The 144,179-nt window shown below is 43.7% G+C and overlaps 2 protein-coding genes and 3 pseudogenes across 7 annotated transcripts; all 5 read left to right on the top strand.

Annotated features, from left to right (window-relative positions):
* Positions 1-2,284: 2,284 nt before the first annotated feature.
* Positions 2,285-59,059, top strand: Tuba8 (tubulin alpha 8). Of its 3 annotated transcripts, none has more exons than XM_045137660.1 (6): positions 2,285-2,351; positions 13,084-13,306; positions 14,945-15,093; positions 16,979-17,659; positions 55,344-55,423; positions 58,220-59,059. In XM_045137660.1, the coding sequence occupies exons 1-5, from the start codon at positions 2,349-2,351 to the stop codon at positions 55,383-55,385; spliced, it is 1,098 nt and encodes a 365-aa protein (XP_044993595.1). In that variant the 5' UTR covers positions 2,285-2,348; the 3' UTR covers positions 55,386-55,423; positions 58,220-59,059. The 3 variants fall into 3 exon arrangements, with proteins under 3 accessions (XP_044993595.1, XP_044993594.1, XP_004669188.1); XM_045137659.1 differs by having other exon boundaries at positions 58,642-59,059; XM_004669131.3 differs by lacking the exons at positions 55,344-55,423; positions 58,220-59,059 and adding an exon at positions 22,225-22,538.
* A 4,908-nt stretch (positions 59,060-63,967) lies between these two features.
* On the top strand, positions 63,968-95,477 carry Usp18 (ubiquitin specific peptidase 18). Of its 4 annotated transcripts, none has more exons than XM_004669130.2 (11): positions 63,968-64,028; positions 71,677-71,936; positions 72,960-73,056; positions 74,873-75,018; positions 83,169-83,248; positions 83,456-83,602; positions 84,201-84,296; positions 84,710-84,877; positions 92,434-92,565; positions 93,128-93,177; positions 95,018-95,477. In XM_004669130.2, the coding sequence occupies exons 2-11, from the start codon at positions 71,792-71,794 to the stop codon at positions 95,061-95,063; spliced, it is 1,107 nt and encodes a 368-aa protein (XP_004669187.2). In that variant the 5' UTR covers positions 63,968-64,028; positions 71,677-71,791; the 3' UTR covers positions 95,064-95,477. The 4 variants fall into 4 exon arrangements, with proteins under 4 accessions (XP_004669187.2, XP_044993545.1, XP_044993546.1 ...); XM_045137609.1 differs by having other exon boundaries at positions 64,000-64,137; XM_045137610.1 differs by lacking the exon at positions 84,201-84,296.
* Positions 92,894-92,984, top strand: LOC123455910 (annotated as a pseudogene).
* A 3,016-nt stretch (positions 95,478-98,493) lies between the features above and the next one.
* On the top strand, positions 98,494-106,926 carry LOC101593854 (annotated as a pseudogene).
* A 22,469-nt stretch (positions 106,927-129,395) lies between these two features.
* LOC101593568 lies at positions 129,396-129,620 on the top strand (annotated as a pseudogene).
* The last annotated feature ends 14,559 nt before the right edge of the window (positions 129,621-144,179 follow it).

Consider the following 144,179-nt stretch of genomic DNA (forward strand, 5'->3'; position numbering starts at 1 on the left):
CACTAGACCAAGTACTTCTTTTTTTTTTTTTTTAAATTTTATTTATTTATTTATTTGAGAGTGACAGACACAGAGAGAAAGACAGATATAGGGAGAGAGAGAATGGGCGCGCCAGGGCTTCCAGCCTCTGCAAACGAACTCCAGACGCGTGCGCCCCCTTGTGCATCTGGCTAACGTGGGACCTGGGGAACCGAGCCTTGAACCGGGGTCCTTAGGCTTCACAGGCAAGCGCTTAACCGCTAAGCCATCTCTCCAGCCCTAGACCAAGTACTTCTTGTGGGGAGTGCACTAAGATGAACAACCCAACCCAGCTGGTTTCCCAGGCACCTCAGTTTTGTAAGAATGTGACCCCCCACACACATACAAACACAATTTATCATCCAAACTAGGTAAGATAGTGACAAACAAACATATGAAGAATAGAATATGCTGTAGGAGTCTGGAAGAGAAATAAATGGGGCCTGGAGAGATGGCTCAGTAGATAAAGGTACTTGCTTGTAAACCCTATGGCCTGTGTCTCCCAGTACCCACATAAAATCAGACCCACAAAGTGGTACATGCAGGTGGAGTTTTGTTTGCAATGTCAAGCGGTCCAACACACCCATATTCATTCTCTCTCTCATACATATAATATATAATAAAAAATATACATAATATATAATTTAAAAAAGAGAAATTTGAATAGCAGCCATCCTTTACTGAACATTTGAGTTGAGTTTAACACAATTAACTTAATCATGACTCTTTTTCTCTCTCTCTCTTTTTTTTTTTTTTTTGGTTTTTCGAGGTAGGGTCTCACTCTAGCCCAGGCTGACCTGGAATTCACTGTGTATTCTCAGGGTGGCCTCGAACTCACGGTGATCCTCCTACCTCTGCCTTCCGAGTGCTGGGATTAAAGGTGTGCGCCACCACGCCCGGCAAGAATTCAACCTATCTGCTAGGAGAATCGATCTCACTCTGCTGGCCAGATATATCTGGCTCATCTTTACTTTTTATTTTTCTCAGGCAGGGTCTCCCTCTAGCCCAGGCTGACCTGCTCTCACTCTGTAGCCCAGGCTGGCCTCGAGCTCACAGAGATCCTCCCCTCTCAGTACAACGTGACTCATGCTTGGAAGCAGGAGAGGCAGCACGCCTGGTCCCAGTAATTTTGTGCATTTCTTGAGGAGGAGCTGTTTGCTGCCCTGAGTGGGGAGTGGTGGGCGGTAGCCTGAAGGGAGAGCAGAGAAGCTGGGTCACACCTTTCAGCATGAGTGATCTCTGATGAATTCTGCAGTGGCCCCAAAGGACAGCTCCCCATTGCCTCCCCCCTCAGTACTGAGACCAAGGGAATGAGGAGCCACTTTCACAATGAGGGCAACATCTCCAGAGTACAGAGGCTCTTAACAAGGCAGGCCATCCCTTCCCCTCTTCAACTAGAGGGAGAGTTAGGAAATTCCCTTGCCTTTCAATGTCATCTCGGGCCACAAAGAGGGAGTCCTACTATTGGACAGAAGCAGTGGGGACCCTGATAGCCAGTGTGCAAAGGAGAGATTACATGGGTACCTTTGAAGCCTTTTTAGAAGGTAGGAATGGCCCGGCCTGGTGGCGCAGGCCTTTAATCCCAGCACTCGGGAGACAGAAGTATGAGGATCGCCGTGAGTTCGAGGCCACCCTGAGATTACGTAGTGAATTCCAGGTCAGCCTGGACTAGAGGGAGACCCTACCTCGAAAAACCAAAAAATAAAATATAAAATAAAATAAAATAAAATGTAGGAATGAATCAAAGGTAGAAGTCTGAGCACGCAGGAAGGGGAGGATCTCTAATAAAGAGGGGTTATACAGTACTGAATCCACTATGGAGCGCCTGCCGTGTATCAGGAGCCTTATGGCCGCAATCTCACTGAACTCTCTAGAAATCAGGCTTTCAGAGCTGAGCTGACAACTTGAAAGCACACACACAGAGCCCCAGCCCGGGGCTGGCGGCCGGACCCTCCTGGTTCTCCCAGAGAGGTGACTGCATTTCTGGAGACCAGGGCTCTCGGGCGGCAGGAAGACCAGAACCCTTGGGGGGTGGGGGGTGGGGAACCTGCCTCCCAAGGCTGATGTCCGTGTACAGGCTGCCCCCCAGCTCCGGGAGGCAGGCGCAGGAACCCAGGTGAACTGGCGCTGCCGGTGGGCGGGGAAGTGCCATTGTGACCTGCCCAGGTCCCTCCCCCCTGGCACTGTGATGCTGAGGGAGAGCTGCTGGCCCGCGCGTCCACCCCGCCCTCCCTCGGCCCCTCCCTCCCCGGCTCGCAGGGTGTCACAACAGTATCTGGAGCAGTTGGGGGGCAGCTCAGCTGGGAGGCGAGCAGGCGGAGACAGCCACGATGGTGAGCCTTCCCGGGCCGGCTGGGCTGCGGGTCGCGGGTGACTGTCACTTTGAATCCCCTGCGCGCTGGGGGTGGTGGGGTGGTGGTGTCTGTTCAGGATCCAGGGGTGCTCACCCACCTGGTGCCAGTGCCTTTTATCCTGTGGAAAGTTCAGAGCGGGGCGGGTGTTCCCTTAAAGGGAACCCCCCCCCACCTTCCCGGGAGATTTGCAGACGGGATGGGGAAGACCCGGGAACCTGCTGGAGAGGCCAGCGAGAATCTGGGGTCCTCCTCCTGGGGGGGGGGGAGGGAAATTCCGGACAGGTGGAGGTGGTCAGGACCAGGCGGCCGGCTGCTGTCAGGTCCCTAAACCCGATCGGATGTGATGGGGCTCCAGAGTGTGGGCAGGAACTTGGGGCATCTGGCATCCTCGGGGCACCGTGTGGCACCCTGGCACGCGCGCCCTTCCCCAGCGCTGGCAGCGGTCAAAGCCAGAAGGACTCTTCCCCCGTAGCCTGCCCGGGCCCCTCGGAGCCCGCAGCCCCCCGCAGCCCCCCGCAGCCCCCCGCAGAGTCCCTCCCCCATCCCCCAGCCCGGACTCAACGCTGGGGACGGGGACGTAAGAGAACCAAGCATCTCACCTGTCAAGGTCAGGTTCTCGGAGCGCTCCGGTTCCCGGGCCGCCCCTCCTCCCCTCCAGCCGGTCATTTGGGGGAGTGCCCAGGACTTTCTGTCTCTGGCCCGCGGTTCCTCCTACCTCCAGCTGTGTACAGCAACCCTCTCCCCCCCCCCGCCCCCGATCCCTAGTATGCCCCCCCACACTCCTGCAAACAGCAGCGTGACCAGAGGAAACCACTTCTGCTGCCCAGGGTCCTTGGCTGGGACCATAGAGGAGGCTCAGAGCTGAGAGTTGAGTTTGGCTCTTGCTGCTGGACTTGACCAAGCTGTGTGACTTAAAGAAGGCAACTTTCTCTGGACTGGCTCTTCTCATCGACAAAATGAACAGGGTTCAGTTCAAATTTCCAGGCCTCTACGTAGATTATAGAGTGATTTAGACAAATGAAAGAAGGTCAAATGGTATGATGAACTTATTCTGTGCCTCATCCGGCTTCAGCACTTACCAATTATGACCAGTTTTACTGCATTCATTTATTTAGGTCACATCCTGTAGGATTAATATGTAACATTTATGAAACACAGTGCATAGCAATTGCTTACCAGTTCTCAAAGTGCTTTGGTTTTCCTATTTTAATTCTGATCTGAATGTTTAGCGATTCTCAGAGTGCATCATAAAAGAACACTTAAGGGGGTGGAGTGGGGCAAGAATCATAATCCAGCAAATGGGCAAATGCTAATGTGTATCATTCAGCAGTTTCTAAATGTAAAAATCCAGTAAAAGTTAAGAATTTTGAAAAGCCAAATGGTTGAATATGTTGAGAAAGGAATATCTTTTATTTATTTAAAATTTTGAAACACTGGGTTTTGTGTACTAGTTTTTAAAAAAAATATTTTATTTTAAATTATTTATTTATTTGACAGAGAAAGAGGGAGGGCGAGAGAGAGAATGAATGGTTGTGCCAGGGCCTCCAGCCACTGCAAATGAACTCCAGATGCTTGTGTCCACTTGTGCATCTGGCTAACGTGGGTCCTGGGGAATTGAACCTGGGTCCTTTGGCTTTGCAGGCAAACACTTTAACCTATAAGCCATCCCTACAGCCCTGTGTACTAGTTTTTATTGAGAACATTTTCTTGTATGCCCAGCACTATTTTGATAGGCAACATTTCTTTTGAATATTTCGCACTTATCCTCTCATTAGCCCTGTGTGGTGGCATATGCCTTTAATCCCAGCGCTTGGGAGGCAGAAGTAGGAGGGATCACTGTGAGTTCTAGGCCAGCCTGGGCTAGAGTGAGACCTTGCCTAGAAAAAGCAAAACAAAACAAAATAAAACAAAACACCTCTCATTATTTTTTTTTCTCTCTCCCTCCCTTCTTTGTAATAGAGATTGAACCTAAGGTCTTGCACATTCTAGGCAAGCAGTTTACCATTGATCTACATCCCCAGCCCTGTTTTTAGTTTTTATTTTGAGGCAAGGTCTTTGAACTTTTGCTCTTCTACCTCAGCCTTCTGACCATCTGGGAGACTCATTCCTTTTTTCTTTCCTTTTCACTTTTTCTCTTTTTCTAGTGTTAGGGACTGAACCTAGGGTTTAGTGCATGCTTGGCAAATGGCCTGCCTCCGAGCTGCACCCCAGCCCCTGAGTCATTCTTGAAATACTAGAATAATACAATTGTAAATCTTGCCCCCCAACCCCACCTTTTCTCCTAGAAGCAGCTTCACTTCCTCTATGGGTCATTTCAGGCAACTGGCCCCAGGTCTCCTTTTTCTGCATGAGCCAGGGAGGCCACCTTGAGGTCAGACAGGTTCAGATTAGGCATTTCTGGTTTCTGGCTTTTAAAAATATAATAAACAGCCCCCCCCACATATATTTTCCTGTGCATTCATTCTTCTGGTTACTAGGAAGGTGGGTATGTTTCTGTGTGACTTACTGGCTTTCTTACCAGCTGTGTGCCATATCACCACCACCAATGTCCTTTAGAATTTCCACATTGGATCCTCAAGATACATAGCGAGCAAGAAGCCTCAAGTTTCAATCCACTCGCTTTCAAAGCATTCCTTCTTAACCATCAGATGAGCAGACCCATCCCACAGCCAAGCATCCCATCTGGACTTTGTGTCTTCTAGCAGACAGCCTCTGGGGACTGAGACAATGTTTTTTATTTGGAGGGAGGGAGGGAGGCAAAGGGGAAACAGCATGGAGAATCATGGTCAGGTGCCCTGAGCTGAACCCACGTCAATGGTAGAGCAGGGCACAGAAGGAGTTTCTGTGTTCACATCAAGGTGGGAACATCCATGGCATGGCATCCTCCTCCATTTCATTCCTTTGGCTCCGGGGAACCCTAGTGGAATTCAGAATGGGATGGACTGGCGTCAACTGGTGACAAAGACCCTATCCCACCAGAGCAAATAGTTGGAGGGGAAGGGAGAGTGTCTGTAGATGGCAGGGGTCGGGCCCCTATGAGGTCCTGTGCCACTGCCTTGCTGCTCCGCATGGCTGAGCTCTCAAGGTGGATGGGCGCTGTCTGAACTCTGAGCACTGTGGGGGCGTTCCCAGGGGTTACAGATTGCTGTTGTACTGCCTTCCCCACCACCAAATGCGGAGCCCCTATCCTGGTCTTTGGGTACTTGTCTCTGAGTGGAGGTGCCTTGGTTAACAGAGCAGCAGCAGAGCAAGGCTGGCGAATGAGCTTTTTCAGGCCCACACGCGGCTGAGCCTGAAGGGATGGGTGGCGTGCCGTGTCGATATTTTGCCCAGTGGGCTCCCGAGTGACCTAGAAAGGAGGCTGAAAAGTTAAGAACGTTTGAGAAGGAAATGGCTGGTGAGCAAGGTTGGAAACAGGGGTGAGAGGGAGGATGTGTTGTTCTTCTGGGGAGGAAGTGGATCAATAGTTCCTTTTCTCCTGGGCCTCCAAGGAGCTGACGGTACTGTGCCCTTTGTGGGGAGCAATTCCCCTATCAGTGTCTCCTGGAATAGCGTGGGAATGAGCAATGGGCAATGTGTCATCACATCGAAACCTTGACTGTAGCCTGCACTGCAATTCCAGCTGGTGTCCCAGGGCCTTTGCCACCATAGGATCCCTTGTGACAGAACCTATCTATGAAGCACAGCCGCCACTCCTGACCTTGACCTCTCCTGACCTTGACCTCTCACCATCACAGCCGCCACTCCTGACCTTGACCTCTCACCATCATAGCCGCCACTCCTGACCTTGACCTCTCCTGACCTTGACCTCTCACCATCACAGCCGCCACTCCTGACCTTGACCTCTCACCATCACAGCTGCCACTCCTGACCTTGACCTCTCACCATCACAGCCGCCACTCCTGACCTTGACCTCTCACCATCACAGCCGCCACTCCTGACCTTGACCTCTCACCATCACAGCCGCCACTCCTGACCTTGACCTCTCACCATCACAGCTGCCACTCCTGACCTTGACCTCTCCTGACCTTGACCTCTCACCATCACAGCCGCCACTCCTGACCTTGACCTCTCACCATCACAGCCGCCACTCCTGACCTTGACCTCTCCTGACCTTGACCTCTCACCATCACAGCCGCCACTCCTGACCTTGACCTCTCACCATCACAGCCGCCACTCCTGACCTTGACCTCTCCTGACCTTGACCTCTCACCATCACAGCCGCCACTCCTGACCTTGACCTCTCACCATCACAGCCGCCACTCCTGACCTTGACCTCTCACCATCACAGCCGCCACTCCTGACCTTGACCTCTCACCATCACAGCCGCCACTCCTGACCTTGACCTCTCACCATCACAGCCGCCACTCCTGACCTTGACCTCTCACCATCATAGCCGTCACTCCTGACCTTGACCTCTCACCATCATAGCCGCCACTCCTGACCTTGACCTCTCACCAGCACAGCCGCCACTCCTGACGCTGACCTGTCACCAGCACTGTTGCTGTCCTGACCGACTATAGGACTTAAAACATGAGTCCCTCTCCCGAGTCACCTTTGTAGCTGACACTCTTTTAGGTCACCTCTGTTCAGGCTGCTCTTCAGGATCCCAAGCTCCAGATAAACTGGGAAGCTGTGATGTGCGTCCTACACTCTCCTGTCTCTCGTTCACCATTCCCCAACCTAACAATCTAACAATGTTCCTAAAAACTTCATGGGACATTTAGGTAGGTCATCTTGGCCTGTCCACATTCTTCAAAGTCCTGTGGTTATTCTAGTCACCCAAACTGAAGTAGTAGCTGTCTGCATAGGCGCCATCCCCTCTGGTTAGTGGGCAGTAAGGCCAAGGAGCTCCTGCTCTTCTTAGCCCTTCTGCGCCCGGGCACTGTGCTTGGTGCTGGGCATTCAGCTGCTGGCCCACCGGGCTTATCCTCCGTATTAGGAAAGGAAGATGATTGAAGAGAGCAACTATCACCTGGCATGATGATGGCAGAGATGAAGAGGAGTGTGGGAGCCCACAGAAGGGCTCTTGGGCTAGGGCGGGCTCACATAGACCCCCTCTCCATAGGGCATGCCATTTAACTTGAGACCTAAGGATCAACAGGAGGTACCACACTACCTCTTAGGGCATTCTTGCTCATGATAACACAAAGTCATTGTTGTAGAATGAACAGCACAGGCGGCTTTCTGGAGGTTTCCCAGCGTTATATCTGTGGAAGGATGTTAGTTTTCCCAAGGAGAGAGACTTCTAAGTATCACTGGCTTCCCTAACTTTCACCCTCTGGACTGCTGGGTTGAGAACGTCTGACAGCACACAGGGGGACCCCTCCCCTGGGGGAGTCTCAGAAGAACAGAGCTTGTTTGAGTTCTGCAGTCTCAGATTCAAGGTAGAGAGAGAGAGAGGCTGAGAGAGGAGGTCATGTGGAGAGAAGGCAAGAGCTCTGATTGGCTAAAAAGGAGAACTTGAAATATGAGCTTGGAGCAAACAAACCTATGACTGAAATATCCCTGCTGGATCAGCTTAACCGTACCCCTGGCCTCTGGCTGCACAGCTGGTCCTGAGGAGCAGTCTCTTGGGCCCAGAAGAGAAGGACGACCTATTTTCATGAAGACTGGGTCCTGATCCATTCCAAGCACTTCTACACATAGAATATTACCTGGCAAGCTTGGTCTTGATGACCACTTGACAGGCTTGCACTGAATTAGATGTGGTCACACCCCAGAGCCCTGGACGTTCAGAATAAGAGTGATGTAGGATGTTGTGGGGTGTAAAGGATAGATTTATCAGGTGACCCATGATACCAGTGTGATATATATAGTTTTTCGTTTCAAGGTAGGGTCTCACTCTGGCCCCAGCTGATCTGGATTCACTATGTAGTCTCAGGCTGGCCTTGAACTCACAGCGATCCTCCTACCTCTGCCTGCCAAGTGCTGGGATTCAAGGCATGCACCACCATGCTTGACATTGTGCTAATATTTTGAGCTAACTCCCCGTCCCTAGCATGACAAATGGATGACCTCTTTGGGGGTGTGAGGATGGGCCTCCCGAGGTTATAGCAAGGGACCTGGCTCCGTGCTCATCTGGGTGGAAGTTTCAGGCAAGAAGATGGGTAGGTGAGCAAAAAGAGTGTGGAGAAGGCCGCCCATGCCTGTGCCAAAGTAGCTGTGTTCCTGTATGTAGCTCCATTACTGTAACAATGCCTGAGACCTTGTGCTTATGGAGTGAACGGTTTATTTTGGCTCACTGCTACAGAGGTTTCTGTCTCTGCTTGGTTTTCCCTGTTGATTTGGGGCCTGTTGTTGGTGAAGCGGCACAGCGTTCTGGGAGCATGTGACACACGACCTGTTTCACGGCCGGGGAACAAACGAGAGAACAAGAGGAGGATAGTGGGATTCCACAGTCCCCTGTGAGGGTATGCCCCGCAGAACCCAAGAAAACCCACCACTTGACGCCCTCTTTAAGCCTCCCCCAGTTCCTTACTGTGCCATAGGGTGGCAGGCTTTAACTCACGGGCCTCTGGGAGACGTTCCGGGTCCAAGCTGTAGCACCCTGCCAGCGACAAAGTGCCTAGTGGAAGTCTGAGGACGTGAACGGGCCACTGGGTACTAACAAGCTTCATATGAGCCGTAATTTCACTCGTGAAGATAAAAGCTGAGATCTTGCAAATGATAGGTGATGCCACACTATGTACCTTTAAATCCTTGCCTGAGGACCTCAGCAAGCGGGAATTGACTAAATGGCTGTGCAAGATGGGCCACCAGGACCTAGGACCCTCGGGTAAGGTAACGGCAGTGGTGGTTTCTTTACTTTGCTATTAACTTTTTGCTTTTCTATGCAAATAATGAAACCTTCAAAAAGTAGATGAATACAGTGTCGTTCATATGCTTATTGTGTAGGTATCATAAGAACTATGTTTAGGTCACACATACTTACCTGCAATAGTGTTTGCTGAAGGATTTTAAGATATGGCTGGAGGTATGTCTCAGTGCTAGAGCATTTGCCCAATGTCTTCAACACTTAACAGTGGTAACAAAACTTGAAAAGCATATTTTAAAATGCGGATGTCATGGTATCTTATCACTAGATGCTTCAGATGAATTTCCAATAGGAGCATTTTTTTATATTTAACCACAGTTTCATTGTAGCACTTAACAAAATTAATGAATTTCTCTATTTTAATTTGTTTATCAGAATTCAAAGTCTGCATAATACATGTGGCTGTTCTACTTCTTAAGTTTCATTTGAAATGGAGAAGCTCCTCCCACCACCTTTATTTTTCATGAGTTAAAAGGCTATGAGGCTTTTTCTGGCTGTGGTGGCGCACACCTTCAATCCCAGCACTCGGGAGGCAGAGGTAGGAGGAGCGCTGTGAGTTCGAGGCCACCCTGAGACTCCATAGTGAATTCCAGGTCAGCCTGGGCTAGAGTGAGACCCTACCTCAAAACTCCCCTCCACCACCACCACTGAAAAAGACTACCAGGGTTTGGCTCAGTGGCAGAGTGCTTGGCTGGCATGACAGAGGTTCCAGGTTCCACTTCAGCAGAGAGAGAAAGGGAGAAGAAAGGGAAAGAGAAAGAAAGAAAGAAGAGGAAAGGGGGGGGGAGGGAAAAGGAGAGAAAAGGCCTGTACAATGTCCCACTATATGTGTATTTTTTTTCCATGAGATCACCTAATTTAGAGCTAATCCCTGTGTTTTCTGTGGTGTGGAAGCCAAACCTGCAGTGTCTAGTAGATTAAGGCAGATTTTTTTTTTTTTTTTGTGTGTGTTTTGAGGTAGGGTCTCACTGTAATCTAGGCTGACTCAGAGTGGTCTTGAACTCACAGCAATCTTCCTATCTTTGCCTCCTGATTGCTGGGATTAAAGGAGTGTGCCACCATATCTAGCAAAAAATAGTTCTTTATTGGGGGGGGCATAAATTTTCTCTGCAAATATGCATATTTATTAAAATAATTGAAGAAAGTATCAAAAAGACTAGAAAACACTGGTGACACATGCTGGTAGCTCCAGGTCTCCTCGGCTCCTGTGATTCTTTTTTTTTTTTGGAAGCAGGGTCTTACTTTAACCCATGCTGTAGCCCAGGCTGGCCTCCAACTCATGGTGATCTTCCCACCTCAACCTCTTGAGTGCTGGGACTAAGGGAGTGTGCCACCACATCCTGCCCTCCTGCAACTTTTGATGTTCCTGCAGTATCCCCACATCTTCCCTGAAAAGACCTCCTGGATGCGGTCCACAAAGGGAAGTCAGACTGGAGACCAGGCAGAACCCTCCGTAGGGCTGGAGGTAGTTGGGGTACAGGGGTAGTACGTGGAAACAAGGCCCAGGAAGCAGAGGATCAGGTCCTTAGTGGATACTGTTGTGTATCCACGTTTCGTGGTCCTTTCAGACTCCACATGCACGTCCCTTGGCTTCAGATACCTCCCTGGAAAAACACAGTTGCTCGCTTGCTGGGTTCATAATGTGCTGATTGCTGGGCAGTTTCTGGCTGGATAATGAGCTTTTCAAACACACACACACACTCCCTCTCTCAGTTCTATGTTGAGTCCTGAGATGGAAGTGGAAAACAGAGCCCACAGTAAAGGAGGGAGGAATGAGAGCCCAAGGTCTCTGACCTCCTGTGCTTGCGCCCTCAGGTGAGGAAGGAGCTATAAGGGCAGCCCCCCAATGCAGGCGATGGTGAAGATAATGACGCCCGAATACGCACCACCGAGTGCTTGCTGTCACATGAGGGAGGTTAGGTGGCTCAGCCAGTGCTGTGTAGCACAGGTGAACTGAGAGGACACCTGGGAGCCTTAGGTGAGGGCAGCCTGGGCACTAGGAAGGCCCTCTGGCTGGGTGGCTGGGGATGCCATTCTCCTTCCCAGGGCAAGGGCTTCCCATCTCTCAGCATGGAAGTGGGTAGAATGGAGGGCTCAGCTGCAGAACTGGATCACAGGGGGCAAGGGGTCCTTTGAGCTGTTTCTTGTCACCTGACAGGCTTCAACGTTCCCGAGGGTCAGACTCGGATGTTTCTCGGGGCAGCCGGGCCCTCCAGCGGCCCTGCTTGTGGCTTGGCCAGCCCACAGCTGGAGAATGCCATGTCAGGTCATGGATAAGAATAGAAACCCACAGACGAGGCTCATGCTTCCCGGCTGGGTTCTGGCAAGTGTCGCAGCCCATCACAGCACTGCGTGTCACGGCTTTTCCACAAACTGAGGACTGGTGAGAGCTAAGTCCTCCCCTCGGGAGACTACTCGGAGTGCTTGTGTGTGGCACACACACGTACACACACACACCTCATCCCATAGTAAGGTGATAATACTAGAATCAATTAGGCAGTCGTGTTATAGTAATAGTAATAGTCATAGTCATAGTAATAGTCAGAAGGACACTAAAGATTAGCTTAATTTAACATTTGGTCTGATGTAAATAAGGGGGTAGATAATTGTGGTTTCACAAAAAAATTTTCAATTTCAAATTTTTTAAATTATTTATTTGGTAGCAAGAGAGAGAGAGAGAGAGAGAGAGAGAGAGAGAGAGAGAGAGAGAGAGAATGGGCACACCAGGGCCTCCAGCCACTGAAAACAAACTCCAGATGTGTGTGCCCCCTGTGCATCTGGCTAACGTGGGTCTTGGGGAATTGAGCCTTTTACTGGGGTCCTTAGGCTTCACAGACAAGCACTTAACCACTAAGCCATTTCTTCAGCCCAAAAATTTCAATTTCTTAGCATTCTGAAAGGGTTTAATTTATACCACCTTAGCCTCTTCTTTTTTTTTTTTTTTTTAATTTTCAAAGTAGGGTCTCACTCTAGTTCAGGCTGATCTGGAATTCACTATGTAGTCGCTGGCTGGCCTCGAACTCACAATGATCCTCCTACCTCTGCCTCCCAAGTGCTGGGATTAAAGGCGTGTGCCACCATGCCCAGTTCTTAGCCTCTTCTTGATTCTTTTTTTTTTTTCTTCAAGGTAGGGTCTTGCTCTAGCATAGGCTGACCTTGAATTCACTATGTAGTCTCTGGCTGGCCTTAAACTCACGGCGATCCTATTTCTGCTTCCCAAGTGCTGGGATTAAAAGCCTGCACCACCGCACCCAGCTCTCTTTGTTTTTCTGAAAACTTTATTTATTTGCAAGCAGAGAAAAAAAGGGAGGGAAAGAGAGTGAGCTTTGGTAGCAAGTGCCTCTAATTGCTGAGCAGCTCCCCAGTTCTTCTCCTTGATTCTTATGGAGTATGGATCCTTGTTTCTGTGCTTATAACCATAAAATTAATGATGCCTGTGATGACTTTGCTGTGACAGTCTAAGATGGTGTGCGTGTGTGTGTTGCCTCAGAAAGTCAGAGTTTGGGGATTAATGTAGATGCTGCCACTGAGTGTGGTAGTAAGCTTACAGATGGCTTCTGCTGCTGTCTTTGCTTCTTGGTCAGCACCAGAGCCTTAAGTCTGGGGTGAGCCTCTTGCTTCATATCTGTTGTTGCCCTCTTCCCTCTCCCTGGTGTGAAGGGCTCATCCTGGAAAGCCACAGGACAACTGAGTCTTCTTTGGAGCCAAGCCTTTGTCCAGATGCAGTGGGTCAGGGCACCTGGAACCCCAGAGACGCCCCTGCTTGTGGGGTGATTGGAAAGGTTGAGTGTCTTGTAGGGTGAGTGTGAGGCAGAGCCAGTCCTCAAATGTGGGGCCTCAGTCTGAGTCCAGGGCCTCAGGCTGCCTGACTCTGACCCTGTACTGTCTCCACAGCGTGAATGCATATCAGTCCACGTGGGTCAAGCTGGGGTTCAGATTGGCAATGCCTGCTGGGAACTCTTCTGCCTGGAACACGGCATCCAGGCAGATGGCACCTTTGGCACTCAGGCCAGCAAGATCAACGATGATGACTCCTTCACCACCTTCTTCAGTGAGACTGGCAACGGGAAGCACGTGCCCCGGGCCGTCATGGTCGACCTGGAGCCTACTGTCGTAGGTGAGTACGGGGCAAGACCCTGTCCATCTGGAACCACAGGGACGTGCGAAGGCGTGGGCCGGTGACAGCGAAGCAAGTGGGGAGGCGGGGAGACAACTGGACCTGTCCCCGAGGTAACGCCGTCCGCTCCTGGGTGTCTCCACAGTCTCTGGAGTCTGTGGGTGGAGTGGCTGCGGGGATTAAGGATCTCTGTTAATCTGTGCAGAACAAAATGCTTCTATTTTTTTTTTTTTTTTGCATTTGTGGGTAGTATGTGTGATTTGGAGCATGTGATATGTTCACGCTCACATGTAGATGTGTGTACCCCGTGTGTACATATGTGGAGGCCAGAGGAGAATGTATGATCCTCCTGTCACTCATCTGTCTAATTCCTTAACATGGAGTCTCTCTAGAAACCTGGAACTTGTTTTTTTTTTTTTTTTTTTTTCGAGGTAGGGTCTCACTGTAGCCCAGGCTGACCTGGAATTCACTATGTAGTCTCAGGGTGGACTTGAACTCACAGCGATCCTCCTACCTCTGCCTCCTGAGTGCTGGGGTTAAAAGCGTGTGCCACCATGCCCTGGTAGAAAATTAAAAAAAAAAAAAAAAAAAAAAACGAAAGAGAGAAAGTATGGGCATGACAGGGCCTCCTGCCTCAGCAAATGCCACTCTGTGCATCTGGCTTTATGTGGGCACTGGGCACCTGCTTGTAACTTCAGACACTGAATTTGGCCTGTGAGTCACTCCCCTAGGCCACTGTACACATGGGTCATTTCCCTGAACACTATGCATCTTGGTCTGTCCTGTGTCTACTCTGAGGTGACAGTGGAAGGTGGGCACAGGCCTCTGACAGCCTGTGAGGGCTCCTGTCCCTTGGGACCTGCAGCATGGCTCTCCAGTCACTCTAGGACTGATGGTGCGGCTCAGCAATACAGCGCCCTGGGACCATCTCCACCGTCACACACAAGCAAGTGAAGTCCAATTCCTGCCTTTCGTGACACACTGAGATGAAGGTGATGGGGAGGCGTTTGTGCAGGCAGATCACCCTGAATCTCCATGCTCCTGGACTTATTTGTATTTAAAGATTTTGTTTATTTATTTATTTGAAAGTGACAGACAAAGAGAGAGAGAGAGAGAGAGAGAGAGAGAGAGAGAGAGAGAATGGGTGCGCCAGGGCCTCCAGTCACTGAAAACAAACTCCAGTGGCGTGCGCCCCTCGTGCATCTGGCAAACGTGGGTCCTGGGGAATTGAGTCTTGAACCGGGGTCCTTGGGCTTCACAGGCAAGCACTTAACCGGTAAGCCATCTCTCCAGCCTGCTCCTGGATTATTTGAATGCAAGTTAAGCTGGTTGCTGTCAAGGATAAATTTGCAGCATGCGAGACACAAAAGGGAAGACTTGGGGAATCCAGGTGGAGGGAAGGAGAAGAAATGCACTTTAGGGTCAGCTCCTCGTGGCTCCTTGTCCACTCTGGCCCAGCTCAGTGCCCATGTTTCTCCAGACCTCTCAGTCTTTTGCAGACTTTTCTAGGTGGGTCTAGTTTCACTCAAGTGGACTCATAGCCAGCAGCATGCAGAAGAGAGTCACGGGCTCATCTCACAGGGCCAAACGTCTCCCCTGGAAACAAGATAAAGACTTAACGGTCCCGTCTTTTGGCAGATGAAGTCCGGGCTGGAACGTACCGGCAGCTCTTCCATCCAGAGCAGCTGATCACAGGGAAGGAGGACGCAGCTAACAATTACGCACGGGGACACTATACTGTGGGCAAGGAGAGCATTGATCTGGTGCTGGACCGCATCCGCAAGCTGGTAAGCTCAGGAGGGTGAAGTTAGCGTCAGGGTCTGGTCGGTTCACAGTCATAGGCTTGTACTCAAACCTCTTTGATCAGGTGGGCTAAAGGCACGTGTCACCTGGTTGAGGGCAGAGCTCCTAGGGTTCTGAAAGTTTTATGGTACTGGAGGTCAAACCCAAGGTCTCACCCATGCCAAACACATGTACTACTGGGCTCATGTTTGTAAGGGCATTCACAGGGGTGCTAGCCCTTTCTACAGTGGGGTTTCACAGGCCACCTTTCCGCCTCATTGTTGCTTTAATTTGCTAGTCTTCTCTTTTTTTTTTTTTGAGACAGGGTCTCATGTAGCCCAGGCTGGCCTCAAACAGTCCGTGTAGCTAGTGGTGACTGAATTTCTGATCCCTTCGCCTCCACCCCCCAAGTGCTGGGCGCTTCTTCAATCCCAGTTTGTGTGTGGTGGGAATCTCACCCACGGCTTCCAGCATGCTTGGCAGGCTCTGATCCAGGTGAGCCACGTCCTCCTGCCTTAATTGTTGTCGCTGCTCCTCCACGGCACTATCCCAGGAAGATTCCAGCCCTAAGGAAGGCTAAGGTCTTCTCTTATTGGAGACATAGATTAGCAAAGTACTAATGGGGGAGAGGCAAGGGAGGGATTTCTCACACTTTTGAATACTTGCAAATGTCATTCAAATTTCCATTACCTTCCTCCACTGAACGCTTAGCCAGCACGCGAAGTCAGACCTTTTCCTTTGTAGTTAGAATCGAAGACCAGGGTAGTTCAGAAGGTGCAGCTAGGGCTTAAGCCAGGTTGGTTTGACTACAGAGCTCTGTGTTGTGGGTTAAGCTCCCATTTCCTGACACATATAATGATGGAAAAGGTTAAACCTTTATTGTTATTATTATTATTATTATTACCTAAGTGCTAAGGATGTTACATTTTTGTATGTGTTCAATTTCTTTCCTCCTTTTTTTTTTTTTTTTTTTTTTTTTTGAGGTAGGGTCTTGCTCTAGCACAGGCTGCTCCAGAATTCACTTTGTAGCCCCAGGCTGGCCCTCAAACTCAGGACAGTCCTCCTACCTCTGCCTTCCAAATGCTGGGATTAAAGGCGTGCCCACCACGCCCGGCTGTGTGTTCAGCTTCTCTCCATAGAAAGGAAGTCATGCGATTTGTCAATCTCAAAGCTCTGTGTGGCACCCATCAGCTCAGAGCCTGCGGATTGAGTGATTCTGGTTCACACACACTGGGAAACGTATGATTCTGTAGGTGCTCTTGGTTCATGAGCTTGCTCAGAACATGCTTATGTTTCACTTAGTTACCACAACAACCTTCCAAGGTGAGGATTAACCAAGGCCGAGCAGAGGTTTAGAAAAGGTAAAAACTTTAGTGTTTACAAGTGGAAAACTCATGGACGAGTTGGCTGGCTTGATCTGGTCATTCCACGACGTATGCATAAACTCAGCCTTGCTTTAGAGCCCGCAAACTTGCCCAGCTGTGCGTGTTAAATTTGTCCGTCTAAAAACCCCAGAGTCCCTGATTCCATTTGCGTTTCTGAGACTAGGCCCTAAACCCCTTCCGAGGTTGACGTGTGTTGGTCTGCAGTTCTCACGGAATCATGTGACAAGGACAGGGTGAGGCTGGAGCTCTCAGAGGACAAAGCCATTAACCACTGTGGCATCTCTTCATAGATGTAGGGGTGTCATTCTAGACATTAGCCATTTCCCCTAGCTCAAAATAACCTCTTTTGTGTTTCCTTATTCTTTTAAGGCTATTGTGATTTCATACATAAAAATGCTCAGGATGGGGCAGAGCAGACAGGGGTTTGCCTGGCAACCACCCCCCTCCGTATGGGGGTTCTCAGAAACTTGCCTTTATGATTTCTTCTCCCTTTCCACTCTCCCAGACAGATGCCTGCTCTGGTTTGCAAGGTTTCCTGATCTTCCACAGCTTTGGTGGGGGCACTGGCTCCGGCTTTACTTCTCTGCTAATGGAACGCCTCTCCCTTGATTATGGCAAGAAATCCAAGCTAGAGTTTGCCATCTACCCAGCACCTCAGGTCTCCACGGCCGTGGTGGAACCCTACAACTCCATCCTGACGACCCATACCACCCTGGAACACTCAGATTGTGCTTTCATGGTTGATAATGAAGCCATCTATGACATCTGCCGCAGGAACCTGGACATCGAACGCCCCACCTATACCAACCTCAACCGCCTTATCAGCCAGATCGTATCCTCCATAACCGCCTCTCTCCGCTTTGATGGAGCCCTCAATGTGGACCTGACGGAGTTCCAGACCAACCTGGTGCCCTACCCACGGATCCACTTCCCGCTGGTCACCTATGCGCCCATCATTTCTTCTGAGAAAGCCTACCACGAGCAGCTCTCCGTGGCTGAGATAACCAGCTCCTGCTTTGAGCCCAACAGCCAGATGGTGAAGTGTGACCCGCGGCATGGCAAGTACATGGCCTGCTGCATGCTCTACCGAGGAGATGTGGTGCCCAAGGATGTGAATGTCGCAATTGCTGCCATCAAGACCAAGAGGACCATCCAGTTCGTTGACTGGTGTCCCACGGGCTTCAAGGTAAGAGCTGATGACTTAGGAAGGGAAAGAGCACTAGAGATGAAGAGAGGATTACTGACGATGGGCAGAATGGACGCTTGGGAGCTTCTGGGAGAGGGACTTAAACCAGAGAACATTAACTTCATTCAGCTTTGGTTGGGGGCACAAATGTCGCTCATGATTTATCTGCTTCAGCCATTTCAGAAATGTATGAGTTTGGGCTGGTGGTTAAGGTGCTTTCCTGCAAAGCCTAAGGACCCTGATTGGATTCTCCAGGTCTCATGTAAGCTGTGCACATGGTGGCGCATGTGTCTGGAGTTTGTATGCAGTGGCTAATGGTCCTCATACACTCTCTCTTCCTCTCTCTCTGTGTGTGTATATATATATATATATATATGTATATATATATATATATATATATATATATATATATATATATATATACATACATACATACATATACACACACACACACATATATATATGGTATGAGTTTGCTGCTATTTAAAATTGGTTAACCATCTTTTCATTTTTTTTTCAAAAGTTAATAGCCACAATAGTTTACTTACAATTGAACTCTTTATAAGATATTTACAAGACAACCAATTTTATACATCAGAAATGGTATCAAAAGTATGAATTACAACACGGACAACAATATGAAATGGGCATAAAACAACGCTGAGGTGACAGATAAGCAATTTTGCTTTTAATTTATTAACACTAGCTTAAACATTATTAAAGAAACAAGGAACTATGTTTTAGGAGAACTGTGGGGCCAACGACTGAAGACTGAATTTCACAGTGTTGTATCCCATGTAAGGAAAAAGACTAATTTTCCCCCACACTCTAACACACTGTAATTTCACTCTTAGAATTTTGTTCCAGCCTCTTTCTCAACACACTTCAATATCTCCAAATCAAAGGAAATCTAGAAGAGGGGACAAAAAATTAGAAGTCTTCTGGGAAAGAGAGAACCAAGAAAATAGAACCACATAAATCTGGCCAGTTAGCACCTCATAGATTCCTCTCAGTCTAATGAAAACAAGATCTGAGGATGCCCTGTGTAGGGCATAACTATAAAAGGTTAAACTTGCTAACTGTTATCAAGAGAAACTGTGAGGGATCAAGGAACAAAGAAAGTGACAAACAGATGGGGTGTTATTGGGCTGGGGGCACATTATAAAGAAACAGTAACAGGTCAAAGGAGGAGCACTAAACTGCTTGCCACATTAAAATAATGAAAAATTGCCGGGCGTGGTGGCGCACGCCTTTAATCCCAGCACTCGGGAGGCAGAGGTAGGAGGATTGCCGTGAGTTCGAGGCCACCCTGAGACTCCATAGTGAATTCCAGGTCAGCCTGGGCTAGAGTGAGACCCTACCTCGAAAAACAAAAAAAACAAAAACAAAACAAAACAAAAAATAATGAAAAACAAAATCTGGCCCAATTTTTCTAGAAATTTCCTTATCCATACGGTGTGAGATAAGAACCCCTAGTGGAAAAAGTACTCTTTTCTCTCTATATCCTTGCTGCAGTGAAATTTACAGCAGATTCCCTTATAGAGAGTGTACTCTCCTAGACAGATGGAGTTAAAATGAAAACCCATAGACACACACTCACTCATAAACACACATACTCACTCATACACACACAGAAATAAGAGCAACAAGATCATCCAAGAATGCTACATGTACTGCGGGAGTAATTCCTCTCAAAGTCAAACCCAGGGAGCACAGATAACATCTCACAAGAAGCTTTAGCAGTGGGAGGCCCCTGAGGAACTTTTCTTCTCTCCGCACAATGGTTTCCCATTCTTTCCTGCTCCACTGATGGGCCAGCCACACACCCTACATACCTTGGCTTCTCCTCTAAAACTGCTAATAATCCAGGGACACATTCTCTTCAAGGATAAAACATCTTTTCATTTTTTAATTGAGGGACTGTAAAACAATGCTTTGAAGATTTACAATTAGTTTGACTTTACCTAAAGCTAACTTTAACAGATATTTTATACCTCCATGTACATTCACTTCTTTATTTATTTTCTATGTACATTTTAAATTTTAGAGTTAACTATGTTATTCAAGTCCCTAGAGAGGCATAATTCTCTCTTCAAATAGAAGATGCATTCTTCTAATTTATATTGAACGTTAAATATATACCTTGGAAGCTTTGGTCAGCTGGATTAACACTAGGAACGTTTTATGGCTGTTGCATGATTGTGAGTCCTGGTCTTTCCTGCTCCTTCTGCTCCCGCAGAGTAAGGGAACATAGCATACCTTCCCCTCTACTCACTACATCTTTCCTCTCTAGACTACCTATTTTTATGTGGCAGTTTGATCATTCTTGCAGTCAAGGTCTTCCAAAAATGAAAACATAGAGTTCTTTATTCCAACAGAAATAAACAACAATATAAACTAGCAGGAGAATAAATGGAGAAGGTGAAAAAATGAGATAAAGCCAGGTGTGGTGGCGCACCCCTTTATCCCGGCACTTGGGAGGCAGAGGTAGGAGGTTTCAGTGAGTTTGAGGCCACCCTGAGACTACATAGTGAATTCTAAGCCAACCTGGGCTGGAGTGAGACCTTACCTCGAAAAACAAACAAAAAGAAAGAGAGAGAGAGAGAGAGAGAGAGAGAGGTGGGAAGTGGAGAGATTAATAAAAAGGGATGCCTCTTCATCAGTTCTCCTTTATTTTAAGCTGGTGCTCTGAGGTCATGTCCAGAAAGATAAGTGAGGCGGCGTTAGCATCTCTAGCTGATTTTGAGGAAAACACACGGCAGCAGAGGGCATATTGCTAAACTTCATCTCCCGTCAGTCTCCCCGGGATAGCTGCTCCCCCTTGACTCAGGTCTAGGGGTGTCACTGCTGTGAAGTAAGGAGAGCTGGCCTCAGGCCCAAAGCACTACGTGTCCACACCAGATATGTGATGTGGTGACATTTACGTCCAGTTCTCCCTTCACATTTGTGTTCTTCTGCTCCACCCTCATCCCCGCCCCCCGCCCCCCCCGCCCCCCACCCCTGTGTGTGAGAGGATTAGCAGGTCATGGGTAGCTGGTTTAGTGGTGGCCTGCCACAGAGCTGTTCCATCAGGAAGACACACAGTGTCGAAAATATGAATCCAAGAGGTTGACAGTTTAGGTCTGGTGGCCTGGGTAGGAGTGTTTTGGGCAACACCAGGGCTCCCTGTGTCCTATAGATAATATCACAATTTATCCACTTAGATACCTTCCAGTTTTCTGTAATTCTTGGTCTGGCTTTGGTCTGAGACATATGTGGACAGGAAAGAGATTTTTTCTCTTCTCTTTTTTTCTCTCTCTCTCCCTTCCCTTCCCTTCCCTTCCCTTCCCTTCCCTTCCCTTCCCTTCCCTTCCCTTCCCTTCCCTTCCCTTCCCTTCCCTTCCCTTCCCTTCCCTTCCCTTCCCTTCCCTTCCCTTCCCTTCCCTTCCCTTCCCTTCCCTTCCCTTCCCTTCCCTTCCCTTCCCTTCCCTTCCCTTCCCTTCCCTTCCCTTCCCTTCCCTTCCCTTCCCTTCCCTTCCCTTCCCTTCCCTTCCCTTCCCTTCCCTTCCCTTCCCTTCCCTCCCTCCCTCCCTCCCTTCCTTCCTTCCTTCCCTCTCTCTCTCCCTGCCTTCTTTCTTTCTTCCTTCTTTTCGAGGTAGGGTCTCACTCTATCCCAGGGTGACCTGGAATTCACTCTGTAGTCTCAGAGTGGCCTCGAATTCATAGCGATCCTCCTACCTCTGCCTCCCGAGTGCTGGGACTAAAGGCGTGTGTCCCCACGCCCGCCGGGGTGCGGAGGGATTTCTGGGTGGGAGCCCCTTGGCGACACTAGGCTGCACTAGCTGGGAGAACCCCGCGAGCTACTCGAACTGCGAGGTTGGCTTGCTCAGACACAACTTCTTTGCTGCTCCTACTTTTCTTGTAAAAGCCCTGTTTCCTAGAGTCATGGGGCCTGGATAACAGTAATCTGTACCTTAGGGACCTTTGATGCTTTATATTTATTGCTTTGGAATCTCCCTTCTGACCTTTTACACATCCCTTCACCCTTGACAGAGAAGCTTCCCTAAATTGACTTGCAAAATAACCAAGAGAGCTTTAGAATAGCATTGGGGAAAGAATCAATGTGATGGTAACTCCAATTCTAGGAACTGATTTGCCTCTAACAGGGAAGATGCTTCTCTTTTTCGAGATAAAGACTGGACACGTCCCTGGCTTTCCTGACTTTCCACTCACATTCTTCCTATTGCTAGCCCTGTTCTTCATTTCTGTTCCCGAGTTTAGTGTTTAGGTCTGTGCAGTGAATGCGCCTTGAACCGGTGACCCTGCTTCTGTGGACTTCCTGACGCCCGATACGGGTGTGTGCCACCGCTCAGCTCCCACTCGCCTTTATTTTCTCTTTAGCACCCATCTCTAACCCGCCCATTTCTCCACCCTTCCCATTCTTTCTCACATTCTGCCTCGCAAGCCCACCCCACATCCAGGATCACTACATCTGGGTACCAACACAGGCTGTCTTGGGTCATTCTTTGGCTGACTTGCATAGCATTCTGTTACTTTTCCTTTTTTTTTTTTTCCCTGTTCCCCAGGTGGGCATCAACTACCAGCCTCCTACTGTTGTGCCTGGAGGGGACCTGGCCAAAGTCCAACGGGCTGTTTGCATGCTAAGCAACACAACAGCGATTGCAGAGGCCTGGGCTCGCCTTGACCATAAATTCGACCTCATGTATGCCAAGCGGGCCTTTGTGCATTGGTATGTTGGAGAAGGAATGGAGGAAGGAGAGTTTTCTGAGGCCAGAGAGGACCTGGCCGCCCTGGAGAAGGATTATGAAGAAGTGGGGACTGATTCGTTTGAAGAGGAAAATGAGGGGGAGGAATTTTAAATACATACCTGCCCCATGGCTGGCTGTGCGTCTTTATTTATGCTGCTCCATTCAAAGCCCATTGAACCAGTCAAGAGGGACTCACTGCCCCCTGTCACCAGCCCTGCTCCTGTCCTACATAGCAGGAGTGTCCCTGACTCCAGCACACAGGATGTGACTGGCTAAATGGGACCTCTCCTGGACTGAGGGTAGCTTTGCCACCAAAGAACCAGTGTCACCAACTCTGGCTAAGGGTGACAAGTCACAGATGTGTGTGTGTGCTGGGGGAGGAGGGTACATTAGAAGTTTTAATTCTAGGTTAGGCTGGAATTCTTTCTCCTTTTTCAAGGCCTGTTGCCTGGGGAATGGAAAAGTAGCAGGAGAGGGCTGGAGAGATGGCTTAGTGGTTAAGGCACTTGCTTTCAAAGCCAAAGGACCCAGGTTCAATTCCCCAGGACCCATGTAAGCCAGCTGTACAAGGTGGCACCTGCGTATGTAGTTTGTTTGCAGAGGGTGAAGGCCCTGGAGTGCCCATTCGTTCTCTCTCTCTCTCTGCCTCTATCTCTGTCTCAAATAGCTAAATAGAAATAAAATTAAAAAAATTAAAAAAAGAAAGATAGCAGGAGAAACCTGGTTAGAGTGTTAGGAAAATCCTGGAGAAAAAGCAGACAGGGACTAAAGAGATGGCTTAGCAGTTAAGGAAGGCACTTGCCAACAAAGCCAAAGGACCCAGGTTTGATCCCTCCCCCCGCCCCCCCCAGTACTTACATAAAGCCAGATACACAAGGCAGTTCATGTGTCTGGAGCTCATTTGCAGTGGTTAGAGGCCCCGACACACTCTCTCTGCCTCTTTCTTTCTCAAATAAACAAAATAATAATGAAAAAACCCCTCAGCAAACAGGAGCTCATGGAAATGGATTTGCAATGCAGTCCTGGCCATGTCACAGTTATCCCTTCCTATGTATTTGAATATACGTATCCATCTCTCCCCGGGGGCACGTTTCAAGATCCACCATGAGAGGACTGAGCAGGAAAGCCCTGACTGTGTAGGTCCTGTGCATGCCTTGGTTCCCCCCCACACACCTGTGAGGAAGCGCACGTGGCCAGTCATTGCAGTGAGGATGAAACAGAACACTGTAGCAGAATGCTACCGAGCGGTTTCCTGGGGCCTGGCGACATAGCTCAGTGGGAGAGCAGCCCCGGTTCCGTCCCAGCACCCCGCTCACTTGCCCAGACAGACACAGTGTTGGGGTGGGGCTGCTCTCTCCCCAGCACTCTCCGTGCACCTTAGCACCTCTTCTTTTCATGGGAAGCCGCAGAAAGGGAGCATGTGGGTACGTGGGCCTACGTTATACGCTTTGACCCTGGCTCTGTCCTCAGAGTCAGAGAGCAGTAAACATGAGAGACACATTTCCTGCTTCGTGGTTACGTAAGTGAACAGTGAGATCGCATCAGATGGTGGAAAGCAACAAGATAGTCCCCGTGGACTGGTGGTCAGGGACGTCATAGGACACTCAAAAGCAGAAGTGGGAGCCAGCATGGCATTCTAACAGTAGGGTTACTCCTGAGAGCAATCCCAGCCCTGGGAGGGTTGCGTCGTGCACATGCACCGCCCCCGATGCTCCCATCGGTCTGGAGCTGAGCATCGGCCCCTGCATAGAGGACACGGAGGCCTGGGCAGTAGATTGCTGGAGGAGCCCAGCTGGGCTCACCAGTGCTGTGTGCTGCTTCTGGCCCTGGCACGTCTAGATCCCAAACGCCACCCCATGACATGGCAGACACGAGGAGCAAGCCTGCTGCTTGCCAAGGCAAACAGGGGTAGATGCAGCCCTTCCCTGCAGCTCGCTCAGGCAGGATTTTAGGATCAACCGGAAGGCCGCTCTCGTTCAGCTGCTCGTGCTGCTGGGCCCAGTGGAGTTTCCTATGCATTAAATGCACAGCTCTTTAAGTGCTGGCTTTCCAGAATGTTCTAACCTTGATTCCTCAGAAGCCAGAAGAAAAGAAGGCCAAGGAAAGGAACGATGCCAATCATTTGCAGAGAGCTGGCATTCTCTTGCTTTTCTGTTCTGGAGATAACAGTGCTGAAAGAGCAGGTCCGGCTCTGCTCTCTGTGGGGAACTTGTAGCTGGAGGTCAGCCCTCAAGTTTCTCAGATGTGTGCACAGATGTCTGCGGTGCCGAATTAGGATTCCGAGCTGTCAGCTCTTCTCAAGAAAGGTCATTTTCTCTCACGGAGGCAAAAGGCCTACTGATGGGTTCGTGAATTAAGTTAAAACAAACACCCATGGCAGGATGCCTCAAAAGGAGGCGGGTTTAGGAAAGACGGGGGGGGGGGTGTTGGAGGTGGGGTGGTGTGGGGGAATGCAGCTTTGATGAATCCCCTTCCCTGCGGTTTTTCCTCTCCGTTCCCCTCATTTGGCTGAGTTTGGGTACCTTTACCCCAGCTCAGCTTTTAAGGCCCAGTTCAGAGGAGTGTTGAGTTTTAGAAATGGAGATTAGGGTTTCCAGGAAGAGGGTGGAGAGGGAAATAGGTGACAATGCCATTTCCCAAGGCAGGTGGCTTTGCCAGTCTTGGCCTGCTCTGGGATTGGCTCATAGCTTCTTAAGACAGAGAAGCAGGTTTGGCACCCACAGGGTAGGGCCTGGTGTTGGGAAACACACCTGTGCAGGGGCTGTGGGAGGCCCCCAGCTTGGCTCACTTGGCTCTGCGCCCGCTCCCTTTAAGGTGCCCTGGATCATGTTACTTGGTATTGCTGGGACTGAGCACCCCAGTAGAAACAGCTCATGGGAAGGAGGAAAGGGTTTATTTTGGCTTACAGTCTTAAAGGGAAGCTTCATGATGTCAGTGAAAAGCATGGCATGAGCAGAGGCTGGACATGACCCCTGCCACAGCAGACAGAAACAGCAGCAGGAGGGTGAGCTGAGCTCTGCCAAAGAGGAGCTGGCTATCACACCCCTAAGGCGAACCTCAAAACCCACTGCCTTCTGCAAGGCTCCACTTTCCAACTTGCCATCAGCCTGGACACCAACTTTATGGGCCACCCCTAATTCCAATCGCACTTGCCAGTGTGGTAGCACAAGACTTTAATCCCAGCACTCATTTGAGAGGCAGAGGTAGGAGGATTGCTGTGAGTTTGAGGTCAGCCTGGGACTACAGAGTAAGTTTCAGGCCAGCCTGGGCTAGAGTGAGACCCTACCTCTAAAAAAATCAATTAAACCACACTTTAGAAAGTTAAATTAAGAAAAAAAAAAACACTTTGGGGGCTGGAGAGATGGTTCAGTGTTTAAGGTGCTTGTCTGCAAAGCCTAATGACCTAAGTTTGATTCCTCAGTCCCATATAAAGCCAAATGCACAAAGTGGCACATGTATCTGGAGATCATTTGTGGTGGCTAGAAGTCCTGGTGTGCCCATTCTCATTCTCTCTATCTGCTTGCAAGTAAATCAATAAATAAAATATTAAAAACAGAAAAAAATCACTTTTTAAAAAAATTTTTATTAACATTTTCCATGATTATAAAATATATCCCATGGTAATTCCCTCAAAATCACTTTTTATTTTGTCCCACGTGCTAGAACTCAGTGAAGTCCATTTCTGCCCCAATTATTTATTTGTTTTTAAATTTTCATTTCTTTATTTATGAGAGAGAGAGAGGAAGTGAGAATGGGCACGCCAGGGCATCTAGTCACTGCAAACGAACTCCAGACACATGTGCCACCATGTGCATCTGGCTTATGTGGGACCTGGAGAATTGAACCTGGGTCCTTAGGCTTCGATGGCAAGTGCCTTAACTGCTAAGCCATTTCTCCAGCGCTGCCCCAATTTATTATATGTATATCCTGGTTCCTTCTAAGTTGGAAGCATTCTATTAATTTTCCCCCATACCAGTGTTTACAGTCCTGTTCTGAGTTCTTTTTTTTTAAACATGTTTATTTATTTGTGTGTGTGTGAGAGGGAGAGAGAGAATGGGTATACCAGGACCTCTAGCCACTGCAAATGAACTCCAGATGCATGTGCCCCCTTGTGCATCTGGCTAACGAAGGTCCTGGAGGGTCGAACCGGGATCCTTTGGCTTTGCAGGCAAATGCCTTAACCTCTAAGCCGTCTTTCCAGCCCTGTGCTGAGTTCTTAACAAGAAAGACATGCTTCTAGCCTTTGGACAGAAATCAGTTTAGGTTCCAAAGTAAACTCAATGAGGAGGAAAGAAGTATGTTTATATTATTTTCTCTAAATTTAGTGGTTCTATCAGCAGTTTCAGAATCTGAGATTCTGAGCCAACACCAGTGGCTCTGCCACTTCAACTGCAGTGCAAATTGACCAGTGGCATCTAAGGACTCTGTGTGTGTGTGTGTGTGTGTGTGTGTAACAAGACTTGACTGACTGTATTATGAAAAGAAACAAAAAGAGCCAGGAGTGGTGGTGCACACCTTTAATTCCAGAACACTTGGGAGGGTGAAATAGGAATATTATTGTGGGTTTGAGGTTAGGCTGGACTACAGTGTGAGTTACTGGTTAGCTTGGGCTAGAGTGAGACCCTACTTCAGGAAACCAAAAACTGGGCTGGAGAGATAGCTTAGCAGTTAAGGTGATTGCCTGTGCAGCCTAAGGACTCAGGTTTGATTCCCCAGAACCCATATGCATCTAGAGTTCATTTGCAGTGGCTAGAGGCCCCCAGAATGCCCATTCTCTCTCTCATAAATAAAATAAATGAAAATAAAATAAAAAGAAAACTGAAAGCTGGGATTTGTGGTGCATGCATTAAATCCCAGCCCTTGGGAGCAGAGGTAGGAGGATCACCATGAGTTCAAGGCCACCTTGAAACTACAGAGTGAATTCAGGACAGCCTGGGCTAAAGTGAGACTATGTCTTGAAAAACCAAAATGAATGAATGAATGAATGAACAAAATAAACAAAATAAAACAAACACCGCAGTACAGTGTCATAGATAAGGGTGATGATTGCCTTGAATCTGTAGAACTATTTGAGTTGTGCTGGATGTATGACTAGAGGAATTAAGATAAAACAAGGAGAATAATTAGAAATGAAGATGAAAAACTATCTCTATAGGTGACATAACAACATCTGGGCTGGACGTAGTGGAGCACACCTTTCGTCCCAGCACTCAGGACACTGCGGTAGAAGGACCATAGTGAGCTTGAGGCCAGTTTGGGACTACAGCGTTAGTTCCAGGTCAGCCTGGGCGACTGTAAAATCCTGCCTCAGAATAAACAAAAATGGAAAAAAATCCAGAAAGTGCTATGGAGTCAATGATAAGACAAACTCAAAATATAGTCTTTATTTTTTCAGGGCAATAACAAGTTAGAACAGTGGGATGGGAAAGCCCCAATGACAATAGCAAAAAAAAAAAAAAGACAGGAATAACAATTTAGGAAATGCTAGAAGCTCTTACATGTTAGGCTCAAAGATGAGAAAGGAACACATCTAAAGTGCTCCTTATCAGAAATATCACAAGAACATCTGATTCTCCCTACTTTCTTTTTAAATAATTAATTAATTTTTATTGACAGCTTCCATAATTATAGGCAATAACCCATCGTAATAACCCTCCACTTTCCCCTTTGTGACTCCACTGTCTATTTTATCCCCTCTCCCTCTCAATCAGTCTCTTTTCTTTTCTTTCTTTATTTAATTTATTTATTTTGAGGTAGGGTCTCACTGTAGCCTAGGCTGACCTGGAATTCATTATGTAGTCTCAGGGTGGCCTTGAACTCACAGTTGTCCTCCTACTTCTGCCATCCAAGTGCTGGGATTGAAGGCTTGCACCACCATGTCCAGCTGTCTTTTATTTTTATTTTCTTTCCTCCTTTATTTATTTTCAAATTATTTATTAACAATTTCCATGATTATAAAAAATAGCTCATGGTAATACCCTCTCTTCCCCCACTTACCCCTTTGAAACTCCATTCTCCATCATATCCCCTTTCTCTCTCAACCAGTCTCTCTTTTATTTTGATGTCATGATCTTTTCCTCCTCTTATGATGGTCTTGTGTAGGTAGTGTCAGGCACTGTGAGGTCATGGACATCCAGGCCATTTTATGTCTGGAGGAGCACATTGTAAGGAGTCCTACCCTTCCTTTGGCTCTTACATTCTTTTTACCACCTCTTCTGCAATGGACCCTGAGGCTTGGAAGGTGTAATAGAGATATTGCAGTGCTGAGCACTCCTGTCACTTCTTCCCAACACCATGATATCTTCTGAGTCATCCCAAGGTCATTGCAATCTGAAAAGAGAAGCTTCTTTAACCAAAAGTGAGAGTAGCATTAATATATGGGTATGAACACTAAGAGAAGTGCTTACTGGGCAGTTTGATAAGCATAGTATATACATTTAGCCAGACAGCAGCAGATGTTGCACCCCTCTAGGGCTCATGACTAACTCTGTTTTAAGTTTTCAGTGTCAGGGATGTATTCCCTCCCATGGAGCGGGCCTTCAGTCCAATTAGAGGGCAGTTGTTTACCACCATGACAGATGTGCCACTATTGCACCCGTTGGCACATTTGGCCTGGCTGGCAAAATATAAGACGTGCAGTGTCCACTGTTGAATATCTTCACTGGTGGTATCTCTTTCTCCCATTGAACTGAATGCAGAATGGCTTCTTCTAGCTTTCTGTCAGCTGATCTACATGGAGGAGGTTATCAGCTCAGTTCCAGTAGGATTTCTCAGTGGCCTTGCTGCCCAAGTATGTGGAGTCTTCAGCAATATCTCTTTTATTTTGATGTGATCATCTTTTCCTCCTATTATGAGTGTTTTGTGTAGGTAGTATCAGGTACTGTCAAAGTCATGGATATCCAGGTCATTTTGTGTCTGGAGAAGTGCATTGTAAGGAGTCCTACCCTTCCTTTGGCTCTTCCATTCTTTCCACCACCTCTTCTGCAATGGACCCTGAGCCTTGGAAGGTATGATAGAGATGTCTCAATGCTGAGCACTCCTCTGTCACTTCTTCTCAGCATTATGGTGCCTTCTGAATCATCCCAAGGTTACCACCATCTGAAAAGAGAAGGTTCTCTACCAAAAGTGAGAGTAGCATTAATATAAGGGTATGTAGATTGAGAGAAGTGCTTACTGGACAGTTTGGTGAGCATAGTATATACATTTAGCCAGACAGCAGCAGACGTTACACTCTTAAGGCTCATGACTTTTCCTGTCTCTCTCTCTCTCTCTCTCTCTCTTTCTTTCTTTCTTTCTTTCTTTCTTTCTTTCTTTCTTTCTTTCTTTCTTTTTCAAGGTAGGGCTTCAATTTAGTCCAGACTGACCTGGAGTTCACTATGGAGTCTCAGGGTGGCCTCGAACTCATGGTGATCCTCTTACCTCTGCCTCCCGAGTGCTAGGATTAAAGGCATGCACCACCACGCTGGACTTTTTCCTACTTTCTTTAAAAGGCAAAAGTTGCATATGATCTAAAGAGAAACCAGAGTACCCCTATATTATCTAACAAATTTAATGCAACCTAATTAAAATTCTCACCTTTTGAAAGAAAAATCCTATTATTGTGGATTAATCACATCCATAGAGAGTTATAAAAATAGCACAAAGAGGTTGAAAGTACCCTTAACCCAGTTTCCTCCAATGATTACAGAATATATAATATCAAAAGCAAGCAAGTAACACTGACATAAAGCGTGTACCCATAAGAAATGTTACATGTGTGCATCTGTGTAACCATCATAGCAGTCGAGATAAGAAACCTTTCTATGACTCCAAGGTGTTATCTTCTTCCACACCACTCACCTGTGCCTAGCCATGGCAAAAACTGATGTATTTTCAATCTCCACACTATTGTCACTTTGAAATATCATAAAAGTGGTCTGAAGAGGTGGTTGGGCACTTAAAGGTGCCTGCTTGTAAAGCCTGAAGGCCAGGTTCAATTCCCCAGCGCCTATGTAAACCCAGATGTACAAAGTGATGTATGCATCGAGTTGTTTGCAGGGCCAAGAGGCCCTGGTGTGCTCATTCTCTCTTCCTCCCCCTCTTTCTTTCTGCAAATAAATAAATAAATAAACATATTTATAAAAAAGTCATAAAATGGCGTCATATTAAAGCTGGGCATGGTGGCTCACTCCTTTAATTCCAGCACTTGGGAGGCTGAGGTAGGAGGACTGCCGAGTTTGAGGTCAGCTTGGGGTAGAGTGAGACTCTGACTCAGAAACAAAACAAACACGCAGACAAAAAACCAAGCAATAACAAAATGGAGTTGTGTAACATGTATGTTCTGCCCTATTGTTAGTTTTTTTTTTTTTTAAAGAAGTTTTAAATCCTGAGTGGATGATTCTTTTGCCAGTGCTTGTTTTTTTCCATCACTTGATACAGTCATTGAGTTTCACCTCTAACCTGCTAATGTGTGTTCTGCTGAGTTTTGAGCCAGGCACATATTTCTGGAATAAACCTACTTGTTTAGCATGTATTGTAATTCTTTTTATTTATTGCTGAATCTGTCCTCCTCCTCCTGCTCTTCCTTCTAGACACGGTCTCATGAGCCCCAGGCTGGCCTCACCTCGCGGCGTCGCTGCCGTGACTGACCTTCCTGCCGTCACCTCCCGCGTGCTGGGATTGTGGGGAGCGCCACCGAGCGGGGCTTTGCCTGCCAGGCAAGCTCTCTACAACCCCAGAACCACATCCCTAGAGCCCTCCTCCTCCTCCCTGCTTCCTTCTCTTTCCTGTTTTTCTTTTTTCTGTTTTTTGGCTTTTCGAGATAAACTTTCACTGTAGTGCAGGCTAACCTGGAATTCACTATGTAGTCTGAGGGTGGCCTTGAACTCAGTGGTGATCCTCCTATCTCTGCCTCCCAAATTCTGGGGTTAAAGGCATGTGCCGCCATGCCCGGCTATTTTATTTTATTTTTTTGAAGTAGGGTCTCACACTAGCCCATGCTGACCTGGAACTAACTTTATAGTCTCAAGGTGACCTTGAACTCACTGGGATCCTCCTACCTCTGTCTCCCACGTGCTGGGATTAAAGGCGTGCGCCACCACGCCCAGCTCTTTTCTGGTCTTTTGAGACGGTGCTTTGCTATGTAACCCAAACTGGCCTTGAATCCACAACCCTTCCGCTTCAGCCTCCTAAATGATGGGATTGTAAGTGTGCACCCCCGTGCCCAATTTATCTTGCTGAATGTTAAGGACCTCTTGTCTGGAAGCACAAGGGACATGCAAAGGTGTGGGCCCGCGAGGGTGCAGCAAGTGGGGAGGCGGGGAGACAACTGGACCTGTCCCCGAGGTAACGCCGTCCGCTCCTGGGTGTCTCCACAGTCTCTGGAGTCTGTGGGTGGAGTGGCTGCGGGGATTAAGGATCTCTGTTAATCTGTGCAGAACAAAACGTTTTTCTTTTAGCATGTGCAGTATGTGGTGTGTGTGTGCATGCATGTGTGCACTCCAGAGGAGAGTGTCTGATGTTCTCTCTCGCTCATCTGCCTGTTTCGTTAAAATACGAGTTTCTGTCTGAACCTGAAGCTGCAGGTTCTCTCTTCACAAGACTGGAGTCACCGGCATCTGCAGCCATGCCAAATTGTTTGTATGGGCTTTGGGGTGCTGGACAGAGGTGGACTCAGGCTCGCGCAGGCCCTCATGCTCGGGTTTAAGGGCTCTTACTCACGAAGCATCTCGTCAGCCTCTGAGTTGTGTGAATTCTTGAGTGGCTGGTCTACGTATTGATACTGATACCATAGTTGACTGGTGTTAACATTTTACAAGTTTAATGGGAGTGGAGAAACCTTACTGTTTAGCCTTGCTTACTTACACTAGTCTTAGTATTTCTTCTTATTTTTTGTTTTTTGAAGTAAGCCCAACAGACTGGCCTTTTTATTTTTTTAAGATTTATTTTTATTTATTTATTTATTTATTTGAGAGCGACAGAGAGAGAAAGAGGCAGATATATATGTAGAGAGAGAGAATGGGTGCACCAGGGCCTCCAGCCACTGCAAATGAACTCCAGACACGTGCGCCCCCTTGTGCATCTGGCTAACGTGGGTCCTGGGGAATCAAGGCTTGAAATGGGGTCCTTAGGCTTCACAGGCAAGTGCTTAATCACTAAGCCATCTCTTCAGCCTCCAGACTGGCTTTTTTTTTTTTTTTTTCTTTTTTAAATTTACGTTTTATTTTTTTGAGGGAGGGTCTCACTCTGGTCCAGACTGACCTGGAATTAACTCTGTTCTCTCAGGGTGGCCTTGAACTCATGGCGATCCTCCTACCTCTGCCTCCCGAGTACTGGGATTAAAGGTGTGCGCCACCACGCCCAGCTAAGGCTCTTTTTTTAAGATCCAAGTAGGGTTTTACTTTATCCCAGGCTGACTTGGAACTCCTCCTACCTCTGCCTCCCAAGTGCTGGGATTAAAGATATGTGGCAGCTATCATGCCAGGCCTTGCCACTTTTTCTTTTTCTCTTTTTTTTAGTTGTTGTTTTTTTCTGAGGTGGGTCTAATGTGGTCCCAGGTAACTTCCTACTTGCTTTGTAGCTAGGGATGATGTGACCTTGAACCTTAATTCTCTGGTGGAGGCCTCCAACTTGTGGTTGTGTTGGCTACTACACCCAGCTTTCTTAATTGTTCTTACAGCCGTTATCCTTGTCCCTTACTCTTCCACACAGTCTGGAGTGTTCCTGTCATTTCCTTGCTTGAACTGTTCATTTTTATGTTTGTTCAGGATGAAAGTTCAACCAAACTTGCTTGGCCCCTTAGTTGGGCCCCTGACCACTTCTCTGTTCACATTACCCACAACTTCCAGCCATATTTGAAATGTCAGTTCCTCAGTCAGTTCTTTTGTCCTGGGGCTTTCCCCTTTCATCCGGTACACTCAACACCGAGAACTCGGGTCTTAAAGGAAGCTTCCAGTGTTTCTCCATGACTCACTCACTGATAGTATTATTGTCTCATGCTCTCTTACGTTCCTTACTCTTCTTTGCTACGGGACTATAAATTTGTTGGGAACAGATGAGAGGGACTTTACTGAACCCCTAGCACCCTATTACACAGGGACACTATGATTCGTTTATCATTGCAAGGACGTCGCAGTCTAAGCAGTGTGCTTGGCATATAGCATTGCATAACATTTACTGAGTTACAAAGTATTTCAGTCTCACAGTTCCGATTTGACTTGTTGCTGGTTTTGCTCTGTGATTTGCAGTGCTGGTGGCCTTACATGAAGAACCGGAGAAACCCACGAGTGCTTTGGAGTATCCTTTTCATCTCCCACATGCCCAGAGAGCATCTGGGCGGCGAAGCTCGAAGCCCGGACGCAGGCGCGGGGGAAGGTGAGTGGCAGCACGCCGGCCAGGACCGAGGTGCGTGCCGGCTGCGCCCCGGGCCGAGGCCCGCGAGCCCCGCAAGAGGCGCGGCCCGGCAGCCCTCCTCGTGACTCCTCCCTCCCCCCTCGGCCGCGGCGAGTCAGGTGATCTTTTTTTTTTTTTAATGAGAGTGAGTAAGAGTGCGTGCGTGTGAGAGAGAATTGGTGTGGCAGGGCCTCCAGCCACTGTAATCCAACTTGAGGTGCGTGTGCCACCTTGTGCACATATGTGATCTTGAGAATGCATCACCTTGTGCATCTGGCTTATGTGGGACCTGGGGAGTCGAACATGGGTCCTTAGGCTTTGCAGGCAAGCATCTTAACCACTAAGCCATCTCTCCAATCCAGTTTTAGTATTTTTTCATATACTTTGAGAACTATATTAGACAATGTTATGGTTTTGCCTCAACTTCAGAGATTCTAGAAAACTCAAGCGAGGGCTAGGGAGATAGCTCAGTGGACAAGGCTCTTGCCACTTAAGCCTGAGTACCTGAGTTCAGATACCCAGATCCCACATAAAATCTGGAAGCCATAGTTCTGGAGAGATGACTCAGTGGTTAAAGGCACTTGCTTGCAGAACCTGTTGGCTTGGGCTTAATTCCATCCACAGTGCCCACGTAGAGCTAGATGTGTAAAGTGAGGCGTGCGTATGGAGTTTGTGTGTGGTGGTAAGAGGCCCTGGTATGCCCACACTCACTTTGTTTCACTCTGTCTCTCTCAAATAAATAAATCATTTAATTACAAAGCAACAACAAAAGCCAGAAGCCATGTTAATGGGAGGCAGAGACAGGAAGCTTGAAAACTAGCAGGCCTGGCAAATGTGGAGTGAACAATAAGAATGAGAGATTCTGGGGCTGGAGAGATGGCTTAGCAGTTAAGCGCTTGTCTGAGAAGCCTAAGGATCTAGGTTCGATTCCCCAGGACCTATGTAAGCCAGATGCACAAGGGGGCGCATGCATCTGGAACTCCTTTGCAGTGGCTGAGGGACCTGGTGTGCCCATTCTTTCTCTCTCTCTGCCTCTTTTCTCAAAAAAAAAAAAAAAAAAAAAGAATGAGAGATTCTGTCTCAAAACAGGGTAGAAAATAAGGACCAGCACCTGAAAGTTGTGTTCTGGCCTCCACAGGTGCTTTATGGCACACACACATGCACACACACAGGAACATGCACACACACATCACACATATATATGCCAAAATAAGCAAATAAAAATCCCCTCAAAACTAGGAAAGTCTGTGTTATTTAACTATATGTTTATCCTTCTTGTTATTCTGCATTCTTCCCTTATTCTTTTAAAAATATTTTATTTATTTAGGGAGAGCGAAAGAAAGAGGTAGATAAGAGACATAGGGAGAGAATGGGTTCACCAGGGCCTCGAGCAACTGCAAACAAACTTCAGAAGCATGTGCTACCCTGTGTATCTGGCTCATGTGGGTCCTAGGGAATCAAACATGGGTCCTTTGGCTGTGTAGGCAAGTGCCTTAACTGCTAAGCCATCACTACAGCCCCTTCCTTATTCTTTCCTCTTTCCCTTTTTGTCTGAGGGTCTTCCTTTAGCTTCAGGCATGTCTGCTGGTGACAAACTCTTGGTTTTCTGTTATTTGAGACTGATGTGATATCTCCATTCTGGAAGGACTTTTTAATTTAATTTAATTTTAATTTTTTTTTTTTTTTTTGAGATAGGGTCTCACTCTAGCCCAGGCTGACCTGGAATTCACTATGTAGTCTCAGGGTGGCCTTGAACTCATGGCGATCCTCCTACCTCTGCCTCCCAAGTGCTGGGATTCAAGGTGTGCTCTACCATGCCTGGTTTTAAATGGATATTTTAATCAGATAAATAGTATTGTGGGTTGACAGCTCTTTGTAGTGAACACTTGAAAACATGTGCCACTGTTCTCAGCCAAGGAATTTCTATTAAAAACAAAAACAAGGGCTGGAGAGATGGCTTAGCTGTTAAGCGCTTGCCTGTGAAGCCTAAGGACCCCGGTTCAAGGCTCAGGACTCATGTTAGCCAGATGCACAGGGGGCACATGCATCTGGAGTTTGTTTGCAGTGGCTGGAAGCCCTGGCGCACCCATATTCTCTCTCTCTCTCTGTCACTCTCAAATAAATAAATAAAAATAAACAAAAACCAAAACAAAGCAAAAACAAAAACAACAGCAACGACAAAAAACCTACAGACCAGGTATGGTGGTGCACACTTTTAATCCCAGCACTTGGGAGGCAGAGTTAGGTGGGTTGCTGTGAGTTTGAGGCCACCCTGAGACTACACAATGAATTCCAGGTCAAACGAACTCCAGACACATGCACCAGCTCGTGCATCTGGTTTTACATGGGTGCTGGGGAATGGAACCTCTGTCCTCTGGCTTTGCTGGCATGTGTCTTAACCACTGAGCTGTCGCTCCAGCCCCTGTTCTTGCTGTTGATTGTAGTTTTATTCTCTTATGACCAAGTAGAGTATGAGGAATCATTTCAGTTTTCCTGTATTTGTTAAGATTGGCTTTGTGTTTTAATATATTTATTTCAGTTTATAGAAAGAGTACTTATTTTAGAAAAAGTTCCATGGGTTACTGAGAAGAATGTGTGTATTGAAGTATTTGGACGGAATGTTCTTTAGCTGTCTATTAAGTTCATATAGTCTATGATGCTATTTAATTCACATGTTTCTGTGTTTATTTTTATTTATTTATTTATTTATTTATGCTAGGATGACCTGTCACTTGGTGAAAGTGGGGTATTTAAGTCATTGGCGTTTTGTTCTGGGGTTGCTCTGTGACTTTATATCCAGTAGTATTTGTTTTATGGAATTGGGTGTACCTGGGTTTGTTGTATGTCTTCTTGATGTTCTCTTAATAGGTATGATGTGACCTTCTATCTCTTCTGACTAAATTTGGTTTGAAGTCTATCTTTTCAGATATTAGAAGAGTGACACCTGCTTGTATCCTAGATAAAAACCATCCTTTCACTATAAGGTAGTATCTTTATGTTGAGGGGATTCTTTGGAGGCACCCAGTAGACATATGTTTCTATTTAGCCTATTCTGGTAGTCTAAGTCTTTGGTGGGGATTGATATTAATATTCAGAGTTATTGAGCCAGGAGTGGTGGTGCACATCTCTAATCCCAGCACTTTGGAGGCAGAGGTAGGAGGGTCACCGTGAGTTTGAGGCCACCCTGAGACTCCAGAGTGAATACCAGGTAAGCCTGGGCTAGAGTAATACTCTACCTTGCAAATAACAACAACAACAACAACAAATGTTCAAAGTCATTATTGAAATATGTGTTTTAATTCCTATGATCTTGCTGATTTCTGCATTGTTTGGTGTTTTCCTGTTATTTTCTTGCTTAGCTATTATTCACATATGGCTTATTCTTTCTGGAGGCCTCAGGACTGTGTTTACCTTTCCCTTCATGCTGAAGAAATCCCTTAAGTCTGTTCTGTAGGGCCAACAAAGCGGTCATGAAATCCTTCAGCTTCTTTTTTATCATAGAAAGGTTTTCTTTTTCTTTGTATTATGCGAGATAGCTTTGCTGGGCAAGGTAGTCTGGGTTGGCAATTTTTGTCTTATAGGATTTAAAATAAATCATTCCAGGTTCTCATGGATTTTTTTTTTTGAGAAAGTCAGAGAGGGAGAGAAAGAGAGAGAGAGAGAGAGGGGGGGGGGGGAGGAATGGGAGTACCAGGGCCTGCAGCCACTGCAAACGAACTACTGACGTATGTACCACCTTGTGTATCTGGTTTATGTGGGTCTTGGGGAATTGAACCTCAGTCCTTTGGCTTTGCAGGCAAGTGCCTTAACCACTGAGCCATCCCTCCAGCTCTCTTTGGATTTTGTTTTGTTGTTTTTTCGAGGTAGGGTTTCACTCTAGCCCAGGCTGACTTGGAATTCACTCTGTAATCTCAGGGAGGCCTTGAATTCACGGCGATCCTTGTACCTCTGCCTCTCAAGTGCTGGGATTAAAGGCGTGCGCCACCACACCCGGCTCTCTTGTGGATTTTAATGTTTCCATTGTGAAATCTGCTGTTGTTTTGATGGCTTTACAAGTGACTTGATGATTTTATGTTGCTGCTTTCAATTGCTTTTTTTCTTCTGTATATTTAGGAGTTTAATTATTATACAATAAGGGTGTTTTTAAAGTATTTATTGACATTTTCCATAAATATAGACAATAGAGAATAATCTTAATCCTCTCTCACCACTCTTCTCTTCCCTCTTCCCAACAATCCTCTCCACCGAATCCCTTCTTCATTCCAACTGACTCCTATTTTGATGTCATTAGGTTTTTTCCTGTTATGCATGCTTTGTGTAGGTGGTGTCAGGCACTGTGAGGCCATGAATATCAAGGCCACTTTGGGTCTGGAGGACAACATCGCAAGCAGTCTTACCCTTCCTTTTGCTCTTACATTCTTTCTACCAAGTGCTTTAACTGCTGAGCCATCTCTCTATCCCTTAAGAGACTTTTTGGTGAGTATAGTCACTTTTCTTAGCCAAAGGCCAGTGGGAGCTTCTCTCTTCCATCTATGACTTTCCTATCATAGGATTCTGACTTGGTCTCAGTACCAGGTATGAGCTCTCTCCCAGTGAATGGGCCTCAGATCCAATCAGAGAACCACAGGTTATTCACATGGGTTGTGTGCCACTATTGTAGAGGTGTGCACAGCTTGCTTTGCTGGTTGGTTTTGTAGCTTGGAGGATCCCCTGCTTATTCATGTTCCCCAGCAGTTCACATACGCTTCTCAGCACTATGAAGGATGTCCTGTGTCCATGGACTATAGTATCTTCAGCAATAGGGTCTTGCCACCTAGGTCTGTTTTGGAGACCTCTTGTGTCTCCCTAACCAAAGCTCACTGTGGGGTTCAACTGGGACTTACCAGTCAGTGCACATGGCTTTAGAATTGAGCTTTTCCCACCATCTACAGAGCCCTTCTTCCCTGGCAGACCCTCCCTAACCCCATTAAGGATTCTATCTTTTAGTTTGCTGTCTAGGAGGAGGAATGTTTCTATGGCACTGATTCATGCTGTCACTAGTTTGGTGAATATCTTACCTCTATCCCTCAACAGGCTGTCACCCCTGCACTCTGTCACTGGACTTGCTTGTCCAGTAACTCCTCCTCTCCTTCTTCCCCACTTCTGCTTTCTCCTAGCCTCATTATTGCTCCATATCAGTACTCCTGATGTTTGCTGCTACTCACAATTAAGCTGTTTCAAGTTAGGAGTCACATATGAGAGATAACATGGGGTATTTGTCTTTCTGAGCCTGTGACCTCACTTAGTATGATTTTTTTTCACAAGTCCATCCATTTTCCTCCAAATTTCATTATTTCATTTTTCCTTACCGCTGAGTAGAATTCCACTGTACATATGTGCCACACATGCATTAGTCATCCATCAGGCGATGGGCGTCTGGACTGATTCCAGTTCCAGCTGTTGTGACTAGAGCAGCGACATACACGGCTGAGCAGCTACCTCTATAGTGAAGAGTGGGTCTTATGTGCCCAGAAGTGGAGCTGGATCAAGTGGTAGATTTATTTTCAGCTTAAAAATAGTTTATTTATTTATTTGAAAGAGAGAGAGAGAGAGAGAGAGAGAGAGAGAGAGAGAGGCAGATAGAAAGAATGGGTGTGCTAGGGCCTCTAGCTACTGCAAACGAACTCCAGATGTATGTGCCCCCTTGTACATATGGCTTATATGTGTGCTGGGGGAATTGAACCTGGGTCCTTAGGTTTCACAGGCATGCACCTTAACCACTAAGCCATTGCTCCAGCCCTATTTTCAGTGTTTTGAGGAGTTCCCATACTGCTCTCCAAAGTCATACAAATTTGCACTCCCACCAACACTGGATGAGGGTTTCTGTTTCCTGATACCTCCCCACCAGCATTTGTTGCAATTTTATTCATTCATTCATTTATTTATGAGAGACATAGATATATAGAGGGGGGGAGGGAAGGAGGGGAAGAGAGAGAGAGGGAATAGTTATACCAGGGCCTCCTGTCACTGCAAATGAACACCAGAGACATGTGCATCTGGCTTTATGTGTGTGCTGAGAAACTGAACTGGGGCCACCTGGCTTTGCAGTCAAGTGCCTTTAACTGATGAACCATCTCTTCAGCCCTCATTTGATTTTTTTTCTCTTCTTTCTTTCTTTCTTTTTTTTTTTTGAGGTAAGGTCTCGCTCTAGCTCAGGCTGACCTAGAATTCACTCTGTAGTCTCAGGGTGGCCTCGAACTCTGGGCAATCTTCCTACCTCAGCCTCCCAACTTCTGGAATTAAAGGTATGCACCACCATACCTGGCTCATTTGAATTTTTGATTATTATTATTCTGCCTGCAGTGAGATAGAATTTTAAAGTTGTTTTAGTTTGCATTTTCCTGATTGCTGAAGATCTCTTTAGGTGTTTGTTGACCATTTGGATTTCTTCCTTTGAAAGCTCTATATTCAATTCTCTGCCCCAGTTTTTGAGTGGGTTGATTAATTTTTATTCCTTAGTTTTTGAAATAGTCTTTGTTTGGTAAATAGTTGTGTTTAAAGTAGAGACGTAGTACACAAAGTTCACCAATCACAGGGAGATGCTGGTGTGCCAGGCACGGGCTTTGTTTCAGTGAATGGATGGGGTGGTGTTGAGAAGACCAGCCGGGAGAGCCGCCGAACAGTCTAGGCCTAATGATACAGCCAAGGCCACTTCCTGGACTGGCATTTGGTGTGAGAGGTTGGTTCTAGAACCTAGTGAGCCTAGGTGTACCCTAAAATCCCAGTTTTCCTTCTGCTGCCAGACCTGTTCCAAGCTCTTGCCCTTGTGACGAGTTCATAGAGCCTCAATTCCATGTTGTCCCTCCCAGAATTCTTGGGGCACAGTCCTTTCCTGAGAAGCTAGGAGGGCAGGACTGTGGTGCTCTGCTGACCTGCAGGGAGAGCCACGTCACCAGTACACTTTCTCTCACATGTCCCCGGATGAGGGCAGTCACGACTGGCCCGCTCACCGCCTGTGTGACACCGCATGTCTTGTTTCCCAGAAGTCAGTCCTCAAGGAAGCAGCCTCCGCTAGTGATATCTGCACCCTGGAGCCAGCGCTCTGCATCTCCCATGAGCCAGGGCTAGACTGCTAAGCTCCCTCCACCACGCTGTCCTCCGTTCTGAAATTCCGAGCCACCACCTCCTGTTAGTGGGCTCCAGAAGAAATGCCCAGGGATTTATCCCTCTTTTATCGTTGAGGACCAGGCTGTGGGGCTCCGTGTCTTCACACGCTTGTGTCCTGGGTTCAGGTCCTGCTTAGCTGGTGCCCAATTCTCCAGCCACAGCTCGGTCCATGCAGTGAAACTTGGGAATGTCCTCTTACCTAGGCTTCTCCCACCTTGGGAAGGTGAGGAGGAACCCTAGCAGACTTGACGTTGATTTGTTCCTTCTTGAAGGGGCCTCCTTCCAGCTACTCTTGGACATTGAGGCTAAAGAAACTTCCTGAGCACAGAGCTGTGGAGGAGGATGGCGTACCTCAGTAGCTACGCTGCATTGACAAGCCCTCAAGGCTACTCAGGAGCAGGAGGGCAGGATGATTATGTCATCTTGAAGGTGGGAGAAAACTGCCCCCAGCATTTCTTGCCATGGGTGCCTTTCTCTCTTTCTGCAATGTTTTTGTCCTTTGCCCACAAACTCTGGGGTCCAGGAACATCTTGACTGTGGAAGGCTGGGCTCAAAAAAGTGATGTGGTGATGTTACCTCTCACCCTGCGCTTCTCACATGAGCAAGGGCAGAGGCTCCGCTGCCACCACACGCGCTGTTTTGTGCAGTGCTGTCCCTGGCCTGCATGACCACTTTGCTGACCCTGGCAACTAGGAACTTGTCCTTCACTTCTGTGCACACGTCCTTCTAGAGTGAATGGCTGGCTGGACAGAGCCACTGGCCTCAGGGCTCTCCTTGCCTTGTGCTGCAAAAGGCTTTGATCCTCATATTTAAAAGATTTTTTTAAACATTTATTTATTTATTTGACAGAGAGAAAGAGGGAGGGAGAGAGAGAGAGAGAGAGAGAGATGGGGTGCACCAGAGCCTCCAGCCACTGCAAACGAGCTCCAGATGCATGTGTTTCCTTGTGCATTTGGCTAACGTGGGTCCTGGGGAATTGAACCCGAGTCCTTTGGCTTTTGCAGGCAAACGCCTTAACTGCTAAGCAATCCCTCCAGCCCTTGATCCTTATCAAGTCCTGCTACATAAGTGGTAGGGAATGGAGATGACTTCTTTTTGGGGTTTCAAAACATAAATTTATTGTTAGAACTCATTACATGATATAAAGTAAAATCCACCATATTTTTTTAGTATTGTGAAAAACTCACATTGCTTAGCTCCTAATGCCCTCAGAGTAGCCATGGTAGTCCAGTATCTCCCACTGACCAGTATGCTTATCCTCTTGGGATTCCAGCAAGATTCCTGCTCTAACATTCCACTGAAGGAAACCAAAATCAGGCTTGTTGAGGTAAAGGGTCTCTGACTGAAGATGCGAGTCCTGGAAGGCTTTTTCTTCCATGAGCTGCCAACTCAATCTTCGGAACCAGGCTCACGCCCCAGGGGTGGGTCACAAAGCCCACAACCTTCCCTGGCACCTTGCTCCCCACACGCCCACCCTTCCTGCTCTGTGGATATAACCCTGCGGCGTAGGGGGTGTCAACAGCCAGCTCCACACTGGTGCTGTCTAGGCCATAGGAGGCTGAGTCTGTGCAAACAAAGATGTCTTGGGAGCCCTTCCGAAGCACTGGAAAATCCCTGCGCTGACGGCAGCTGGCATCTGCCCTCCCTCGCAGCCTTAGATGTTGGATCTTGGGATCATCCAGAGTGCCGGAGCTGTTGCAGAACGCCAGCACGGTTCCGGAGGGTCCAGTCTTCTGTGCTCGTCATGCTGCTTGAGGATTGTCACCCACGCTGTCATCTCTGCTCCCGTCAGCTTCAGAACTGTCTGTCGGACACGAGGCCTGCTGCAGTGGAGCTTGGAGCTGGCGATGGTGCCCAGAGCCGGGGCTGGCAGCTTCACTCAGCAGTTGGCTTACCGTCAGGACACGTAGCTCCCACCAGCGCTAACTACACTTTGGGGTTAACGGGTCTTGTAAGTCACCTGGGCCTTCTAGGAGCCATGGACTGCCAGCTTAAGCAACCGACCCAGTAGCTACGAAAGCTGCATTCGAGAGCGGAGGTGACGTTTGACCCTGCCACCTCTCAACATAGGTTTTTTCTTCTTCTTCTCTGAAGTGACCTGCCCCTGAGCTCAAGTCCCTACAGAGGCATGCGGACAGCCAAGCAAGGCCAACACTCAGGTGGAGGGAGAGGTAGGCCAGCTCATTGCAGCCCTCCTGGTGGTCTTTCCTTCCTAAGCCAGCGTTCTCTTTGCCAGGTCACTGGGGAGGCAAGCCTGTGACATAAAAGGGAGAGGGAAGAGGAAGTTGCACCCTTAACCCTTGAGCCCACCCTTAGAGCAGGGTAGGGCACCCTCCCTGGAGCCGAGGATGGCCTGAACTGGAAGTGCTAAGCTCTTTTTCCATGTCAGGGCAGGTTATGGGTTACACATTCCTTGTTGGCTTTACCGTTCTCAAGCTGTATTTGGGGTTGGCTATTGTTGCCTTTAATGCTTTCTGATTGATGGGGCCTTTGTCTTGTTCTTCTGTCATTATTGGGGGCAGGGTCTGATTCAGATCCAGGCTGACCTGGAACCCATTTCAGAACAGAAATCTCAACCTCCCAGCTGTCAGGATTAAGTGTGTAGAGCAACACACACCCTTAGGGATTTTGGCTTTATAAGGTTATCTGTTTGTTTCAGTCCCCACACTTACATACTCTGTGCTGGATTTTATTTTATTTTATTTTTTGGTTTTGTGAGGTAGGGTCTCAGTGTAGCTCTGGCTGGCCCAGAATTCACTATATAGTGTCAGGGTCACTTTTTGAACTCACAGCGATCCTCCTACCTCTGCCTCACAAGTGCTGGGACTAAAGGTGTGTGCCACCATACCTGACACTGGTTTTTATTGAATGTGTATATTGCTCAGTTGAATTTTAGAATTTTGTCAGTAAATTTCTCCACCTGGCCCACTAGAATACTTGAATAGCAGGCAAACTCAACCCAGGATTACTTTTGCTGCTGGGTTGTAGTACAAGAGCTATTCTTGGCATCTTAAACGCCTACTCTGAAGGTACATAAAGTTGGATTTCCAAGTCTAAGAGCACCACAGATAATCAGAAAAGCCAAGCACCAAATCAACACAGGGTGCAAAAATCACAACATTATAATACAACAAACACAAAGAATCAAGACAATACAACCCCACCAAAAATTATAAATCCATCAGAAATGGCCCCAATGAGACTCTTTTAGATGAACTGTCTGACAAAGGTTTCAAAAAAAATGATTTTATCTATACTCAAAGAAATCAAAGAAGAAAACAAAAGAATTAAAGAATAAAACAAACTCCTGAAGGAATTCCAAGAGAACACAGGAAACCAGCTTAATGAGATAAGGTCTTCATAAGACATGAGTAAAGAAATATAAATACTGAAGAAAAACCACACTGAAATACTAGCACTGAAAAACACAGTCAATCAAATAAAAAACTTTGTGGAAAGGCTCACCAGTAGGATGGATGAAGGAGAGGACAAAATATCTAAACTAGAAGGCCAAATGGCAGATATAATACAGTCCAACAAAGAGAAAGACAAGCTAATAGGAAGGTATTAATGGGATTTCAAGATATTCAGGATGCTATACAAAGATTGAACATAAGAATTCAGGGTATAGCAGAAAGGGAAGAATTTCAATCCAAAGGCATAGTAGGTATTTTCAACAAAATCATAGAATTTTTTTTCCCCCAAATTGGGTAAGAAATGCCAATGCAGGCGCAGGAACACCAAACAGACAAACCTTGGAAAGAACCTCTCCTCACCATGTTATAATTAAACTACTAAACATGCAAACCAAAGAAAATATACTGAAAGCAGTTAGAGAGAAAAAGCAAGTCACCTATAAAGGCAAGCCCATCAGGATCACAGCAGATTACTCAACACAAACTTTAAAAGCCAAAATGGCTTGGAATGATGTATTTCAAGTTCTGAAAGATAACAACTGTCAGCCAAGATTACATTATCTTGCAAAGCTATCTATCCAAATTGTTATGAGCATGTAAGGACCAGCATATGGTCCAGGGCCAGTTTAGATAAATAAGTTTTTTTTTGTGAGAGTAAAAATGCAAAGTCAAACCTTGTAAGCAAAAATTAAGACTAAGCTGTGTGTGGTGACATAGTGGAGATTAGCAAGTGTGTGTGTGGAACTCTAGATAAGTAGTGGAAGGTATAAAAACCCCAGCTGCTCAGCAACCGTTGTCTCAGTCTTCCCGACACTATGACTGACTGAAAGGTTGCTCAGCAGTCCGGACCGAGACCTCTGCGAGACGCATCACCGATCCGAATTCATCTGCCCGACACGCTGTCCGAACGATCAAGACTCGGCTTGAAACACCGCGAACCAAGAAAACACTGCGAACTGAGAGAAAAGTCGCAGCACGGACTCCGCATTGCCAGGTCGTAAAGCGTCCGAGACGTCGCAGCCCAAGTCTCGCATTATCAGGTTGTATACATGTTAGACTCGTTAGAAATATTCTTGTGTTAGTAGTGATGAATATAATTTGGTTATATATTATATTAGCTATAATATTAGTTGTGATAGTTTGGACTTGCTTGTGTGTGACTTTCATCCCAGTAAACTCCTTTGCAAGTACACCAGTGTCTCCGTATCATTGACCTTCGTGGGCGGAATCCTCTCAACCAATCACCTTTGAGAGTGCTCGCGACACCAAATTGAAAGAGAAATAAGGACATTCTACAATAAAAACAGGCTAAAGGAATTTATGACAACTAAGCTAGCTCTACAGAAAATACTTGAAGGAATCCTTCACACTTAAGAGAAAGCAAAGAACACACATGAAGAAACAGGAAAAAATAAATCATATTCAAGTAACAGTTAAAACAAGAGAGTAAAAGGAAACCAGGAAGCACTACAAAACAAGAAGAATGATGAGAATAACTATTTGCCTTTCAATAATAACTCTTCTTGTTTTTTTTTCAAGGTAAGGTCTCAGTCTGGCCCAGGCTGACCTGGAATTCACTATGTAGTCTCAGAGTGGCCTCAAACTCTGGTGGTCCTCCTACTGCTGGGATTAAAGGTGTGTGCCACCATGCCCGGCTTAATAATAACTCTTAATATCAATGGCCCCAGTACCCCAACCAAAAGACAGGCTTGTAGACTGGACTTAAAAGGCAGGATTCTGTTGTTTGTTGCCTCCATGAAACTCATCTCTCAATAAAAGAGACACTGTTGTAGGGTGAAAGGATGGGAAAAGGTTTTTTAAGCAAATGTACTAGGAAACAAACAGGGGTTACTATCCTAATATCTGACAGGATAGGCTTCAAACCAGTTTTAGTAAGGAAAGATAAAGGAGGTCGCTTTATACTGATTAAAAGAACACTCCAACAGGGGGACATTACAACCCTAAATGTATATGCATCTGACATGGGGCTCCCAGTTTCATGAAACAAACACTAATAGGCTTAGGGTTACAGATAACATCAAACACAGTGGTAGTGGGTGACTTCAATACCCCACTCTCATCAATTGACAGGTCATCCTGGCAAAAAATAAACAGAGAGACATCTGGATTAAATGATGTCATGGAACAAATGGACCTAACAAATATCTACAGAACAACCCATCCAAATGCTGCAGAATATACATTTTTCTCAGCAGCACATGGAATATTCTCCAAAATAGACCATATATCAGGACACAAAGCAGATCTTAATAAATATGGGAAAATTGAAATAATCTCTTGTACTCTATTTGTCTACAATGTGATTAAAGTACAAATCAACAAGAAAAACTACAGAGAATACAGAAATCATGGAGACTAAACAGTAAACTACTGAATGATGAGTGGGTCATTGAAAAAATAAAAAAAAGAAATCAATAAATTTGTAAAATCAAATTATGATGAGAATACAACATACTAAAACCTTTGAGACACAATGAAGGCAGTCCTAAGAGGGAAATTTATAGCTCTAAAGTGCCTACATTAAGAAATTAGAGCGTTCACAAGTAAACACTTTAATGCTTTACCTTAAGGCCTTGGGAAAAGAAGAACAAGGCAAGCAAAAAAGAGTGTATGGGAAGAAATTATAAAGATTAGGGCAGAAATTAATGAAACAGAAACCAAAACAACACACACACACACACACACACACACACACACAAAACAAAAAAACAAAAAACAAACAATCCAAAGAATCAATGAAAACAAGAGTTGGTTCTTTGGAAGGATAAACAAGATTGACAAGCCCTTAGCAAGTTTGACCAGAAGAAAGAGAAAAGAGACAAAAAATCAATAAAATTAGAGATGAAAAAAAGCACCATTACAACAAATATAAAAGATATTTGAAAACTATAAGGACATAGTTTAAGAATATATGCACCTCTAAATTTGAAAATCTGAAAGAGATGGATGACTTCCATGATTCATATGAGCTACCACAATTAAATAAAGATAAGATAAACCATTTAAACAGACCTATAACAAGTATGGAGATCCAAGCAGTTATAAAAAGTCTCCCAACTAAAATGAGTGAAGGCCCAGATGGATTCACTGGTGAATTTTACAAGACCTTTATGGAGGAACTAACACCACTGCTTCTCAAACTTTTCCATAAAATAGAAAAGGAAGCAATTTTACCAAACTTGTTCTATGAAGCCAGTATCACCCTCATACCAAAACCAGACAAAAATAGAACAAAAAAGGAAAATTATAGACCAATCTCCCTGATGAACATAGATGCAAAAATTCTCAACAAAATATTGGCAAACAGAATACAAGAATATATCAGAAAAGGTTATTCACCCCAGCCAAGTAGGCTTTATCCCAGAGATGCAGGGATGGTTCAACATAGGCAAATCAATATATGTAATACACTATATAAATGGACGGAAGGACAAAAATCACATGATCATCTCAAAAGATGCAGAAAAAGCATTTGACAAAATCCAACATCCCTTCATGGTAAAAGTCCTGGGAATAGAAGGAACATATCTCAACATAGTAAAAGCTATTTATGACAAATCTACAGCCAAAATATTACTAAATAGGGAAAAACTTGAAGCTTTTCCACTAAATTCAGGAACAAGACAAGGGTGTCCACTGTCTCCACTTTTATTTAATATAGTACTGGAAGTCTTAGCTATAGCAATAAGGCAAGAGACACTCATAAAATGGATACAGATTGAAAAGGAAGAGATGAAATTATCACTATTTGCATATGATATGATTCTATACACAAAGGACTTAAAGACTCTGCCAGCTGACTGTTAGAGCTGATAAACACTTTTAGCAACTTAGGATACAAAATAAACACAGAGGGATCAGTAGCTTTTCTATGTGCTAACAACAAACATGTGGAGGATGAAATCAAGGAATATCTCCCATTAACAATTGCCTCCAAAAAAAAAAAAAAAAGTACCTTGGAATAAACCTAACCAAGGAAGTGAAGGTTCTCTACAATTAACACTTTAAAACACTTAAGTGACAAGTTGCAGAAGACACTAGGAAATGGAAGACATCCCATGTTCTTGGATTGGAAGAATCAATATTGTGATAATCTCAATCTTACCAAAAATAATCTACACATTTAAGCAATCCCCATTAAAATTCCAATGGAATTCTTTTTCTTTAAAAACATGCTTTTTAATTTATTTTTGTTTATTTTTATTTATTTATTTGAGAGTAACAGATAGAGAAAGACGCAGATAGAGAGAGAGGGAGAATGGGCACGCCAGGGCCTCCTGCAAAAGAACTCCAGATGCATGCACCCCCTTGTGCATCTGGCTAATGTGGGTTCTGGGGAATTGAGCCTTGAACTGGGGTCCTTAGGCTTCACAGGCAAGCACTTTACCACTAAGTCATCTTTCCAGCTCTTGAATGGCATTCTTTACAGAAATAGAAAAGGCAATCCTAAAATTCATTTGGAAGCCCAAAAAACCTCAAATAGCCAAAACAATTTTAAGCAACAATAATAAGGCTGGTGGTATCACCATACCAGATATTAACCCCTGGGATCTAGTAAAATTACAAAGCTCTTATACAGCAAAGAACACTTTGAATAGAGCAAAAAGACAACTTACAGAATGGGAGAAAATCTTTGCCAGCTACACATCTGACAGGAGATTAATATCCAGAACATACAAAGAACTCAAAAAACAGAACAATAAGAAATCAAACAACCCAATTACAAAATGGCCTATGGGCCGGGCGTGGTGGAGCACGTCTTTAAACCCAGCACTCGGGAGGCAGAGGTAGGAGGATCACCGTGAGTTCGAAGCCACCCTGAGATTACAGAGTTAATTCCAGGTCAGCCCGGGCCAGAGTGAGACCCTACCTTGAAAAACAAAAACAAACAACCAAAAAAACAAAATGGCCTATGGAACTAAATAGAGGGTTCTCATCAGAAGAAAAACAGATGGTATATAAACATATAAGAAATGTTCTACATCCTTAGCCATCAAAGAAACACAAATTAAACCTACTTTGACATTCCATCTCACTCCTGTCAGAGTGGCTACCATCAAGAAAACAAATGACAATAACTATTGGTGAGGATGAGGAAATAGAGGAACCCTTCTACGCTGTTGGTGGGAATGTGGCCTGGCACAGCTATTACGGAAATCAGTATGGAGGTTCCTGAGACAGCTAAAAATATTTGCCATATGATCCAGCTATAGCTTTCCCAGACATATATCCTAATGATTCTTCTCACTACCTTAGAGATACTTGCACTACCATGTTTATTGCTGCTGTATTCACAATAGCTAGAAAATGGAACCAGCCTAGATGTCCCTCAACAGATAAGTGGATAATAAAAATATGGTGCCTTTACACAATGGAGTTCTATTCAGCAGTAAAGAAAAATGAAATTATGCAATTTGCAGGGAAATAGATGTACCTGGAAAGGATTATACTAAGTGAGGTAACCCAGGCCCAGAAAGCAAATGTCACATGTTCTTTCTCATATGTGCATCCTAGCTGTGACTTGTGTGTGAGCTGGAACCAAAAATTGGTAGCAGAGCCCAGCAAGCTAGAAAAAGTCTATAAAGGAGGGAGGAGAGGGAAGGACTTAAGGGGGTGGTATTGTATTTATGTAGGTAGAAGAACAGATTACAGGGAGTGGAATGGTCTAAGTGAGATAAGAGGAAGAGATTGAGTTAAAGAAGGTTGGGGGGGGGAGGGTCAATCAAAATTCAAGATATTCTGAATAAGACATATAAAAACCAACTTTTTTGGATAATGACACATCCAGAAGCCATGAATTTTTACTGGAAAATTTTCAGTGTCAGGGATGGGATATCTCCCAGTGAGTTGTTGGCCAAGGAGGTCCCTGTTACCTTCAAAAGGCTATTGCCAAGGCCCTTGGCTTCCCATGAGTAACAGATGGCAAGACCCTGTTGCTGAAGACTTCACATGCCTGGCAGCAAGGCCACTGAGTAATCAAGCTGGGGCTGAGCTGAAAACCTCCTCCCTGTAGACCAGCTGACTGAAATCTGGAAAAAGCTGCATTTCATGCAATCCTTTGGGTGACAGAAGTCATCAGTGGTGGAAACAGTGGACATTAGAAGCCTCAAGTTTGACCAGACAGGGCAAATGACCAAACGGGAAACCAACGGCTCTCTAATTGGACTAGAGACCCACTCTATGGGAGGGAATACATGTCTGGTACTGAAAACCTAATCAAATGCCTATGGCAGGGAGGTCATGAGCCTTAGGGGAATTAAGGTCTGCTCTTGTCTGGCTAAATGCATGTATTATTGTCACCAAACTGCCCTGAAATCACTACACTTAATGTTCATATTCATATATTAATGCTACTCTCACTTTTGGTTAGAGAAGCTTCTCTTTTCAGATGGCAGTGACCACTGGGATGACCCAAAAGGCAACACAGGGCTGAGAAGAAGGGATGGAGGAGTGTCCAGCACTGAAACATCTTTATCATATCCTCCAAGGCGCAGGGTCCATTGCAGAAGAGGTGGTAGAAAGAAAAAGAGCCAAAGGAGGGTTACACTCCTTACAATTCAGGTGTCCAGACATAAGCTGACCTGGGTATCTATGACCTTGCAGTGCCTAGCACTACCTTCACAAGACCCTCATAATAGAAGAAAAAGATGATGACACCAAAATAAAAGAGAGAGTAATGGAGAGAGGGAGGGGATATGATGGAGAGTGGAATTCTGAAGGGGCAAGTAGGGGAGGGCAGGGAATTATCAGTTTATTGTCTGTAATGATAGAAGTTGTCAATAAAAAATTATACATTAAAAAACATATGTATGAGCCAGATGTGGTGGCACATGCCTTTAATCCCAGCCCTTGGGAGGCAGAGGTAGGAGAATAGCTATGAGTTTGAGGCCACCCTGAGATTACATCGTAAATTTCAGGTCAGTCTGGACTAGAGTGAGACCCTACCTTGAGGAACCCAAACTAACCAACTAAAAAAATCATACGTATGAATCAACATGCATATGAATCATGTAGTTGGGTTACCCTAATCATGAGCTTTATGTTAGTCTGAACTGTCCTTGCCTCTTATTGTCCCTCTGGGTCCTCCCTAGCACTTCTCTCTCTGAGATTCCTTCAGCTACTGACAGAGACAAGTTCAGCTCCTCATCAAGTAACTCTTACAGTGACTTAGTGCATCAACCCAGCTTTCATCTTTTTTTCCACTATAGGAAGAAATAAACCATCCAATATGAAAAAAAAAATAAGTAAATAGAAATAGGGGCAGTTTTCCAACTTACTCCATGAGCCAGTCCTACCTGTCTTCAAAAGAAATTGATAGTGACCTAACAAAAATGAAAAATGTAAATCAGTTTCTTGGTGAATATAAGTGCAAAACAACAACAACAACAACAACAACAAAAAACCAACCCACAAACCAATGCCTTTTCAGGTAAAAATCAACAACACATTGAAAAGTTTGTACACCATAATTATGTTTCCCTAATCCTTTTTTTTAATTAGATATGGACATATTTAGTATGTAAACAACACATGTTGGTACCATCCTTTTCCTCCTCTCTGCCCCTTTGCTGAAGAGGCCTTCCTCATTGGGGATGCTGGTCAACCCCATGGGGATTGTGGGTCATGCCTTATGAGGGGAGAGGCAATATCTCTGTGCAAAATGTCCCAACTTGTGTCTCTAACTATCTTTCCACCCTCTCTTCCACAAAATTCCCTGAGCCATGCTGGGAGCATTTTAAGTCTACTTCAGTGATGGGCACTTAGGAGCCTCTGGATCTCTGTCTTGGTAGGTGTTGAGTGTCCTCCATGTCTATCTCCATCACCCTTGTGCTGATATCAAATTCATTAAGAAAGCAGCACTCTACAGATGACTGGGCTTCTGCGTGAGAATGAAAATACTTAGTAGCAGAGGCCAGTAAGTTGAAAAGGAGACATAAAGGGTGGAGAAAGGAAGGGAGGAGGATACTTAATAGGTTGATATTGTATATATGTAATTACAATGATTGTAATGGGGAGGTAATATGATGGAGAATGGAATTTCAAACGGGAAAGTGTGGGGGTGGGGAGGGAGGGAATTACCATGGGATATATTTTATAATCATGAAAAATGTTAATAAAAATTTTTAAAAAAATTAAAAAAAGCAAAAAAAAAAAAAAAAAAAAAAAAAGAAAGCAGCACTCTTGCTCATTTCCCCAATTCCTCTGTGGTTTCAACTGGGGCTGGGGTGGAGTGTCCTGGGCTGTTTATCTCCTCAGGGCCAGGTCCCATCTGAAAAAGAGAAGCAGATTCTACAATGGAGAATAAAGTCAGCACTGGTTAAATGAGATAACCATTATTAATTTAGAGAGAATTAAAAGGGTGTAGATCCTCTTACAGTCTCAGGTTAAAGGGAGCTTGACAATGGAAAGCAGAATCATTGTCTGGATATGATTCTGACTTGTTTTCCAGTCCCAGATATGGTTTCCTTTCCACTTAGTGGATCTGTTAGCCAGTCCAAAGGCAGGTGGTTACCCACCATGGCTGTGTGCCACTATTGCACTTGATGAGCATCACGTCAGGTGGTTTGTTTCTGAGTTGCTTGGATTTTGAGTTGCTTGGACAGATGTTGGCCACTTGTAGCACCTTCCAGCACTAGATGAGACAACTGTCGGGGGACTGGCTCTCTTCTGGATTCTAACCAGGTCTCTCCATGGTCCATGCCAACAGCGTATGGTGACTTCAGCAGCAGGGTCTTACCATTAACCTCTGGTGGGTAATCAAGTGCTCTGACAGACGTATGTCTTGTTTGTTCTGGGAGATCCAATCAACATCTCATTGTGGGTGTAAACCACATCCTGGTATAGGGAATTACAGGCCAGTACCAAGGGAAAGGAAGAAAGAAAAAGACAGAGAAGAAAGAGAAACAAGAGAAATATAAGGTTAGGTTTTGTCTCAATTTGTCCAGTGCCCTTCGATTCAGATGCTCCCCCTGAGGACCTCTTGAGGGTTCCACCTTTTAGTCTGAATTCCAGGCTATAGGATTCTATGGTACCAGTTCAATTTGGGTTGTTTTATGTCCCTCCACCCTTTCTGATATTCCTATGATCTGAATGTTGGGATGTTTAAGGGTATCCCACAGTTCCCTCATGTTCTGTTCACAAAAATTTTTGAACTTATTGAAACTTTTGGACTCATGAACTATTTATTATGTTTTGTCTTCCAGTTCTGAGTTTCTATCCTCTACATTGCTGACTCTATTCTTGAGAACTTCTATAAAGTTTTGGACTTGTTCAATTTGGTTTGTATTTTCTATTGCCTTTTTATGTATAGTTTCCATCCCTCTGTCAATTTCCACTTTCACATCATTTTCTGATTTTATTAATGCTTCTTGGAATTCATCTTTGCATTTATTTATGTCTTCATTGAGCTTAGCCAGCTGATTATTGAAGTCCTTTTTTCTTTGCTCTCCTTCAGATCATTTAACTGTTGTTGGAACCCTTCCTGGCTCTTTTCTGCTAGGGCTAATCTAGTGAGGACAGCATTCGTGCAATTACTGGACCTTTGTTGATTTTTTGCAAGTTCTGCTAATTGTTTGGCCAGGGTTGCATAGCTTGTATCTTCATTTTGGGATTCTGATCCTATTGCCTCTTCTATGTTTTCATTAGAGACTTCCATTGTGGGACTGGGCACCCTTGTTGGGTTTGTTTGCATTTAATTTTTCATGTTATTCCTTTTGCACTGTGGTCTGCCCATCACAGTGCAGGAAGCTTATTTAACCTAGGAGGAAGCTGTAGTCTGCCCTTAAGGTGTCTTCAGTGATTATTCCCTTTCATGTTTGCTTCCATTAGTCTTCTTATGGCAGTGGGGACTATCTGCTCAGCGGGAAGGAGCCCGCGAGGCTCTGGTGGGGGCCCGAGGACCTGATGAAGGGCTTGTTGGTTTGTGGTTCGGGTTATGAGACTGCATGGTCAGATGGCCTGAGGGGTGAGGAGGTAGGGAGGAATGGGACGAAGCAGACTGGTGTTGTGGTGGGGTGGCCGAGGGGTGAAGAGTGGGATTGCCTGGTGGTTCTGTGATGCTGAGGGGAGGGGACGGGACAGCTGGGTCTGCCGGGGCCTTGTAGCAGGGGGTCGATGGGATTGCTGAGTCCTGTGACACAGCGGGACAGGGATATGGGACTGCTGAGGGTCAGGTGATGGGGGGGGTGGTGGAAAGATAGGCTGACCTGGTGGTGGGAAGGGGGAGGGAAGCCAAGGGAGGAAGCAGGAATGCTACCCTGCTGGCCTGGGTCCCAGTAGCCTGCAGGAAGTGCAGGAGGACCTCGTCCACGAACAGTGGTCATGGTTGGGATGGAGCCGTGCACCAGGAACCTGTTGGTGGGGTGGCTGGGACGGCGGCTGGGACAGCTGCTTGAGGGGATTGGGGGACAGATGGGCTACCTGCGAGAGTGGGAATCAGCAGATTCTCTGCTTTGCTCCTCCATGCCCTCCCACTGGAGGTCTACTAGGATCTTCAAGCCCCTAAAATCCCCAATGATCTTGCCTTTCCTTCCCTGTAAAGTGCGGTGTGGTTAGGCAGACACCATCTTGCCTTGAACTTTTACTTTGACTCATATAGACTACACAAGCCAACTCAGCTAATTGCCAAGCCTCACTCTGTAAGACCCAGCTACTCTGCTTACCCCTCCTCTTTCACCTCCCGGCTACTATAAACACTATAAAATGCAAGTAACATCTCAGCTCTGTGCCAAAACTTCTTTTTGAGGAGCTACCCCAAGCTCTATGACCCCCAGATAATAAGCTCCTCCACTTTCACTCATGCTGGGGTTGGTGTGATCTTCCCACAGAAGTTCCACAGCATCTCTGGAGGCCCCAGTGAGATTCTCCTTCACCACAACCCACAGTGGTCAGGAGGGGCTGCTGCTCCCAGGCCTCCCCGCCTGCCAAGAATCCTTGGAACTGGGAAGCATGCATCTCTGACATTATCACGGGGTTCCCTTCTAGGTGGCTCCAGGAGACTGCGAGAGCCAGGACCAGAGTTCCTGAATAGAAGGAGATGAGATTGAGCCAGACATCTGGACCAGGTAAGAACTCCTCAGGAAAATTGGAAATTGAAAACTGAAATTTGAAATTGGAACTGAGGCTAGTCAGGTTTTGGTTTGAAAAATCCTCAATGTGAGGTCTGAGTCTGAATTATGCTCTAAGTGATTTGAGGTCTGAGTCTGAGCCAGCATGGACCGACCATCCACAAGAGATTTCATCTGAAGCTCAGATGTGTTATTGGAGTTGAACTGGTCTCCTCTGAAACTCGAAGAATTTCAAGGTCTGAATCTGAATTATACTTGAAGCATTTCAAGGTCTGATTTTTGGTCTCTGGAGTTGTAAATAGAATAGATGCATAAATAGGAATGCATAGCTTCTGAATAAATGACTGAATGTGTGAGGGGGAGGTAGCTGTCTGGAGTCTGTATGAAAAGTACACTTGGAATGAATGTGTGTGTACGAGTATGTATGTGACTCACAGTCCTAAGGCTGCAGAGTAATTTCTGTCCCAAGCAGTGCATGTTTAGGAAGGCTCTGTCCTTGTGTCTGTTCAGCAACACCAACGTAGTGGGAAATTCATTGTGGGGAAGTCCTCTACCAAGCCCACTGACCTACAGTGTATGATCAGCTCTTAACATTGAATGACCCCAGAAGGAACACTGAAAGCAACTAAGATCATAGACAGGAGGAAATTCCAGATTCTTCTATTCTCAAAAGGTTGTAAAATGGGGTCCCTGCTCCCTGAGCTGGTGTGTGTGCTGGAGGGCACGACACTGAGTAAGCAGGCCAGATCTCTGTTCCCTGGCTCCTCCCAGTCCCCTGGTTCTGATAGGTCCCATGGTGCCTTGCTTTGGGAGGCCTTGTCCCTGTGTGAGCTGTGGAATCAGGCATGGAGACCTAGAAATGAACCCCAAGTTAGTGTAACTGCAAAGCAGAGTCACAACAAATGCTTCTAAAGAAAGCTGCGTGGTCAGTGAGCACTTGGTTTATTCTCACAATGCTGAGCATGGCAGAGCTCTTCACAGGGCCTGAGAGCCTCTCCCACAGAGCCGTAACTGACCTCTGAAAATACATCATTAATTTTGGCTACCTACATGGTCTAAAACAGCCAGTAAGAGAGTATAACCATAAATATTACAATATAAGCAAAGATTCAGACTATTAGATTGCCTTGTCTGATGCTGGCTTACAATATTAAGCTCTTATGTTAATTTATGCCTTTTGCCTCTGTCTGGCCACTGTTGGACTTTAAATAAAAGATCCAGCAAATCGGGCATAGTGGTGCATGCCTTTAATCCCAGCACTTGGGAGACAGAGGTAGGAGGTTTGCCATGAGTTCGAGGCCACCCTGAGACTCTATAGTGAATTCCAGGTCAGTCTGGGCTAGAAGTGAGACCGTACTTCGTAAAACCAAAAAAATAAAAATAAAAAAATCCAGTAATAATAATAAAAAGACCCAAATGATCTAAACAACCCCCCCCCCAGAATGTTTAGATATAATGTACAGATATGACAGCCTTTCCCAAGAAGGCTGTCAGTAGTACCCTGCTTCAGTATGTAGATAGTTTGTTTCTGACCAGGCCCACCCGTAGTATAATGGTCTAAATGCAGGCCAAGTGCTTGCTCTACATTGGGACAATGGGAAAATGCCTAGAGGTAAAATCTACCCAGAAAAGGCTCAATAAATACAAATTCTTTTAAGAAGAGATGACTTAAAGGAAAAATAAATAAATAAATAAATGAATAAAAAAATTTAAAATCCAGAGATTTTCATCACTGTTTATGTTTGTCTGATGGTTATTAATTTATATTGGTCCAGTCTCTTCTTGTTATGCCTTGTTACAATGGAAGCCTCCAATGAAATCATAGAAAAATCAACAAAAATTCATTGCCAAAATGAAAACACAACAACCAATGCAACCCTGATCAAAAAAAAATCACTTAATTAGAAGCAAACCATCAAAGAACCAATAATGATTTCAATGAAATTGAACAGAATCACCTCCTAGAGCATCCAGCTTTTGACAGTAGGCTTAACTTGATTGAAGAAAATGTTAGAACCCTCCAAAGAGATATGAATAAATTGAAGGTAAGTTAAGAAATAGAAGATCTCAAACAACCAAGTCTTAATGAAGACCAAATGCAAGAATGAATTCCAGGAAGCATCAAGAAAATCAGAACTTGAGCCGGGCGTGGTGGCACATGCCTTTAATCCCAGCACTCAGGAGGCAGAGGTAGGAGGATTGCCATGAGTTCGAGGCCACCCTGAGAATACAGAGTAAATTCCACGTCAGCCTGGGCTAGAGTGAGACCCTACCTCAGAAAACAAAAACAAAACCTTACAACTTTTTGTTCATCTGGTTCATGTGGGTACTAGAGAATCAAATCTGGATCCTTAGGCTTTGCAGACAAACACCTTAACTGCTAAGCCATCTCTCCAGCCCCCTTATGACTTTTTGATTTCAACCTCAAGCTTGTATTTAGTCCATCATGCCCAGCAGATTCTTATGAGACCCCTAAAAGCCATTATGTATAGCTGTGGTGGTTTGATTCAGGTGTCCCCCATAAACTTAGGTGTTCTGAATGCTAGTTTCCCCAGCTGATGGCAATTGGAAATTAAAGCCTCTTGGAGGTGGTATATTGTTTGGGGTGGGCTTATGGGTGTTATATCCAGTTTCCCCATGCCAGTGTTTGGCACTCTCTCCTGTTCCTGTTGTCCACCTTATGTTGGCCAGGGGGTGATGTCCACCCTCTGCTCATGCCATCATTTTCCCTGCCATATGGAGCTTCCCCTCGAGTCTGTAAGCCAAAATAAACTTTTTTTTTTCCCCCAAAAGCTTCTCTTGGTCGGGTGATTTCTACTAGCAATGTGAACCTGACTGCAGCAATAGCTATGAAGGTGAAGCCTAAGTCACAGTGGAGACCCTAGGAATTGAGGGCACCAAGGATTATGGGAAGTCCACCAAAGAAAGCCATAGACACTGGCACTGAGTGGAGCTACTCCACAGAAGAGGTGACACGTTCTGAAACAATCAGAGCCAGAAGGGAGGGGCTACCAGACCCTCTGGAGCCCAAATGATTCCATCACGAGCCTCAGGCGTGGACACACAGCTGCAGGGCTCAGTATTTGCAGTGCTGAGCTTTGGTCATGCGTGGATCCAATCTTTTCTTGCTGTCTTCCTGTTCCTTACTTTGAGAATGGGCCTGGGAATGCATATTGGAAACATGTAATTCTCCTTTCTTTTGTTTGAGTTTACAGGGGCTCACAGTTAAGTGGTTGCCTTGTGTATCAGAAGAAACTTGGACTATTGAAGCACATGGAGACTGTTAAAGATTATGGGCACTTTTAAAGTTGGAATGAATGCATTTTGTGTTATGAGATATCCATGACTTTATGAGGCAAGAGGCAGAATATTTTTGTTTGAATGTGATATGTCCCCCATGGACTTAAGTGTGTGAACACTTGGTCATCAGTTAGAAGTGATGTTTGGGAAGTTTGTGGAACCTTTAGAAGGTGGAATCTCGCTGGAGGACATGAGTTATGGACTTTTGACAGACTGGCTCTGCCTTTTGTTTGCTCTCTGTTTCCTGACTGAAGAAACTTTGTGTCCAGTTATGTTCCATTTATACTGCCATGTATTCTGCCCTATGATGGACTGTATGTTTTAGAACTGTGTGTCAAAATAAATCCTTCCTCTTTTAAGTTGTTTCTTCCAGTATTTGGCCACAGCAACAAGAAAAGTAAGTAAATGCGATGTGGAATATATTTTTGGTAAAAGTGTGGTAGTTTGAATATAAAGTGCCCCTTATGGACTCATGTGTTTGAGTATTCAGTTGATGGTGTATTTGGGAAGTTTGTGAAGCCTTTAGGAAGCAGAGACTTGTCAGAGGAAGTGTGTCATGGGGCAGGCCTTGAGGTATCATAACCCAGCCCCATTTCTTTTTTTTCTCTGGCTTTCCTTCCTTCCTGATGATGTGATGATGTGACACTGGCTATCTGCTCCTGTCATGACTCCCCCGTAAGGACAGACTGTTCCCCTCAAAACTATAAACTGAAAAAGCCGGATAGGGTGGTGTACGCCTTTAATCCCAGCACTCGGTAGGCAGAGGTAGAAGGATTGCTGAGAGTTCAAGGCTACCCTGAGACTACATAGTGAATTCCAGGTCAGCCTGGGCTACAGGGAGACCCTACCTCGAAAAGCCACTTCCCCCAAAACAAACAAACAAAGAAACAAACAAATAAAACCAGCAAGTGTAAACTGACAATAAACACTTTCTATGCTTAAGCTACTTCTGGTTGGATATTTTGTTCCAGCGATGTGAGGGTAACTGATAAAGAAGCTTAAAAAACAAAGACAAATGATTTCAGAGAAAAAGACTCACTATGATAACATGGTTTTGTCCTAAAAGAAAAGAATTGTTTCAAAATGGAAGCAAGTAGGTGAGCATAAAACCAGAAAGCTAAGCATATCACAGAAGGTTCTTGTTGCAAGAAGGTTCACAAAAGATACAATTTAAAGATGATACACGTATGATAATTAAGTTTACTTCAAAAAAATCGCAAGATCAAATTTTTCTAGGTACCTATTTCATCAGTCTGTTCCAGAGATTAGGAGGAAGCTACCAAAACAGATAGTGGTAATCCAGGGACCATTAAATTTACTTTTTTTTTCCTTTATGATTTTTATTTATTTGCAAGCAGAGACAGTGAGAAGAAAGAGAAGGAAAGAGAGACAGAGAGAGAGAGAGTGGACTTGTCAGGCCTCTAGTCACTGCATACTCCAGATACATGCACTGCCTTGTGCATCTGGCTTTATGTGAGTACTGGGGGATGGAATCCAGGTCATTAGGCTGAGCCATCTCTTCGGCCCCCCCCCCCCACTTTTGTTTTGATAAGCAAGCTCTCACTCTAGTCCATGCTGGCCTGGGTGTGGAACGCACTGCAGTCCAGGCTGGCCCTCAGCTCATGGTGGTCCTCCTGCTTTAGCTCTGAGTGCTAAGATTAAAGGCATGCACCACCATGCCACACATCCTAAATCAACTCCTACATTTAGCTTTTGGGGTTTTCAACAACAGTCTGAAAGGACTAGGAGAAACAATTACAGGTGGCACAAAAGTAAAGCCAGTTGCTAATTTTAGCCGTGAGGAATAATACTTTTCTCCAGGCAAGAGGTGCCTGCTTCCCACAGAAACCACACAGGAGCATCACAACGGTGCAGAGGCTGTGTTCAACGAGGGTGGGAAGGGGAACAAAGAAGGACAGCTTTGGCAGGGATGAGGCCTCCCTCTCAGAAGGGAGGATGGTCCTTTGGCTACAGTGAGGCTGCCCATGTTTCCCTGACGAAGCCTTCCCTTGGACATCACACACAGCCATCAAAAGCCAAGGTAACTTTTTTTTTTTTTTTTGAGGTAGGGTCTCACTTTAGCTCAGGCTGACCTGGAATTCACTCCATAGTCTCAGGGTGGCCTTGAACTCCCGGTGATCCTCCTACCTCTGCCTCCCAAGTGCTGGGGTTAAAGGCATGTGCCACCATGCCCAGCTCAAGGTAACTTTTTTTGTTTGGACAGTGTTTTACCATGCATGTAGCACTGGCTGGCCTGGAAGTTGCTATATACACTAGGCTGTCCTTGAACTTGTGATAATCTTCCTGCCTTTGTCTTGCAAATACCAGGATTACAGGCATGTGCCACCATGCCAGGCAAGAATCTTTTGCCTTTTGGGTGGTCTGGGGGAGAGGGGATATAAGATTATAATGTTTAAAAAAAATTACATTCTTTGGGCTGGAGAGATGGCTTAGTGGTTAAGCACTTGCCTGTGAAGCCTAAGGACCCCGGTTCGAGGCTTGGTTCCCCAGGTCCCACGTTAGCCAGATGCACAAGGGGGCGCACACATCTGGAGTTCGTTTGCAGAGGCTGGAAGCCCTGGCATGCCCATTCTCTCTCTCCCTCTATCTGTCTTTCTCTCTGTGTCTGTCACTCTCAAATAAATAAATTAAAAAATTAAAAAAAAATTACATTCCTTGAACAATGTCAATTGTATGTATCTCCATTGCAGAGACAACCAAGCAATATTTTCTCTCAAGAAGCCCACACCAATATCTTGGGGATGTTCTGTCTTTTAAAAAATTATGTATTTATTTGCAAGCATAGAGAAAGAGAATAAAAGAGTGAGTGAGCAAGAGTGAGAGAGCATGCATGAGAAAGAGAGAGAGAGAGAGAGAGAGAGAGAGAGAGAGAGAGAGAAAATGAGAGAGGAAATGGGAGTACCAGGGCCACTTGCCACAGCAAACAAACTCCAGATTCATGGGCTACTGTGTACATCTGGCTTTATGTGGGTACTGGGGAATCTAACCTAGGCTATCAGGCTTTGAAAGCAAGTGCTTTAACCACTGAGCAATCTCTCTAGCCCCTAACTGTCTTTTTCTTACGTGTGTCTAAGCACCCGTGCTGAAATCTGAAGCACACACTATCTCTTATCTCTATGTCATAAACTTGTTAACTTTGCTTCACTCTGAATGTTTTGGAATTTTTTCTGCAGTGCAGTCAAGGATCATGTTTTACCTGAGTGGAAGTTTCTGAGCAGAGAACTCAGGTCAAAAAATGAACATAACTCAGATATTCTTCAATAGCTGGTTAAAATACGATACATTCAGCCGGCCATAGTTGCACATGCATGCCTTTAATCCCAGCACTTGGGAGGCAGAGGCAGGAGGATCTCTGTGAGTTTGAGACCAGCCTGAGACTACAGAGTGAATTCCAGGTCAGCCTGGGCTAGAGTGAGACCCTACTTCAAAAATCCCCCACCCGGGCTGGAGGGATGGCTTAACAGTTAAGGCATTTGCCTGCAAAGCCAAAGGGCCCTGGTTTGATTCCCCAGGACCCATGTTATCCAGCTGCACAAGGGGGTGCAGGCATCTGGAGTTCGTTTGCTGTGGGCTGGAGGCCCTGGCACATTCTTCTTTCTTTGTCAAATAAATAAATAAATAAATAAATAAATAAATAAATAAAATAAATTAAAAAATCCCCCATGCCCCTAAAAAGTACATTCATCATATAGAATTCTACCCAACAATAAAAAGGAACAATTGGGGCTGGAGAGATGGCTTAGTGGTTAAGGCGTATGCCTGCGAAGCCTAAGGACCCAGGTTCGATTCTCCTGGTCCTATGTAAGCCAGATGCACATGATGGTACATGTGTCTGGAGTTTGTTTGCAGTGGCTTGAGGCACTGATAAGCCCATTCTCACTCTCTCCATCTCTCTTTCTGTCTCAAATAAATAAATAAAATAGATAAATAAAAAAAAGTTTTAAAGGAACAATTGGCATACTCAACATTTACCTATTTAGTTAGGGTTTTTTTTTTTTTTGTTTTTTTTTGAGGTAGGATCTCACTCAGGCTGACCTGGAATTCAAGTGTCAGGCTGGGGGCTACAGAGTGAGTTCCAGGTTGGCATGGGTTAGAGTGAGACTCTACCTTGAAAGAAGTGTCTTCATCTTCATGCCCACCGGATAAGCAGTTTTGTAATTCAAAGACCTGTTCTTTCCCTTGCAGAAATAGAACTCCCCTTTAAAATCTTGATCTCAGAGCTGGGATGTAGCCCAGTTGGTAGAGTGCTAACTAACTTGCTTAGTATGCATGAAGCCCTAGATTTGATCTCCATCCCCACGTACAACTGGGTATGGAGACTTACGCCTCTAATCCGAGCACTTGAGGCATCAGAAGTTCAAGCAGGTCTGCTTCTTCAAGTTCGAGGCCAGCCTGGGTTAGAGACTGTGTGGAGTAACAACCCAGGAAGAAACAGTCTTGGCCTCAGCACTTAAAATCACCACCTTGTGGATCACTTAACCCCTCTGATATTTAAGCTTTTGTCCAATAAAATTGGGATTTAATAGTAGAGCCACAAGATCAGGGAGGGGGCGATGCTGGCTGCACAAACGTGAGAACCTGAGTTGGGGTTCCGAGAACCCACATAAAATGCTGGGCTGGTGGCCCACATCTGGAGTTCCAGGGAGGGTGAGGACAGAGGATCCCTGGGACTGACTGGCCAATCCTGAGCTCTAGGTGTAGTGAGGTTCAGTGGGGAACGGCTAAGACAGCTGATGTCAACCTCTGGCCTGAAAATGCACAGGCGAACACGTGTATAAACCCGTGCATAGGAACAGCACGCACGCACACACACACACACATACACACACGTGCAATAAAAAGTAGACCACAGAGGCTGTTGTATGGATAAAAGCAGGTTCCGAGCTTCCTGGTAAGGCTAGCCACTGGTCTCTCTTTGCCCCTTGGCATAACATTCAGCAAGGTCTGCTGCCTGCTTTTCATCCTTCAGAGAAAGAAAAAAGAAACAAAGAGAGAAAACCTGCTTTTATATTACCAAATGCCGAATGTTTGTGAGGCGCAGCCGGAAGGGCACCAGCGGGCACGTGCGTCCACCCCCCGGCAGGTGCGGGCGGATGCGGGCGAGGCTGGCCGCGGGCGCCCGGTCGCTCTCGCTCTCCAGTTTCACTTTCCTCGGCTTCCCGGGGAAAACGAAAGCGCGCTGCGGAGGGGGCGGGTCCTCGCTCCGCTCCCAGCCACGGCCCTGCGTCTGCGGCCAGAGCTCCGCGGTCCCGGCTGGGAGGCTTGATGCGAGGCGATCCAGGCAAGTCTGCGCTAACAGTTTAGTTTTCCTTCCAGGAGAGACAGCCAGAGGAGCTCTGCTCCTATACATGCTTCGGGATTATCAAGGAATTTACTTCGTGCAAATAACAGTAAGTCTGTATTTACATGCAGATACTGGGCCGATGAAAAAATTCCCCAAACCGATTATTTATTTGCACCTTTGGCGTGGCTTTACGTTTACTTAAAAAGAGACATCACAAAAAGTGTTCCTGGATTGTTTAAAAAAAAAAAGTCGAAACGGCGCAGATAAATGCGTAGATAAGTTTCTCTTGATCTTTAACTCAGCATCATTTTTGTGTATACTTTTCCAGACAAATTTCCTTTGCAAATCTTTAGAATTGGTCTTTAGAATCTTTAAAGTTGGTAACTTGTGTTTTCTATTTGCTATATTACGGACATCTCATGCCAGTTAGTTCATGGTGCACTTTTAAAGTAATGTATCACAAGGGAAGTACAGATTTATTTAAATAGTTCATGGACATTTACGATATGTCCAATTGTTACTGGTATATATGGTGCAGTACCAAATATCATTTTATACACTTGCAAATCTACAAATGCCCTTGTGAAAAATTCCCAAGTGTGGGCTTCCCTGCTCAGTGGGAGTTTATACAGAGAAATGGTATTGTCAGATGGTGTAAATCAGGGAATTTTATCTTACTCTTTCTTTTTTTCTTCCTCCTATCTTTCTGAAAGAAAGCTGAAATGGGCTGGAGAGATGGCCTAGTGGTTAAGGAACTTGCCTGCAAAACCTAAGGACCCAGGTTCAATTCCCTAGTACCCACATAAGCCAGATGCACAAGGTGGTGCAAGTGCCTGGAATTCATTTGTAGTGGCTAGAGGCCCTGGTGTGCTCATTCTCTCTCTATCTGCCTCTCTCTCTTTATCAAATAAGTAAATAATTTTTTTTTAAAAGAAAGACAAATACATCTTTAAACAAAATCTTCACTGTAAGACTCTGGAAATCTGAGTTTTCAGTGTTTGAAAATTAAAGCAGAGGATTGAATTTTGTACTTAACAGTATGGAAATGCTTCAAAATCAGTTCAGAAAACATGGTGAGTCTTTGAAAACACTTCAGGAAGTTTCCCTTGACATTTGCACCGTTGTGCTTAGCCATTAACCTACTGTGCCCAGAGGGATGAGCAGAGCAGACCTGGACGTGGTGTGACTCACCAAGCTGAGAGGGGGCCAGGGCATTGCCTGCGCAGCTCCATCCCAACTCGCCCAGCACTAGTGGAGAACTTAAAAAGTTCTGTCTTCTTTCCCTCCTCCTCCTCCTCCTCCTTATTATTATTAAAAACTGAACTCCATGTTTTGGCACCTTTATGCCGCATTGGATTTGCAAGAGTAAAAAGTCACGCTGTTCTGTAATCATGTCCCATGTGACCAGGTCCCAAAGGGGCAGCAGGGACTTGTAGCAGTATTTCAGGTTCCAGAACATGTTTAAAGTGAGCACTGCTAAAGAGAAACATAGTTCTGATTCCATAGGGCTGGCTGTTTCTTTGGGGGAGGGTAGCTCTGAGATGCCTTGCTGTTTGGGTCCCTCTGGAATGGAGGCTCTATTTGTGCCCAGTCTGTTTCCTTTACTCATAAGATGCACAGATGAGAACAGAGCATCAAGAATGCAGTCAGTCAGGTGTAGTGGTGTGTCTTTGTAATCCTATCCTTTGGGAGGCTCAGGAGGATTGCCCAGTTTGAGGCTCAAAGAGAGAGAAAGGAGGAAAGAAAAAAAGGGGTCTAAGGGGCTGGAGAGACAGCTTCGTGGTTAAGGCATTTGCTGGCAAAAACCAAAATACCCAGGTTCAATTCCCCAGTGCCCATGTACAGCCAGATTCACAAAGGGTTCACGTGTTTGGAGTTTGTTTGCACAGCCTGGAGTCCCTGGCTCTTCCACCCTCTCTCTCTTCTCTCCATCTCTATCTATCTGCAAATAAATTTTTAAAAAATTTAAATAGAGGTCTAAATGAGTTGTTGTCATGATAAATTGGGTGTGGAGGATAATAAGGCTACTTGAATAATGCTGATGAGCTGCTAACTTTGCTTCTTTCAGGACATTTAAATTTATTTCATTGCCCTCTCAGAAGCAGAATAGGGACCCGCCACCCATATATGTCCTTGGCTCTGTTGCTTGATCCTCACTGTCTGTGTGACAACTGGGGTGAGTGGCCCATGCGATTAGTTTCATTATTTGTCCCTACCCCCCAGTTTTGAAGCTGTATTCACTTATTCTATTTTTTTACATGTTTTATGCATGTACATGTGTGTGCGGGTGCATGTGTGTATGCAAGCCAGAGAATAACCTTGGGTGAGGTATGTTGTCCACCTCTTTTTTGTTTTTTCCTTTTTTGGTTTTTCCAGGTAGAGTCTTACTCTTGCCCAGGCTGACCTCAAATTCACTATGTAGTCTCAGGCTGGCCTTGAATTTATAGCGATCCTCCTACATCAGTGCTGGGATTAAAGGTGTGTGTCACCACGCTCAGCCTCTACCTCCCTTTTGATTCAGAGGGCGACACTGGCCTGGAGCTTGCTACGTGGGCTGGACTGGCTGGCCAGTGAGTCCTAGAGATCCTTCTGGTGGCTCCCCAATGCTGGGACTGCAAGCATGCCCCACCACGCACAGGCTAGTGTCTGTGTGTGTGTGCTTATTTGTTTTTCGAGGTAGAGTTTCACTGTAGCCCAGGCTGACCTGGAATTCACTATGTAGTCTCAGGGTGGCCTCGAACTCACAGTGATCCTCCTACCTCTGCCTCCTGAGTACTGGGATTAAAGGCCTGTGCCACCACGCCAGGCAGATTAGTTTTTTTTTGTTTTTTTTTTTTTTAAGACAAGCTCTGGGTATTGAAATCAAGTCCTCATGCTTGCAAGGCACGATTTACTCCAGTCCCCTCCTCATTTGTAAGCAAGGTGGAGCCAGGCTAGTGGCTCAGGGCCAGTACTACTTGAGTCAGGAGTGGGGCGTTTGGGAGTTCAGCTCTGCTGAGTGTGTCACACGCGCTTACATCTGCCACATCTGTTATTTACTTTCCTCAGGGCGTAAGTTTCATTTTCCTTCCCTGTGCTGTGCTACTGTCCCTCCTGGCTTCTGTGACCAGCCTGAACTTTTCTACTGTCCTTCTGGAACCTGGCTGGCCTGTCCACCCTTGTGTTTTATTACCTTGTGGGATAATGTTGCTATAAAACAGGCTGGTCCTCTCCAGTCTGCTTCCTGTAATTTCTCTCAGTATTGGTCTCAAAAACCTATTTCTAAGCCGGGTGTGGTGGCGCACACCTTTAATCCCAGCACTCGGGAGGCAGAGGTAGGCGGATTGTCGTGAGTTCGAGGCCACCCTGAGACTCCATAGTGAATTCCAGGACAGCCTGGGCTAGAGTGAGACCCTATCTTGAAAAAAAAAAAAAACAAAAAAAAACCCTATTTCTAGCTGGACAAATTGTCTGCTGTTACCATTTCTCTTTGAGCTACATTTCCTTAGGCTGAGCTGTCCCTAAGAGATACATTAGTTTATAAATATTTTGAACTATTCTTGAAAGCTTTAATTGATTCTCAATTTGTACACACCAGTGAGGTGCGGTGTGATTTCAATCCTGGTCAACAATGTGTGATGATCAGTTAAGGGTGAGTAGTGTATCTACCACTTCAAATACTGATTACGTCACTGTGTTAGGAGCATTCAAAACCCTCTGTTCTAGCTACTTTGAAATGTGCCATAAACGTGTACCTATTAATTATTGCTCTTTAACTGTCACCCTTACCTATGATAATCACTATTTTACTGTCTTCTATGAGAACAACTTTTTTTTTTTTTAAAGCCTCCACATATAAGTGAAAAAGGTAGACTTTCTTTCTCAGGGTCTAACTTATTTCACTTAATGCAATGCTATATAGAGTTATCCATTTTGCCACAGATGACAGCAAATCATAGTTTATTTTATTTTATTTTTTCCTTATTTATTTGAGGGGAGGGGAGTGGGTGTGCCAGAGCCTCTAGCCACTGCAAACAAACTCTAGATGCATGCACCACCTTGTACATCTGTCTCATGTTGGACCTGGAGAATGGAACCTGGGTCCTTAGGCTTCACAGGCAAGTGCTTTAACTGCTAAGCCATCTCTCCATCCCTTTTATTTTTTGTGGCTTTTTTTCAAGGTAGGGTCTCATTCTAGCCCAGACTCACTCTGTATTCCCCGGGCTGGCCTTGAACTCACAACGGTCCTCCTTCCTCTGCCTCCTGAGCTAAAATTAAAGGTGTGTGCCACCATACCCATTTCAAATCATTTTTTTAAAAGTATTTCTTTAAGAGATAGAGTGAGGGAGAGAGAGAAAGAGTGAGTATGTGGGTATGACAGGCCTTCTTGCTTTAGCAAATGAGCTCCCGAAGCCTGAGCCACTCTGTGTGTGGCTTTATGTGGATACTGGGGAACTGAAGCTGGGAGGCAGGCTTTGCAAGCAAGCAACATTAACAGCTGAGCCACCTCTGTAGTTCACTGCATTGGTTTTTTAAAAATAATTTTTATATTTAATTTTTATTTATTTATTACAGAGACAAAGAGAGAAAGAGAGACAGGGGAATAATGGATGCTCCAGGGCCTCCAGCCACTGCAAATGAACTCCATGCATCACCTTGCACATCTGGCTTACATAGGATTTGGCAAATTGTACATGGGTACTTAGGCTTCGTGGGCAAGTGCCTTAACCGCTAAGCCATCTCTCCAGCCTCTTTTTAAAGTTTTCAAATAATAGTTCTCAATAAAATTAGCCAAACCATTTGTTATTCTGATGTCTTACTTTTGCAGCAAGATTTGTTCTTTTAGTCCCAAGCTGGTCTTGAACTCATGGCGATTTTTCTCCCTCTGCCTCCCAAGAACTAAGATTAAAGGCATGGCCACCATGTTTTGTACATTTCAGTACATTTGTACAATGTGCAATAATTAAAGTCCATAATAATTCCCTATTCTTACAAGATGGACAAAGTGACACCTCATTATGGTCTTGAGTTGGGTTTCCATGAATGTTAGTTAATTAGTTACTACTGAAGTTCTGGAACATTTTAGTCCTGTTACATTTTGGGTCTTGATTTGCTTGTGCAAATCTGCTTACAGTACTGCCTCACCCTCATCCTCTTTCCTCGAACAATGCTCTTTGGCACACCACCTGCTATGCCTGAAAATGCCCCTTATTTCTCTCTCCTCCTCCTCCTGCCTCATCTCTCTCACACAAGTATCACTCTGAAACCCAGCTGACCTTGAACTTGTTCTCCCTCTTCCTCAGCTTCTCAGTGCAGGGAGTTCAGAATGTAGCAGTATGCCCAGCTAACCACCCCACACCCTCCTTCCCTCTCCCCAGCTAACCACCCCACACCCTCCTACCCTCTCCCCAGCTAACCACCCCATACCCTCCTACCCTCTCCCCAGCTAACCACCCCACACCCTCCTACCCTCTCCTCTTTAATAAACTCAGATCAAGACTCACTTCTTCCATGAATGAGAATATGGCCGTCATACAATATGTTCATATAACAAAAGTTCTCAGCTAAAAAGAGAGACTGGAGGAATGGCTTAACAGTTGAGGCATTTGCCTGCGAAGCCAAAGGACCCAGGTTTGATTCTCCAGGACCCACGTTAGCCAGATGCACAAGGGGTGGGGGCGTACATCTAGAGTTCATTTGCAGTGGCTGGAGGTGCTGGCACATCCATTCATTCTCTCTCTCCCTCCCTCCCTCTTTCTCTGTCAAATAAATAAATAAATAAAAATATTTACAAAAAGAAATATACCCTTATAAACATAAACAGACTTAGCTCACTTCATCTAGTCTGAGTCCTGATAGGCCTCTTACACTCACTAGTCAGACTATAAACTGGTATAAGTCTATAGCCACATATATTAAGGACCTTACATTTGGGCTGAAGGTGTAGCTCAGTTGGTAGAGTGCCTGGCATGCACAAAGCTATGCTGTTTGATCCCCAGATCTGCATAAACTGGAAGTGATTTATCTGTAATCCCAACTCTTTTTTTTTTCTGAGGAAGGGTCTCACTCTAGCCCAGGATGACCTGGAATTCACTATGTAGTCTCAGCATGACCTCGAATTCACAGCGATCCTCCTACCTCTGCCTCCTGAGTGCTGGGATTAAAGGCATGTGCCACCACGCCTGGTTTGTAATCCTAACTCTTGAGAGGTGGAGGCAAGGGTATCAGAAGTTCAAGGTCATCAATAGTAGCCTGGGATAAATAAGACACTGTTCTAATGGGAAAAGATTACTTTTGTTCCCTTTGACTTTGACCCAGTAATTTCTTGCTAAGAAGGTAGGAAGGGAATCCTAGCAGATTGCAGCTGATTTTGGGAGTGGTGTCTAGGGGAAGAGAAACGTGGAGCCCTTGTGTACATGCCCTGGCTGTGAGGAAAGGGGACACAGAACACTGATTTTAAACCCATCCCAGACCTGTGAGCCACGCTGGGGGTGATGGAGGACACTGGCAGAGGGGGAAGCCTCGGGCAGAAGGAGCTTGGGGAAATTAAAGGGCACGTGGCATCTGGAAGTGCTGGGTGCCTCCCACCTTCCTAGCGACCCAGCTGGGCGATGCGAAGGTGCCTTTGCCAGCTGACGGCTGTGTCTGATGGAAGCAGCCAGGGCTAGGGTACCGCAATTACGACTGTAGTTCCAAAACACATAGACCCTTCCTGGGATTCCAAAGCATTTGGCGTGGGGGGGGGGGGGGGCGGGGCGCGAATTTACAGGTGGCTGAGGTCTGTGTTATCAGGAGGAAGTCAAAACAAGGGCAGTGACAGTATTTTAGTAACATGCCCTCATTTATACTGTGATTTTTTTTTTTTAAATTTATTTGAGAGCGACAGACACAGAGAGAAAGACAGATAGAGGGAGAGAGAGAGAGAGAATGGGCACGCCAGGGCTTCCAGCCTCTGCAAACGAACTCCAGACGCGTGCGCCCCCTTGTGCATCTGGCTAACGTGGGACCTGGGGAACCGAGCCTCGAACCGGGGTCCTTAGGCTTCACAGGCAAGCGCTTAACCGCTAAGCCATCTTTCCAGCCCTATACTCTGATTTTTTGTTGTGCTCTTGAACCGCTGGTTTGCATGAAAGAGTCCCCAATTGTCCTCTGGGCTGGAGGAAGGGGTGCCTGTGCTGAAGGGGGTCCATGAGCAGTGAGCCTCCACTTTACATGGGCAGAGACATATGTTCCTCACATTAGCGCACACAGAGTCAAGTGTTCAAATAGAGCATAGACAGTAGCCAGGCCTTCCTTGGCGATCGGCTTCCGGGAGGAAGGAGCTTAGATGTCCGCAGGCATGGCCCAGGAAGGCAAGGGTGCAGAGAGCGAGAGAGTCTGGTTGAGAGCAGCACTTAGCCAGAGGGATTGACACCCTTGCACGCGGGTGGGGTGAGCAGCTCCACTTTCTGGTTGAGACCACTTAGGACAGAGAGCCCAGGGCCCGAGGCCCTCTAGTGTTAGGTCGTGGTAGTGCACTCTGGGGAAAGGCACCGCGGGCAGGCCTGGCTTCACCATTTGCAGCCTTAGAGCTTCAGGCGTCAACTCTCCCTCTAAGAAGTCAGAGCTGCCTGCGTGCATGCTGCTAACGCTCTAAGCCGTACTTGCCGGCTTGCTCTTTCCACAGAGGGTCCACTGCCCCGCCCCCCTCCCCCGGCTGGGGACTCTTCCCGACTTCACTTCGTGGGATCCTGAGACCCCGGCCAGGCAACCTTAGCCTGGGGATTGTGGCGTGATCACTAATGGGCAAGGTGTTTGGGTTCCTGGGCAAAACCTGCCAGCCAGTCCTGGCTGAGTCTCGGCCGCGCGCAGACCTGGGGGAGGCACAAGAGAAGATGAAGCGGGAGCTGCCAAGGGAACACCCCGGCGCCTGGGGCCGCTCTCACGGTAAAGGGGTCCCCACCCGGGCGTCTCGCTGTCAGAGCTGTTCTTGCTGTCCTCCGAGGCATCGCGTCCTTTGTCTGCTACAAGAAGGCGCTCCTGCTGATTTGGGAGCGGAAATCTGGGAGACCCTGTTGTTCCTGAAGTTTTCCTTTCTCTCTCTCTCTCTCTCTCTCTCTTTCTTTTTTTTTTGAGGTAGGGTCTCAGTCTAGGCTAATCTGGAACTCACTCTATAGTCCCAGGCTGGCCTCGAACTCACAGCGATCCTCTCCATGCCTGGCTCCATTTTTTTTAACCCTATTTCCAAAACTCTTTTTCCAGAAATTCTAAGATTTGGGATGCTGCCTTGTTTTTCAGTGGCTCCACCTGCGGTCAGCTGAGCCCATGGTTTGGGCTAGGAAAGGGAGGTTTTGTTGCCAATGTGTCAGAGAAATGGTATTTTAATTTTTTTTTCATATCTTTTTGGTCTTTGGCGGTAGTTCAGGGATGATGAAAGTTCCTCATGGCTGTCTTTTGATTTCCTCCATCTATGTGGTAGAAGCTGGGGAGAAACCCCACCCTGGAGCCTGGCATGGGCCAAATGGGCATTATTCTTATCCCTGAGGCCCACTGGCACCTGGACTCAGCTACACAGAACTGCTGGAATGCACAATGAAGGGAGCACTTAATTCCCCCAGATGTGTTTTCAGTAATGTTTATTTCTTTTCCTTTTTTTCTTCCACCAGCTACTACAGTACTCAATCGCCAATAAATAATATGCTCTTTTTGTGATGTCTTCTTTCCTAATGGATCATTAAAGCTTGCCCTGCCATGTGATATTCAAAGGCTCATGCTTGGTTTCTGTCCTCCAAATTGTTTGCAAGATCCCTGGTGAATTCTTTGTATTGTTGAAAATATTTCCCAGGATTTCATGTCCATTGTAGATTCTAAAAAAAAAACAAACCAAAAAAAAAAAACCAAAAAAAAAACCATTTGATTTTTGCTCAATACTATGCCTTGATCTTGGCATTTTCCTCCTTTTTTTTCTAGGCCTGGTTGGTTTGCACAACATTGGGCAGACGTGTTGCCTCAATGCCCTGATTCAGGTATTCATGATGAACGTGGACTTCACAAAGATACTGAAGCGGTAGGGCAACGATTAGTGTCAGTGTCTGTAAACGTGCATGTTATTTTATGTTTTAGATTTGGTTATTTACAGTGACTTGGACATTAAGTCTTCTTTCAAAAACTTGTCAGAAGGGCTGGAGAGACGTCTCAGTGGTTAAAGGTGCTTACTTGTAAAGCCTGATTCTCTGGGTTTGAATCCTCAGTACCCACCTAAAAAGCCAGAGGTATAAAGTCGTGAATGCTTCTGGAGTTGGCTTATAGAGGCTCTGATGCACCCATACTTTATCGCCCTCTCAAATAAATAAATAATATTTTCGAAAAAGTTGTCAGAGGGCTGGAGGGATGGCTTAATGGTTAAGGTGCTTGCCTGCAAGTCCGTAGGACCCAGGTTCGATTCCTCAGGACCCACATTAGCCAGATGCACAAGGGGGTGCACATGCCTGGAGTTTGTTTGCAGTGGCTGGAAGCCCTGACGTACCCCTTCTCTCTCTCTCACTCTAATTAATAAATAAAAAGAAAAAGACAATCTTTTTAAAAAATGTCAGAGAAAAGACCTTTTCTTGCATATTCTATACTGCTCATTAAAATCACCTACAAAGTTTACAAATCCATGAATGGCTGCTCCTACCTCTAGTTATTTGGTTTTGGTTGGTGTGGGTGGGACCTAGCCATGGGTGCTATTTAAAAGACTTCTTGGGTGCTTATAAAATACAGCCATGACTGATAGCCAGTGACCTGGTGAAAAGGGAACTGGATCAGCCCAGTGTACACTATTACTCCTTCTACTTTCCCTTGGCCACGGAGTCGCCTACAACTAAGGGTGCCAAAATGTTCCTCCTTCCATGATGCCTTTTCTCCCTAGGACTTAACTCAGTACTGGCTTTTTCGGTGGGAAGTTCTTCAGGGTCGACGTTCTCCTGCTTGCTCCAGTGTGGCCCTGGACTGTGGTGTGACCACCACTCCTCTAGTGTGCCCTTGACCGGTGGGGGCGGGGCGGAGGCAGTCCCCTGATGACCCCTGTCTCCAGAGAGTGTTCTACGTAGTCTGGGGCTGCTCTCAATTTTGTGAACTCGCACAGATCAAGTCTACCCTCTGTCACAGAGAGCTTCAGGTCACCAAGATGAACCTCCAGACCAGGCACAGTTAGAGAGGAAGGTTTATTTGAAGCTTACAGACCCAGGGGAAGTTCCATCATGGCAGAAGAAGCTGGCCTGCTTTCACAGGTCCAAGCTGAGAGAGTAAAAGCTACAAGCCAAAAGCCACACAGCACAGCACATTTCAGACACTCAAGCTAGGCACACTTTGTATATATTTTTTTAAAAATTTTATTTATTTATTTATTTGAGAGCGACAGACACAGAGAGAAAGACAGATAGAGGGAGAGAGAGAGAATGGGCGCGCCAGGGCTTCCAGCCTCTGCAAATGAACTCCAGATGCGTGCGCCCCCTTGTGCATCTGGCTAACGTGGGACCTGGGGAACCGAGCCTCGAACCGGGGTCCTTAGGCTTCACAGGCAAGCACTTAACCACTAAGCCATCTCTCCAGCCCCACTTTGTATATCTTTAGACTGAATTTCAAACCCACCACCGCACCTTAAGATCCTCCCAGTGACACCTCCTCCAGCCAGGTGGTGGCAGAGCCAAACTACAAGCTAACAAAACACTGATTGTACTGGGGGGGGGGGTGGCATACATTCAAAGTACCACACCCTCCCATAGTCCTGACTTAATTCATGTGGAGAGTGGCCTGGAGGTGTTTTGAAGTTCTTCAAGAGTCTTCCCTTGCCTTGGAAAAGCGTGGGTCTAAGGAGCTGCCTGGCTGTTCTTACTTGGCAGGATAACAGTGCCGTGGGGAGAAGAAGAGCAGAAGAGGAGTATCCCTGTCCAGCTGCTTTTGTTGCTGGAGAAGATGCAGGACAGCCGGCAGAAGGCAGTGCGACCCATGGAGCTGGTCCGCTGCCTCCAGAACTACAGTGTGCCCTGTAAGACCGTCCTCCTAGCCTCACCTCCCGCCCACTGATGCATGGGGTGGAAACCTTGGGGAGGGAGCAAGTGAAGAGCTGATGGGCAGTGAAGGAACTGGAAGAAAGTTAGTAATTGTCTGAATCCCTTGCCTTGGAGGCATTAGTGTTGGCCCGAAGTGCATACATTTTAATATGTATTTTTACCTCTGTGAGTGTAGGTACGGTGGGGTGTGTGTGTGTGTGGCGTATGCATGTATGTACTCCTGCATGGCACCCCCATCTGCTCGCTTGCAGTGTGGGTGGTGGCTGCAGTGGGAGTTGGGTGGTCTGCTCTTTTGCTTTTCTGCCTGGTCTTGTTTTCTTTTCTTTTCTTTTTTTCTGGTTGGAGTCTCTTTTTACTGTTTCCTTAGCCTGTTGGGTTGGTTTGATTGCCTGGTTTCCGCTCCCCTGCAAGACTGAGGGTATAGGTGCACATATGGTTGTTTTACATGGGATCTGGAGATTTGGACTTGGGCAGTCTCAGGCTCACTGAGATCCTCGGGCTTGTGCAAGAAGCACACCTAACTGTTAAGCCACCTCCCCAGCCCCTGAAATAGGTAACTAACTAAATAACTAAATAACAAAATCAATCAATCTATCTATCCATCCATCCATCCATCCATCCATCCATCCATCCATCTATCTATCTATCTATCTATCTATCTATCTATCTATCTATCTATCTATCTATTTGGTTTTTTGAGGTAGGGTCTCACTCTAGCCCAGGTAGGTAACTAACTAAATAACTAAATAATAAAATCTATCTATCTATCTATCTATCTATCTATCTATCTATCTATCTATCATCCATCTGTCCGTCCGTCCGTCCATCCATCCATCCATCCATCCATCCATCCATCCATCCATCTACCTACCTACCTACCTACCTACCTATCTGTCATCCTCACCCACACAGCAGGTTCAAAGCCAACTTGGCTTTATCTCCAAAAACACAAGCACACGGAGCTTGGGAGGTTTATCATCTCTATCTCTGCTGAACTTCTCATTCATATAATGGTCTTCCTGCTTTTATTTAACTTTTTGTATTCTCTTCTGTCTGAAAATTACATTAAATTTCTTTGATATCATTCTTTTGATTTATTTGTGAGACAGTTTGTCAATCTTCTTTCCTTTGGGGTCTGTGGGCAGCAGGCTTTCATTAAGCTCTTTTGGAGACGTTAAGGTTCATTATTTTTTTCATGCTTCTTTTGTTTGTATGTTGATGCTTGTGTATCTGGTTGGTCAGTTGCCTATATGAAACAATAAAGGATAATCTTGTTTTGTTCTAGAATACAGAGGAAAATTTCAAGTTTCTCCACATTTGTATGGTGTATCTGTGGACTTTTCCATACACGACCGACTTTTTTTTTTTTTTTTTTTTTTTGCCAGAGTTTTAATTACTGTCATGGAGAAACAGACTTGCAGAAGCTGTCTTTTTACCGTTGATTGTTATTCTCACCTTCTGTTAGCTTGCTGTACAAGCTTGTCCAACCGGTGGGGATTTTGAAGTCTCATTTGCAATATGATTGTTTGGAACCTGACTTCCATTACAAAATAGGTTTCTTGTGGTCATGAATTTTCTTTGGCGTGTGTAATGTCTTCCACACAGCAAATGTGACACGATTCAAGTCATCAATATTTAACACTACTAATAGACTGTCTTTTTTGACATAGATTAAATCTATTCAACTAACATGTAATGTTCACTTCCTGATCATCAGAAAACAAGGCTGACCGTGTTTTTGCCTCCACGGGGCTTATAGTTTACAGCAAGATGGACCAAAAACAAAATCAAAGCAAAATAAACTCAGACATTAAGTACATGTTGTGATGGATGTTACAAAGGGACAAAAATGGCATTGTGATGTAAGATGTGGCACATCTACAATGACCACCTTTTCTTGAAACATCTTATTTATCCTCACTTATTGATCATTTTATAACTTATTTATCTTTTTGTAAAACAGTCTTCAGAGTTTCTCATTTTCTCCACCTTCCTAATTTTTTTTTTTTTTTTGAGGTAGGGTCTCACTCTAGTCTAGGCTGACCTGGAATTCACTCTGTAGTCTCAGGGTGGCCTCGAACTCATGGTGATCCTCCTACCTCTGCCTCCCGAGTGCTGGGTTCTTACCTTTCTTTTTAACAATGTTGTTAAATTACTTTCTATCTGTTCACAGTTCAGTCCCTACTTATACAATAGTTATATAATCCTGCAAAATCCCTTTCTCTCAGCTGATTTTGCCCTTTACTTTTCTTTTTTTTTCCTCTGGCACCTCTGAAAAGACCTGGGTCAGATACAGTTATTAGGGAACATTCCCAATTTTTATATCAAGGAGGTGGAGGAGTGAATGGCCACAAGAGTGTAGCAAAAATATTGACTTAGTATAGAAATATAAGAAATGTAATGAATCTACCTAGCTAGGTCCCTAGTAGAGTTCATTAGAGATGGTGAGAGAAAGACTAGAAACATGTCATGTGATGGAACTATGGAATAAGTTTACTTTTTTTGTTTTGACATTTTCATACATGTATATAATGTATTTTGATCTTATCCCCCATAATTACCCTCTCTTTTCCTCTCTATCTCCTATTTTTGAAAATATTTATTTTTTAAAATTTTTATTTATTTATTTATTTAAAAGGAGGGAGAGAGAGAGAAAGAGAGGGAGAGAGCCAGGACCTCCAGCCACTGCAAACAAATTCCAGATGCATGCACCACCTTGCGCATCTGGCTGACATGGGTCCTGGGGAATCAAACCTGGGTCCTTTGGCTTTGCAGGTAAGTGCCTTAACTGCTAAGCCATCTTCCAGCCCCTAATTTTTTTTAAAAAAATATTTAAAATTATTTATTGATTTTTTTAAAAATATAAAGGTTGTACTCTTAGGCCCCCCTCATCCCTGCCCCAATTCTGCTGAGGGTCTTCTTTGGGGGAGTAATTGGTATTCATTGTGTGGATCAAGAGACCTCTTTCCCCACACCCCCACCAGGATGTGCTGTCATGTGATTTTAAATATTTTTTTCTTTTTTTAATGAGAGGCAGAGAAAGAGAGAGAGAGAGATTGAGAGAGAGAGAGAGAGAGAGAGAGGGAGAGAGGGAATGAGAATTGGCGTACCAAAGCCATAGCCATTGCAAATGAACTCCAGACATGTGTGCCACCTTGTGTGCATGTGCACACCTGTGTACGTGTGTCACCTTTTGTATCTGGCTTATGTGGGTTCTGAGGGCTAGAACCTGGGTCCTTACGTATCACAGGCAAATGCCTTAACCACTAAGCCATCCCTCCAGCCTGTCATTTGAAGTTTGATGGTTGCCATTCTGACTGGAGTGAGATGGAATCTCATAGTCATTTTAATTTGCATTTCTCTCATGAGTAGATGCTGAACATCTCTTTAATTGTTTAATGGCCCTTTGTATTTCTTCCTTTGAGAGCTCACTATTTAATTCCCTGCCCCATGTTTTGAGTGTTTTTTTTTTTAATTGTTTAGGTTTTTGAGTTCTTTGTAGATTCTAGATATTGAACCTTTGTCAGAGGTATAGTTGGTAAAGATTTCCTCCTGTTAATCTGGTTGTCTCTTGACCCTGTTGATGGCTTGCTTAGCTGTACAGTAGCTTTTTATTTTCATGAGGTTCCAGTTGTTGAGTGTTTGCCTGATTCCCTGGGCTACTGGAGTCTTGTTCAGAAAGCCTTTCCCTACACCCATATCTTGGATTCTTCCCCCTACTTTTTCTTTCAGCTGATTTAGTTTCAGATCTTATATTAAGGTTCTTGATCCATTTGGAGTTGATTTTAGGGCAGGGTGAGAGGAAGGGGTCCAAATTCAATCTTCTATATATAGCTATCCACTTTCTCCAGCATCATTTGCTGAAGATGCTGTCTTTTCTCCAATGAGCATTTTTGTCCCTTTGTCAAAGATCAGGTAGTTATGGTTACTCAAGCTCATGTCTGGATCTTTGATTCCATCCCATTGTTCTATGTGCCTGTTTTGTGCCAGTACCATGCTGTTTATTATTATTATTGTTGTTGGTTTATAGTATAGCTTGGAATCAGGAATGGTGATAATAACCAGAGGTATTTCTTTTATTGAGTACTGTTTTGGCTATCCAAGGCTTTTTGTGCTTCCCTATGAAGTTTGAGACTGCTTTTTCTTCCAACTCTGTGAAGAATGTTGCTGGGATTTTGATTGTAATTGCATTGAAACTGTATAGTATTTTTGGTAGAATGGCCATTTTAACAATATTAATTCTTCCAATCCATGAGCATGGAAAGTCATTCCAACTTCTCATGCCTTCCTCCAGTTCTTTCTTCAGTGGTTTTATGTTTTCATTGTACAGGTCTTTTACTTCCTTGGTTAAGGAGATTCCAAGGTATTTGATTGTGTGTGTGTATTATAAACGGGACAGCTTCCCTGATTTCTTTTTTCATATTTTTGTCATTGATATATGTGAAGGCTAGTGATTTTGGTGTGTTGATTTCATATCCTGCCACTTTACTGAAAGCACTGATCACTTGTAGGAGTTTTTAGTTCTCAATTACAGAATCATGTCATCTGAGAATAGGGGTAGTTTGGCTTCTTCCTTTTATTCTTATTACTATTATTATTGCTATTTTCTTACTTTTATTTCTTTCTCTTGCCTTATTGCTTGAGCGAAAACTTTAAGTACTATGTTGAAAAGCAGTGGTGAGTGTATGCACCCTGCCTACCTCCAGAACTTCATGGGAATTATATTATTATTGTATTATTTATTATGTTGATGCATGGTCCCTCCATCCCTGTTTTCTCCAGTGTTTTAATCATGAAGGGAGAGTGAATTTTGTCAAAGGCTTTTTCTTCATCTACTGAGATGATCATGTGGCTCCTGATTTTGAGTGTGTTTATGTGATGCATTACATTTATTGATTTCCCTATATTGAATCCTGCATCCCTGGAATGAAACCTACTTGATTGAAGTGGATGATGCTTTTGATGTGTTCTTGAATTTGGTTTGCAAGAATTTTACTGAGAATGTCTGTATTTAAATCCATCAGGGATATCAGTTCATGGTTCTTTTTTCTTGTTGTCTGGTTTTGATATTAGTGTAATACTGACTTCATCAAAGGAATCAGGCGGTGTTCCCTCCTTTTAAACTGTGTGGAATAGCTTGGGAAAAGTTGGCATTAGTTCTTCAATGAAGATTTGGTAGAATTAAGTAGTAAAACCATCTGAGCCTGGACTTTTTTTTTGTGGAGGGGAGGCTTTTAATTACAGCTTCAATCTCATTTGATCTTACATTTCTATTCAGGTAGTTTATCTCATCGGGGTTTGGTTTTTGTAGGTGATATGAATTAAGGAATTCACCCATTTTTTCCAGGCTTTCCAATTTTGTGGAGTACAGATCTTTGAAATATATCCTGATTATTCTCCCAATTTCATTAGGGTCTATTGTAACATACCCCTTTTTGTTTCGGATCTTGTTGATTTGAGCCTTCTCTTTTATCCTTTTCATCAAATTGGCTAGGGGTTTATCAATCTTATTCACTTTTTAAAAGAACCAGCTCTTTGATTCATCAATTTTAATTGTTTTTGATTTCCAATTAATTATTTCTGGTCAGATCTTGATTATTTCTTTATGTCTCTTATTAGGTTTGGATTGATCTTGTTTTTCCAATGCCTTCAGTTGTATGGTTCAGTTATTTACTTGGGATTGCTTTGTTTTTGTAATAAAAGCATTTAGTGCTATAAACTTTTCTCTTATGACTGCCTTCATTGTGTCCTATAAGTTTTGGTATGTTGTGTTTCCATTATTGCTCATCCCAGAAACTTTTTGATTTCTTCAACTACCCGTGCATTAGTCAATAGTGAATGGTTCAGCCTGCAGGTGTTGGTGGATTTTATGTTCTATCCCTTGTTGTTAATCTCTAACTTTATTGCATTGTGGTCTCATAGAATGCATGGAATTAGGTTGAATTTCCTGAATTTGTTGAGACATGTTTTATACTCCAATATATGATCTATTTTATAGAAGGTTCTATGAGCTGCTCAGAATTAGGGTGTAAGATTCTGTAGATGTCTTTTGAGTCCAGTTGATCTGTGATATTGCTTAACTCCTTTATCTCATGGTTGGTTTTCTGTTTAGATGATCTGCCTAATGGTGATGGTGGAGTATTAAAGTCTCCTACTATAATTGTGCTGGGGGTTATTTTTGCTTTATTGTTTAACAGAATTTGCCTTATAAAATTTTATGCTTCTGTGTTCGGTGCATATAGGTTTATGACTGTAATATTCTTTTGATATGTTATTCCTTGGATGAGTATGAAAGCCCCCCTTTTTAATCTGTTTTGATAACTTTTGGATTGATTTCAATATAACCACCCTTGCTTATTTCTTATTTCCATTAGCTTGGAATATCTTTTTCCATCTTTTCACCCTAAGGTGGTATCTATCTTTTTTTTTTTAAATTTTTTTTTTATTTTTATTTATTTATTTGAGAGTGACAGACAGAGAGAGAAAGACAGATAGAGGGAGAGAGAGAGAATGGGCGCGCCAGAGCTTCCAGCCTCTGCAAACGAACTCCAGACGCGTGCGCCCCCTTGTGCATCTGGCTAACGTGGGACCTGGGGAACCGAGCCTCGAACCGGGGTCCTTAGGCTTCACAGGCAAGCGCTTAACCGCTAAGCCATCTCTCCAGCCCGGTGGTATCTATCTTTATTGGTAAGTTGGGTTTACTATAGACAGAAGATGGATGGATCATTTTTTTTTCCAGATCCAGCTTTTTAGGCTGTGTCTTTTGACTGGGGATTTGAGACTCTTGATGTTTAGAGTTATAAATGTAAAGTATGAATTAATCCCTGTCAACCTGGAGGCTTTGTGGAATTTTGCGTTTTCTTGAACTTTATATGTTTTCATGTCTGTTCTACCCATAGTTACTTTTTCTCTCTTGTGGATTCTGTGTTGTGATTGTCTCTTCAGTTTGGGTTATTCTATGCAATATTTTCTGCAGGATTGGCTTAATGCTCCTATAATCATATAGCTGGCTCTTACCATGGAATGTTTTTCTTTTGCCTTCAATTCTGAGGGATAATTTTGTGGGGTATAGTATTTTGGGTTGGCAGCCATGGTTTTCTAGGATTTGAAATGCTCAATTCTAATCTCTTCAAGTTTTTGGAATTTCCACTGAAAAATCAGAGGTATTTCTGATGGATTTACCTTTGTATGTAACAAGCAATTTTTCTCTTGAAGCTTTTAGAACCCTTTCTTTATTTTCAGTGTTGAGAATTTTAACTATAATGTGACATGAGGAATTTATTCTCTGTTCCTGTCTGTTTAGAACACTAGTCCTGATCACTTAATATATATTGTGGAAAATATGTGTTGATTGCCTTGTTTGAGTTTTGTCAAGGTAGAAGTGGGACAGCAGTATATTCACAGGTTTTGGCTGGGTGTTCTTGAGCCTGAGGTGGGTCTTTCTTGTGTATTCACTGTCCTGGGAATTCTGAGTGGGGCCCTGTGGTACCTGGCCAACCCAGTGACCAGGCAGGGTCCTGTTGTCTCTCTGGTACTTGATTCCTGGTCCTTGGTGGTAGACTTGACTGTGGCAGCTGGTGACAGTTAAGGTAAGGGCACAGAGGGGCCCTGCTTGGGGTGGGGTATATGGATCTCAGGCATAGTGGGCACTGCCTGGGTCATGTGTTTGGGATCGAGGTGATTGCAGATGGATCCCTGTTTGTGAGTCTGCCCCACATATCTTGTGTGGAAATCCAGTAGTTCCCTATCCACCCCCATACACAGCCGGGGAACTTGGGAGCTAGGGAACTGGTGCCTGCCTACCCCACACATGCACACTGCTGGGCAACTGGGGTCTACCTGCTCCACACGAGCAGCCGGGGACCTGGGGGTCCAGGGCCTACCTGCCCCACATGCACTGCCCGGGAACCAGGAGCCGGGGCCTCTTCCCTCTCCTATTAACGCTGTTCTTCCCTCTTAATCCTTATCTTGGTTTCATGTTTTTTTTTTTTTTTTAATTTTTTAACCCATTGAGTTAAGTAGGGTTGATTGGATGATCATGGAGTTCCTGTGCATCATGGGGCCTGGCTGCAAAGTGCCTGCGAAGTCTCCAGTAACCTCTCTAACTGTGCTTCTTTTTGGCTAGTGTTTGTCCAGCACGACGCGGCTCAGCTCTACCTCACAATCTGGAACCTAACAAAGGATCAAATCACAGACGTGGACTTGGTAAGAGCCATGATGTGAAGAGCTCAGAGGTACCAGACACTGCCCATGGAGCTCACCCGGCTACTGTGTGTGCTGTAAGTGAGGAACGCATGAGTCCTGAGCTGCTTAGCTGCGGCGTGGTGGTTAGTGACACATTCACTTGCAGGGCTGCAGTTTCTGGAGCGCCTGTCTGGAAACAGGCCTGCCCTGACTTCCTTTCTCTCGCAGGCAGAGCAGCTGCAGGCCCTGTTCACAATCCAGATAGAGGAGTGCCTGGTCTGCCTGAGCTGTACTCTGCGGAGCAGCCGAAGCAGTAATCTGCTAACCCTCTCTCTTCCTCTTTTTGACACGGACTTGAAGCCCCTGCAGAAGCTGGTGAGAGGTTGCTTTTGGTGAACTTGCATACCCCGAGCCAGCCAGTCCACACAGCCCTCCCCCAGTTGGCTCTTACAAACACCAGTGGGTCTTTAAAAAGTAACTTGCTGGGCTGGAGGGATGACTTAGTGATTAAGGCATTTGCTTGCAAAGACAAAGGACGCAGGTTTGATTCCCCAGGATCTAAGTTAGCCAGATGCAAAAAGAGGCGCAAGTGTCTGAAATCGTTTGCAGTGGCTGGAGGCCCTGCTGAGCCCATTCTCTCTCTCTCTCTCTTTCTCTCTTTCTCTGTCAAATAAATAAATAAATAAATAAATAAATAAATAAATAAATAATATATTTTTTTAAAAAGTAACTTGCTGTTTCATGTGCATGCCCTGGTTCAGTTTCTCTTTGACTTGGAAAACAAAAGCGTACTTTCCACCCTCCTTCCCCATTTCCTAACTATACCCCCTGACACATGCTCCTCTGTTTTGCTTCTCTCACATGTGGGTACTTTGTGAAATGAAGCTTGAATCCCCACCATCAGGGGACAAGGGTGGTTCTGGAGAGGGGAGGCATGAACAGTGCATTTTGCTTTTTCTCCTGGGTGAGGCAGGAGGACGCTCTGCACTGCTTCTTCCAGCCCAGGGAGTTAGGGCACTCAGACACGTGCTTCTGTGAGAAGTGTGGGGAGAAGACGCCTTGGCAACAGGTACTCCCCAAATCCAAGCTTCTTCGTGGGTCTGGGCTTGTCCTGGGAGCTTCCTGACAGTCTTCCCAGCCCACAAGGGCTCCCTATAATGGCTGACAAAGGCTCCTGCCAGTTCGTGGAATCCCAGGGCTTCTGGTTTCCAGAGCCATCGGCGTGGCTTCTCAGATTACATTGCTGAGAGGGACAGAACTTTTAAGGACCAAAGGGACAAGTTAGAGAACGGTGGGTAGGTTTCTTTTCAGGTTTGGGCAGCTCCCTGGAGGACCCTCCATATTTTCCCAGTCTTTTTGATGGCCTGGGGCTGCTCATACCTTGTGTGGAGATGTATCATGCTGTGACAGCCCATGTCATGAGCCACCAGCCTACCCGAAGTGCCCGAGGACTTCATCCCCGCACTGGTTCTGTTTCTCCAGGTCTTGAAGCTGACCCATTTGCCCCCAACTTTGACCATCCACCTCATGCGATTCTCCATCAGAAATTCACGGACAGAAAAGATTTACCATTCAGTGTGCTTCCCCCAGAGCTTGGATTTCAGTCAGGTGCTTTCAACTGAGCAGTACCCTGGTGTTTCTGGGGACCAGGTAAGGCCCTTCCCTTTCACCCAGAACTCATCTCGGCCAACTTTCCCTTCCCCTCGGGCTGCCAGAATCCACTCACGCTCACCCTCAAGTCCCGCGTCCTTACCAAGTCCACATCAAGGAGTCTGTCTTTGACCACTAGACTGGGAGATGGCATTGATCAGCAACATGTGCTGGACAGACCTTGTCCCAGCTAATGAAGTCGCTTCCTCTGTCAGGCTCATCTGGGAAATCAGGCCCCCTGATGACTGCACTTGGGATACACAAGAGTGGAAAACCAACCGCTTTGTGTGATTCGTAGAAGTTTGTACATATTTAAGGCAGACTTCTTCCTAACACAATATTTTAATGTGCAAACCTATGTGGTCCTGAGTAACAGTGGTGGATCTTCACCCCACCATTACCATCACCATCAACTTTTGCTGTTTACAGTGGCTTTTCCTCTTTTAAAAAATTACTATTTATTGCCGGGCGTGGTGGTGCATGCCTTTAATCCCAGCACTCGGGGAGCAGAGGTAGGAGGATTGCCATGAGTTCGAGGCCACCCTGAGACTACATACTGAATTCCAGGTCAGCCTGGGATATATATATATATAATATTTTTGGCATGTGTATGTGAGTATGGTGTACATATGTATTCATATGTGTGCACACATATGTGTGTGGGTGTTGTGTGCATGTTGCAGTCAGGTTTGCATTGCTGATAGAAATCACCCAATCAAGAGCAGCTTGTGGGGAAAAAAAGAGGTTTATTTTGGCTTACAGGTTCAAGGTGGAAGCTCCATGATGGTAGGGAAAATGATGCTATGAACATAGGGTGAACATCACCCCTGGTCAACATAAGGTGGACAACAGCAACAGGAGAGTGTGCCAAACACTGGCAAGGGGAAACTGGCTATAATAGCCATAAGCCCACCCCCAACAATACACTGCCCCAGAAGACATTAATTCTCAAATCTCCATCAGCTGGGAACCTAGCATTCAGAGCACCTAAGTTTATGGGGGACACCTGAATCAAACCACCACATTCTGTCCCTGACCCCCATAAACTGATAACCATACATGATGTAAAATGCAATACATTTATCCAACTTTAAAAGTCCCCATAGTTTTATTAATTCCAATGGTATTCATACATCCCTATAGACCAAGGTCTTTTAACTGAGCCATAATACCAAAAAAAAAAAAAAACCTTAAAAACCCATAATGTCACAGAATAAACATTCATACTACAAAAGATGGCATTGGGTACAGCAAAGAAATACTCAAGCAATATATGATTTAAACAGGGCAAATACCAAACTCTGTAGCTCCAAGTCCAGCAACTCTAGTTAGTGACAAATCTCCAAGTCCAATTATTCTAACCAGCAACAAGTCTCTGGTATTCCAATTTAGCCCCTCCAGCTAGGCTACTCAGAATCCTGAAACTTCATTGGGGCCGGCAGCTTTCCTTAGCAGCCATCTCGTGGTCCCGGCATCTCCACTGGGTCTCCACTGTAATCCACAGTTCATCCTCATGGCCCCCTGGGGGTCTCATGCAGGCATCCAGCAAACGTGCTTCATACTGTCCATGGCCATTTCCAAAACACAAGACTATGTTGCAAACTCAATGACCCTCTCTTTCCTGCATTACTAATATTCCACAATACCAGGAAGGGCACCAATTTGTTAATCCAGGGGGGAATAAAGCAGACTTTGAAGAAAAGGACACTACCTGAGTGCTCAGGCCCCTTCAAAAGAGTCTATATTCTTCCTGTTACCCCAGTGCAGGTCAGCAGGCCCAATCTCAAAGGTTGTAATCTCTCAAACAATTTGCAGGTGAATGGACAGCAATTTAGGCCCAAAGATTTCATTTTTTTCTGTGCCATATTCCTCTGCCCACACCAGTTCATTTCTATGCAAAGCAACCCTGCACAACTTCTCAGGACACGGGCATAACAGCAAGCTTCTCACACAACTTGCCTCCAGCCCAGTCCAAGCAAAGTTCTTTCTCACCCTCATAAGCCAAATCTCACATTCCATAATCCTTACTGCATTCAGGTCTTTCAACTCTGACCAGAATAGTCCATCAAGCTGTACTTATAGCCCTTCAAGGCATCTCTTAGGCCAAGATTTCAAATCCTTACACATTCTTGAAAATCAGCTCCAAAAGCCCAAAACCACAGTCAGGTGTCTAGCAGCAATCCCACTCCTCGGTACCACTTTACTGTTGCAGTCAGGTTCGCATTGCTGGTAGAAATCACCCAGCCAAGAGCAGTTTGTGGGGAAAAAAAAGAGGTTTATTTTGGCTTACGGGCTCGAGGGGGAAGCTCCATGATGGTAGGGAAAACGATGGCATGAGCAGAGGGTGGACATCACCCCTGGTCAACATAAGGTGGACAATAGCAACAGGGGAGTGTGGCAAACAGTGGCAAGGGGAAACTGGCTATAACACCCATAAGCCCGCCCCCAACAATACACTGCCCCAGAAGACACTATTTCTCAAATCTCTATCATCTGGGAACCTAGCATTCAGAACACATAACTTTATGGGGGACACTTGAACCAAACCACCACAGTGCATGTGTGTGGTGACCAGAGTCTGATGTCAGGTGTCTTCCTCAGTAACTGTTTTCAGTTTTTTTGAGGTCTCGCTGTAGCCCAGGTTGACCTGAAATTCACTATGTAGTCTCTGACTAGTCTGTAACTCACAGCAATCCTTTTACCTTGACCTTCCAAGTGCTGGGATTAAAGACATGTGCCACCATGCCTGTGTATTTTATTTTTTGAGACAGGGTCCCTCACTGAACCTAGAGCTAACTAATTCTGCTATAGTTATCAGTCAGTGAGTCTGAGGATCTGCTGGTCTCTACCGCCCCCCCCCCCCCCCAGAGCTTGGGATTAAAATTACATGTCACCAGGTCTAGCTTTTTTTTTTTTTTTTTTTTTTTTGACAGGTTCTCACTTTGTAGCCCAGGTTTTCCTGCCTGCACTCATTAACTCATTATGTACATCAGGCTGGCTTTGAACTCACCGCTATCTGAGTACCCCAGACTCCAGAATGCTACATGCCCAACTTTCTTTGTGTCATTTTATAAGTAACTTTCTTATGTAAAACTAAGGTGACATAAGAACTTTTGAGGTTAAGACATTTAGCACTGATGAGGTTCTTCCTCTCTTAGTAAACAGAACATGTTGGGGGCTTCACTGGTTGCTGCAGCCACAGACAGTATGTGCATTAAATGCATTTTGATTTATGATTTTTTTAATATCTGTGTTGTATAACACTCTGTTTTACTTCTCTACAGTGGAACATTGATCATTCAGGATAACTTGGATGTGTTCCTGGGCCACAGTCACTCAAATGTGGTCCACAATCAGCTGTCTCCTATTCTGTGATGCAGGTCATGGCTAGCATTTTAAAAGTTATTTATTTAAGGGAGAGAGAGAGGAAGGGAGGGAGGGAGAGAAATGCAGATAGAAATGGGCAAACCAGAGCTTCTAGCCACTGAAAAACAAAAGTCCACATGTGTGCACCATCTTGTATATCTGACACTACATGAAGACTGGGGAATAAAACTCGAATCCTTAGGCTTTGAAGACAAGTGCCTTAACTGCTGAACTGTCTCTCCAGCCTGTAAGTGGGTTCTTGTGATCTAAACTTAGGTCTTCATGCTTGTGTGGAAAGCATTTTAATGACTTAGCCATCTCCCCAGGCCAGTTTTTCACTTAAGATTGCTGCCAATTAAGGATTCATTTTTTTTTGGTTCTTGTTTTATTACTTTTTTCCAGTTACCTTTAAAAGTCAAGTAACAGGTAGGGGCCCTTAGTCTCCTCTCCTCAGAAAACAGAATAGAATTAGAATAGGAATTAGAAGTCCTTAATCTAAGATGGAGCCATGCCAGCATACAGATTGTGACAGGACAATGCTGGAAAGACGGAGGTACCTTCCTCTTGCTGGGACAAAAAAACACCTGATCAAAAGCAGATGGATGGAAGGGGAGGGTTTATTTTGGATTACAATCTGCAGGAAAAGCTTCCTGATGGCAAGAAAAGTGAGGCACAGACAGAGACTGGACATCATATTTTGACACAGCAGGTGGAAAAATAGCAGCAAAGTGAGCTGAGCTGGTTAAAGCCCACCCCAGGAGCACACCTCCTCCAGCTCCATCTCATCCATCACCACCCTAGGAGCACACCTCCTCCAGCAAGGCTCCATCACATCCATCACCACCCCAGGAACACACCTCCTCCAGCAAGGCTCCATCCCATCCATCACCACCCCAGGAACACACCTCCTCCAGCAAGGCTCCATCCCATCCATCACCACCGAGGAGCATGCCGAATCCAGAAAGGCTCCATCCCATCCATCACCACTCCAGGAACACACCTCCTCCAGCAAGGCTCCATCCCATCCATCACCACCCCAGGAACACACCTCCTCCAGCAAGGCTCCATCTCATCCATCACCACCCCAGGAACACACTTCCTCCAGCAAGGCTCCATCTCATCCATCACCACCCCAGGAACACACTTCCTCCAGCAAGGCTCCATCCCATCCATCACCACCCCAGGAACACACCTCCTCCAGCAAGGCTCCATCTCATCCATCACCACCCCACGAACACACTTCCTCCAGCAAGGCTCCATCTCATCCATCACCACCCCAGGAACACACCTCCTCCAGCAAGGCTCCATCCCATTCATCACCACCCCAGGAACACACCTCCTCCAGCAAGGCTCCATCCCATCCATCACCACCCCAAGAGCATGCCTCCTCTAGCAAGGCTCCATCTCATCCATCACCACCCCAGGAACACACTTCCTCCAGCAAGGCTCCATCTCATCCATCACCACCCCAAGAGCATGCCTCCTCTAGCAAGGCTCCATCTCATCCATCACCACCCCAGGAACACACCTCCTCCAGCAAGGCTCCATCCCATCCATCACCACCCCAGGAGCATGCCTCCTCCAGCAAGGCTCCATCCCATCCATCACCACCCCAGGAACACACCTCCTCCAGCAAGGCTCCATCTCAGCCATCACCACCCCAGGAACATGCCTCCTCCAGCAAGGCTCCATCCCATCCATCACCACCGAGGAGCATGCCGAATCCAGAAAGGCTCCATCCCATCCATCACCACCCCAGGAACACACCTCCTCCAGCAAGGCTCCATCCCATCCATCACCACCCCAGGAACACACCTCCTCCAGCAAGGTTCCATCCCATCCATCACCACCCCAGGAACACACCTCCTCCAGCAAGGCTCCATCCCATCCATCACCACCGAGGAGCATGCCGAATCCAGAAAGGCTCCATCCCATCCATCACCACCCCAGGAACACACCTCCTCCAGCAAGGCTCCATCCCATCCATCACCACCCCAGGAACATACCTCCTCCAGCAAGGCTCCATCTCAGCCATCACTACTCTAGGAACATGCCTCCTCCATCAAGGCTCCATCACATCTATCAGCACTCCAGGAATACTCCTCCTGCAGCAAGGCTCCATCTCATCCATCACCACCATCTGGGGCTAAGAAATGCAAACACCCAAGTTTATGTAGGGAGAGGAATATGTGATTCAAACCACTACAGAAGATGAAAATTAGAGCCATCATCTAGGGATATATTCTAGCATTATTGCTCCTTGAAGTCTGCAAGCTGCCTTCTCCATTAAATCTATTAGCATTCAGAATCCTCACCTGCTTCACAATGTTGCTTTTACCTGATTCTCCAGCATCCTCACTGCCTGCTCTCTAAGTGTGGGGAGAGGTTGGCTCTGAGTATGTGGGCAGCTGCCTATTCTCTCTCATGGCCTCCACCCCCACCAGCATGGCTAAAATTGCATATGACAGTGAGGGACACTGGCATGAAAGTCACATGGCTTCAAGTTCACAGCTCTGGGAAATGGGCTTCAGTTCCCAAGTCTGTTAGGTGCAACATACAAGTACAACTTCAAGAACTTGTTCTTTAAGTGGATGTGGAGTACTCAGTGCTAAATGTGACATCCTTAATGCCTACTCCAAGGCCTAGAGAATAATGCAGGAGAGGAGAAGAGAAAATGCAAGAGCCAGAGGATAGGGGGATGCTGTCTTCTGGAGATGACAGGGTGATTACATTTATGACCTCATAGTGACTGTCATTACCTGCACAATATTGGGCCCATCAACATTCCATTACAGGTGATGGAAGAGGGCATGTGCCCCCTACCCTTCCCTGAGGAGTTACCGGAAGTGAATGGTTTCTGAGGGAGAAAGAGATATTTTCTTCAGTGGTACAGTCATGTAAATAGCATGTGTCCTGGTAAATAGCCCCCTACCCCCATCCTCACGTAGGCAACCCTAATGAAACTCAGAGAGTCACATGAACAAAAAAAAAAAAAAAAGAAATCAGAATAGAAGAACTAGTTGGGGAGAAGGAGTTCAGTGGAAATGGCAAGGGGAGAAGGATATACCTTTATAGCAAAGAGAATGGGAGGCGATTAAAAAAGAAAAATACATAGTGAAGTTTTATCTTGAAAACGACTGATGAGATCCACTTAGGGCAGTGTCTGACCGACTGTAGGGGATAAATGTCACCAGTGATGGAGGAGTTTAGAATAAAGGTAGCTTGAAATAATGTGGCTCAAGAATCCTTGAGAAAGTGCCATTTTCTTACTCTGTGCAGCATCTTTAAAAAAAAACAAACAAGCATTTGTACCTGACATGAAGATCCTTCTCATAGTCAGCCAACTCCTCTCTCACCATGGTTCTTTTTCTTTTCTTTCTTTCTTTTTTTTTTTTTTTGTTTTTTTGTTTTTTTGAGGTAGAGTCTTGCTCTAGCTCAGGCTGACCTGGAATTCACTATGTAGTCTCAGGGTGGCCTCGAACTCAAGGTAATCTGCGATCCTCCTACCTCTGCCTCCCAAGTGCTGGGATTAAAGGTGTGTGTCCATGCCAGGCTACCACTGTTCTTTCACACAGATGCTCTTGGGTTGACTTTCTAAGGGGTCCGGTAGTTCCACCCTCTTTTCTACCTGACCTGTGATATTATTGACCCTCCAGAGTCTGCTTACCCAGGCTGTCCTCATCATCAGACTCGTTTCTCATAATTTGTGCATCTTTAGTTCTAGTACCACTGCTCATTTTGAATGCCCTTTTATTCAATTTCATGGTCTCACTAATCACCTCAAACTTAAGACATTTAAGTTTTATCTTCTCTTCAGCTATTTTTTTCCCCTTGAGCTACAAATCAGTATTTCCCCCACTTTTTGGGATGTTTTCTTATGGAATCATAGTCCCCAAACTCTCTATCTTCATTTCTGAAAAGCCCTGTTCCATATTTGAATTTGTAATTATTATCACCTTCTTGATCCCAAACTAGAAATCTGAATTTCAGCCTTATGTCTCCCTTTGCAGTCTAGTCATTTACAATGTATCTTTAGTCATCTCTACCTAACTTTGCATGTTTGAAGAAGCAGTGCCCACCTTAGGGTGGGACTGGGAATAAGCCTGTGAGGAAGTAATGTTCCATCACTCAAGACGGCGGCTGTAAGGAAGGTTGATGGGTGAACCGTTGTATGTCTTCTCTCCTTCCAGGCTGAAGGACAGTATGAACTCTATGCTGTGATTGCTCATGTGGGGATGGCTGACTTTGGTCATTACTGTGCCTATGTCCGGAATCGTGTGGATGGAAAATGGTTCTGCTTCAATGACTCCCACGTTTGTTGTGTGAGAAAAATCACCCCAAATTGCTACTTGTCTTAGATTAGCTACCTCTCATGAATTCTTGGGCTAGGGATACTGGACCCTCATGGTCAAGACACACTGTAGTCCTGCACTTTACGTGTGTGTGTGTGGGGGGGGAGGGCTTTTTATGAGGTGCATAGGTCTTTTCTGCCTGAAAGCCTCATCTGCTTTACATCTCTACATGCGTGCACTTAGCACAATCTCTACGTTCCTGTTGCTCTAGGCTCAGGGTCCTGCAACTTCATACTTGATGGGAAACTACTGTAAAGCCAGAAGAGATGTAAATAGATAATTCAGAACCCTGGCACATATCGCTTCTCGGCCTTTTGGCTAAGATCAAGTGCAGAACCCTGGCACAAGCACAATCAAGTTTAAACAGAATTTTATATGTCGCATTCCATGACTAGCAGCTCCGGGCTTTTGGGAGTTCCTGGGCTGGGTTTGTCTAGAGGAATGAAGGTGGGAAGATTGTGGCGCTTTGCATCGTACGGATACCGGGAAAGTGTGAGCTGGGTGTTGACTTCATCTGTGTCTGTACTTCCAGGTGTCCTGGGAAGATATCCAGTGTACCTATGGGAATCACAGCTGTCACTGGTAAGAGAAGAATTGGGTAATGGAAAGCTGACGCCCCCACACTGGGACCTTGGGGCTTTTGAAATGCTCATGGATTCACCTGTCATGTAGATCTGATGACTTCCCTGGGCCACACTCTTCAGCTTCACCTTTCAGCACCTGTCCCATGACAACATGTTTTTTTCACTGTTGAGAATCCGCTGATACTCAGGGCTGTGTAACAACTGCGTCCAAACGCTGCCTGTCATTTCCCTCTGTAACTCTGCGTATGTGGTTTCCAGTCTCCACTGCCTTGTTCTAATTGACCATCTAGGCAAAGTTGCATTACCAGACAGTCACTTTAACCAATTAAGCCATAGAGCCCAGTATCACATTGCATTACTCACAGCCTTCTCCTAGTAAAGCTTCTCCTACAAAGCTTTACTGAATGACCTGTGCAGATTTGCTGGGACTTCTCATATGCTCTCATTGCATCTTCAGAATTCCTCCTTTATAGCAAGGATCATACTCTCAAACATTTCCTTAGAAAACTTTCTTGTTAAGCCAGGCGTGGTGGTGCACACCTTTAATCCCAGCACTCTGGAGGCAGAGGTAGGAGGATCACTGTGAGTTTGAGGTCATCCTGAGACTACCTGGGCTATAGTGAGACCCTACCTTGAAAAACAAAACAAACAAACAAACAAACAAACAAAAAAAAACAAAAACCTTTCTTGCACATTAGACCATATGCTCTGTTTCATGTCTGGCTTAGTGTCTTACATTTTGTAACAATCAACAAATACCTTTTGCAACCAGTAGATGCAGATTGAAAGCTGGACAGAAAACCAAAAACTACATGAAGTTAGATCAGAGATGCTTTGTAAGTTCTCCAGACTGAGTTTCTGGGCTGAGACGGATACACTGATGATAACATTTCTGATGAGTTTTGACTGCAGAGGGAGACTTGATTATTTGAGCATTGTAAAATGAGGTGCAGGGAGGGGCGGGTGGGTAAGCTGCTTGCTATGCAAGCATCAGGACCTGAGTGTGGCTCCCAAGGATCCAGATAAGATACTGAGCAGAGTGGTGAGCATCTGTAATTCCAGCGTTGGGGCAACGGAGACAGGATCCTTGGGACATCTTCTTTAGCTAGTCGGCTGAGTGGGCAAGTTCCAGGTTCAGCAAGAGACCCTGTCTCAGTGAGGAAGGTGGAATGTGATAGATGGAGGCACTTGACATTGCACATTCACCCACCCACACATGAATGCAAACACACATATTGCACCCCTGCGTACATCAAAACGAACAAAAAAAGTAGGTGTAATTGGTGTTTGAAATCCTCCTTCAGCCTACTTTTCATCTTTCTCTCTGTTTCTTCCAAGCATCTCTTTTGATGCCAAACCTTCATTAATTTCTGGTTGTTGCTCACTCCTCCATGATTTTGAATAAGAACTGACAGACCTTCACTATAAAGGGCCAGAGAGAAAACACCTTGGCGTTGTGGAGCACAGCTCTGTCGCGACTACTCAGCTCTGCCCTTACAGCACAAAAGAATCTATAGACAGTACATGAGGGAGTGAATTTAATTGGTTGTGTTCCAGTTAGGTTTATTTGCAGAAACAGGCTCATATTTTTGGTTCATAGTCCCATAATTTGTCGACTTAGATGTCAACCAATAGCAACTTAGTGATTATTTTTTCCAGGTAACTATGTTGTCTTTTCTAGGAATTGTATACTGTAGGTGATGTGTAGATGAATAGATGAATATTCATTCCAGTAGCCTAGAAATTTGCTGATGCTTGTCCTATCATGAGTTAAGAATACATCATCTCATTACAAAGGCTTAATTTTGTTATGCTAATACATTTTCTCTTCTTTCTAGGAGGGAAACTGCATATCTTCTGGTATACATGAAGACTGGATCCTAATGGATATACTCAAACCTTTAGAGATTGACACAATATTATTTCCCCTTTCTGCTGCATCTTGTAAGAGATTTTGTACCAGAAGAAATACAATTTTAAAACTGTAATTAAGTCTCATTCATAAGGAGAAGTGATTATTGCTGTGGCTTGGACGTGTTGTCTCCCAAAGATTTACATACTGGAGGCATGGTCCTCAGTATTATGGCTTTGCTGAGATGGGGGGGAGCCTTTAAGAGGTGGGGCCTGGTGAGAGTGATTAGGCCCATGGGCTCTTTCTCTCCTGTATACTAGAAATCCCTTTTCTGTTTCTCCATCATGCTGTGATACAACCAGGGACCCTGGCCACAGCTAGTGCTTATGTTGGCTAGACCCTCAAGTCATCAGAATTGTGAGTCAAATAAACTTTGTTGCACAGTACTCAGCTTCACGTGTTTTGTTACAGTGACATAGAGTGGACTAGAACATTATGTTAAAATGCTTAACTTGAGTAGGTCCAGATAGGTTGAATAGATAATTTCACCAGTGGATGCTGGCCGCATGGTTAAATCAGGTCATCTTTGCAGGGCATTTAGTTGGGAAATTGTGAGGGGGCTCTTACCAAGGCAATCGATCAATAGTAGTGGAGGTGTTGGGATAGCAAGAGGTAGTAATAGGGAATTACTTCAGTATTTTCAACCAATATGGCTATCCTGATGTACTGGCTAAATACCAACCCACTTGAAATCTAGTACATGTCTGCTTAAGAATGTATACTGACCACTCACCGTCCATATAATGCAGTGGAATTGGCTACTTTTGCACAACTGGGAAGTACCCGAGAGAAGAACTTAAAGAAGGAAGGATTTCTTTTGGTTTCCTAGAAGAAGGGACAGTGTAAGGTGAACTAGTGTGAGGGCTAGTATTAACTTTGAAAAAAGATAATGGTGGTTTTGGTGTCTGGGAAAGGGAAGTTGGTTACTGTTGGTTTCCACAGATACTAGAAGTTGTTGAGTCTTTGGAAGGTTGTAGTTATGGAGAAAAAGAAGGGGAGAGGAGGAGATGGTGTGGAAAAGGGGTTGGAAAGAGAGGGGAAGTAAGTTAAGTTGTGGCAACATTCCAATAGTAAGTTGGGTGGAGAAAAATGCAGAGCAATTCTAACATCCAGCTGAACAAAACACACACACACATGCACGCGCACGTGCACGCGCGCGCGCACACACACGTGTGTGCACGACCAGCTGAAGTATTTGTGCATGAATGAGGGTTAAAACAAACAGGTTAAGTAAAAAAGCCAAATGCCCTAAAATGGCTAGGCTCATACCCTTACTCCCGTTGACTGGAAGGCTGAGATTCCTGGGCTGCTGTGGGTTCGAGGTCAGCCTAGATTGAAGTGAGACCCTGACCCCAAGGAAGACAGAAGAAAACAAAATTGCAATACGGATCAAGAAATATCAAGAAAGTGGGCTGGGAGACATGGCTTAGTGGTTAAGGTGCTTGCCTGCAAAATCTAAGGACCTAGGTTCAATCCCCCAGTACCCATGTAAGCCAGATGCACAAGGTGGTATGTATGTCTAGAGTTTGTTTGCAATGGCTAGAGGCCCTCTTTCTCTAATAAATGAATTAAAAAAATATTAAAAGTGACAAAAGTTGGGCTGGAGGGATGGCTTAGTGGTTAAGGCATTTGCCTGCAAAGCCAAAGGACCCAGGTTTGATTCCCCAGGACCTATGTTAGCCAGATGCACAAGGGAGCGCATGTGTCTGGAGTTTGTCTGCAGTGCCTGGAGGCCATGGCATTTTCTCTCTCTCTTTCTCTGTGAAATAAGTAAATAAAGATGAAATGCTTAAAAATAAAAATAAATAAATAAGCAAAAATGAGGCCAGAGAGATGGCTTAAAAGAAAATAAAAGTGACAAAAGTCAACCCCGAAACACAACTTATTTAAGTATGGTGAAGTACATGGATCAAATCTAACAAGTCAGTATTTTTGTCTCACGGTCTAGGGTTTGACTTCTTTTTTTTTTTTTTTTTAATTTTTATTAGCATTTCGGTTTGAATTCTTTCCCTTCCTGAGATTCTTTTCTTCAGCAAATTGCCTTGACATGGAAGGTGCACTTAGCACCACAGTGAAGGCCGACGTCCCTGACAGGACATGTTCTGCTGCAGTGTAAAGCAGCCCTGGTACTTTTGGGATGGCTTCCTGTCTCATCCACATTGAGTGTGAGGCTGCTTCCCTCCTTGTTGTACTGTGAGCTTGGCTTAGCTGGTTAGCTGGGTAGATCCGAAAGACTTACTTTGGCTCGCAGTTTCAGAGGGTTTAGTCCTCAGGTAAGCTTGAGTGGTTCTTGACAAACTTGAGAGAAAATTCAGAATTCAGGGAGAGCCTTGAAAAGACAGTAAGTTTGAAGTGAAGGGAAGGTAAGAGAATATCACAACCTTCTTGCTTGTGTGTCCCTGTGTAAACTCATGTTTGCAGTCACCTTGGTGTGTTCAGCGTTGTGTGAGTGCATGTGTGTGTGAGGTGGTGGTCACAGGTTGATGCCAAGAGTCTCCCTCAGTTGTTTCTTTTAAAAACTTAAAAAAATTTTAAATTAAAAATTATTTATTTATTACCTATTTGAGAGAGAATAGAGGGGGAGAGAGAGAAAGAGCGAGCGAGAGAGAGATTGGGTACATCAGGGCCTCCAGCAACTGCAAATGAATTCCAGACAGATGTCCCACCTTGCACCTCTGGCTTATGTGGGTCCTGAGTCCTTTGGTGGCTTTGCAGGCAAGTGCCTTAACCACTAAGCCGTATCTCCAGCCCTAAAATTTTTATTGTTTTAATTGCTTATTTTTCCAGACAGCCTCTTTCTGAATATGAAGCTCACTGATGGGAGTGAACTAGCTAAGCAGCAATCTTCAGGGAGCCTCCTGTTTTTGCCTCCCCAGAGCAGGGATTAGAGTCATGCACCACAACACTCAATTTCCGCATGGTTTCTGGTGATCCAAGCTCAGGTTCTCATGCTTGCATGACAAGCACCTTGCCAACTGAGCCGTCATCTTCTCATCTGCCTATGGATGGAATTTAATATGTATAGTGTATCCTCGTGACAGAAAATAAATAAACTTTACTGGAATGGAGGAATTATGCAGGAAAGTGTTAGTAATTAAGATTTGGGCAGGGCGTGGTGGCGCACGCCTTTAATCCCGGCACTCAGGAGGCAGAGGCAGGAGGATCGCCGTGAGTTCAAGGCTACCCGGAGACTACATAGTGAATTTCAGGTCAGCCTGGGCTAAAGTGAAACCCTACCTCGAAAAACCAAAACCAAAACCAAAACCAAAACCAAAACCAAAACCAAAACCAAAACCAAAACCAAACCAAAACAAAACAAAACAGGGTAGCGGCGGGCCGGAGCGCGTGCGAGGGGCGGGGAGGGCGGCGGGGCCTCCGGGCAGAGCCGCGGGCTCAGGGCTCCGGGAAGCCATGGACGGCGAGAGGCTGCAGGAGGCGCTGGAGGATTTTGAGAAGAGAGGGAAAAAGGAACTTTGTCCTGTCCTGGATCAGTGTCTTTGTCATGTAGCCAAGACTGGAGAAACCACGATTCAGTGGTCCCAGTTTAAAGGCTCTTTCATTTTTAAACTGGAGAAAGTGATGGATGATTTTAGAACTTCAGCAGCAGAACCACGAGGGCCTCCCAATCCTAATGTTGAATATATTCCCTTTGATGAAATGAAAGAAAGAGAACTGAAGATCGTCACTGGATTTAATGGCATCCCTCTTACTGTTCAACGGCTCTGTGAATTGCTAACAGATCCGAGGAGAAACTATACAGGAACAGACACATTTCTCAGAGTAGAAAAGAATGTGATGGTTGTTAGCTGCGTTTGTCCTTCTTCAGAGAAAAATAGTTCCAACGGTTTAAATCAAATGAATGGAGTGCTGTTTCCTGGAAATTCACCAAGCTATACTGACAGATCGAATATCAATGGGCCAGGAACACCCAGGCCACTTCATCCACCAAAGGTTGCCTTGTCAGCCCCCTTGACCACGAACGGCTTGCCTGAGAGCCCAGACAGCAAAGAGTCAAGCCTACAGCAAAATGAAGAGAAAAATCACAGCGATTCTCCAACACCTGATGCGGGGGCGTCCTCGTTGAGCCCCGTAAAAATACACATACCGATGAGGATGCTGTGGAAGCCGAGGGGCGTGAGGTAAGAAGACAAAGAAGACGACGTCAGAGAGCTGGCCAGTCAGACGCCTCGGGAGAGCTCTTCAGAGGCAGAAGAAACAAGTTTCATCACCTCAGGGAAAGGACCAAGTACGTAGTTGCAGCAGACAGCACTGTATGGAAGATGATGAAGAGGACGATGAAGAGGAGGAAGAGTCTTTTGTGACGTCAAGAGAAATGATCCCAGAAAGGAACAATCAAGAAAAAGAAACTGAGGATGCCTTAGCTGTGAATGAAGAGACTTCTGAGGAAAGTAACCAGATGGAGGAATCTGACCTGCCCCAAGCTGAGGAAGATTTACATTCGGGAGCAACCTCCAGGTGCATGGGCCACTTTGTGCATCTGGCTTTACGTGGGTACTAGGGAGTATTGTGTCACAGAACAGACATTAATTGGGTAATTATTATTATTATTTTTAGAAATTGCAAAGGCCAAAATGCAATTATCTTTTATTTTTAAACTTTTATTTATCATATATATATATCTATATATATCGTATATATAGAGTGAGAGTGAGTGAGAGCAAGAGAGAGAGAGGGAGGGAGGGAGAGAGAGAGAGAGAGAGAGAGAGAGAGAGAGAGAGAGAGAGAATGGGCATGCTAGGGCCTTCAGCCACTGCAAACAAATTCCAGATGCTTTTACCATCTTGTGCATCTGGCTTATGTGGATCCTGGGAAATCAAACCTGGGTCATTTGGCTTTGCAGGCAATCACCTTAACTTCTAAGCCATCCCTCCAGCCCCATTTTTCTTTCTTTCTTTCTTTTTTTCTTTTTTTGGCTGATGTCTTCCTACGTTGTTCAGGAAAACCTTAAACTCCTAGGCTGAGTTGATCCTGTGGTCTCGGCTTCCTGGGCACTGGGATGGTAGGGTGTGAAGCTGCTCTGGTTTGTGCAGTGAAAAGTTGATTTGTTTACAGTGCCATGCTTTATATTGAGATAAGGAATTGGGGTTAGAAAGTGTAAAAGCTCCTGACTCCAAGTTATGTCCTGTATCGTAAAAGGCTTTTTATATTGGTAATGTTCCATACTGCATAGATTTTTGTACTGACACTGTAGTTTGTGTACTGTTTCAAGACCATAATTTGTATTACAGCTTCTGACCTGTACTGAAAAGCATCTTATATTTCTTCTTATAAAATTGATATAAATGACCTTCTGGCTCCATCAGTTCACCTTCAAGGGCCCTGCAGCATACTAACTCCATCTATCTGGGCCTTTTTGATGGTTGTCCAAAACAGAGTGTTTTTTGAGAGGTATAGCAAGGGGCAGCAGCCTTCCTGCAGGATGAAGGCTGAAGCAATTTGTGTCTTTTCTCAGAATAGGCTTTTGGCAGAATTGTCTAGTGAGGACTAGATGCCTCCATTCTTTACGGCCTTCTAATCTTAAGGTTAGTTATTAACACTTTAGTTCCCTCTAGTTTTCAGGGAAGGCTATTAACTCTTCAGTCTAGACTCTGGAAGGATAAGAAAGATTGGGAGGAACTGGAGATGAGAGGGACAGTTGGGGGAGGACTACACGGGACGGAGCAGGGGTGAAGAGCTCTCTCAGACTGTTTCCTGCTGGGCAGTGGATCTCTCGGGGTGTCCCATGCAGTCTGCTCAGGGGTTGATATTCAGTGGCCATGAAGAATTCAGTGACTCACTGTGAAGTGAAGGCATGTATTCTGCCTTAGAGGAATTCAGTGAGGCATCTCAGTATGCAAGGACCAAAAGAAAAGGCGAATATTATCATAATCAGGGGAATAAAGGACATGCCAGAGACAGGATAGGTTTAACTTGAAGGGAGTAGAGCTGTGAGTTGTTTTTTTTTTTTTTTTCAGCAACAGATAACTTAGCTGGTCACAGAGAGGTATCAGGTCATATACAGAAAAATGATATTATTGGCTATTAAAAAGGCCAAGATAGCCCAACAATATTATTGTCTCTGGATTCATACCATTTGTTTCTCCCCAGTTGCTGCAGTCCAGCCTTGAAGATCTAGTCACAAGGTGTGGCTTCTGAGCGCCTCAGCTTTTGGTTCTCCATTTGATTTTGTACCTTGCATACATAGCAGGCTGTGGTTCCACATGGATTTTCTGAACAGGCAAGGCGGCAGTTCTTCAGGAGAGTGATAATTATCTGAGCCATTAGGAGAGAAACTCCTATATCATATCAAATCCACTAGCAATTATGATCTGGTTCTTATCCATGTACGAGTTTTCTTGTATGAGGCATGACATTTACAGGGGACATGAATATTATATCTAAGGTTGAGAAATAATAACATAGGTAGAAGGTAATAAAACAGGGGTGCTATCTGTAAGAAAGAAGGAATTGTTAACTTGGATGGGGAGTTATATGGAATTTGTGAAAATATAAAGATTTGGTTTAGGTAAGATAGGAAGTATGAGAGACTAGTATTGAAGCAATATTTGGACTAGATGATAGAGATTAAGAGGTTTACTAATTTTGAAGTTTAGAGATGAAAAAGGCACCAGTACAACAGACACCAAAGAAATTCAGAAAATCATAACTACATACTTTAAGAATATATGTGCCTCTAAGTTTGAAAATCTGAAATAAATGGATGATTTCCTTGATTAATGTGATCTACCAAAATTAAATTAAAATGAGATAAACCATTTAAATAGACCTATAACAAGTAAGGAGATCTAAGCAGTTTTAAAAAGTCTCCCAACTAAAAAAAGTCCAGGCTTAGATTCCCTGGTGAATTTTACTAGACATTCATGGAAGAACTAACAGCACTGCTTCTCAAACTTTTCTATAAAACAGAAAAGGAAGGAATTCTACTGAACTCCTTCTATGAAGCCAGCATCACCCTGATACCAACTCAGATAAAGACAGAACAAACAAAGAAAATTACAGACCAATCTCCCTCATGAACATAGATGCAAAAATTCTCAACAAGATATCAGTAAACAGAATACAAAAATATATCTAAAAAAGCATTCTCTCCATACAAGTAGGCTTTATCCCAGAGATGCAGGGATGGTTCAAGATATGCAAACCAATAAATGTAATGCATTATATTAATGGATTGAATGACAAAAATCACATGATCATCTCAGTAGATGCAGAAAATGCATTTGACAAAATTCAACATCCCTTTATGATAAAAGTCCTACAGAAACTGGGAATAGATGGGACATATCTCAACATAATCAAGGCTATTTATGATAAACCTATAGCTATCACAATACTAAATGGGGAAAAACTTGAAACTTTTCTACCAACATCAAGAACAAAACAAGGGTGTCAACTATCCCCACTTTTATTTAATATAGTACTGGAAGTCTTAGCTATAGCAATAAGTGAAGAGACACACATAAATGGGATACAAATTGGAAAGGAAGAGATCAGGTTATCATTATTTGCCGATGACATGATTCTACACATAAAGGACCCAAAAGACTCTACCAGCAAACTGTTAGAGCTGCTAAACACTTTTAGCAATGTAGCTGGATACAAAGTAGGCACACAGAAATCAGTAGCCTTCCTACATACTAACAACAAACATGCTGAGGATGAAATCAGGGAATCATTCCCATTCACAATTGCCTCAAACAACAACAGCAACAAAACCCAAAAACAAAAACAAACCAACAGACGAAAAAAAAAAAAAAATCCAGCCAGGCTTGGCAGCGCACATCTTTAATCCCAGCACTCGGGAGGCAGAGGTAGGAGGATCACCATGAGTTCGAGGCCACCCTGAGACTACATAGTGAATTCCAGGTCAGCCTGAGCTAGAGTGAGACCCTACCTCTAAAATCCAAAATAAATATGAATAAAAAAAGGTACTTTGGATTAAACCTAAACAAGGAAGTGGTTCTCTACATTGAAAACTTTAGAACGCTGATGCAAAAAATTGCAGAAGACACTAGGAAATGGAAAGACATCCCATGTTCTTGGATTGGAAGTATCAATATTGTGAAAATGTCAATCTTACTAAAAATAATATATACATTTAATGCAATCTCCATCAAAATTCCAATGGCATTCTTTGCAGAAACAGAAAACACAATCTTAAAATTCATTTGGAAGCACAAAAAAACCTTGAATATCCAAAACAATTTATTTTATTCATTGCCAACTTCCATGATTGTAAACAATATCCCATGGTAATTCCCTCCCCGCCCACTTTCCCCTTTGAAACTCCACTCTCCATCATATCTCCTCCCCCTCTCAGTCTCTTTATTTTTTTTTCTTTTTTAATAAATTCCCTTTTTATTTATTTATTTATTTATTTATTTATTTATTTATTTATTTGAGAGTGACAGACACAGAGAGAAAGACAGATAGAGGGAGAGAGAGAGAGAATGGGCGCGCCAGGGCTTCCAGCCTCTGCAAACGAACTCCAGATGCGTGCGCCTCCTTGTGCATCTGGCTAACATGGGACCTGGGGAACCGAGCCTCGAACCGGGGTCCTTAGGCTTCACAGGCAAGCGCTTAACCGCTAAGCCATTTCTCCAGCCCACAGTCTCTTTATTTTGATGTCATGATCTTTTCTTCCTATCCAAGACAATTTTGAGCGACAAAAATAAGGCTGGTGGTATCACCATACCTGACTTTAACCTATGTTACAGGGTCATAGTAACAAAAATCAACATGGTACTGCCACAAAAACAGACATGTAGATCAATGGAACAGAAAACCTGGATGTAAGTCCAGGCAGCTACAGCCACCTGCTCTTTGACAAAATGCCAAAAATTCTCATTGGAGAAAAGACAGCTTCTTCAATAAATGGTGCTGGGAAAACTGGATATGTATATGTAGAATGAAGAAAATAGATCCTTATCTCTCTCCATGCAACAAGAATTAAGTTAAAAATTATCAAAGAACTTAATATCAGACCTGAAGCTCTGAAACGGACAGATGCTAAAGTAGGGGTTACCCTTCAACATACTAGCATAGGCAATGACTTTCTGAATATAACCCCAGTTGCTCAGGAAACAAAATCACTAATCACCCACTGGGACCTCATGAAATTACAAATCTTTTGTACAACAAAGGACACTGTGAATAGAGCAAAGAGGCAGTCTATAGCATGGGAGAAAATCTTTGCCAGCTATACATCTGATAGAGGATTAATATCTATGATATACAAAGAACTCAAAAAAAGTAAATAATAAGAAATCAAACAACCTAATTAAAAAATGGGCTAAGGAACTAAATAGAGTTCTCAAAAGAAGAAACACAGATGGCATGAAAACATCTAAAAAATATTCTACATATTTAGCCATCAGGAAAAAGCAAGTTAAAAGTACTTTGAGATTCCATTTCCCTCCTGCCACTATGGCTACCATCAAGAAACAGATGACAATAAATGCTGGCAAGGACACGGAAAATGAGGAACCCTTCTACACTGTTGGTGGGAATGTAAGCTGGTCCAGTCATTGTAGAAATCAGCTTGGAGGTTTCTGAGACAGCTAAAAATAGATTTACCATATGACCCAGCTATACCACTCCTAGGCATATATCCTAAGGACTCTTCTCACTACCTTAGAGGTACTTGAACATTCATATTGATTGCCACTCTATTCACAATAGTTAAGAAATGGAACCAACTTAGATGTCCCTCAACTGATGAGTGGACAATGAAGATGTTTTACATTTATACATTGGAGTTCCATTCAGTGGTAAAGAAAAATGAAATTATAAAATTTGCAAGGTAGTGGATGGACCTAGAAAGGATTATTCTTAATGAGGTAATCCAGGCTCAGAAAGCCAAGAACTGCATGTTCTCTCTCATATGTGGATCCTAGCTACAAATGTGTGGACTTGTATGTGAGTTGGAATAAAACTCAGTAGAAGAGGCTAGTAATCTAGAAAGTCAATTTAAGGGAGAGAGGAGAGGGAAGGACTTAAGGGGATGGTGATATATATATATATTGTTTAAGCGGGGTGAAAAGGCCTAAGTGAGGTCAAGGGAAGAGACTGAGTAAAGGAAAGGTGGAGTGGGGGAAGGCTCATCAAAATCTAAGAGGGTATGAAGAGGTGCTTTTCTGCTTTTTTCATTTTGGTGTTTTAAATGCCTCCTGTGTCACTGTTGGATCTCTTTCCCTATTCTGGGAAAAATTTCTTCTATGAGTTTGTTGAAAATACTTATACCTTTAGAGTGAAATTCTTCTTCTATCAAACCTGAATTCTTTTTTCTTTTTTTGAAGTAGGGTCTCACTGTAGCTCAGGCTGACCTGGAATTCACTATGGAGTCTCAGGGTGGCCTCGAACTCACACTGACCCTCTTACCTCTGCCTCCCAACGCTGGGACTAAAGGCGTGCTCCACCACGCCCCACTCCTGCATTCTTTTTTAAATCAACTAGTCTCTGATTTACTTTTTCTAAACTTTTTTTTTGAGGTAGGGTCTCACTCTAGCCCAGGCTGTGCTGGAATTCACTATGTAGTCTCAGGGTGGCCTTGAACTCATGGCAATCCTTCTACCTCTGCCTCCAAAATTCTGTGATTAAAGGCATGGGCCTGGCTATTTTAAACTTAAAAAACTTTTAAATGGAGATATTCCACAATTATAGACAATAAACCATGATAATTCCCTCTCCATCACCTCAGAAATCCACCCTCCTTCGTATCTCCTCCCCCTCTCAATTAGTGTCTCTTTTATTTTGATATCATTATTTTTTTCCTCCTATTATGAGAGTCTTGTGTAGGTAGTGTCTGTGAGGTCATGGATATCCAAGCCATTTTATGTCTGAAAGATTACATTGTAAGCAGTTCTACCCTTCCTTTGGCTCTTGAATTCTTTCTGTTCCCTGTTCTGCAATAGGCCTTGAGCCTTGGAAGGTGCGATAGAGATGTTTCAGTGCTGAGCACTCCTCTGTCACTTCTCAGCACTATGGTGCATTTTGAGTCTTCCCAGTGGTCACTGCTATCTGAAAAAAGAAGCTTCTCTAACCAGAAGTGAAAGTAGCATTAATATATGGGTATGAACATTAAGAAAAGTACTTACATGGCAGTTTGGTGAGCCTAATATACGCATTTAGCCAGACAACAGCAGACATTTCTCCCCTAGGGCTCATGACCTCCATAAGCTTTCAATTAGGTTATCAGTTACAGGTATGCATTCCCTCGGAGTGGGCCTCCAGTCCAATTAGAGAGAAGCTGGTTTCCTCCATAACAGATACATCAGTACTGCACCTTTGGGCTCATTTGGTCTGGCTGGCCAATCTTAAGGCATGCAATGTCTACTGTTGTTTAAAACTACTGGTGACTTACCTCTCCCACAAGTCTCCACGTAGCATAGCTTGTTCCAGCTTCCTGTCAGTTGATCCACAGGGAGGAGCTTTTCACCTCAGCACCAGCTTGATTTCTCCATGATCTTGCAGCTCAAGCATGTGGCGTTCTCAGCAATGAAGTACTACCATTTAATATTTGTGCGAAACCAAGAGCTCTGGCAATGGCCTATAATGTTTTGGAGGCATCAGGAAACTTCCTGCCTAATAACTCACTGGAAGGTATTCCATCTCTGGCACTGAAGTTTTTAATTTTTCTATTAACAATCTATGGCTTCTGGGTGTGCCATTATCCAAAAAAGTAGGCTTCCAAATGTCTTATTCATAACATCTTAAATTTTGATTAATCATCTTCCCACCCTTTCTTTACTCAATCTCTTCCCCTGACCTCATTTAGGCCATTCCACCCCCAGTAACCTGTTCATCTACATGTGACTCTCCTCCTTCCCTTGTAGCCCCTTTCTAGCTTGGTGGCCTCTGCTATTGACTTTTACTCCAACTCATATACAAATATAAACATTTTTAGCTATGATTCATATACATGATTCACATGTGGCATTTAATTTTCTGGGCCTGGGTTACCTCACTCAGTATAATCCTTTCCAGATCCATCCATTTCCATGCAAATTTCATTTTTATTTACTGCTGAATAGAACTCCATTGTATAAATGTACCACATCGCCCTTATCAAAACTGGGTCCTCTGGCTTTGCCAGCAAGCAACTTAACTGCAAAGCCATCTCTGCAGCCCACCTCTCCTACTTTTTCTCTAGCAGTTTCAGAGTTTGGTGTCTGATAGTGAGGTCTTTGATCCACTTGGACTTGATTCTTGTGCATGGAGAGACATAAGGATCTATTTTCATCCTTCTACATATAGATATTCAGTTTATCCAGCTGTATTTGTTAGAGAGGCTTTCTTTTCTTTAATCATATTTCTGGCATTTATGTAAATGAAGGAGATTTGTTGGTCTTTTTTCTTTTTAAAAATATTTTTATTTATTTATTTTTTAACTTTTTATTAGCATTTTCCATGATTATAAAAAAAAAATCCCACAGAAATTCCCTCCCTCCCCCCTATTTATTTATTTGAGAACAACAGACAGACAGAGAGAGAAAGAGGCAGTTAGAGAGAGAGAGAATGGGTGCATCAGGGCGTCCAGCCACTGCAATTGAACTCCAGACACGTGCACCCCCTTGTGCATCTGGATAACGTGGATAACGTGGGTCCTGGGGAATCGAGCCTCAAACAGGGGTCCTTAGGCTTTATAGGCAAGTGCTTAACCAGTAAGCCATCTCTCCAGCCCTGTGATTTTCTTTTTTTATTGTTGTGTCTTTATCTGATTTGGCTTCTTAGAAGGAGTTTGGTAGGATTCCTTCCTTTTCTATTTTATGAGATAGTTTGAGAAGCATTGGTGTTAGTTCTTCCATGGTCTGATAAAATTCTCCAGTGAAGCCACCTAGGCCTGGATAATTTTCATTTGGGAGTTTTTTTTTTTTTTTCTCAAGGTAGGGTCTTGGTCTAGCCCAGGCTAACCTGGAATTCATTGTGGAGACTCAGGGTGGCCTCGAACTCACAGCAATCCTCCTACCTCTGCCTCCCAAGTGCTGGGATTAAAGGCGTGCGACACCATGCCCGGTGATTTTTTTTTTTTATAACTGCTTTGATCTCAGTGCTTCTTATGGGCCTGTCTAAATGGTTTATATCATCTTGAATTAATTTTGGTAGGTCATACCAATCTAGGAAACGATCCATTTCATATTTTCAAACTTAGTGGAATATATGTTTTTAAAGCATATACTTATCATTTTCTGAATTTCATTGGTATCTATTTGTTTTTAAAATTTTTTTGTTTATGTTTATTTATTTGAAAGTGACAGACAGAGAAAGAGGCAGAGAGAGAGAGAGAGAGTGAGAGAGAGAATGGGCGCGCCAGGGCCTCCAGCCACTGCAAATGAACTCCAGACACATATGCCCCCTTGTGCATCTGGCTAACATGGGTCCTGGGGAATTGAGCCTCGAACCAGGGTCCTTAGGCTTCATAGGCAAGCGCTTAACCACTAAGCCATCTCTCTAGCCCTCACTGGTAGCTATTTTAATTTTTTTTTATTTAATTTTTTAAATTTTTATTTATTTATTTATTTGAGAGCGACAGACACAGAGAGACAGACAGATAGAGGAAGAGAGAGAGAATGGGCGCGCCAGGGCTTCCAGCCTCTGCAAACGAACTCCAGACGCGTGCGCCCCCTTGTGCATCTGGCTAATGTGGGACCTGGGGAACCGAGCCTCGAACCTGGGTCCTTAGGCTTCACAGGCAAGCGCTTAACTGCTAAGCCATCTCTCCAGCCCATTTGATAGCTATTTTAATGGCGAGTTTTTCATCTCTAATTTCATAAACGTGTGTCTTTTCTCTCTTTATTTTGGTTAGATTTGCTAAGTTTATCAATCTTGTTTATCCTTTCTAAGAACCAAATCTTTGTTTCATTGATTCTCTTTCTTTCTTTGGTTTCTATTTCATTAGTTTGTGTACTAATCTTTATTATTTCTTCCTGTCTACCGATTTTTGGTTTGCCTTGTCCTTTTCTTTCTAAAGCCTTACGGGGACGCATTAAGTTGTTTACTTGAGACCTTTATAATTTCTTTATATAGGCATTTAAAGGCATAAATTTTCCTCATAGGACTGTCTTCATTGTGTTCTGTAGGTTTCGGTATTGTGTTATTATTATCATTTGGTTTTATGAATTTTTATTTTCTTCTTGATTTATTCAATGACCCATTAATCATTCAATAGTGTACTGTTTAGTTTCCATGGCATAATAGTTTTTCTTGCTGTTGATTTGTAGTTTAATACCATTGTGATCACATAGAATACAAAGAATTATTTCAGTTTTCCTGTATTTATTAAGATTTGCTTTGTGTCCTAATATATGGTCTATTTTAGAGACTGTTCCATGTGCTGCTGAAAAGAATGCATATTCTGCAGGATTTGGATGAAATTTTCTGTATATATCTGTAGGTCCATTTGTTCTATGATGTTATTTAATCCAGTTGCTTCTCTGTTTATTTTTTGGCAGAATGACCTGTCTGTTGATGAGAATGGAGCGTTGAAGTCATCTACTACAATTGTGCTGTGACCTTAAGTCTAATCGTGTTTGTTTAATGAAATTGGGAGCACCCATGTTAGGTGTGTGCATGTTTAGAGTTGTAATGTCCTCCCATTAAGTTGTTCCTTTAATCAATATAAAGTGACCTTCTTTATCTTTCCTCACCAATGTTGATTTGAATTCTCTTCTGTCAGATATTAGGATAGCAAGCATTACTTGCTTGTTTCCTAGACCCATTTGCTTGAAATACCATTTTGGATCCTTTCTGTCTTTTATGGAGAGGTGAGTTTCTTAGAGGGAACAAACAGAAGGATCCAGTCTTTTAATCTAGTCTGCAGGCCTGTGTCTTTTGGTTGGGGCATCGAGGTCATCTAGCTGATATGTGAGGGGTCATTCATCTCTCTCTTTTTAAAATTTTTTTATTTATTTAATTTTTATTAACATTTTCTATGATTATAAAAAAATATCCCATGGTAATACCCTCCCCCCCCCCACTTTCCCCTTTGAAATTCCATTCTCCATCATATCCCCTCCCCATCTCAATCATTGTACTTACATATATACAATACCAACCTATTAAGTATCCTCCTCCCTTCCTTTCTCTTCCCTTTATATCTCCTTTTGGTCGTTCATCTCTTGAAGAGGACTCAGCTATCTTTCCTTGTCTTGTTGATAGATTTGGGTGGCCTTTGCTCTCGCTGGCTTCTGATTTCACCCCCATAGTGGTTACAATTCTGCCATCTTGACTGGAAGTCTCTCTTTGATTTCTTTAAACATACTTATAATCATTCTTTTGAATTCTTTCACATTTTATCTAAGCCAGTCTCAATGGAGGTCATTTCTGTTGGATTTATAACTTTTGGAGGAATTATATTGTCTTGATGTTTTTTGTCTCTTATATTTTTGTGTCTCTTATATTATAATGTAGAGACTTTTGCATCTTGAGTTATTTCAATGCTTGGGTTTTCTACTTCTCCACTATATTCTTAGACATACAAATCAGAAGTTATATCTTGCTGAAGGTTCCAGGTGTTGCTTCTATATTACTCCCAGTGTGACAGTAGAAGTGTCTCTTAGTCTTTTTTTTAAAATATTTTATTTGGGCTGGGAGATGGCTTAGTGGTTAAGGCACTTGCCTGTGAAGCCAAAGGACCTAGGTTTGATTCCTCAGGACCCTCGTAAGCAAGATGCACAAGGTGACACATGCGTCTGGAGTTTGTTTGCAGCATCTGGAGTCTCTGGGGTGCCCATTCTTTCTCTTTCTCAAATAAATAAAAATAAAATAAAAAATATTAAAATATTTTATTTATTTACTTGAGAGAGGAAGAAAGAGAGAGAGGGGGAGAGAGATAATGTGTGCGTCAGGGCCTCCAGCCACTGCAAAACTCCAGATGTATGCACCCCCTTGTGCATCTAGCTTACATGGGTCCTGGGGAATTGAACCTCGGTCCTTTGGATTTGCAGGCAAGTACTTTAACAGCTAAGCCATCTCTCCAGCCCTCTATCTTTTTTTTGTTATTGTTTTTATGTATTTATTTGATAGAGAAAGGGGGAGAGAGAGAGAGAGAGACAGACAGACAGACAGACAGACAGAATGGGCACACCAGACCCTCCAGCCACTACTGGCTAACGTGGATCCTGGGGAATTGAACCTGGATCTTTGGCTTTGCAGGCAAAGCCATCCCTCCAGCCCAACCCGGTCATCTTTAAGCTTTGCAGGAAAGTGCTTTAACTGCAGAGCCATCTTTCCAGCCCTACTTTTAATTTTTGTTTCTCAATTTTTATTAACATTTTCCATGATTATAAAAAATATCCTATGGTAACACCCCCCCAACTTTCCCCTTTGAAATTCCATTCTCCATCCCCATTCCATATCTCCCCCCCATCTCAATCAGTCTCTCATTTATTTTGATGTCATGATCTTTTCCTCCTCTTATGATGGTCTTGTGTAGGTAGTGTCAGGCACTGTGAGACCATGGATAGCCAGGCCATTTTATGTCTGGAGGGAGCACGTTGTAAGGAGTCCTACCCTTCGGCTCTTATATTCTTTCCACCACCTCTTCTGCATTGGACCCCGAGCCTTGAAGGTGTGATCGAGATACTCAGTACTACAGTCACTTCTTTCCAGCACTATGGTACCTTCTGAGTCATCCCAAGGTCACTGCCATCTGAAAAGAGAAGATTCTCTACCCAAAGTGAGAGTAGCGTTAACATAAGCATATAAATATTAAGAGAAGTGCTTACTGGGCAGTTTGATAAGCATAGTATATATTTCTCAGACATCAGCAGATGTTACACCCCTAGGGCTCATGACTACTCCTGCTTTAACTTTTCAGTATCAGGGATGTGTTTCCCCCCATGGAGCAGGCCTCCAGTCCAATTGGAGGGCAGCTAGTTTCCACCATGACAGACGTGCCACTATTGCACCCGTTGGCTCATTTGGCCTGGCTGGCCAATTATAAGGCTTGCAGTGTCCACTATTGAGTATCTTCACTGGTGGTAACTCTTTCTCCCATTGAACTACATGTAGAATGGCTTCTTCCAGCTGTCTGTCAGCTGGTCTACATGAAGGAGGTTATCAGCTCAGTTCCAGCAGGATTTCTCAGTGGCCTTGCCGCCCAAGTATGTGGAGTCTTTAGCAATAGGGTCTTACCATCTATTCCTGGTGGGAAACCAAGGGCCTTGGCAATGGCCTATAATGTTTTGAGGGCAACAGGGACTTCCCTGGCCAACAACTCACTGGAAGGTATCCCATCCCTGGCACTGAAAAATTTCTAACAACGATCTATGGCTCCTGAATGTTCCATTGTCCGAAACCAGAGGATTCCATTTGATTTATTTGCATCCTCTTAGATTTTGATTAGCCCTCCCTCCACCTTTCCTTTACTCACTCTCTTTCCCTGACCTCACTTTGCAGCCCTCTATTTTTTAATAAATAAAACTTTATTCTATTTATTTATTTGAGAGAGACAGGGGAGAGAAGAAGGCAGTGAGAGAGAGTGAGAAAGAGAGAGAGAGGGAATTTTTTTTTGGAGATAAGGTCTCACTCTAGCCCAAACTGATCTGGAATTCACTAAGTAGTTTCAGGCTGGCCTCAAACTCCGTGATCCTCCTACTTCTACCTCTGGAGTGCTGGAATTAAGTGTGTGTCACCACACACTCCTGGTTGTATTTCTTTATATATTCATTTACAAGCAGAGAGACATAGGAATGAGAGAGAATGGGCATGTCAGGGCCTCTAGATGTGGCCAGCAAACTCCAGATCTCCAGATCCATGTGCCACTAGCTTTATGTGGGTACAGGGGAATCAAACAGGGTTGTTAGTCTTTGCAGGCAAGTGCCTTAACTGCTGAGCCATCTGTCCAGTCCTCCTGGTCTTGTTTTTTGACCCACTCTCCGAGGGTGATTTTGTGGCTTGAGCTTTCCTGCCTTGCTTTCCGCATGTACTACTCTGGAGGTGTGAGGGGAGTTTTTCTCTATCTCCCTTGGCTGGGAAGGGGTAGAATTTCTTTTGACTTGTGCCTTCCTGCTTGCCTTCCCTCTGGATCCTAACTGCCCCTAACATTAACCTTATCATGTAAAATTTATCCTCCTCTGAGTCTGACTTTCCAATTCTTTACTATTTTGGACAAGGACCCAAATGTTGGAGTCCATGGGCCTGGGATCTCCTTCATCTTTGTGATATCTAATCCCTCCCTGGACCCAAAATCTTACACCACTCCTGAATGCTGGGGGTAAAGGTGTGTGCCATCACATTTTAAATCCAATTTTAACTGAGAAAACCTGTACATATTTATGGTATACAACAAACATTTAGAATGAATAAGTCAAGCAATGTATCACCTTATATACTGCGATGAAAACATTTATCATTCCACTAGCAATTTTCAAGTGCATAGTTTCCTATTGTTAGTAATAGTCACTATGTTTCACAGTTGATCTTGAATAGTGATCTCCTCTTTTATTTATTTTTTTTGCTGAAGCTTGTACTCTTTTAGTGAAGTCTCCCCCAGCCCTGGCAACCACGATTTTACTCTCTGCTTCTATGAATCTGACGTGTGTGTGTGTGTGTGTGTGTGTGTGTGTGTGTGTGTGTAGGGTCTCAGTGTAGTCCAGGCTGACCTGGAATTTACTCTGTAGACTTAGGGTGGCCTTGAACTCACAGTGATCTTCCTACCTCTGCCTCCTGAGTGCTGGGATTGAAAGTGTGCAACCACCATGCCTGGCCCAGTCTGACTTCTTAAGATTTTATACTGTATTTTTATTTTTATTTATTTCTTTTAATTTTGTTTGTTTTGTTTTTTTGAGGTGGGGTGTCATTGTAGCTCAGGATGACCTGGAATTCACTATGCAGTCTCAGGATGGCCTCCAACTCATGGTGATCCTCCTACCTTTGCCTCCCGAGTGCTGCAATTAAAGGTTTGTGCCACACCGATGCCATAGCAGTAAAGGGTCAACAAAGGTTGTGAAGACTAGAACCAAGATATCTCTACATATATTTTAAATATCTGTCTTACAGTATAGTATAGTCATAATCTTCAATAAAATGATGGTATGCTATAGTGGATGTAACACTTCCAACACTTCAAATAATTTAGTGATCTCACGTGACTTTAACTGTGCCATAGTTTTTTTTTTTTAATCTTTAAAGGGGAAATGATGGATGAAATTTTTTTCTGGTTAATTCCAGTACCAAAAATAAATGACAGACTTAAGATTTTTATTCAAGAGCACTATGGTAAATTTATTCCCTATAGAATTAGGGAAACATCCAGATATATGTAATTGTGTCATAATTCTGTAAGAGGTGAGCTGAGTAGTAAGTGCTCTGGGATCATCTCTCCAAGCTCTGTTGTACATCTTCCTGATGCCGAGAGCTCTCTTTTGTTTCAAAGATCAGCATTCCGCTAGTAAACAGAACATTTTCATTAAATTGAAAGACAGGCTTATTTTACACTTATATTGTAAACCCAAGACTTCTGCTTTCCAACATTTTCATTTAAAAATGTATATATAGTTATGTTATGGGATAAGGGTAGGGCCCACAATGGAATGACAAACATATGCAATTTGTTCATCAGATTTTTTTTTTTTTTTTTTGAGCCAGGGTCTCACTCTGGCCCAGGCTGGCCTGGAATTAACTATATAGTCTCAGGGTGGCCTTGAACTCTCGGTGATTCTCCTACCGTTGCCTCCCAAGTGATGGGAATAAAGGCGTGTACCACCACGCATGGCTTCATCAGAAATTTTATAGTATATCACCACTGTCAAATTATGAAAGCATTCAGAATTTGATTCACTTAAAATTTACTAATTCTTGCCATATATATACGCTAAGATTTGTTTTCCTATAAGCTATGACTCCTTAAATGTTACTATAATCTTGAAAAAATGCTATCTTAATTTTACTGTGCCAAACTAATTTTCATATTTACTCACTCAGTAAGAATGTTGTTAAGGTTTAGTAATTCTTTTTGTTACAGCTTATAAAATATAAGTAATACTTTCATATTTTAAATTACCTGATTATGTCTTTCTGTAACTGGCAAGTATTCTACTGGAAAGCATCTTTAATTTCATCTTATATATGTGATAAAAAATACAATCTGTTACAGAGTACTTTTGAAAGGAATTGAATTTTATCTTAAGCATGTCTTTATATTCAGTTTAATGTGCTTCAACAAAATATACAATTAATAACTTGTTTAATATACACAATACCAAAGAGGTGTCTATTGTGCATGGGTTATCTAATCATTATGGGGACATAACTACCCTTTTGCACTATTTTAGTATAGAGAATGTATTTAGCATATTTGAATATGCATTAAACAAATTAAAAAATTTTGCAGATCATGATTAAAAAAAAAAAAAAAAGGTTTGCGCCACCATGCCCAGCCTCAATGTTTTCTTTTGGGAAAATGTTTAAATCTTACTAATCTTTCAATGCTTTTACATTCATCCTAGCTCTTTCATTATGTGTCTCTTGTGGGCAGCATAGGTGGTGAGGTCCTTTTTGGTTTGTAGTCCTGTGTCTCATATTTGTAACATATAAACTGCTATATAGTAGGATCTTGTTTTTTGTAAGTTTTATTAATATTGTAGTCTTTTAAAATATTTTATTTTTATTTATTTATGAGGGATCAAGAGATAGAGATAGAGAGAATGAGAATGGTCACATCCAGGCCTCTAGCCACTGCAATTGAACTCCAGATTCATGGGTCACCATGTACATCTGGCTTACATGGGTTCTGGAGAAATTGAACCTGGATCCTGAGGCTTTGCAGAGCAAGTGTTTTAACTGGTAAATCATCTCTCTTGCCTTAATATTGTAATCTTATAACATATCTTTTAATTTGGAAGAATTAGCTTATATTTAATGTTATTGTTGATATGGTTGTGTTTAGGTTGATTATCTTGCTATTAACTTTTATTTTTCTGTTGTTTCTTTTTTCTGCTTTCTTTTGGGCCGTTGAAAATTTTTTTTTAAATTTTTTTGTTCATTTTTATTTATTTGTTTGAGAGTGACAGACAGAGAGAGGAAGAGACAGGTAGAGAAAGAGAGAGAGAGAGAATGGGCGCGCTGGGGCCTCCAGACACATGCACCCCCTTGTGCATCTGGCTAATGTGGGTCCTGGGGAATCAAACCTCAAACCGGGATCCTTAGGCTTCACAGGCAAGCGCTTAACCGCTAAGCCATCTCTCCAGCCCTGAAAATTTTTTTTTAGTTTTGTGTTTCTATTATTGGCTTCTATACTTCTTCTTCTAGTAATTGCTCTAGTACTAACAATAATTTTTAATTTACCATTGTTAATCTTGTATTTTTCACATTTCAAAATTCTTACTAGGGAAGAAAAATTTTTAAAAAGGTCCCTTTATTATTATTTTTGTTATTACTCTCCATCCATTTCTGGCCACTGTCCTTTTCATATTGAATGCTTAGTGGAAATTTTTGTGCATGAGTTGCAATAAAATGTGTCAATACTAAGAAGTTTCTAGAAACTAAAAGTAGATAGAAAACCTTATTCTTCTCTCTTGCCTTTTAGGACTTACAATCTTGAATAAGGGAGAAGGATATTTTAAATTCTCATTGAGTGATATTATCTTACAGATTCCTCTTTTGAAACATTATTATCCTAAAGTGCCTTTGCTATATATAACCATTGCTTTGGGACTTATTTGGAAAGTATTCTGTTTAAAGATAACCTTATGATGACAAAAGAAATCAGATACTGGGTTGGTCATTGTCTCTCATCTGTTATATTCTACTTTGTGATGCTGGGGCTGGGAATCCACACTAGGGGTCGCCAAAGGCTTTTGTACAGGGCTAGGTAGTAAATACTTTACACTCCTTCCACTGCTCTCATTCTCTTCTCCCATCCTCCCTCTCTCCCTTTTGCTCTTGCTGCTATACAATTCTTTAAAAATGTTCATACCATCCTTAGCTTGAAATCCATACAGCAGGTTGCCAAGTGGGTTTGGACCTCAGGCAGTAGTTGCTAACTCCTGATCTGAACCTTTGTTTTTAGCAGACATCTGTCTCCTGCCAGTAGGAGACATAGAAAAAGTTAAAAGGATTATTACTATAAAAATTCAGTGCCAGGGATGGGATACCTTCCAGTGAGTTGTTGGCCATGGAGGTCCCTAGTACTCTCTAAAACATTAAAGACCATTGCCAAATAATAGATGGTAAGACCCTATTGTTGAAGACTCCACATACTTGGGCTGCAAGGTCACTGAGAAATCCTGCTGGAACTAAGCTGAGAACCTCCTCCATGTAGACCAGCTGACAGAAAGCTGGAAAAAGCTATGCTGCATGCAGTTCCATGGGAGAGAGAGAAATCACCAGTGGAGATAAACAACAGTGGACAATGCAAGCCTTAAATTTGGCCAGCCAGGCCAAATGAGCCAACAGGTAAAATAGTGGCATGTCTGTTATGGGGGAAACCAACTGCTTTCTGATTGGACTGGAGGCCTGCTCCATGGGAGGGAATATATACCTGTAACTGATAACCTATGATAAGGGAAGTTATGAGCCTTAGGGGTGTAAATCTGCTGGTGTCTGCCTAAATGTATGTACTGTGCTCTCCAAACTGCCCAGTAAGCACTTCTCTTAATGTTCATACTCATATATTAATGCTACTCTCACTTTTGGTTAGAGAAGCTTCTCTTTCCAGATGGCAGTGACCTTGGGATGACTCAGAAGGCACCATAGTGCTGGGAAGCAGTGACAGAGGTGCTCAGCACTGAAATATCTCTATCACACCTTCCATGGCTCAGGGTCCATTGTGGAAGAGGTGGCGGAAAGAATGTAAGAGCCAAAGGAAGGGTAGGACTCCTTACAATATGCTCCTCCAGACACAAAATGGCCTGGACATCCATGACCTCACAGTGCCTGACACTACCTACACAAGACCTTCATAAGAGGAGGAAAAGATCATGACATCAAAATAAAAGAGAGACTGATTGAGAAGGGGAAGGGGTATGATAGAGAGTGGAGTTGCAAAGGGGAAAGTGGGAAGGAAGGGAATTATCATGGTTTATTGTCTATAATTATGGAAATTGTCAATAAAAACCTTAAAAAATAAGAAAAGAAAAATGAAAAGGCCTAAAGAGTGAGAAGGGATGAATGGACTTATTCCCCTCTTTACTTCCTGGGCCTATCATCACCATCTGCACTCCATGTTGTTTTTGTTTCAACTGATGCAAATTTTAAGCTCTATTCTCATGAAACCAGCCACATCATGTGCTATCTGACGTAGCAGGGCTAAGGGAGCAGTAAGTCCTCTGTGGTGTGACTGTCCAGGGCTCCTCCTCTAAGCTTTTCGAGCCCAGTAGCTCGATTGGCCGTAGTGCTTTCTTGGTGCTTCTTTTTGCCTTTTCTGTGCTTTAGTACATATTTGGCTTTATTTAGTACATATTTTCTGATATTAAATTCTGTACGGCAATATCTGATGCAATTTCTGTCTACACTCTGACTTTACACTTATTTTTCTGTGTTTTAAATTATTTGTGTGTGCATGTATATGATGTGTGTGTTTATGGACAATGTTGGGGTGTTTTTTTTCTTTCTGTAGCCCTCTTAAGACAGCCTGTTGCTGCTACTTACAAGCTTCCAGATTTTCTTGGCAACGCCTCTCACTGCAGTGGATGTATTGAGATTACAGATACATGCCTCACTTTGCATGCAGAAAATCAAACTTGGGATATCAGGCTTGTAAGCAAGCACCTTTAACCACTGTACTCTGACTTTTAAAATTACTATTTTAGAGAGAGATGTGTGTGTGTGTGTGTGTGTGTGTGTGAGAGAGAGAGAGAGAGAGAGAGGGAATTGGTGCTCCAGGGCCTCAGCCACTGAAATCAAATTCCAGACACTTGCGCCACCTAGTGGGCATTGCAACTTTGTGCTTGCCTCACCTTTGTGTATCTGGCTTATGTGGGATCTGGAGAGTTGAACATGGGTCCTTAGGCTTCACAGGCAAGCGCCTTAAACGCTAAGTCATCTCCCCAGCCCTGCACTCTGACTTTTAAAGTTCTATTTGTGAGTTTTAAAATGGATTTCAAGGAGAATCATCTAAGGCATGAGTAGAGTGGTGAGGGCTGTATAACTTGTGTATTGTTAACCAGACTCCTTACTGAATTATGTAGTGCAAGTAATAGGATTCTAGGTTTGAAAATTTTTAGAGAAAATTAAATGGTTTATCTTACAATGTCACACCTAAACTTTCCTTTTTGTTTTTGTTTTTCTAGGTAAGGTCTCACTCTAGCTCAAGCTGACCTGGAATTCACTCTGTAGTCTCAGGGTGGCCTCAAACTCAAGGAAATCCTCCTACCTCTGCATCCTGAGTGCTGGGATTAAAGGCATGTGCCACCATGCCTGGCTCTCCTTTTTAAATCTATTTTATATTTCTTTTAAAGGATTAAGACTCTAACTTGCTGAAAAATCAGATTTTATGTGTTATAGACTATTTCATAATTTTTAGGTGTATTATTATTATTATTGTTTTTTTGAGGCAGGGTCTCACTCTAGCCCAGGCTGACCTGAAATTCACTATGTAATCTTAGGGTGACCTCGAACTCATGGTGATCCACCTACCTCTGCCTCCCAAGTGCTGAGGTTTATCATTTTTATAGAGTATATTTAAAACTTTAACCTTATTTTTAGTTTGAAACTAAAAGTCATTACAGTTTTTTTAATCCACAACATATATTTTCCATTTATTTAACATCCTATAGTTACTTTTAATGTTATATTTTCAGTATTGTAGACGTTTTAGTGTGAAAAACTTTATTTGTAGCCTTGTCATAGAGTAAGTTAAAAGGTTGTAATTCTGAACACCTCTCTTTGTCTTTTTCGGGACACAATCAGTGTGAAGTCCTCTAGCAGTCTGGAACCCAAACTTTTTTTTTATTGACAACTTCTATAATTATAGACAATAACCCATGGTAATTCCCTCTCCCCCCCCACTTTCCCCTTTGCAACTCCACTTTCTATCATACATTTTCACCTTTCAATCAGTCTCTCTTTTATTTTGATGTCATCATTTTCCCCCCTATTATGATGGTCTCTTGTAGGTAGAAATCTTCTTTATTTTTTGGTGATGAAGAAATTCCCATCAAGTCTGAGGAAGTGGTACTCACATGTGGACAGCACCTTCGTTCTGGGTGTAACATGTTTATTCTGCTTCTAAAAGATGTTCTCTTGGGCTAGATATATGCTCCCTGGTTAAAGGCACTTGCTTGCAAAGCCTGATGACTCAGGTTTGATTCCCTAGTGCCCCTATAAAGGCAGATGAGTAAAGTGGCTCATGCATCTGGGGTTCATTTGCAGGAGACCCTGGTGTGCTCATTCTCTCCCTCAAGTAAATGAAAAAAGAAGTCACTCTTGAGGCGATAAACCACCCTTCACACTTCAGCCTAAGCTGAGATGAAACCGCAGAGGAAGCGGGGAGAGGAGCGAGAGCGCTGCTTCCATGTGAGCCTGACAAGCAGCGCCAGCGCGAAGGAGACAGATGCTGAGGACACTCCACACCTACCAACGCAGAGACCCAGAGGCTACTGAGAGCTCATCACTGAAGTAGACTTGGAACACATCCACCACCACTCGGGGGATTTTGCGGAAGAGAGGGTAGAAAGAGTGTAAGAGCCACAGGGGGGAATGCCATACCCAGAGACATTGCCCTCCTCCCCAATGGCTGACTTCTGCTCTCACAACTCAATTCCCTGTGGGGAATACCAGCAACTCCAGTAAGGAGGGCCCTCCGTGGAATGAGGGCAAGGAGGAGGAAAATGATAGTACCAACACATGATGTGTCCATACAAAGTATGTTCATAATAATAAAAAAAGAAGACAGAATATGACATTAAGAGCTGGGGATGTCATTCAGTGGTAGAGTGCTTATCTAGCTAGTGGGAGTCCCTGAGTCTGATCCCCAGCATTAAAAAACAAAAAAGAAACTAAAAACAAAGAGTTGTTCTCAAGGTATTATCCTTTGGAAGAATGTGCTGTAGATAAGCCTCAAATAAAAAAGAAAAGGCATTATTGCCATCAGCTGGAAACCAAGCATTCAAAACACATGAGTCTGTGGGGACACACCTCACTCCTCCCCTAGCTCCCATAAACTGATGACCATTCATGACATAAGCAGCTTAGTCCAACTTAAAAAGTTACCACAATTTAAAAAAATTTATGTATTTATTTGAGAGAGATAGAGAGAGAAAGAGGTAGAGAGAGAATGAGCACACCAGGGCCTCTAGCCACTGCACATGAACTTGAGATGTATGCACCTCCTTGTGCATCTGGCTTACGTGGGTCCTGGGGAATTGAACTGGGGTCCTTTGGCTTTGCAAGCTACCACCTTAACTGCTAAGCTATCTTCTCCAACTGAAAAAGTTACCATAGTTTTTGTTAATCCCAATACTGTTCAAACATCCTCACAGTCCTTCAACGATATGTAGTCTCTTAACTGAGACCCGTAGAACCAGATGCCATAGTAGTGTAGAATTAACATTAACAGTGCAAAAGATAGCATTGAGTTTAGCAAGATAAGATCTAAAACAAACAAGGTGAATATCTGTTGCAGTCAGGTTTTCATTGCTGGCAGAAATCACCAAACCAAGAGCAGCTTGGGAAGTTCCCAGGACACAAGCAAACAGCAAGCCTCCCACACAAACTGCCTCTAGCCTAGTCGTGACAAAGTTCTCTTCATAAGCCAAGCCTCACAGTCCATAGTTTTTTTCCCCCCAGCATTTAGGGCTCTCAAACTCTGACTGGAATGGTCCCTTAAACTCTGTTTTCATCACTGAAAGGTGACTCTTAGACCAAAATTTCAAATCCCTCTACATTACTCCCTCAAATCAGTTCCAAAAGTCCAAAAGCTATACAGTCAGGTTTCTAGCAGCAATGGCCGCACTCTTGGTAATAATTTTCTGTTGTAGTTAGTCTCACATAATTCAAATCACTGCACCTAGGAAGATCAGAAGAACCTAACAGAAAAGAGACCCACTGACCCCCAAATACCAGGCAACATTCTCCAACTCTTCCCTCCCCTACACGCCAGCATGGGGTCCACTGGAGACCTTAGGAAGCTGAAAGCTCTCCCTGACCCCTCTCTATACAGCACCAAGCTCAGCCCAGCCAGGTTGAGAGTGCACCAAGGAGGCAACTGTCTTCATAACTCAGTGCAGGTGCTAAAAATGCACTCTAAATGAAACTGGCATCATCTCCACTGGTCAATGAAAGCCCTAAAATCTGGTTCTATAGGTTTGATCTAAAATTGTAAATCACACTTCCCACACCAGGGAAATTTGCTAAAACAAACTTGGAGGGAAAGAATTCAAGTCCCATACCACCAAGGAAGAAATAATGACCAATGCAGTAATTTTCGATTTTGATTTGATGGATATTTAGGATGTATTGCCTCTTTGGATTGCTTGTATTTTAGGATTAACTTTAATCATTTATTTATTTATTTGTTTTTGTCTTTTATTGCCACCTTAAAAACTCTCTTCTCTTGAACACACATAAACATATATTTCATGTTTTGTTTGTGTTTGTCTTTTAGAGTCATTCTGTATTTTCTCAGACTATTATTGTGTTCTCATTACTATTTTTCCCATGCTCAACTAATATACTTTCCCTCTCATTCCAATCTCTCCTCTAGATTCTCTACTGAATAGCCCCTCTCTTTTGTTTTCATCTATGGCAGGGTCTCACTCTAGCCTAGATTAACCTGGAGTTCACTATCTAGTCTCAGGGTGGCCTTGACCTCATGGTGATCCTCCTGCCTAGGCATTCTGAGTGCTGGGATCAAAGGCATGCACCACCATGCCTGGCCAACCCTCCTTTTTATATTCCACAATTACAATCTTCAATAGACTTAACAACCTCTAAAAAAATCTGTGGAATCCAGCAGTATCCCAACATTCCTCTCCAAGATATTTTCCCCACCTCCATTTTTTTTCAAAGTTAACATTAGTCCCCATCCTAACTAATCCTACTTCTTTCCTACTTCTCAGAAACTATCCACCAACAGATACTGAAGTCAAAGGACCATTGTAATTTGCTATCATGGCACTTGCACAGCAAAGGTACCCATCAGCTCTGGGCACCACTGCTATCTGTATCCTACGCTGGAAGTAGTAGAGGCCACACCAGGCACCTCGTATTGCTAGACTGAGGATATAACTTCTGAATTTCATGCCCAAGAATGCAGCTGATCAAACAAACAGAAAGTCCAAGAAATGAAATATCTGAGATGTGAAAATCCAATGTGTTTATGAAAACAACATGAAAATTCAGGGCAATATAATTCCACCAAAAATTATGAATACCATAGCAATGGCCTCCAGTGAGAGTGAATTAGATGAAAAGTCAGAGAATTAAAAAGGATAATTATAATTATGTTCAAAAAAATCAAAAGAACCAAAAAAAAATTTTTTTTTTTTAAAACTGGGCTGGAAAGATGGCTCAGCAGTTAAAACCACTTGCTTGCAAAGGTTGCCAGTCTGGGTTCGATTCCCCAGTACCCACGTAAAGCCAGATGCACAAAGTGAGGCATGCATCTGAAGTCTGGGCACAGTCACATGCTCGACCTACTTTTGTGTCTCACTATCAAGCACCCAATAAATAAAAACATTTTTTAAAACTGCAGAAGGAATCCTAAGAAAATAAGATGAGAAAGTTAAGGAGGTTAACACAAGATACGAATAAGGAAATAGAATGCTGAAGAAAAACCAATTGGAAATACTGGAAATGAAAACCACAGTCAAATAAAAAACCTCCATAGAAAGCCTCACCAAAAGAAGGGGTGAAGGGTAAGGCAGAATTCCTGAGCCTGAAGACAAGGCAGAGGAGTTGGAAATTGCAATAAAGATAAATTAATAACAAGGCAAGAGCAGGGATTTCAAGACACTTGGGACACCATGAAAAGGTCAAATCTAAGAATTCTGGACATAGAAAAAGGAAAAGAATTTCAGTTTAAAAACATGGTATTTTCAACAAAATCATAGAAGAAAATGTCCCATAGTTATGGAAAGAGATGCCAATAAGATACAGGAGGCATATAAAACATGAAACATACAAGACTAAAAGAATCCCCTTGTCATATTATTATTAAATTACTAAACTTATAGAACATTGAAAATATTATTCGAGGCAGCAAGAGAGAAGCAATGAGTCACTTAATTATAAAGGCATGACCAACAGAATAACAGATTTCTCAACAGAAATTAAAGGCCAGGAGAGTTTGGGATGATGCATTTCAAGTTCTGAATGACAATTGCCAACCCAGACTAGCACATCAAAAAATTAATTGTCGGGCTGGAGAGATGGCTTAGCGGTTAAGCGCTTGCCTGTGAAGCCTAAGGACCCCGGTTCGAGGCTCGGTTCCCCAGGTCCCACGTTAGCCAGATGCACAAGGGGGCGCATGCGTCTGGAGTTCGTTTGCAGAGGCTGGAAGCCCTGGCGCACCCATTCTCTCTCTCCCTCTATCTGTCTTTCTCTCTGTGTCTGTCGCTCTCCAATAAATAAATAAAAAATTAAAAAAAATTATTTGTCATAATTGAAGTATAAAAAACTTTTCATAATATAAACAAGCTAAAGAATTCAGGATCTCTAAGCCAGGTCTACAGAAGATTTGAAGGATTCTTTCAGACTTAAGAGTAAGACAAACACACTTATAAGAAAGAATAAATCACACTTGAATAATAGCTATGTAAGAAAGGTAATAGGAAGGACAGGAACTAATACACATGTCAATAATGACTCTCAATATTAATGATCTCAATTTCTCAATCAAAAGACAGACAAGGACTGTAGAGATGGCTTAGCAGTTAAGCACTTGCCTGTGAAGCCTAGGGACCCTGGTTCGAAGCTCGATTCCCCAGGACCCACATTAGCCAGATGCACAAGGGGGCGCATGTGACTGGAATTTGTTTGCAATGGCTGGAGGCCCTGGTGTGCCCATTCTCTCTCTCTCTTTCTCCCCCACTCTCTCTTTGCTCTTTCTCTCTCTGTCGCTCAAATAAATAAATAAAAATGATTTAAAACTATTCCCTAGGACCCACGTTAGCCAGATGCACAAGGGGGTGCATGCATCTTGAGTTCGTTTGCAGTGGCTGAAGGCCCTGGCACGCCCATTCTCTCTCTCGCTCTCTGCCTCTTTCTCTCTCTCTTCCTGTCACTCTCAAATAAATAAAAATAAACAAAAAAAAGATGTAAAAATTTATATATAAAAAAAAAAGACAGACAAGCAGACTGGATGAAAAGGAAAGACCCATAATTTTGGTACCTCTAAGAAAAGAGAAACCCTTCAAAAAAAATGACCATAAATGAGGCTACTTTAGGTGGGAAAAGTACAAAATAGCATTATAAGCAAATGGGGCTAGGAAATATGCAGCTGCTACTGCTCTAATATGTCACAAAATAGACTTTAAACTGAAACTAGTCAGAAGATATAATGAAGGCTTTTTCATACTGATTAGGGGAATAATCCGTTATCATTTTAAGTGTAAATGTACCAAATTTAAATTTAAATTTAAATTAAATTTAAGTGTAAATGTACCAAATATACCCAATATCATAAAACAAATACTATTATATTTAAAGTCACAAATTGACTTTAGCATAATAAAGTGGGTGACTTCAATACCCCATTCTTAACCAATTCACAGATTATTAGAGAATCATCTGAATTAAATCACATCCTAGATTAAATGGACTTAATCGACATCTATGGAACATTTCACCCAAACACTACAGAGTACACGTTTTCCTTTTCATTTGGCCCAAGATGCCAGCCATGAAATGATGTCACCCATAGTTTGAATGGCTCCTCCCACTTCAAGTAACCTAACCTATAAACTCCTTCACAGAAATACCCAGAAATTTGTTTTACATGGTGATTCTAAATCCAATGAAGTTTAAAATCAAGATTAATTATTACAGATATAGAAAAAGGTTTTGACAAAATCCAATATACTTTCTGTTAGAGTAGCAAAGTCTCCACCCACTTCCATCTTATAATGCCTAGTACCTGGGCATGCTAAGACCTAAGACGGGCCCCTGGTATGGAAATTAGGAATACCTCCAGTCCCAAGCTCACACCTTCACACTCTCCTAAGGTCTTCCCTCTGTAGGGCAGTCCCCTCCTCCAGGGAGATGAATATAAAAGTCCCCAGATTCCATTTTTTTTTCTCTTTTTCTTTCTGAGTGTTCTGTAACCATGTATCTCTGCCTCTGTGTCTTAGTCTCTCATCTGTCTTTCTTGCTATGCCCACACCTCTTCCTTTTCATCATTCTTCCCACTTTCCAGCTCAGGTTTGGCTCTACCATTTTGCCCGCATCTGTTCCATATTTTGCTATACCTGCCTGGCCACATCAGCAATCCTTGCCCAGCAAAAGAATGGCAGCTGGGCCTGCCCCTCTCCCTCGCCCTGACCTGCTCCTCCCCTCCTGCCATTCCGAGTGGCTAACAAATGAACCCTCTATGCTTTAAAGGAAATGTGTCTCAGCACCTCTGTTCAAACCCTAACATCTTCATGATAACAATCCTGAGAAAATTGGGAATGTTGGAACATATCTAAACATAATAAAGGCTATATATGGCAAACGTATAGCTACCAATATAGTAAATAGGGAAAAACTTAATGCATTTCCACTAAAATTAGGAACGAGACAAGGATTTCCAGTCTCTTCATTCTTGTTCTGTACTGTACTGGAAGTCTTAGCTACAGCAAGTCAAGAGAAGCAAATAAAAGGGATACAAAGAAGACCTTGCAGTGCCTGGCACTACCTACACAAGACCCTCTGAATTGAGGAGAAGATGATGATATCAAAATAAAAGAGAGACTAATTGAGAAGAGGAGGAGATATGAAGAGTAGACTTCTGAAGGGGAAAGTGGGGATGGGAGGGAATTTTCATGGCTTATTGCCTATAATTATAGAAGCTGTCAATAAAAAAAAAGCAAACAAGAGTCAAAGCAACCTTATTTGCAGGTGATATGATTCTATTTATAAGACTTTAATGACTCCAGCAGACCATTCTTAGCACTGAAAATACTCTCAGGCAAGTGGTAGGATAAAAAACTAACACATAAAAAGTGATAGCTTCCCTACATACCAATAACAAACATGCTGAGGAATAAATCATGGAAATAATTCCATTCACAATTTCCAAAATAAAATAAAATCTAATAAAATATCTTGGAATAAATATAACAAAAATAGTGAAAGATATCTACAATGAAAACTCTAAAATACTCAACAGAGAAATTGAAGAAGACACTGAGGATGGAAATACCTCCCATGTTTATGGATTAGAAGAATTAATATTGTGAAAATGGCTACCTTAATGCAACTTACAGATTTACTACAATCCCCACAAAAATTCCAATGTCATTTTCCACCGAACTAAAAACGTGTCATAAAAGTGTTATAAACACACAAAAGACCTCAGATAGCCAAAGCAAACTTGATTAAAAAAAATCATTCTGGAAACATCACCATACCTGCTTTCAAGTTACGTTGCTATAGCAAGAAAACATCATGGCAATGGCACAAAAATAGGTACGTAGATCAAAAGATACAAAATGAGTCCATGCAGCTAAAACTACCTGATATTCTTGTGTATCGTATGTTATGCCGATGCACATGCATGTGGAAATCAGAGATGGGTGTCAGGTTTCCTCTTCTATCTTCTGCCTCATTTCCTTGACGTAGGCTCTCTCACTGAGCCTGCAGCTGAGCCAGTTTTGATTGGATTGTGAGGTGCACAAGCCCCCCAGTCCTTCTGTCTCTACCTCTGGCAGCACTGGGAGTACATGTGCCCATGGTTGTGCCCGTTTGTTTCAGTGTGGAGGTCTGGTGATCAAACTCAGGTACTCTTGCTTGACTTGCAAGCACTTTATTCATTGAGCCATTTCCCCAGTCTCTTGCCCATGTTTTTAAAATATTTTTATTTATTTGTTTGATGGAGAAAGGTGGGGGAGAGAATGGATGCATCAGGGCCTCCGGCCACTGCAGACGAACTCCAGACACATGTGCCCCCTTGTGCATCTGGCTAACGTGGGTCCTGGGGAATCGAACCTGGGTCCTTTGGCTTTGCAGGCAAACATCTTAACTGCTAAGCCATCCCTCCAGCCCCACATATATATCTTTATTTTTGCTGGGTGTGGTGGCACACACCTTTATGGGAGAAAGAAATGCGGAGGGAAGAGAGAGAGAATTGGCATGTCAGGGCAATCAACTCCAAATGTGTGTGCCCCCTTGTTGCATGTGCGACTTTGCGCATCTGCTTACACGGGATCTGAGGAGTTGAGCTTGGGTCCTTGGGATTTGCAGGCAAGTTTCTTAACCCCTAAGCCATCTCTCTAGCCCTTGCCTAGATGTTTAATGTGGGTGCTGGGGATTGAACTCATGTCCTCATGCTTGCACAGCAAGTGTTCTTACACACTGAGTCATCTCTCCAGCCCTCTACCTGATTTTTCCCAATGATACCAAAGATGCTAACTGGAGGAAAGACAGACTTGAACAAGTGGTGCTAGGAGAGCTGGCTGTCTATGTGTAGAAGAATGAAGCCAGATACTTATCTCTCACTGTGTATGAAAATCAACTCCAAATGCATTTAAGATTTTTAACATAAGACTTGAAACTTCGAGAGGAGGAAATTGGGAAAACACTTCAATGTATAGTCATAGATAAGGAAATAAGGCCAACTACTAACAAATGGGACTTCATAAAATTAAAGTTTCTGTACAGCAAAATACAATGTTAATCAAGTGAAGAGGTAGCCTAAAAATTGAAGAAAAACCTTTGTAAACTATACCTCTGACAGAGGATCAATATCTAGAATATATGAAAGATTCAAAAACTAAACAAGGAAAAAGACAATAAAAATGGTCTAGGGAAATGATTAGGGAGATCTCAAAAGAAATGCAAGTGGCCAATAACCATTTTTTTAAAATATTTTTTAATTAATTAATTTATTTATTTGAGAGCGACAGACACAGAGAGAAAGACACATAGAGGAAGAGAGAGAGAATGGGCGCGCCAGGGCTTCCAGCCTCTGCAAACGAACTCCAGACGCGTGCGCCCCCTTGTGCATCTGGCTAACGTGGGACCTGGGGAACTGAGCCTCGAACCGGGGTCCTTAGGCTTCACAGGCAAGCGCTTAACCGCTAAGCCATCTCTCCAGCCCCCAATAACCATTTTTTTAAAATGGGGTCTTACCGGGAAGGGAGCAGAAGCCAGGTCAGCTTGGAGGAGCTTGTGGCTGGGGTTTTGGTGTTGTTAACTGTGCAGGGATGGGATTCCAGCGTCTCCCGGGACTAAGCATCCTGGGCATGGGCTGCTTCATCCCCCGAGTGGCCACTGCCGACACCCGTAAGTTCTCCAGTGGAAGCTCTGGAAAAAAGGGATGCCTGTATTAGATGTCAGTGGGAGCTGATGGAACGAGACAGGCTTGTCTCTGGGGTTCGTTGCTATGTGTCCAAGGGCTTGGAGAACATTGGTTAAGGAAGAATTTTCCTGATTGATGTCAACAGTGGTCATCTACTCTGCTGGAAGGCTATGCAGTGTATTATGTAGCATGCAGTATGTTATGCAATACCTAATAAAAATGAAAAGAAAACTAAAAAAAAGCGTTCAACATGGTTAACCATCAGGAAAAGGAAAAGTAAAGCTACTTTGAAATTCCATCTCATACCAGTCAGACTGGCTATCGTCATAACAGCAAGAAGGACAGCTGTCGGTGAGTATGTGGGAAAGAGAGAGTTTTTATTAACTGCTGGTGGGAATATAAACGCCACAGCCACTACCATACAGCTCAACTACCTCACTCCTGGGCATGTGCCCAGAGGCTTCTAGATCCTACTGTGGAGATCAAGTTCATTGGAAGGCTAATTGGATGAAATAAGGATAACCTGCATGTAGGCTAAGCCTGGGGACATGGAAAACTGTGAGCCTTGGGAGGAGCTTCTTGAGGAAATTCACAGCTGCTCCAAAGATTTCCCGATGAAATAAACCTAAACAAACGACTCATGATCTGTCTTATGCTCAGACTCCCCATAGCGCTGACTCTCTGCATCTGCATAAACGTGCAGTCGGTTCCAGGAGCACTCGAGTACATCCCCGGACCCTCCATTAAATCCCATTTTGCCTGGTCGCGCGTTCATTTCGCTGTTTATCCAAACACCACTAGCTGCTGCAGCAACAAGTGGTGCCCAGAACAGAGATAGGATAACTTCAGCAGGCACAAAATCCCAAGTTCATGCAAAAATAGGGTAGCAAATCAAACAAAACAGGAGGAGAGCTCCACAGCAGAGCCGTGGTAACAGGGATTCTGCCCGACCTGGGGAAGTGAGGGTCAGCCAGGGTCACGTGGAGCCGTCATTGTCCACAGCCCAGAAAGGATGCGGCAAGGTCTCCAGCAGCTGGGGAAGTCCTCGGGGTCCACGTCTCAGAGAAGCAGCTCTTGAAGCCGCTGCAAACAGCAGTTGAACTTAATGTTTGGTTTCCCGACAAGGGATCTGGATCTGGCATTGCGGGCTCGGGTGGAGACAGCATGAGATGGGCTCATGAGGAGGGACACCTCCGAGGTCTCTTTCTGTGAAATCCTTAGTGTTAGCGAGGACCACCCACACTGCCTGCGCCCAAGGAGGTGTCAAGCCCTCTTCCACTGTGCCCCAGCAAATAGCAACCGCTTCTATTTTTCTTTCAAACATGTGTTGAATAATTTTGCTTACCTCTTTCTACAGTGTATGCATGGTTTTTTTTATTTTTCCCGGTGGGATATCACACAGGCTGATTCCCAAGATATTCTAACCACTCTCCTACCCTCAAGAGAGCCGCTGTAAACACCATGGGAGAGCTACTCTTAGAGCGTAACATTCCACATTCAAAATATAAAAAGTTGGCTTTCTAAATTTCTGTGCTTGTTATGAATCTGATAAGTCTTTAACTCTGGATTCTTACAAAGTGCTTGAGTTTTCCTAGCTTTTAAAAGGCAGAATCTTTTTAAGGGCTGAATAAAAAAGAACATAAAGTTCTGACCTAAATGTTTAAAAAGACATTTTCGTCTGTAAGGACTTCTCCTTCTCTGCTGTTCAGCTCTCAAAAACAAATAAAAAATATAGATAATTATTTGCTGTGTGTCTACATAAGTAACTTCACCAGTGATTTTTTTTATGCTGTTGAGTCTTACATCTCAAAAGATATAAAGTCGCAATGTAACTTTCTTAAGGTTAACCTATGATTTATGTATTTGTCATGTGTGTCCATAAGGTTTTCATGTTTGTTTGTGTATGCTGTTTTGTGAGAAAAAAATCAAGCATAACAAAGTAAAATTCAAAATATATAAAACTTGTGGCCACTTCAACTTTATTATTCATAATTTTGCTTTCAAAATATTCTTGGTATACCAACTTAAACGTGAATGTGTGTGAATATGAATGTTTAGGTGATATATTAAAAGGCCTTATACGTATATATTCATAGACTTAAGTAATCTTAACCTCTTAACACTTATACCAATGTTATTTTTGGATTTACTAAATGATTTATAAAACCATAAATGCTACTTTTTTGGGCAATGAATGCAATATTCATTGGAATCATAAGACAAAAGTTTCATTTAGGCTACAGACATTAACACTGTATGCATAAATTTTGATAATGATGTTTTTCCAAAACAGGTTTTATAACAATTCTATTCCATTTTTCTATGATCATAGGTAACAGAAATAATATATCAAATGACCTCTAAATATATACTAAAGGTCCTTTAATTAGATTAGTTATATTGGATTTCTTTTTCAGGATGAAATACAAGTTCCAAATGTAAAATTTTATTTTCTGTGCTTGGTGGAGATTTTTATGATAAATTTTCTTTCTACAGTGGAGATTATAAAACATGCCACTGCACAAAACAATGATATGCAAGAATCTGGGTAAACCTATTGATAGGTAAAAAAGATGGTTTTGTTGTTAAATCTTAAACTAATTAATGTCTTATATTTTTTAGATCAATTTTAACTTAGAGTGTAAACTTAAGATGTAAAAATTATTGCCAGCTTATCTGTGTTCTCCTCCTTCAAGACAATTTTGGTTAAGGTCTAAATTTTCTGTTTTACTCCTATTAAGTCATATCTTTTTAAGGTATTGATTTAAAAATAAAGATAAAAAAATAGCCAGACTTACAGTGTGTGGTGACGCAAGGCTGTAATCCCTACATTTGAAAGACAAAAGTAAAACTATTTCTATGAATTTGAGCAGGCCAAAATGACTTCCAGTTTAATCCAGAATAGAGTTAGATCCTACCTCAAGTTTCAACAAGTTTGTAGCTGGGAACTAGATAAAACAACAACAACAACAACAAAAAAAAACCCACTTAATCTATACTTTTTTGCCACACCATATTGAGTTATTTTGCTACTAGAGACATTAGGAATTAACTATAAAAAAGAACCAGATTTAAAAGCATTTTGTAAAGTACATCATTTCTGTAATTGTGTAATATATTTCTTTTTGGTTTTGAATGATAGGCATTAAATTAACAAACATAAGACAATTTCAATTGGGGTTTGTACTGCCATTTTAGGGCCTTCATTTAAGAGAATTGTTTTACTTCTATGAGTACAGTTGTTCAAAAAATATGTGTTGGTAAGTTTTTCATTGATAATTGGTTTAATTTAAAATATTTAGGTTTATTATTGGACATTCATAAATTAAATATAATTGAGAGTGGGGTACAGTTAGGGTGAATGGACCCCTGAAGGTAAAAGAGGCAGGAAAGTTTGCACCTGATGGAAATAAAAAATGATCGGTCTTTTTTTTTTTTTAAATATTTTTTGTTCATTTTTTATTTATTTATTTGAGAGCGACAGACACACAGAGAAAGACAGATAGAGGGAGAGGGAGACAATGGGCACGCCAGGGCCTCCAGCCACTGCAAACGAACTCCAGATGTGTGTGCCCCCTTGTGCATCTGGCTAACGTGGGACCTGGGGAACCAAGCCTTGAACTGGGGTCCTTAGGCTTCACAGGCGAGCGCTTAACCGCTAAGCCATCTCTCCAGCCCATGTCTTCTTATCTCTTGCTTAGTTCCCTAGACCTGTTTTCCCACAAATAACCAGGACCCCTCCTGGAAAGGTCTTTCATAGAATGTAAACATTGTGGTTGGTCATGTTCAGCCCCTGGAACTTGGTGTCAGGGTGGGCCTCTTCCTGAGACAGCCCCTAGCCCTAACCAACCAGCTGTCCTTCTGGTTCACCTAAGCTGGAAGACAGCCCACCACTGAAAGATTATAAATACCTTTACAAGGGAGGGCAGGCTCTCTGATCTCTTGGGAACTTCCAGCTGTGGGTGAGGTTTTCCCTCAGCACCAGCCAGACTGAGCCAAGGGGAGGACCCCTAGCCCTTACTCTCCACATGGGCTCTTTACCCCTCAAGCTCCCCACATGACAGGAGCGCCTTAACTTTCTTTTCTCTCTTCTCTTTACATGGTTTTCCCAGACCCTCCATGTGAGATCTCTAGCCACATGGGTGCCTTCCTTGGCTCTGTACTTCCTTCAATAAATATAATAATTTAATAGTTACCCTTCTCAGTCTTCTTTTTTATTTAATTCTTTGGTTAAAATTAGAAACAAATCTAGGATTTGGGGTTCAAGGACTTTCCTGGACCCCTAGCACCTCATTACACCATTTTTACATCAACTACCTGCTACAATAATAAATGGCTTTATTATGCTATTGACAAACAATATACAAGGTTGTATCAATATTTAAAAATAAGAATTATGGCAATATATCTATAATGTTTTCCAGTTTGGCAATATATATAATATTTTCCAGTTACCTGTTAAGCTCTTGTCCAGTAAGAAGAGTTAATCTATATGGGCAGTATGATTTATTGTTTATTTTTTAAAGTAAAAGGTCATATAGACAAAGCTGTTAATTTGGTTCAAATTCCTTTTAAAATACAATATAATTCAAATTTTGAACAAGGGTAATTAATCAAGATTTTATTCTATAAATTACTATATCAATTCTAATTTCACAAAAAGTCTTTATTGCTTAGACTAGCCCTCAAAACATGATGGTTCCTGCTTAAATATTTTATTCTCTCCCTCATAGACAAATATCCTCACCTGGGGGTGTTGTATGACATTTTAGTTTTTCTTCAGACATATCACAAAGCCATCTTGAGGTTAAAAAAAATAGCTTGGCTAGGTAGTTACTAGAACTTTAACACAAAGCAAAACAGTGGCACAGGGTCTATAGTCAAGGTAACCGAGCTCCAGACAATTCCCTAGTGGGTAGAGAAAGAGAGGACCCAGGTCTTCTGCTGAGTTACAGCTGGGCCCTCCCCCGTCAGAGTCTTCCCAGAGATTTCTAACTTCTTATACCGAACGCTCTATCTTGAAGATTACCTAGTGCTTTAAATAATAATAATAATTAAGGTCATTTTTGATTTTAGAACTGACTAATGACAAGTTTAAAAACTACAGAATATATTTGCCCTTTACAGTGTCTTTGTGGCTACGGGTGGTGCATGTTGTCTCTAATACTGATACAGTAACATTGGCTCATGAATACACAAGTACATTAAATATCAATGAGGTTCTTTTTCACAACCGCTTGTTATGCTGTTCTGTGTTTATGTTTTATGAAGTTTGTCTTTCTATGTAACTAAACTGTGTCTATCAAATGCTCAAAAGTACAATACTACATTGCTAAAATTATGCCTATAATACATTTAAAATAATTTATCTATCTGTAAGGTTTTCATTTTATGCTTGTTCATGCTTACAAATTAATTAATTTGGGCTCATTAACAAACCATAGGACTGTTAATATATTTTGTCTATACTTATAATTATTATACTTTCTGTAAAATACAGTTTTTTCATTTTAATTTATAAATTAGAACATTAATAATGTTAACAAAAATAACAAAAGAGACTATGTAATATAAGGTGATAAAATTATAAAGTATGTTTTCTATTTAAAAGATACATTTCAGATCAAAAAGGACACATGGTATATAAAAATCCATGTTATTAAAAAAAAATAAATAAAGAAGGGGGAATATGGGCTGAGGCCAGAGTCACCCATGACTAAACTACATGCTAGTATCATTACTTTGAATTTTTAAAAAAATGTTTTTGTTTTTATTTTTATTTATTTATTTGAAAGCCACGGACAGAGAGAGAGAAAGAGGCAGATAGAGAGAGAATGGGCGAGCCAGGGCCTCTGGCCACTGACAATGAACTCCAGACGCGTGCGCCCCCTTGTGCATCTGGCTAACGTGGGTTCTGGGGAATCGAGTCTCGAACCCGGGTCCTTAGGCTTCACAGGCAAGCGCTTAACGGCTAAGCCATCTCTCCAGCCTGACTTTTAATTTTTTTCTTTTTTAATATTCAAAAAGATGGCGTCATGGCTGCTCAAGCCCAGAGCCACATAAACCAGTCCTGGACTCCTGTGCTTGTGCGGTCAAAGGGCACGCATACTGAACTGTCATGGCTGCCCTCCCTCTGTGGGAACCCTTCGCATGGATAGACAGACCCACCTTTCCCTTTTTACAGTAAGGTTGCTTCTAGGCTAGGAGGCATATAGCCCCCTGAAACTAACAGCTAACTTAATCTTACTCAATTTCACCCTCAGAAATCAATTACTGGTCCACTCATTTGTCAGTTTGCATGGGTTCTAATATTCTATGTCTTACGCACAAGCTACAGGCCTTACTCTGCTTAAAACCCAATCACGCTGCAGCTTTGGCCGCAGGTAGTATACAAATGGCAAAGAAACAGTTTGTTTCAGTCAGCGCTGCTGCTCTGTTCATACAGACGCTCATCTTGAATATCAAAAAAAACCTCATGGGAAATGTGCCAGGGTCCCTACATGACACGTTACCAGATTGGGAAATTATTCTATTATTGATTGGGGTCCTAAAGATTGGATTCATGATAAGCATAACCATTCATTGGCTATTCTTCTACTGATAGCTTAACAGTATTTAACGATTCTATTCTATGTGGAGAGGAGGAGCTATACTGCCCCCAAAGCTTTATAGGTCAAGGACCACCAAAAACCTCTATTTGATGACTTGGCTATGCTTTTCAAAAAATTATTTAATGTAGGAAAATAAATTTCAGAAGTAAAGAATGTCTCTTATTTTCTATTGCTACCACACTGGGCCAACTCACCTTTGTACTCTTCCTGTTGGTCATTTTAATGTCACACTCAGTCTATTTCCCACTCTGCAGCTTTGCCCGCTTGATTCTTTCAAGGTAGGGTTTCACTCTGGCCCAGGCTGACCTGGAATTCACTATGTAGTCTCAGGGTAGCCTCGAACTCACTGCGATCCTCCTACCTCTGCCTCCGGAGTGCTGGGATTAAAGGCATGCGCCACCACATCCAGCCCGCTTGCTTCTTAATCAAGTACGTTTATGAGATGCGAGGCCTGCACCTTATCCCAGTAACTTACACTGAGCCTGCAAAAGAACCCAGGGCTCTTACTATAATTAATAAAGTAGGGTAATGCTTCAGCAGACCTAAGTGGTTTTTGGTATGCTCATAGTCACTATGGTCACTGCTGCTTTTATCATAGCTGCTTCTGTCATGACAGTGACAAAAGTCACCTAATTTACTCTAATTACACACTTTGTATATTAGAATGTGCATAATGTTATCCATACCATTACTATACAACACAGGATAGACAAAAATTTGCTAACCTGAGTACAGCTAATGTAATCAGCTATAATATATGTTGGGGACCAAATTTAAATCACTTAGCTACAGGCCACTTTAAATTGTGATTGGAGACATAAATCCATATGTATGACCCCATATCTTTAATATAAATCTAACAATACATGGGACAAAATTAATAAACGTCTCCAAGTGTTCCTACTTAATTATATTCCTATAAATATTAATTAATTACATGATGAAATTAGTCAAACAGTGCTTGTCTTATAAAACAATATTAAAGAGATATCTTGGAAGTCAGGCATGGTGGCACATGCCTTTAATCCCAGCACTCAGGAGACAGAGGTAGGAGGATCGCTGAGAGCTCAAGGCCACCCTAAGACTACAGAGTGAATTCCAGGTCAGTCTGAGCTAGAATGAGACACTATCTTGAAAAAGAAAGAAAGAAAGAAAGAAAGAAAGAAAGAAAGAAAGAAAGAAAGAAGGAAAGAAAGGGAGAAAGAAAGAAAGAAAGAAAGAAAGAAAGAAAGAAAGAAAGAAGGAAAGAGAGAAAGAAATCAATCTTGGGCTGGAAAGATGGGTTCATGGTTAAGGTACTTGCCTATGAAGCCTAAGGACCCAGGTTCAATTCCCCAGTACCCACATAAGCCAGTTGCCCAACGTGGCACATGCATCTGGAGTTCAATTGCAAGGATTAGAGGCCCGACACATCCATTCTTTCTATCTGTCTCTCTCTCTTAAATAAATAACTAAACAAATAAAATATTTAAAAAAGATATCTTTTTTAAAAATATTTTTTGGTTCATTTTTATTTATTTATTTATTTGAGAGTGACAGAGAGAGAGAAAGAGGCAGATAGATAGAGAGAGAATGGGCGCGCCAGGGCTTCCAGCCTCTGCAAATGAACTCCAGACGTGTACGCCCCCTTGTGCATCTGGCTAATGTGGGTCCTGGGGAACCGAGCCTTGAACCGGGGTCCTTAGGCTTCACAGGCAGGCGCTTAACCGCTAAGCCATCTCTCCAGCCCCAAAAAAGATATCTTGACACCAGGATGTCACCAACAATTTGTCTTGGCTTAATCCATCTTCCTGGTTTTCAAATACTTGGCCTTCCACTTTGGTGGGCATTGAATCAATCATCTGTATTTTGTTCTTTGTACAGTTGGAGGGATCAACCTCAAAAATACTTATTTGCCAGCAACAACAATATGCTAGTTCATCAAACTGCTTTTAAAAGAAAAAGAAAAGGGGAAATGAAGAGATCAAATTAATTGGAAAGCCAGTTGGATGGAATAAAGATAATTTTTGCACAGGCTAAGCTGAAGACATGGAAAACTATGAGCCTTGGGTAGAACTTTTTGAAGAAGGGGAACCTCACAGCTTCTCAGCTTCTCCAAAGGTCTCCTGATGAAATAAACCTAAACAAATGACTCCTGATCTGGTCTGATGCAAACTCGTGATCTGTCTTATGCTCAGACTCCCCATAGCTTTGACTGTCTGAATCTGAATAAAAGCTGTGAGAACAGTCAGTTCAGGGAGCGCTTGAGAGCATCCCCCGGCCCTCCGTGAAATCATAGTGTGCCTGGTGAGTGTTCCTTTCATGTTTATCCAAACACCACTGGGCGGCGCTGCAGCATCCTACCACATTGCGCATCTATGCTTATTTCTTCTTCATCAAACACGCCTCAGACACATGCGTCACTTTGTGCATCTGGCTTCATATGGGTACTGGGAAATCAAACCCAGGCCATCAGGCTTTGTAAGTAAATGCCTTAACTGCTGAGCTACCTCCCCAACCCTCAAATGGTGATTTTTTTTAAATGAAAAATGGATAGAGCTGTAAAATATTATATATATATTACATATTTTATATATATATACACATATATATATACATACATACACACACACACTCACACACACATATATATGTAATATATATTATCCAGGCTCAGAAAGACAGACACCACATTTCCTCTCATATATGGATCCTAGCTTTTCATTTTTAAAATTTCATTGTGTGTGTTTATGGTGACTATTAAGTGTGGGTGCATGTGATTGTATGCAGAAGCCAATAAACTAGAAAGGGGCCCATGAGAGGGGAAAGAAGAGGCTTTCAGGGAGCCAGGTGGAGGGTAGTAGAATACATGTGATATGAATGTAGAAGGGGAAATACTGTGGATGGAAAGGTTTAGGCAGGGATGAAGGCAGGGAGATGCCAAAAGGGAATATGAAGAGAAACTCATTGCCATAAAACAGTGTTGCATAAACTCCGTCCTCCCAGATAGGGCACATCAGGTCAAAGTGCAATTCTACCCAAGTCCAACTTGGCGAAGCAGTGAGTTTAATGGGCTTACTTAGAGAGCAAGAGCAATGGGTTGCTTGCAGGAGCAGAGCGACATCACTGAAAGTCTCACTCCAGCATGGACACGTCCTCTCCATTGTTGCATGAGGGGAGTCCCCGCTTACCTAATCCCTCTCACACTAAATACTCTAGTACATTTGGAAATTATGAGACCAGGGCAGCAACGGGCAGAATCACCTACAGCTGGCTGGGAGGAGCAGGAGGGAGTGGCCAAGATCCTAGGTGAAGGTCTGACGACCCTCATATGCCCTCCTTCTACAAGGTCTGATGACCCTCATACCTCCTCCTTCTAGGAAATGTGTTACAGTCAGCTCCTTGCTTCTGGGATGAACTTCCAAGCCAGGCACAAGTTAGGGGAGGAAAGGATTTCTTTGAAGTTTATAGATCCAGGGGAAGTTCCATAATGATGGGGACAGTTTGCTATCTTTCACAGATCCAAGCATAGAAAAACAAACCAAAACAAAATGAAACATCACCACCAGAACCACAAGCAAGAGAAAAACTGGCTGAAAAACGGAGAATCCCGGCAGAATTCGAGCATTTGGTGTACCATTCAGCTGGAAATCAGATCTATCCCCAGTGACACCTCCTCCAGCCAGGTGGCTGGAGTCAGGCTTTTCTTTTTCTTTCATTCATCCTTTTTTTTTTTTTTTTAATACTTGAGTGCATACATTCAAACTACCACAGAATGCTTACAGGCCAGATGAATTTTCTTTTTTTCTTCAAGCATTCACAGCTGCTTCTGATGAAAATGGAAATAGCTTATATAATCAGAAGACAGCATTCTACATATAAATAAAAATCACAAGGAAAACTGCTAGTTTTGTTACAGGAGTTTTGGGGACCCTTGCCAAATTTTGTGTACCACAGACTCTTGTCTTAAGGATTTAAAAAAATTAAATTCGGGCTGGAGAGATGGCTTAGCGGTGAAGCGCTTGCCTGTGAAGCCTAAAGACCCCGGTTCGAGGCTCGGTTCCCCAGGTCCCACGTTAGCCAGATGCACGAGGGGGCGCACGCGTCTGGAGTTCGTTTGCAGTGGCTGGAAGCCCTGGCTCGCCCATTCTCTCTCTCTCCCTCTATCTGTCTTTCTCTCTGTCTGTCACTCTCAAATAAAAAAAAAAATTAAATTCATAAACAGATGGTAAAACTTAGGGAGATTTAATAAGATTACGAAAAGAAAAGTGGGACTGGAGAGATGGCTCAGCAGTCAAGGTATTTTCCTGCAAAGCCTAACAACCTGGGTTTGATTCCCCAGTCCCCACATAAAGCCAGATGCACAAAGTGGCACATGCATCTCGAGTTCATTTGCAGTGGCTAGAGGCTCTGGCATGCCCATACTCTCTCTTTGTCTGCCTAAAATAAAAAAGAAGAAAAGACTCCGGGCATAGTGTGGCAAGCCTTCAATCCCAGCACTCAGGAAGCAGAAGCAGGAGGGTTACCATGAGTTTGAGGCCACCTTGAGTCTACATAGTGAATTCCAGGTCAGCTTGGGCTAGGACAAGACCCTACCTTGGAAGAAAAAAAAAAAAAAAAAAAAAAGAGGAGAAAATACAGAGAATTCTTGCCATGTGGAAGGCATGATTAAGGAGAGCCACTTGGGATTAGGGGTCAGCACCCCCACCCCAATCTCAGCCCTTCAGGGCCAGGATGAGGGGGGCTTGCCAGAGCAGGAACCTGGAAGTTCAGGAAACGTAAAAGCCAAAAGAGAGACCTTGCCCGTCTGGTAAGGCTTTATTTATAACCTTATTGTGGTGGGTTTTACCCTCAGGGTCAGTTGAGCCAGAGAGCGAGCTGATTGGTTTGGGCTCAGGAAGGGGTAGGTGCATTTGGGTGGGGGGTGAGAGAGAGCTGATTGGATGAGACTGGAGCAGACGCTGAATTCCAGTTCTATTGGAGCAAACAGGTGGTGTTACATCGTTTTCACTCCCTCTTTTGGGCCCTATGTCGACTAATTCCCTCTCATTTCTCCCTCTCTTGAGGAGAAACTCTTAACTGCTATTAGAGGAAAGGAGATGGTGACCCTTACCTAGCGCTTCCCTGGTTAAGATACACCAGTGATTGGTTCCAGTCATCTCCTTAAAGAGGAGACACCCTCCATGCAAGTCCAGAGGTGCTGGAAGTGGCAAGAGCCCATAGACCCAGCAGTTAGTTTGATTACTATCCTGTGCATATTCTTGGGCCCTTACAAGGAATGAGTTTTCACCTTGTGGGTGGGATGGAAAAACTGAGCAACAGCAAGGATAGGAAATAAGGCATATTTTGTGATGAGAGGGAGAGCTGACTTGTCTGTGTCATGTTTTAGGCTTTGATGCATCCTTTGTATTTGATTATACTTTTCTTTCTGAGTACTTAAGACCAACCAGATGGCCATAATTTAATCATATGTATACTTTTGGAGGCCAAAAATGACTCTCCAAGGGGGACTCAAGGAACCTGGGAAGAGCCCTGTGGCTTCTCCAGCACTGGTGTTGTCTGTTAGATAAGTCAAAACTACTGACCAAGTGGTCTTCCCTCTCTTGGGAAGCCTGGAGGACCAACTTTCCTCTGCTGTGATTCTCCTGTTGTAGATTGTATACCCTTTTTTTGGGGGGGGGAGGGGTTCTCTGGGACTTCATGTCCTCCCCTCGATCAGGAAGACAGCAGGCAACTTGCCACAGGGCCAGTGTAACATGTTAAAAGTCATCTCCTGTTGCCCCTGAGTGTAGAGGCTGACATATTGGCCTTTTTAGCTCTAGTGACTCCAGTTGGCTTTGGCTTCTACACACTCGATTAATAAGGGGAAAGTGGGGGGAGGGGAGGGAGGGAATTACCATGGTGTATTGTTTCCAATCATGGAAGTTGTTAATTATAAAAACAAAAAAGTAAAAGAAAAGAAAGTTCACCAACCCTGAAGGGTGTTGCTATGTAGCACATCTAGTTAGTGAAACAGTTCTAAAGAATGGCACAAAAGCTTAAAGTCATTCTGTCTAACATCTAAGTTTAGTTGTTCTATGACATCTAGGCCATATCTGAAGCATAACAAGCAGTCATGTCTTATCTTTTAAATATCTAACAGCTATAGGTACCTGCAGAACAAGTTACCAGTCCTGACTAAAACTATTTGATTACACATAAGCACAGAGCATAACCTGTTTCTTGATGATCTAAAATAGCTGAGCTCAAATACAACCCTTGACAAATGTGTTTTGAAAGAGAAAACATTATTGGAAAAACAATGTTTTTGGATTGATTTTTTTTGTTTATTTTTATTTATTTATTTGAAAGTAACAGAGAGAGAGAGAGAGAGAGAGAGAGAGAGAGGGAGGGAGGGAGGGAGAGAGGGAGGGAGGGAGGGAGAGGGAGAGAGGAGGTGGGTGAGGGAGAGAATGGGTGCGCTATGGCCTCCAGCCACTGCAAATGAACTCCAGACACGTGCGCCCCCTTGTGCATCTGGCTAACGTGGGCCCTGGGGAATTGAGCCTCAAACCAGGGTCCTTAGGCTTCACAGGCAAGTGCTTAGCTGCTAAGCCATCTCTCCAGCCCTGGCTTAATTTTGTATAGCAATTAATTTGATATACAGTAGAGATTTTGATTAACATAAAACAACTTTGTGTTTTATCCATGACACAAAACAGATAAAGGGGGCTGGAAAGATTGCTTAATGGTGAAGGTGCTTGCCTTCAAAGCCAAAGGACACAGGTTTGATTCTCTCGGACCCACAAAAAGCCAGATGCACAAGATAGTACATGCATCTGGAGTTTGTTTGCAGTGGTTCGAGGCCCTTGTGTGCCAATTCTCTCTATCTACCTCCCTATCTCTCTATTTCAAATAAATAGAAATAAAATATTTAAAAAAATATCAAGTAACTGCAGCTACTTGATCTTTGATAAAGGTGCCACTAATGTAGACTGGAGAAAAGACAGCATCTTCAACAAATGGTGTTGGGCAAATTGGATGTCTATATGTAGAAAAATGAAACTAGACCCACTCTTCTCTCCATATATATAAATCAAGTCCAAAATGGATGAAAGACCTCACCATAAGATGCAAAACTCTTCTCCTACTGGAAGAAAAAATAGGAGACACTCTTCATGGTATAGGAGTGGGGAAAGACTTCCTGAAGAAAACCCTGTAGCCCAGGAAATTAAACAATCACTCAACAAATGGGACCTCATGAAGCTAAAAAACTTTTGCACAGAAAAACATACCATAAGCAGAGCCAGCAGATTACCCACTGAATGGGAGAAAATCTTCTCCAGCTGTACCACTGACAGAAGCCTAATACAGAATATACAAAGAACTCAAAAAACTGAACAATAAAAAAAATCAAACAACCCATTACCAAAATGGGGCAGAGAATTGAATAGGGAGTTCTCAGAGGAAGAATTACATATGGCTAACACACACTTAAGAAAATGCTCAACATCCCTCACCATTAGGGAGATGCAAATTAAAACAACCATGAGATTCCACCTTACTTCAGTAAGGATGGCAATCCTTAAAAAGTCTAACCGTGACAAATGTTGGCGAGGATGTGGGGAAAGAGGAACCCTCATCTACTGTTGGTGGGAATGTAAGCTTGTACAACCACTATGGAAATCAACATGGAGATTCCTAAAAAGAATGAACATAGAGCTGCCAACAGACCCACTTATTCCGTTATTGGGCATTTATCTTAAATGCTTCATGTATCACTACAGAGACATTTGCTCAGCCATGTTTATAGCTGCTCCCTTCATCATAGCTAAGAACTGGAATCAACCCAGAGTCCCATCATTGGATGAATGGATCATGGAGTTGTGGTACATTTACACAGTGGAATTCTACTCAGCAGTACAAAAAAAAAAATGATACAATGAAATTTGTAGAAAAATTGACAGACTTGGAACGGATCATACTCAGTGAACTCACACAGTCACAAAGACAAAGGCTCCATGGCGTCACTTATCTGTGGTCTCTAACCTGGACCTGCTTGAGTTGCTCTCATACCTGATAGGCAACTTGAGGTCCAGACAATAGGGATGGAAGGGTTT

This window comes from Jaculus jaculus, chromosome 18 (assembly GCF_020740685.1).
Source record: "Jaculus jaculus isolate mJacJac1 chromosome 18, mJacJac1.mat.Y.cur, whole genome shotgun sequence".
NCBI classification, from domain to species: Eukaryota; Metazoa; Chordata; class Mammalia; order Rodentia; family Dipodidae; genus Jaculus; species Jaculus jaculus.

Bases quoted from the DNA above. Each gene is read 5' to 3' on its own strand.
- Tuba8 (XM_004669131.3), top strand. The intron at 13,307-14,944 runs GTGAGTACGGGG...GTCTTTTGGCAG, and splicing joins CCTGGAGCCTACTGTCGTAG to ATGAAGTCCGGGCTGGAACG. The intron at 15,094-16,978 runs GTAAGCTCAGGA...CCACTCTCCCAG, and splicing joins TGGACCGCATCCGCAAGCTG to ACAGATGCCTGCTCTGGTTT.
- Usp18 (XM_004669130.2), top strand. From the start codon at position 71,792: ATGGGCAAGGTGTTTGGGTTCCTGGGCAAAACCTGCCAGCCAGTCCTG. The intron at 71,937-72,959 runs GTAAAGGGGTCC...TTTTTTTTCTAG, and splicing joins CGCCTGGGGCCGCTCTCACG to GCCTGGTTGGTTTGCACAAC. The intron at 84,297-84,709 runs GTACTCCCCAAA...CTGTTTCTCCAG, and splicing joins AGAAGACGCCTTGGCAACAG to GTCTTGAAGCTGACCCATTT.